The 136,944-nt window shown below is 41.2% G+C and overlaps 3 protein-coding genes across 6 annotated transcripts; 1 reads left to right on the top strand and 2 right to left on the bottom strand.

Moving 5' to 3' along the window:
* The first annotated feature begins 424 nt into the window (after positions 1–424).
* Positions 425–18,201, top strand: LOC124141473 (2-oxoglutarate-Fe(II) type oxidoreductase ppzD-like). Of its 4 annotated transcripts, none has more exons than XM_048402405.1 (7): positions 425–700; positions 4,087–4,205; positions 6,607–6,673; positions 8,031–8,138; positions 14,109–14,202; positions 15,246–15,335; positions 16,304–16,357. In XM_048402405.1, exons 1-6 carry the CDS (start codon positions 530–532, stop codon positions 15,251–15,253), a joined length of 567 nt encoding a protein of 188 aa, XP_048258362.1. In that variant the 5' UTR covers positions 425–529; the 3' UTR covers positions 15,254–15,335; positions 16,304–16,357. The 4 variants fall into 4 exon arrangements, with proteins under 4 accessions (XP_048258362.1, XP_046365457.2, XP_048258364.1 ...); XM_046509501.2 differs by having other exon boundaries at positions 426–700; positions 16,346–16,395; XM_048402407.1 differs by lacking the exons at positions 425–700; positions 4,087–4,205 and adding an exon at positions 6,216–6,299.
* A 2,407-nt stretch (positions 18,202–20,608) lies between these two features.
* LOC124141472 (afadin-like) lies at positions 20,609–103,208 on the bottom strand. Its single transcript, XM_048402408.1, has 26 exons — positions 102,923–103,208; positions 80,315–80,507; positions 63,389–63,504; positions 51,164–51,452; positions 42,418–42,575; positions 40,304–40,418; positions 39,770–39,931; positions 39,073–39,161; positions 38,469–38,669; positions 38,015–38,193; positions 37,752–37,834; positions 37,195–37,400; positions 36,670–36,907; positions 35,781–36,073; positions 34,603–34,945; positions 34,400–34,482; positions 33,813–33,947; positions 33,112–33,177; positions 32,509–32,582; positions 31,853–31,971; positions 30,742–30,960; positions 27,891–29,701; positions 27,101–27,222; positions 26,492–26,606; positions 25,382–25,495; positions 20,609–23,829 (listed from the first exon to the last, which is right to left on the bottom strand). The coding sequence occupies exons 1-26, from the start codon at positions 103,025–103,027 to the stop codon at positions 22,957–22,959; spliced, it is 6,501 nt and encodes a 2,166-aa protein (XP_048258365.1). The 5' UTR covers positions 103,028–103,208; the 3' UTR covers positions 20,609–22,956.
* Positions 103,209–124,127: 20,919 nt separating this feature from the next.
* Positions 124,128–129,538, bottom strand: LOC124141515. Its single transcript, XM_046509552.2, has 7 exons — positions 129,435–129,538; positions 128,359–128,585; positions 127,905–128,030; positions 127,328–127,507; positions 126,807–126,849; positions 125,750–125,959; positions 124,128–125,308 (listed from the first exon to the last, which is right to left on the bottom strand). The coding sequence occupies exons 2-6, from the start codon at positions 128,569–128,571 to the stop codon at positions 125,766–125,768; spliced, it is 756 nt and encodes a 251-aa protein (XP_046365508.2). The 5' UTR covers positions 128,572–128,585; positions 129,435–129,538; the 3' UTR covers positions 124,128–125,308; positions 125,750–125,765.
* Between the last annotated feature and the right edge of the window lie 7,406 nt (positions 129,539–136,944).

Below are 136,944 nucleotides of genomic sequence, written 5' to 3' on the forward strand. Positions count from 1 at the left end.
ATTGTGGAGTCGATGAACATATATTATCAATACTGGACATCTCCCAAATTGACAGGTGGTAAAAAAAACCTATTCCCCATCTTTCTTCATGGTAACCAATGACGTCACAATTGTCTGCAAAGGTTTGTGATGCAGTTTCATTGCAGCGATATCGCCCAAGCGATATCTCCTGTGGGGGCCAGTTTGGGATGATAGATTGGGGGCATATATTTTTATTTACTGACCAATTATTTACTGACCAATAACGAGTTCCTGTGGTCACAAGAGGGCCAATGAATAATACGGACCAAAAAAACCCATTTATGTTGCTGTGAATAATACATGCTTACACAATTTCCTTTAATTATAGATAATATACGAACTACCCCAAAACTGTATACATGCCTTGGATTAGGCGATGCACACGACACGGAAGTAGAGTACCCACACGAGACAGGCCCAATCAGTTTTTACGGCTGGGCTCCGTCTCCACACACAAGTCACCGCGCACAGAGAGCAAGAGCAGACAGCGGAGGTCCAGGTTGTCAAGATGACAGATGCTGTTATTCCCATCGTGGACTTCGGAAGGTACGGATTGCATGTCGCTAATCCAGGATCAGTGAAAAGAGAAGTTTTAGAAGATACAGCTACGGAGATATGCCGTGCTCTCAGCACTATTGGATTTGTTTACCTGATTAATCATGGTATTGAACAGAACAAAGTAAGTCATGCACTCACTTAAGGTTGAGCATAATATTTAGTTTATGAAAATGTGCGCTCTGATACAGCTAGTTTTACAATATTGTTTTGTGCATGAACATCCTTTAGTTGGGTGGGATGTCCGTCTCTCTACTAGCGATCGACCAGTCATGGCCGAGGTGGTACATACACTGACCACCAAAAGAAACGCAAACCATAGAAACACAGAAAGAAGTATATGTATGTTGAGAAGGGTGCAGGCTAAAACGGTCACCTCAGCAAAACGTCACCGATTTCTCTAGCGATAACGGCACCGCATTTGGCGAAAACGGCTACCATATGTCGGGCGAAAACGGCACCTCTATTTTTAATAATGATAAAAACGATTTTTGTAGTAATATAAATGGTTTATTTACATGGTCACAGTTATCACATGATACAGCATGTTGTTGTTTTCTGACATTCTCCTTGCATGCAACGCATCGAAAGGCCATTGTGAATAATTGTGATCTGACAGCACCATGTTAGGCCTCTTAAATACAGTTTCAGCTTAAATTGAGTAAAGGTACTTAAAACTTCAAAGTGTATAGTGTTTTCACAATAAGTTAACGGCATGTGATTTCCATGCTCTATACATTAGGGATGTAGATAATTATCCCGATACGATATACATGTAAATTTATATTGATACAAAATTTTATTGAAATCGGTATACATTTGTTCACGTATTGATTGATTTTTCTTTTCAAATCAAAATGTCATCATATATTATGAATTTGACACATACGAAAACTTGTTAGTGTCTGAGATTTGTTTGAATAAACAGAATCAACCTTTTGTCAGTATTATTATTTTACAAAATAATCTACTGATAGTGTTTCGAACACATAATTGTGAATGTGATATGTAATTAAAAAGTTTGCTTCTAAATTTACGCATGAAAGGTTGGTATTTCTGTATCGAGATTCGTATCGTGTCTTGACCTCAAAATCGAGATACGTATCTTATCGTGAGGTATCTGTATCGTGACACCCCTACTATATATGGTAGACCTGCACGAGATAAATGGTTCATTTAGGGTCATGGAACTATGACGTCAGGTGCACGTGATGCATTCATGAGTGTCGGTTCATACGACATGACAGTATGTTCGTTTGTGCACCAAACCAATCTAATATCTCTTAAATGGAGTAATTCTGTATATATTAACCGGGGGCACGGGTGGCCCAGTTGTCTAAGGTGCTGCAATTCACTGTGCAGATTTGTGTCCCTTGGCCTATGATTGCCGGTTCAAATCCTGGTTTGCCCCAATTATGTTTCTAGGTTTGTCAGCACCATACCCATGCTTGTGGGTTTCACCGAAGTGTTAAACGTCTGAGACCTGCATCACTTCGGGCTTTCCTCCCACATTAAGCTGACACGCTGCGATATAACTGGAATACCGTTAAAAGCGGCATTAAATGCAACTCACTCTCTCACCCATATATAAACCAACATGTATGGTATTCGCATTTATTTTGTCGGTGAATATATTTTACTTACTTACTTATAGTCCCTAATGAGTTCTTGTGCCCAACCACCACACAAAACACTTTGGGACCATGTCAATGAAGAGGACAATAAATAATTTTATTAGGTCAGAAGTCAAGATTACTAGATAAGAACTGCTTACTAAAGTGTTTGGTTATATTCCGTCTTAAATAGGGCTGGGACGAGTCCAAATATATTATCGGGTACCCACCCCACTATGCCTTGACCCTACCCTGGTACCCGCTGTAGGTCTAAAGAGATCGGGGGCACGGGTGGCCCAGTCGTCTAAGGCGCCGCAATTCGCTGTGCAGAGTTGCGTCCCTTGTGCATGCCAGAAACCTATGATTGTGGGTTCGAATTCCGGTTCGCCCCGATTATGTTTCTAGGTTTGTCAGCACCATACCCGTGCTCGCGGGTTTCACCGAAGTGGTAAACGTCTGAGACCTGCATCACTTCGGGCTTTCCTCCCACATTAAGCTGACACGCCGTGATATAACTGGAATACCGTTAAAGCGGCGTTAAACCCAACTCACTCACTCTAAAGAAATCGGCACAAACTGTCTGATTGGGAAAAGTTTGACCGTAGCCCTGACGAAATGTATTTAGGTACAGTCATGAATACATGTATAAAACGATAGGTCATGCATACACTGAAAAGTTTTATCTTTAACTGAAGACTGAAGTTTTATCTTTATTCAAACATGTAAAATTCAGAAGGAATAGGAGCATTGTCAGGAAGAAATGTGAACATAAGTGACTTGTTGTGTAACCATAGAGTTTTTGTTAATTTTTGTCATTAAACAATATATTACTTGACTAACCACGGGTTCGGGTAGTCCTCTGGGTATCTTTGGATCATAGGTTTTCGGACATCATACACTTTCGGACAGCCATGTTTATCGAGATTACTTGTGCTATTAAGGGGGTGTAGCATTACACAGACATTGTAAATACTCAGATGATGGCCTGTTTTAAAGAGTTGTCTTCATAAAGTGTATGAGATGTGTTTCAGTTGTTTATGTGATTAGAGAGAAAGCTATGAATGTTTCTTAAGCGTCTGAAAACCCACAATATGGGGATACCCAGGTCCTACTCAGTACCCACCCGACCCGAGTACCCGAGTTACCCGTCCCAGCCCTAGTCCTAAAGTAGTCATGTTTTCATTACTAAACTTGGTATACAGCACCATATTGGCTTTAAAAAAATAGACATTATTATATGAGCATGTGTGTCATACTAATTTTATGAAACAAATGTCAGAATTCTTGTATTTCCTGAGGGTATGCTTGAATTCTTACACAAGTTTCATCAAATTAATATGAATATGGGAGTGTCATGATTTTTATGTTACCCAGTATTTCATATTCCTTTTGAGCTCCCTTTAACATGTTTAAGAAAAATGTACTGATCACAACCGCCATCTTAGAAAACCACAATTCTTGAATGACTACAACTGTCTTCGGCTAATATGTTGTTGCTAGTGTGACGTCATTCCCACTTTACGTCACAATAACATTTAAGGGCGTCAACAGTGCTGTCGGGATGACGTAAACAATACACTGGTGCACATGAACATGATGAAGTGATATTTGCACAAGTTCATATACAACTTTTATGAATTAGGTTATTTCTGACCCTGTGGGTAATCACTTCCCATATGCAAAGGTTTTGCTTCAAATTAGTTGTGTGGCGAGGAATAGCCTAGTGGTTAAAGCGTTCGCTCGTCACACCAAAGGTCCTGATTGGATTCCTCACATGAGTACAATGTGTGAAGCCCATTTCTGGTGTCCTCCGCTGTGATATTTCTGGAATAAGCAGTGTTAAACCATACTCCCTCACTCACTCACTCACTCACTCACTCACTCACTCACCTTTCAGATTGATGATATGTTCCAATCATCTAAAAACTTTTTTACTCAACCACTGGAAGTGAAAGAAACATGTGCTCGAGACAAAAGTGTTGGCAATCATGGATGGGTCGGCTTGGAGGTAGAAAAGTAAGTATGACAACAAATAATGCCTTAGTGACTGACCATGTGATATTCTTTTATTAATTTTTCTTTTAAACATTTTCGGGAACAGTATATTTATTTCGATAGAATCCTAGGCACCACACCAGAATATGATATGGTTGGTCCCTCAGGCAAAACTACAAATTTGCGTGTTTCCAGCTTCCTAACCCTAATTTGGAGTACCTGACACAATAACGTTTTTTTCTCAAGATGGCTTTTCCGTGTTTTGTTGCCACTGGTGTATGTTTGTTTTTATTTGTTTGTTTGTTTGTTTGTTTGTTTGTTTGTTTGTTTGTTTGTTTTGTTGTTGTTTAACGCCGCACTTAGTAATGTTCCAGCTATATGACGGCGATCTGTAAATAATCGAGTCTGGACCAGACAATCCAGTGATTGACCAGATCTTATTCAACAGGTTGCCACTGGTGTACATTTGTTGAGTTTCACTTTGGATAAACCTATCGGTAATTTCAATGTCAACACTTTCCTGGAATTTATGAACAGGCATTGATTAATATAGTGGAAATTGCCATGTTTGAAACAGAACAAAAGGTAGTTTTTTAATAAACTGTGGATAAACCTAGTGTTATCTTCAATGTCGACACTTAACTGGAATTTATGAGCAGGGTTTAATTGATATATTGCAAATTGCCCTTTCTTATACAGAACAAAAGGTAATTTTTTAATATTTATAACGAGCTACATAGCCTATTTTTGAATGAGCTGAACAGGAAACGCATATACACTTGTGTTTTGCTTCATTTAGTCTGGTGAGTGAATGAGATCCATTTTGCGACTTTCTCCAATATGTTCTGCAGGCAAGGCAAGTTTCAACATGCTCATGACAGTGAGCTTCAGAATGCAGACATAAGTTTATGTAGGTGTCAACCAGTGACCTGACAAGACCACAGCTCAATGATCTGCTTGTGCAATATTGGTGCATGGGTAACGGATCTCAGTCTCAGTGAACTGACATGGCACTTCATCAGTGTGGCCTGGCATATCAGACAATGATTACCTCTCAGCATCAGTTTCTTGTTACAACGTTTGGATACTTGTTCACCTGGACATGTTGAGAGGTTTGTGGTGGTTTTAGCAAGGGTTCAGCATGTTCAGTGAATGTGTCTATGTATGTTTGTGTGAGTTGTTTGGATGTTTGTGAGTGCTTGTGTCTGTTGATTCTGTCTGTATGTTTGTGTGAGTTGTGTTTGGATGTTTGTGAGTACTTGTGTCTGTTGATTCTGTCTGTATGTTTGTGTGAGTTGTGTTTGGATGTTTGTGAGTGCTTGTGTCTGTTGATTCTGTCTGTATGTTTGTGTGAGTTGTGTTTGGATGTTTGTGAGTGCTTGTGTCTGTTGATTCTGTCTGTATGTTAGTGTTAGTTGTGTTTGTATGTTTATGTGAGTTGTGTCTGTTGATTCTGTCTGTATGTTTGTGTGAGTTGTGTTTGGTTGTTTGTGAGTGCTTGTGTCTGTTGATTCTGTCTGTATGTTAGTGTTAGTTGTGTTTGTATGTTTATGTGAGTTGTGTCTGTTGATTCTGTCTGTATGTTTGTGTGAGTTGTGTTTGGATGTTTGTGAGTGCTTGTGTCTGTTGACTGATGTCAACATTATTAACTTCACAGACAGCATATTTTGTCATTTACACACAAAGAAATATTGAAAATACTAGGAAATAAGGCACTCGGTTCCAAATTAAAATAAGCGGTATCTGTAATCTATAATCCATTGGGACTTCATCAAATTTCAGTTTATCTCCTAAATGACCGTATTGTATGTGGAGACAGGATCCCAAATATACTCTGACCTAGTTCGCTGATGTTGGATGACGCATGTTTGTGGTATCTCCAATCAGAAATGTTGAATTCAAAGGTGTCCGGTGTCCCTGGAGCAGTCTGACATGTTGAGCCAGCCAGCCACTACTCAAGTTACTGGTGAAGCTGTTGATTATTACCTACACTCTACCTTCACTGTGTACATGGTGCCAGCCAGCCACTACTCAGGTTACTGTTGAAGCTGTTGATTATTACCTACTCTCTACCTTCACTGTGCACATGGTGCTAGATAGCCATGGAGATCCGGGGTAGAATAGATCTTCACTAACCCATGCTTGCCATATAAAGAAGTGACTGTGCTTGTCGTAAGAGGCAACTAACAGAATCGTCTTGTCAGGCTCACTGACCTGGTTTATGTGTGTCATCATATTCCAATTGCATAGACCAATGCTCATGGTCCCAATTGCATGGATCGGTGCTCATGATATCAATCACTGGATTGTCTGGTCCAGACTAGATTATTTACAGACCGTCGTCATATAGCTGGAATATTGTAAGTGCCGCATTAAACAAACAAACAAACAAACAAAAAACAAACAGTGGTATTATTTACAGGCTGAACCCAGACAGACCGGCAGGGGACCTGAAAGAAGCTTTCAACTTTTCACCACATGAGGATGGGGTGAGGATACAAGTTCACAATGGGTCTGTTTAAAGTGAACATTCATGTAATGTATATTTCTAGCACAAGAAGCTTCAAGTTACTGGATATTTGATTGACTGAAGTTTCAGTGTGTCGTGGGGAGGAGTGGGTGGGCATGCTTCAATGTGAATGAGTGAGACAGTGAGTTTGATTTGGTTCTGCTTTGCATAAGATTTTAGTGACATGGTTTTAGCAATATTCCGGCAATATTACGGCAGGGGACACCAGAAATTGGCTTCCCACATTGTACCCATGTCGGGAATCGAACCCGGGTCTTTGGCGTGACGAGCGAATGCTTTACCCACTAGGCTACCCGACCGTCTTCAGGCTGCATGAAATTTTCCTCCACTTGCCCAACTGTGGGCAGATGATTTTAAGACTACGTTTGTATTCAGTATTATTATAACTCCTTGTAGATTCTCAAGTAAATGTTTGCATTATTTCTGCTGAATCAAGACATGATTTGTCTCTTAGTTTTTGTGATTTTTTAATATTTATGATGCCTTAACGCAGGCAGGTATTTTTGAAGATGAGCAGGCAACACTTATAGATCACCTGCCCGACTGTCTTGTTGGGTTTTAAAATTATTTTGAACACTGCATAGTTACAGCATGGTGTGCCAGCTTGATGTCTGGGAAAAGTGATGAGGTGTTCGATGTTTACCTCTATGTTTAAACCCACAAAACACGGTATGGTGCTGAAACACCTAGAGACAATGACAATTAGAGACAATGTCAGGGTAAACCTGGGGTTCAAACGGAGGATCATGGGTTTCTGGCCTGGGTCGCACCTCTGCACAATAAATTGTGGCGCCTTGGACATGTTTGACGACTGGGCCACAGTGCACCAGAGGGAATGTTTCTGCGTATCAGAGGGCATGTTTCAGCCTAACAGAGGGTATGTTTCAGTGTATCAGAGGGTATGTTTCAGTCTAACAGAGAGTATGTTTCAGTGTATCAGAGGGTATGTTTCAGTCTAACAGAGAGTATGTTTCAGTGTATAAGAGGATATGTTTCAGTGTATCAGAGTGTATGTTTCAGTGTATCAGACGATATGTTTCAGTCTATCAGACGGTATGTTTCAGTGTATCAGAGGGTGTGTTTCAGTGTATCAGAGAGTATGTTTCAGTGTATCAGGGTATGTTTCAGTCTATCAGAGGGTATATGTTTCAATGTATCAGAGGTATATGTTTCAGTATGTCAGGGCACATGTCAGAGTTTCATAGGCTGTATGTTAATGATTCATTGGCTAATGTTTCAATGTTTCATGGGCCATGTTTCAATGTGTCAGAGAATAAATGCTTCAATGTTTCAGGAGGTGTGTTTTAATGTTTCAGTCCTGGCCATCAGATACCTTCAGGTCAACCTTTTTCACTTTCTTCAATGAGTGTAAGCAGTTGACCATGCGAGTTCTGGACATGTTGTCCATTGGTCTCCAACTGGAGGTGTGTATGTGCCATGTATGTACTGACATGTTGTCCATTGGTCTCCAACTGGAGGCATGTATGTGCCATGTCAACTGGAGGTGTGTATGTGCCATGTCAACTGGAGGTGTGTATGTGCCATGTCAACTGGAGGTGTGTATGTGCCATGTCAACTGGAGGTGTGTATATGCCATGTCAACTGGAGGTGTGTATGTGCCATGTCAACTGGAGGTGTGTATGTGCCATGTCAACTGGAGGTGTGTATGTGCCATGTCAACTGGAGGTGTGTATGTGCCATGTCAACTGGAGGTGTGTATGTGCCATGTAAACTGGAGGTGTGTATGTGTCATGTCAACTGGAGGTGTGTATGTGCCATGTAAACTGGAGGTGTGTATGTGCCATGTCAACTGGAGGTGTGTATGTGCCATGTCAACTGGAGGTGTGTATGTGCCATGTCAACTGGAGGTGTGTATGTGCCATGTCAACTGGAGGTGTGTATGTGCCATGTAAACTGGAGGTGTGTATGTGTCATGTAAAATGGAGGTGTGTATGTGTCATGTAAAATGAAGTGTGTATGTGCCATGTAAACTGGAGGTCTGTATGTGTCATGTAAACTGGAGGTGTGTATGTGTCATGTAAACTGGAGGTGTGTATGTGCCATGTAAACTGGTGGTGTGTATGTGCCATGTAAACTGGAGGTGTGTATGTGCTATGTAAACTGGAGGTGTGTATGTGCCACGTAAACTGGAGGTGTGTATGTGCCATGTCAACTGGAGGTGTGTATGTGCCATGTAAAATGGAGGTGTGTATGTGCCATGTAAACTGGAGGTGTGTATGTGTCATGTAAACTGGAGGTGTGTATGTGTCATGTAAACTGGAGGTGTGTATGTGCCATGTCCACTGAAGGTGTGTATGTGCCATGTAAACTGGAGGTGTGTATGTATCATGTAAACTGGAGGTGTGTATGTGCCATGTCAACTGAAGGTGTGTATGTGCCATGTCAACTGAAGGTGTGTATGTGCCATGTCAACTGGAGGTGTGTATGTGCCATGTAAACTGGAGGTGTGTATGTGCCATGTCAACTGGAGGTGTGTATGTGTCATGTAAAATGGAGGTGTGTATGTGCCATGTAAAATGGAGGTGTGTATGTGCCATGTAAACTGGAGGTGTGTATGTGCCATGTAAACTGGAGGTGTGTATGTGTCATGTCAACTGGAGGTGTGTATGTGCTATGTAAACTGGAGGTGTGTATGTGCCATGTAAACTGGAGGTGTGTATGTGCCATGTAAACTGGAGGTGTGTATGTGCCATGTAAACTGGAGGTGTGTATGTGTCATGTCAACTGGAGGTGTGTATGTGCCATGTAAACTGGAGGTCTGTATGTGTCATGTAAACTGGAGGTTTGTATGTGTCATGTAAACTGGAGGTGTGTATGTGCCATGTAAACTGGAGGTGTGTATGTGCCATGTAAACTGGAGGTGTGTATGTGCTATGTAAACTGGAGGTGTGTATGTGCCATGTAAACTGGAGGTGCGTATGTGCCATGTCCACTGGAGGTGTGTATGTGCCATGTAAACTGGAGGTGTGTATGTGCCATGTCAACTGGAGGTGTGTATGTGCCATGTCAACTGGAGGTGTGTATGTGCCATGTCAACTGGAGGTGTGTATGTGCCATGTCAACTGGAGGTGTGTATGTGCCATGTAAACTGGAGGTGTGTATGTGTCATGTAAAATGGAGGTGTGTATGTGTCATGTAAAATGAAGTGTGTATGTGCCATGTAAACTGGAGGTCTGTATGTGTCATGTAAACTGGAGGTGTGTATGTGTCATGTAAACTGGAGGTGTGTATGTGCCATGTAAACTGGTGGTGTGTATGTGCCATGTAAACTGGAGGTGTGTATGTGCTATGTAAACTGGAGGTGTGTATGTGCCACGTAAACTGGAGGTGTGTATGTGCCATGTCAACTGGAGGTGTGTATGTGCCATGTAAAATCGAGGTGTGTATGTGCCATGTAAACTGGAGGTGTGTATGTGTCATGTAAACTGGAGGTGTGTATGTGTCATGTAAACTGGAGGTGTGTATGTGCCATGTCCACTGAAGGTGTGTATGTGCCATGTAAACTGGAGGTGTGTATGTATCATGTAAACTGGAGGTGTGTATGTGCCATGTCAACTGAAGGTGTGTATGTGCCATGTCAACTGAAGGTGTGTATGTGCCATGTCAACTGGAGGTGTGTATGTGCCATGTAAACTGGAGGTGTGTATGTGCCATGTCAACTGGAGGTGTGTATGTGTCATGTAAACTGGAGGTGTGTATGTGCCATGTAAACTGGAGGTGTGTATGTGCTATGTAAACTGGAGGTGTGTATGTGCCACGTAAACTGGAGGTGTGTATGTGCCATGTCAACTGGAGGTGTGTATGTGCCATGTAAAATGGAGGTGTGTATGTGCCATGTAAACTGGAGGTGTGTATGTGTCATGTAAACTGGAGGTGTGTATGTGTCATATAAACTGGAGGTGTGTATGTGCCATGTCCACTGAAGGTGTGTATGTGCCATGTAAACTGGAGGTGTGTATGTATCATGTAAACTGGAGGTGTGTATGTGCCATGTCAACTGAAGGTGTGTATGTGCCATGTCAACTGAAGGTGTGTATGTGCCATGTCAACTGGAGGTGTGTATGTGCCATGTAAACTGGAGGTGTGTATGTGCCATGTCAACTGGAGGTGTGTATGTGTCATGTAAAATGGAGGTGTGTATGTGCCATGTAAAATGGAGGTGTGTATGTGCCATGTAAACTGGAGGTGTGTATGTGCCATGTAAACTGGAGGTGTGTATGTGTCATGTCAACTGGAGGTGTGTATGTGCTATGTAAACTGGAGGTGTGTATGTGCCATGTAAACTGGAGGTGTGTATGTGCCATGTAAACTGGAGGTGTGTATGTGCCATGTAAACTGGAGGTGTGTATGTGTCATGTCAACTGGAGGTGTGTATGTGCCATGTAAACTGGAGGTCTGTATGTGTCATGTAAACTGGAGGTTTGTATGTGTCATGTAAACTGGAGGTGTGTATGTGCCATGTAAACTGGAGGTGTGTATGTGCCATGTAAACTGGAGGTGTGTATGTGCTATGTAAACTGGAGGTGTGTATGTGCCATGTAAACTGGAGGTGCGTATGTGCCATGTCAACTGAAGGTGTGTATGTGCCATGTTAACTGGAGGTGTGTATGTGCTATGTAAACTGGAGGTGTGTATGTGCCATGTAACCTGGAGGTGTGTATGTGTCATGTATGTACTGACAAGTTGTCCATTGGTCTCCAACTGGAGGTGTGTATGTGCCATGTCAACTGGAGATGTGTATGTATCATGTAAACTGGAGGTGTGTATGTGCCATGTCAACTGAAGGTGTGTATGTGCCATGTCAACTGAAGGTGTGTATGTGCCATGTCAACTGGAGGTGTGTATGTGCCATGTAAACTGGAGGTGTGTATGTGCCATGTCAACTGGAGGTGTGTATGTGTCATGTAAAATGGAGGTGTGTATGTGCCATGTAAAATGGAGGTGTGTATGTGCCATGTAAACTGGAGGTGTGTATGTGCCATGTAAACTGGAGGTGTGTATGTGTCATGTCAACTGGAGGTGTGTATGTGCTATGTCAACTGGAGGTGTGTATGTGCCATGTAAACTGGAGGTGTGTATGTGCCATGTAAACTGGAGGTGTGTATGTGCCATGTAAACTGGAGGTGTGTATGTGTCATGTCAACTGGAGGTGTGTATGTGCCATGTAAACTGGAGGTCTGTATGTGTCATGTAAACTGGAGGTTTGTATGTGTCATGTAAACTGGAGGTGTGTATGTGCCATGTAAACTGGAGGTGTGTATGTGCCATGTAAACTGGAGGTGTGTATGTGCTATGTAAACTGGAGGTGTGTATGTGCCATGTAAACTGGAGGTGCGTATGTGCCATGTCCACTGGAGGTGTGTATGTGCCATGTAAACTGGAGGTGTGTATGTGCCATGTCAACTGGAGGTGTGTATGTGCCATGTCAACTGGAGGTGTGTATGTGCCATGTCAACTGGAGGTGTGTATGTGCCATGTCAACTGGAGGTGTGTATGTGCCATGTAAACTGGAGGTGTGTATGTGTCATGTAAAATGGAGGTGTGTATGTGTCATGTAAAATGAAGTGTGTATGTGCCATGTAAACTGGAGGTCTGTATGTGTCATGTAAACTGGAGGTGTGTATGTGTCATGTAAACTGGAGGTGTGTATGTGCCATGTAAACTGGTGGTGTGTATGTGCCATGTAAACTGGAGGTGTGTATGTGCTATGTAAACTGGAGGTGTGTATGTGCCACGTAAACTGGAGGTGTGTATGTGCCATGTCAACTGGAGGTGTGTATGTGCCATGTAAAATGGAGGTGTGTATGTGCCATGTAAACTGGAGGTGTGTATGTGTCATGTAAACTGGAGGTGTGTATGTGTCATGTAAACTGGAGGTGTGTATGTGCCATGTCCACTGAAGGTGTGTATGTGCCATGTAAACTGGAGGTGTGTATGTATCATGTAAACTGGAGGTGTGTATGTGCCATGTCAACTGAAGGTGTGTATGTGCCATGTCAACTGAAGGTGTGTATGTGCCATGTCAACTGGAGGTGTGTATGTGCCATGTAAACTGGAGGTGTGTATGTGCCATGTCAACTGGAGGTGTGTATGTGTCATGTAAACTGGAGGTGTGTATGTGCCATGTAAACTGGAGGTGTGTATGTGCTATGTAAACTGGAGGTGTGTATGTGCCACGTAAACTGGAGGTGTGTATGTGCCATGTCAACTGGAGGTGTGTATGTGCCATGTAAAATGGTGGTGTGTATGTGCCATGTAAACTGGAGGTGTGTATGTGTCATGTAAACTGGAGGTGTGTATGTGTCATGTAAACTGGAGGTGTGTATGTGCCATGTCCACTGAAGGTGTGTATGTGCCATGTAAACTGGAGGTGTGTATGTATCATGTAAACTGGAGGTGTGTATGTGCCATGTCAACTGAAGGTGTGTATGTGCCATGTCAACTGAAGGTGTGTATGTGCCATGTCAACTGGAGGTGTGTATGTGCCATGTAAACTGGAGGTGTGTATGTGCCATGTCAACTGGAGGTGTGTATGTGTCATGTAAAATGGAGGTGTGTATGTGCCATGTAAAATGGAGGTGTGTATGTGCCATGTAAACTGGAGGTGTGTATGTGCCATGTAAACTGGAGGTGTGTATGTGTCATGTCAACTGGAGGTGTGTATGTGCTATGTAAACTGGAGGTGTGTATGTGCCATGTAAACTGGAGGTGTGTATGTGCCATGTAAACTGGAGGTGTGTATGTGCCATGTAAACTGGAGGTGTGTATGTGTCATGTCAACTGGAGGTGTGTATGTGCCATGTAAACTGGAGGTCTGTATGTGTCATGTAAACTGGAGGTTTGTATGTGTCATGTAAACTGGAGGTGTGTATGTGCCATGTAAACTGGAGGTGTGTATGTGCCATGTAAACTGGAGGTGTGTATGTGCTATGTAAACTGGAGGTGTGTATGTGCCATGTAAACTGGAGGTGCGTATGTGCCATGTCAACTGAAGGTGTGTATGTGCCATGTTAACTGGAGGTGTGTATGTGCTATGTAAACTGGAGGTGTGTATGTGCCATGTAACCTGGAGGTGTGTATGTGTCATGTATGTACTGACAAGTTGTCCATTGGTCTCCAACTGGAGGTGTGTATGTGCCATGTCAACTGGAGGTGTGTATGTGCTATGTAAACTGGAGGTGTGTATGTGCCATGTAACCTGGAGGTGTGTATGTGCCATGTTAACTGGAGGTGTGTATGTGCCATGTGTTTACTAGATATGTTATCCATTGGTGTCTGAGGATATAATTCGGTTTTTCCCCATGTTTCATGATCACAGATACATATTTTCCCCATGTTTCAGGATAAGAATTTAAATTCTCCCCATGTTTCAGGATAAGAATTTCCTGCGTGAGTGTCACAACCTGATAGACAAGAAGGGCTGCGCCACCACACTCAGAAGCCTCTACTACCCCCCTTTGTCTGGATGTGAGGCCTTCTTTTTTGATTATTTAAAAAAATAAAATTTAAACAAAGTTTAGACCCTTGAAATTTGTTAATATTCAGGTGAAATATGTGAATAAGTATAGCACTTACATGAGAACAGTCACACACTGGCTTTGAGTCCAAGTGTAGCTCTGGTAATCATCATGGCTTCTCCTCATACTCTGAGCCTATGACAGGCAGGGAATTAGCTTCTGACATTTTTTCACAAGTGTGATTACAATACGCCTCCATAATAACAAAAGCTGTAAAAAATTGATTCTCAGGCAATGGCTGAAAATATAGTGTAGGCAGGCGGTGTTTTTTTTATAGTTTTTTTGGTTATTCAGCCTAGTATATAACCAAATAAACAGTTGTGTAACCAAATAAACAGTTGTGTAACCAAATAAACAGTTGTTGGAAAGGGCCTCCCTACATAAATGTATTCCTTGATGAGTCAAATACTGTTTTCCAGTATTTTACTCATCCAGTATTTTTCTCATCAAGGAATACATTTTATGTACCTGGTGCCGCCCTACATAAATGTATTCCTTGATGAGTCAAATACTGGAATACAGTATTTGACTATCGTTGGACTTAAAATATTTAAGGATTGTTTTGTCTTTTATAAAATGCAAATAAAAATGAAATGTGCAGTGAACTTTGTGATGATGCGGGTGGTGCCTGAGGACCAAGACTATTTTTTTTTGGGGGGGGGGGCCTAAAACTAGAATTATATATTATCCAGTTTCCTCAAATTTAGGGTTAGCAGATCTATAAACAATGTCATGAACACGAATATACCTCAGCTAGTAAACCATGTTTAGCTCCATCACATCGACTTCCTCAAATCTGCCACAGCAAATTGTATTTTCTTCCAACATCACATTTCCATACATATGGATTAAAAACGTGAGAAATTGAATATGAAATCATGCAAAGGTTGATAGTTTTGCCACATTAAGTTTCACCTAATTTTCTGCTCAATGCTGCCTGTCAGGCAATCAGTTTATCTACAGTTGAGTTTCGATACACTTGTGCTGTTACAGCTGTTTAAGCCTGGCCAGGTACGCTGTGGTGAACACTCCGACTATGGTACAGTCACTCTGTTGTTCCAAGATGGTATTGGGGGCTTGGAGGTAGGTGTTCATCAAATATTACCTCAACTGGGCAAAGACCTTGGGGCTTGACAACCATGTGTGTGTTCCGTTTTAGAAATTATCCTGAATGTGTTTCTAGGTTTGTCAACACCATAATGAAACTGATTGCTGGAATAGAACTGATATACTGTTCAAAGCAGCGTTGAATCGAACACACACATACACGCAAATACACTAAACCAAACCACACTCATGCATGGATACCCTCAGTCATCCACCAATCCACCCACCCACTTGCTCACTCACTCTGTCCTTTGGGAGTCTGGGTTGAATTGGTCCCCAGCAACCTATGTTGGTTGTAAGAGGCGATTGGGAATCTGTGGGAATTCCGAGTTAGAATTGGTCTCCAGCAACCTATGTATGAACACAGATTCAGTGTGTGTTATAACATGCTTCAGGTGGTGAACACAGATTCAGTGTGTGTGGTATAACATGTTTCAGGTGATGAACACAGATTCAGTGTGTGTGGTGTAACATGCTTCAGGTGGTGAACACAGATTCAGTGTGTGTGATATAACATGCTTCAGGTGGTGAACACAGATTCAGTGTGTGTGGTATAACATGCTTCAGGTGATGAACACAGATTCAGTGTGTGTGGTATAACATGCTTCAGGTGAACACGGATTCAGTGTGTGTGGTATAACATGCTTCAGGTGATGAACACAGATTCAGTGTGTGTGGTATAACATGCTTCAGGTGATGAACACAGATTCAGTGTGTGTGGTATAACATGTTTCAGGGGATGAACACAGATTCAGTGTGTGTGGTATAACATGCTTCAGTTGATGAACACAGATTCAGTGTGTGTACGTCTAAGATGTTTCAGCATGTTGAGGTTATGGAAACAGATTCAGTGTGTGTGGTATAATGTGCTTCAGGTGATAAACACAGATTTATTGTATGTGATATGACTACTGATGGCATGTATGTGGTATGACATGTTTCAGGTGATGAATACTGATGACATGACTGGGTATGACATGTTTCAGGTGATGAATACTGACGACGTGTATGTTCCGGCCCAGCCTGTCCCTGGCGCCATCGTTGTCAACATTGGTGACCTAATGCAGCGATGGACGGCAGACAAGCTTAAAGCCACAGTGAGCATACTGTACTTTGATAGAAACAGTCTTGTAGGAACCTGATGAAGTATGAACAGAGTTTTAGAACCAGGACTCTTGTAACCGTTCCTAAGGTTCAGCGTCATTAGCTCCATAAGCTGGGTAAATGATTGACTCTAAGTGGCCAGTCCTGAGAGGTGGGCAAAGTTATCACAGAAAAGGTTGTCAGTTCCACATGTCTGCTGTATGCATCAGGACTGGGTTGGTAACACTGTGTGACCGGGCATCTCATCATACCTTTATGGATTGTTGCTCATGCTGTGTGGCTGCACTGGTGTGCCTGGTCCAGACTAGGCTGTTTCCTTGTTGCTGTGATGTGGCTGGAATATTGCTGACTGCATTATTAAGCAATATACACAAATACCGTCACTCACTTAAGCCATGATGTTGTATGATGATGACATGTCGCATGACTTGACAATACTTACAGCGAATAGATACAAGTTTGCTGATGCAGTGTTAAACTATCACTCAATCACTCTGTCACTCAGTCACTCAATCACTCTGTCACTCAATCACTCACTCGCATAAGTAACACTGCTGACTGCATTATGGCCAAGCCATGTTACACTGCTGACTGCATTATTCCCCAGGCCATGTTACACTGCTGACTTCATTATGGCCCAAGCCATGTTACACCGCTGACTGCATTATGGCCCAAGCCATGTTACACTGCTGACTTCATTATGGCCCAAGCCATGTTACACCGCTGACTGCATTATGGCCCAAGCAAAAATGTTACACTGCTGACTGCATTATGGCCAAAGCCATGTTACACTGCTGACTGCATTATTGCCCAAGCCATGTTACACTGCTGACTGTATTATGGCCCAAGCCATGTTACACTGCTGACTGCATTATGGCCCAAGCCATGTTATACTGCTGACTGCATTATTCCCCAGGCCAAACAACACTGCTGACTGCATTATTCCCCAGGCCAAACAACACTGCTGACTGCATTATTCCCCAGGCCAAACAACACTGCTGACTGCATTATGGCCCAAGCCATGTAACACTGCTGACTGCATTATTCCCCAGGCCAAACAACACTGCTGACTGCATTATTCCCCAGGCCAAACAACACTGCTGACTGCTTCATGTCCCAAGGCTTTCACCTCCAGTCTCACTTCATCTCTGCTGTCCTATGTACAATGTGTGAAGCCCATTTCTGGTGTCCCCCGCCGTGATATTGCTGGAATATTGCTAAGAGCGGCGTAAAACCATACTCACTCACTCTGCCGTCCTATAGGCTGAATGTCAGTGAGAAGTTCTTCCTTAAGCAGCGAAGTCAATTTTGTTTCTTATTTTCAGAAACACCGTGTTCTGATTCCTGAGGCAGAACTAAAGAAGCATCAGAGTCGACAGTCAGTGGCATTTTTTGTGCACCCAAATGATGAAACAATTATAAGATGCCTGGACGGTTCAGATAAATATGAACCCATCTCAAGTATTGATTATCTGAACTACAGGTTCAGTTTGACTTACTGAGGATGATCTCAGATATCGCGGGAGATAAGAAATATCACCGTCAAAGGTGGAGTAGTATAGTTACAATTGCTGTATATAAGAGTATGTAAAGAGTATATTTGTTTCATTGCTATGCAATATTTACATGCATTCCATGCATTCATCACCTTCATGCTCATGTGTAATTTTTGGTCTTCAGCAGCCCATGCTTGCCGTAAAAGGCGACCATGCTTGTCGTACGAAGCGACTAATGGGATTGGGTGGTCAGGCTCGCTGACTTGGTTGATGCATGTCATCGTATACCAATTGGGTGGATTGATGCAAATGATGTCAATCACTGGATTGTCTGGTCCAGACTCGATTATTTTCAGAACACTGTTATGCAGCTGGAATTTTGCGGAGTGTGGCGTTAAACAACAAACAAACAAACAAATCATTATTTAGATAAACTAGAAACCACAGTTTAATGTATGTGTGTTCTTTTCTAAGTTTTCATGATGTAATTGCAATTTCCTGTAAACTACCTCACAGTAAGATTTCACATCAAGCAAATGGAAAATGCAAGGTAGTATCTTTAATGTTAGCATTTAATGTAAGAAATGTAACATGAAGGTGAATAATTAATTACATTTGTAAGCTGAGATATTCTTTCTGAAAAATACATATTTTTTTAGTGCGAGGGAGTTTGGTTGGTTGGTTTGTTGTTTAAAGCAGCACTCAGCAATATTCCAGCTGTATGATGGAGGTCTGTAAATAATCAGGTTTAGACCAGACAATCCGGTGATTGATATCATGAGCATTGACCCATGCAATTGGGATCGATGACATGCTTCAACCAAGTCAGTGAGCCTGACTACCCTGTTTTGTTGGAAAATGACATTCACATGTTGCATAATTATTGTTGAAGAATGATTGGAACTGTGTTACATTGTTTCTGTAGACATTCGGTAGACAGCAGTGATTACTAGTCAGGAATGTAGTACTATTTAATGTAAGCAGTCATCAGGAAGTTACTATATTTAGATGCTAGTGTGATATGTAAACTTCCAGTATACCATGGACTCATGCAGAATGTTCAGTAATGTTCTAGTGCCACCAGACTGGTGAGGGCACTGTGTGGATATTTCCAATAGCCAGTTAGGCTGTGTAGATTTAAGGTGAAAAGAGTGTGTTACTTAACATTCACACATATTTATCTGAGATTACATCAAGACCAGCTTTCATGTGAAGATCACACCGGAATCCCTGCCTTTGCCCAATCTCGGAAGCTTGACCATCGTCGCAACTGATTATACTATTATTACCAACTTTTGCCCCTGTATTTTTGTATTTGATGCTGACCACTGCAATCATATGACATACCCTAACTGAATATTTCACTATTAATCAATTGTGTACTGCCATTGTAATTGCTGTGCAATTGTTGTGCAGTAATTTGTGTTGACTTGTAACCTAGTTAATTTTGTAATACACTTGTTAATTGTATGTCATTTGTTGGTCTCAAGTTTTTTACGTACAAATTTTTTGTTTCAATTTGGGAATCAACACGTAACAGTGTGGCTGAAGAATCTTATCCGTGTAACGTTGTGCTGTAAAGTTCGCCAGAACTTGCACCAAGTCGGTTCTACCAGTGTAGGAGATGGCTGCCCTCATAATCACATGATGGGTGTACACATGTTGTGCACGTGCAGGTCATGACGATGAAATTGACTTTGCTCCCGTGGACACACGTGTTGCTCATAAGACTATAAAGAGGCGTGTGTGACAATGACAAGTTGATACAAGAATTCTCTAAAAGTCATTTAACAGAAGTTAAAGTACAAACAAATATCATAAACAATCACACAGGACTATTTAATATAAGGAGTATGTCATTGAGTCAACTATCAATATGTTAAGGAGTCAACTTTCACAATCATTTCATGAGTAATATGACACTGTTGCTCTCTAGGGTAAAAATAGTATTACACTTTTACAACATAATATATAATATACAATTATTTCTAATCAGGTCTCTTCATTTCATGTGCACAGTGAGTGAGTTGGGTTTAACGCCGCTTTTAACAGTATTCCAGTTATATCACGGCGTGTCAGCTTAATGTGGGAGGAAAGCCCGCAGTGATGCAGGTCTCAGACGTTTACCACTTCGGTGAAACCCACGAGCACGGGTATGGTGCTGAGAAACCTAGAAACATAATCGGGGCGAACCGGGATTCGAACCCACAATCATAGGTTTCTGGCGTGCCCAAGGGACGCAACTCTGCACAGCGAATCACGGCGCCTTAGACGACTGGGCCACCCGTGCCCCCTCATGTGCACAGTATAGTATTTTGTGTGCACACTGTACCACAGCCTACGTATAAATATCTTGTCTCCTATTCATGTCCGTTCAGCACTTCTGTATTTGTGTGTCCCTCTACAGGACAAAAAAAGTTAGGGACAATGAATATTTTTGGGGGATATTTGTAGTGAAGACACAATTTATAAAATAATTCCACACCATTTCATAAAAACATCCCACAAAATATTTATGATCCCAAACTATTTTTGTTCCGTTTCGTATCATAAGTGAACGCAGACAAAAAGTCAGACGTGTTGAAAATTGCTCTCATTCCACCATTGCTTTGACACATTCATGGCTGAAAAGAAGACATAAAAGGAGAGTATTTTCTGTATGATTTTATTGCTCCAATGTATATACTTAATCATAATGTACAGTGTAATAAGATCTACATCTGGGCTAACGTTTCCACCTTGGGTCTGTGAATTTGTCTTGTGTAGGCATGTTAGTGGATTCCTGTCATATCTGACATGTCATTATCACAGACCTTGAACTAGATGCTGTAGTTAGTAGCAGATAAAACACCCATTTTCACGTGCTGTCAATAACATGCCTCTGTTGCATGTCAGAAACTGAAGTTAAAAAATATATTTCCATAGCTGACTTTGAAACTATACTACTCAACATTAGATCAGGATACAGAGATGAGACCTGATTCTTCGACAATAATTCATCGAAATGTGAACCAATGCTGACATGAAGCCGAAAAATGCCAGTTCCAAGAAAAAGTCAAATACCATACCACTCAACCATTGTTAAGAACCACACCTTTGACTAAAGATGACCATTTTGGTTCTTAGCAAATATTGAGCAGTACATACTATGTATTATTCAGACCTCACATGAACTCGAATATTCCTATCAAATGTTGAGTAGCATAATTCAGAACAAGGATAAAATACATTGTTTTTCCCCATTCACTTGCTTAAAGATTTCAAGTCATGCAACTTTTGAAATTTTGTTCTTTAAGCAGTCAACATTCCTGAAACTTGTTTTTGAGATATATATTCTCCCATAGGTTCAGTTCCACTCATTTTGTGCTATTTTGCAAGAAGAGCACTTATACATTCAATGAAAATTTACAGTTATTTTACTCCTTAAATATTTCCATTGCTAAACCCTGGAAGGGTGAAAGGTACTTGCGGAGGACGGCCAGAGTTAAGATTCACAACCAAAATATCAATGTTGTATCACAATATCATTGGGAACATAGTTAGAAAATTACACTCTGATTTGTAAACGTTATCACTGAGGTGCTTGGATGGATGTCATTAGTAAAGGCACTGCCTAAAACATCATGGACTCACTGCATAGAAACCTCACAACCAGCTGGCGATATGTCAACAAATGGCCTACATCAGCTTTGCATATCTTCATCAGTACAATGATACATGACTTCATTACGGAAACTACACAGGAAACTGGATGCTGAGAGGGACTGCGTCCCATCAATTCAACAATGTGTCTAATGAAATGAAACATATACCACTCAAAAAAAGTAAAGGACCAACCAATTCTTTCCAATTACAATAGTTGATCTGTCACAACAGATTCGGGTGGTACTTAACTTTCTTTTAGTAGTACCTATATGTTTCCTTTTGTAAATCTTGGGTTGAAACATGAAATGATACATCAACGAGAAATATTTTGGCCTGCCTATCAACATGTAATTTGACAAAGAATACTCTGATGACGTCTGTTGAAAGCAATCTCCCAGCACGCTCGTATCAACGATGAAGATATGCAGAGTTACTCGCAGCAGCCATGACATGATAAGATGACAAAAATAGATGGAGCAGGGCGGCCCCTGCTGAGGCATATACACATTATATGGACAAAATACAGAAAATCTATAAAACACTTCCGCAAGAACTATAATGTTAGCACAGAAACTATTTTCAAAGATATAAAAGTTGGGTAGTAAAAATACTAAATTTAAAATGTTCCCTAAATGAATACATATTTTACAAACAATGCACCACAAGAAGGAATGACGCCTGTGTATGTACACTATACACTCGACAACTGACAAACAAATATGATATATATCTATATATGTACGAAATGAGCAAAACATGTTTAATATGCTTGTCTGTGATCAGTCACCTTTCTCCCTCTTAAACAGATTTCACTTTTACTCATATCTTTGTACAAGTCTTGTAATAGTGAAATCATCTACCTTATGTGAAATCATTTCTGAATGCCTTCGTGTCATGATTTCTGAATAAAAAAGGTCGTCAAGTTAACATTTGTATCGTTTTTCATAAATGAGGGAAATAAAATGATAACATGTTATCGATGGAATGCTACAACGTCTAATGGCAAGTTATTTCAGTTTGCTAAAGTCTTCGTCTTCTCTTCAGACATATCTCATCAATGTACACGATTCAAAGCACTATTGCTTCAGGAAGCAATATATTAGATATATTTTCTCAGCACTGAGGAACGGTACACTGAAGTCAGCCCCAACAAAGAGCTGCTTTGTACAACTAATTCCATGTATTTCCTCCCAGCCTCCCATTACCAGCCACATGCGTCCGGCCCATCGTCAACCTGAGAAGAATATTTACATACAGCTTTAACACCAGGGCACAAATACCACACGGACCTCTTCCGGCGGCCAACTCTCTTTTCAACCATCCTCATGAATTTGTCACTCCATGCACTGAAACTATTGGCCATTTAACTGAGATTCAATGGTTCTTAAAGTCTTGGAAGCTTTTGGTTTCAATTTAATGGTGTCTTCACCAGCCTCAGTAGCAAAATACTTCATCTTGTCTCTGAATGACATTCTTTCCGCGCCTGGCCTTTTGATAGAGTTTGCTGCTTTTTGTGCCGCGATCCGTTGTCGGGGGTCTCTGTAGATCTCCTGGGCACCAACAACATTAGGTGTTCCGCCAGCAATATACGTGATATCATGATTGATGTTGTTTTGCGGCGGTGACGCAAACACATCGTTTGACTCATGAGCCATTCCAGGATGGTCCATGAATTGATGATCTGCAGATTCTGACTGGGAGCCTTGCGAGGAACGATACGACGACACAGATGGGTGGGATTCCCCGCTGACACTTCCCACGCTGTATGTATTCAGTTGCTCTAGCTGAGTATTGAATGACACTGACTTCTTGGGCACAGGCATGGTAGCAGGTGCAGTGGTCTCTGGACCCATCCTCCTGACCGGCTGGGGCTGATCACGAAAATTGGTCCCCTGATAGTCTGAATTTCGCATGCTACCTCTCTGAATCATATTAAAGGAACTGTTTCTCTCCGGAGGTTGTGGCACATCCCTGTTGGGCTGGGTAGGTGGGAGATTAGCGTAGGGCTGATGATCGAATCCAGGAGCCCGGTTCTGTTCCTGCATGGACTCGATCCTCTGTCTCTCGGATGACACACGTATCTCTCGCTGCTGCTCCAGACGGAGCTGTTTCTGTTTCTCCAGACGTTTCCGGGAATACTCCTCCTCCTGTTGCCGAATCTGTGCCCGGAGTGTGGCCTCCTCAATTTCTCTTGCTGCCTGCATCTCCTGCAACTGTTCTCGCTCCTGAAAGATTGGAACAAAGGTTAAAAGCTCTCGTCAATATAAACCACCTAGCATTGTTATAATGCTTTCCAGTGCAATGGAAGATCAGTAAAATCTAAATATCTTTTACATGGGTATACTTATCCTGCATTACTCTTTACTGCTTCCCTTACAACAAAGAAGACAGTGCATTCACGATGGTCCTGGGTAAGAAAAAAGTGTTGTTTCCATCTCAAGTCTAATTCTTTGCAGAGCCCACTGCCGCTGTCATGTGACAGGCTGTGACGTCACAACCAATTCACATTCCTGCTCATCTTCTTTGTCGAAAGTTAAGCAGTAGATGCATCAAGGAGTAATGCAGGATAAGTAAACAAGAGTCATCAGAAAGATGACATATCCCCCCGGCAGCTGTCTGTAAAGTAACCACTAGTAAATGTGCAATTCTGTATGTAATGAGTCAACAGTTGAATTTTCCTTTAGAAGCATACATTGTTTACCCAATGAATGGTTTTCGAATTCTGCCCCGGAAACGAACCCGTTCCCCAATGGAGTCTAGGTCCAACTTCTTTCCATAAAAATTGTAAAAAATAAAAATTCGTAAAAAAATGAATATCAAAAGGTATCACTTCAGCATGTGCCTGATAGCTTTGCCAAGTTTCGATCAAATACACTGAATGGTTTTCAAATTCTGCCCCGGAAACGAACCCCATCCCCAATTGAGTCTATGTCCAACTTCATTCCATAAAAATTTAAAAAAATAAAAATTAGAAAAATCCCAAAATATCAAAAGGCACCACTTCAGTATGTGCCTGATAGATTTGCCAAGTTTCGATCAAATACACTGAATGGTTTTCGAATTCTGCCCCGGAAACGAACCCCATCCCCAATTGAGTCTATGTCCAACTTCATTCCATAAAAATTTTAAAAAATAAAAATTAGAAAAATCCCAAAATATCAAAAGGCACCACTTCAGTATGTGCCTGATAGATTTGCCAAGTTTCGATCAAATACACTGAACGGTTTTCGAATTCTGCCCCGTAAAAGGAAATGATTACAGACGGACGGACAGACGGACGGACAGACAGACAGACTGGCTGATCGCTATATCCCCCCGCATTATATGCCGGGGGGATAAAAATTAACTTAATAATCTTTCCATGACATGATTACAGAGGTCACTAATTCAACAGGACAAGAATACCTTCACGTTCATTCTCTGTACCAAACAAGTGTCATCACTATTGATCTAGCTCAGAGCCCAAGAGCCAATGTAACCTTTTGTATTTGTAGAATATCAGCAAATAAATCTACCTCAAAGTAATTTTGTGAAAATCTGTCCACATTAAGTTCAACAAATGAGCCTAAACTATACTATTCAAAAGAAGTTACAGAACACCAATACTTTATTGTGTCATGACTGGTAGGTATTGTACCACACAGCTTCCAACTGTGGGTGTCCTTTAACTTGTTTTGATAAGTATCTAAATGTAATCATCTCCTTCAAATGAAGGAGCAGTTGGATAGTAGCCTTGTGGATAAAGTCTTTGGTCATCACGGCCTATAAACTACATACATATTGCTTCCTCTTGGCCAGTTCTTCCTCCCTCCTCTGTCGCATCTTCTCTTCCTCCATCATCATCAGACGCTTCTGTTCCTCAAACCTCTGACGCTGATTGTCTCTTAACTCCTAAAACATTACGCACAGACCATTTAAAATCAAATCAAACTGTCATCTTCAAATAAACCTTTGTCAACATAAAGAGTACATTTACAAATGATTCTGTTCATCTGATGATGAATTTAAATGTTACAAAAGTGGACAAAGCCACACAAGGGTGAGTTCTGTACAATGAAGTGCGGAATGTAAATTGCACAAATTCAAACAACTGCAGGAAAAGTCATCTCAAATCTCTCCACATGGATTCCCTGATAGCATTCCCAAATGTCGCCAAATAAAACGAATGAAACACTAGATTCAAAACTTCCTAATTAACTCCCAGACCAGCCTCCCACCAGCTACAAAAAAGAATCCCATGAGTGACCAACATCCATTTAAAGATGGACTCCTAATTACCCTACAACCCTCCTCTATGGACGACTACAATCCACCCAGATGGACTCCTATTACCAACCTGTGTCGACTCATCCCTTTCCATGCACTCCCATGACCTACCACCCTCCTCTGTGGACAACTACAATCCACCCAGATGGACTCCTATTACCAACCTGTGTCGACTCATCCCTTTCCATGCACTACCATGACCTACCAACCACCTCTGTGGACGACTACAATCCACCCAGATGGACTCCTATTACCAACCTGTGTCGACTCATCCCTTTCCATGCACTCCCATGACCTACCACCCTCCTCTGTGGACTACAATCCACCCAAATGGACTCCTACAACCTACCAACCACCCCTGTGGACAACCACAATCCCCTCAGATGGACTCCTATTACCAACCTGTACAGACTCATCCCTTTCCATGCACTACCATGACCTACCACCCTCCTCTGTGGACTACAATCCACCCAAATGGACTCCTATGACCTACCAACCACCTCTGTGGACAACCACAATCCCCCCAGATGGACTCCTATTACCAAGCTGTACAGACTCATCCCTTTCCATGCACTACCATGACCTACCACCCTGTTGCCCATCACCTAACCCAATCCTCACCCTCTGTCTCCGGAGCTGCTCTTCATGATCCTTCTGTCGCTTCTCCTGCCTCTTCATGATCCTCAGTTTGTGATCCTCTTTGTCCTTCTCAAACTGTTCCAGGCGACGCTCTAACCTACACACAAGAACATACTCACACTTAATAATCAATCACCACACATTCATCTCACAATGTCCCAAACACAAAACAATAAATGCTGGCAGCATTGTCATCTTTGCAGAGTGAGTGAGTTGGGTTTAACGCCGCTTTTAACAGTATTCCAGTTATATCATGGCGTGTCAGCTTAATGTGGGTGGAAAGCCTGAAGTGATGCAGGTTTCAGACTTTTACCACGTCGGTGAAACCCACAAGCACGGGTATGGTGTGGCAAACCTAGAAACATAATCTGGGCGATCCGGGATTCAAACCCACAATCATAGGTTTCTGGTGTGCCCAAGGGCCGCAACTCTGCACAGCGAATGGTGGCGCCTTAGACGACTGGGCCACCCGTGTCCCCCATCTTTGCAGACGAAAGGACAGCTGACTTCAGCTCTGGTTAACACAGCAGTGAGTGAGCTCGTCAAGTTATAAGTATGTCCTAAAGTGTTGGTTTCAACAATGTCACCTACCTCATTAACCGATCTTTCTCAGCTTCAAATTCATCTATCATTCGTTTCCTCTCCAGGTCAATTAAACGATTCCGTGACTTGTCCAGATCATCTTTCATGGCCTGAATCATCCGTTCTCGAGACTGAAATGTATAGTTCAAGAAAAGTAGAGAATGCATTGTTTGATTGATATGATTTGTTTGTTTGTTGTTTAACGCCACATTCAGCAATATTCCAGCTATATGAAGAACATCGGTAAAGAATGGAGCAAGGAACAGATCAGTGATCGATATTGTGAAAATCAATCCACGCCAGGATACAAGGAGTCACCAATCTGACCACCCGATCCATTTGGTCATCTCTTACGACTAGCATCGATTGATGGGGACCAATTCTAACCAGGAATTCTCACAGGATGATTGATACACAAGATTTGAATGGCAGCCTCACAGACAGACTAACCAACATCCAATGGGTAGATTACTCCAAGCTGTCTAGGTTATGATGTCTGAGAAGAGTACCTTAGAATAAGCATTCTTATTTACCTCTTTAGCACCCATCTTAATCATATCCACTATTTACCCCATTTAGTCACCAAAGTGTTCTACCATGGATCACATGAACACTAAAAGTAGACTGTACAAGACAAGGAGGCTACAAGTTGTCAGGTTCTTTAGGATACAAACAGCAAAAATGTCCTCAAACCGGCGTGACGAGCAAACGCTTTAACCACTAGGCTACCCGACCGCCCCCAAACCGAAAAAGAAAAACAATTGAATAAGATCTCTACAACAATGCAACGCCCACTCACATAGAGCCTCTCTGCAAGCTCTGTATCAGAGTCCTCATCTTCATCCTTGTCCATCGACTCCTTCACCCGCCGCTGAAACTCCTGCTCCAGCCGCAGCTTCCGAAGTCGCTCCTGCTCCTGTGGGTTGAGGTACTGTTTTGATTCTAGCCCGGCTATCTCCATCTCCCTCATCTTGGACATGTCTTCCTCATACCTCTCCTGCTCTCTCTCCTTCTCCTCTCTATCCCAGGGGGAGGCTCCAACGTTGTACTCCTCCTTTACGGTTAAGTGCATGGCACCAGCTTGGTGAGGTGGCTGCATTTCCGACCTCTGCGTTTCGTATTGTTCGTACACATTATGCTCAGGAGGCTGTGGAATAGGAGGTGGCTGGGTCTCGGGACCACCAAAGCTGATATTCTGATAATTGGGATGAATGTTGTTCTGCTGGTTACCTGGTAATTGTCTATCATTATGTCCTTGACCAGCACGATTCCGGTCAGGGAACTGGCCTTGCTGACCATCAAACTCATTCCGGCCATATCCAGCAGGTCCACCAAACCGGGGATCGGAGTTAAAATTCCTCTGCTGACCCATCTGGTTCATCATGCGTCTTTGTTCGTCTTGCAGTTGTTGTTCAAGCACATACTCCTGTGATGGAGGAGGGGGAAGGGGTGGAGAGTTCTCATGGAGGTCATCATTAGATGGGGGTGGGGGTAACTCGGGGGCATATTCATCTTGAGGGGGAGGAGGCATATCTTCCTGGTCTCGATACCCGTATGGACCAGGTTGCCTCTCGGGAGAAATTTTCTTCTGTCCAAACGAAGCCCGAGGGTCCTGTCTAGGTGCCTGGAACGGTTGTTTCCCTGCATGAGGATTATAGAAGTTGGGTGACTCCTGTTGAGATGACTTAGGATCGAAAAACTGGGGCTGTGACAACCGATTATCAACTTGTGTGAATGGAATTTCGGTGGGAGTGACTCTTGGCTGCGTGGGCTTCGCTGCAGGCTTGGGTTTGACAGGTGGTTTGGGTTTCTCGTCATTCTGCTTCGGAAGCTGATGGAAGGGAGGAACAGCTTCTTGTGACGGACCTGTGTTTTCATAGAAATTGGGCTGCCGAGGATGATTGTTGACCGTCAGTTTTGGAATGTCTTGGATATTTCGGGCGTCGTTCACGTCCCTTCCAGGATTATAATGAGGAGAATGGTGATCAGGATGAAGGTTGTTCTGGAATGGCTGTGTGCGAGGATCCTCCAATTTCTCCTGCCACTCCCGTATCTTGTTGGGAGTGATTTCGTCTGACTTGGGTCTCAATTGACCAAAGTCCTCTCTATTCTGGCCATCATAATATGCAGACTGGGGTCTGTTGTCACGGTTACTGTTAGATGAAGTCCTCGAGGACACAGATGAGCGATCGTTAGGTCGTTGTGGATGAAGATAAGGCTGACTATGATGGTGAGAGGGTTTTGTGGGCATGTTGTTTTGATTGATGTCTGTAAAGCTTCGAACTGGTTTTACAGGCTCATTCCTTTCTGGGGGCAAGCTGTTCAACTGCGGTTGGTTTTCGTAGTCATTTGGTTTGCGACCAAAATTTGGAGGGTAAGGATGACCTTGAGGACCAGGACCAAGGGCAGCAACTGAGGCAGCAGGTTTCATAACATTTGGATCAGGACGATCATATGAAGTGTCCATATTTAGGTTAGATGTTGACTTAGAGCGAGGATCTTGTTCATGGGGGTCCCGTCTGTGCGTGCTGGGATCATATGGCGCTTGGTTAGGTTGAAAACGTCCATTATTTAGGTTGCCCATAGATGGAGCTCGAAAACGGTCATCCTCTGCAAAGTATCAAGTTGAAGTTTAATAAATCACAAAATCTGCTTTAAAATACTGCCATGTTTCAAAATCACCCATAACAATGGACAAGTATAAAGAAAATCTAACAGAATCAAACAGAACAATAAGGCCTGGTTTCAACCAGAGCAAGCGAATAACCACAGAGGGTTCCAGACTGCAAACAGCCATTATGCTACTTATCTTATGTTTATACAGGGCATGGAAGCTTGACCATTCACAGGTAAATATGTGGCACTGTGTAAGTGTTCCACCTTCCACAAACTTCAAGAGATCAAATCACTTTGACCCCAAGATGACATGATCTAAAAAGCTCTACCATGTCCTTCTATTGAATTACTGCCACAGAAATACTTTGTAACCTGAACCTTTAACATATCCTTTAAAGATGGACCTCACAAGTATGTTACCCTTCTAAAAGGAACATATGAATATTGTAGCCCAATTTAAAATAATTCATAACAATAACATTGTAACTGAAACACATACATATACTGAACAAACAAATAGTTGAGGATCATTAATATCTTTTAGTGAAGATTGAACTGAACACACAATTTCATAGCCCCCACCAACTTTTGCTGATCCATAACTTTTTTGTTCAGAATAGTATTGTAGTGAGTGAGTGAGTGAGTGAGTGAGTGAGTGAGTGAGTGAGTTGGGATTAACGCCGCTTTTAACAGCATTCAAGTTATATCGCGGCGTGTCAGCTTAATGTGAGAGGAAAGCCTGAAGTGATGCAGGTCTCAGACGTTTACCACTTCGGTGAAACCCACGAGCACGGGTATGGTGCTAACAAACCAAGAAACATAATCAGGGCGAACTGGGATTCGAACCCACAATCATAGGTTTCTGGCGTGCCCAAGGGACGCAACTCTGCACAGCGACTCGCGGCGCCTTAGACGACTGGGCCACCCGTGCCCCAAGAATAGTATTGTAACCTTGTTTCAGGGAATTGATAAATATTCTTTTGTAACTGTTTAATGGAACAGGTTACTATAAAGACATGTTCTCAGCTACTGACTATGAGGCTGGTCCATGTGGGGTGATCTGCCAGCTTGGTGGGGTGGCATCCTCGGGCTCTCCTGTCCCCTGCCCCCCATACCGTTGAAGAGGCGGGGGTCAGTGCGGTTGTTGCGGGGGTCGGAGGGGGACTCAGTGTACGGTGGAGGCCCCTCCTCATGGTTCAGCTTTATTCGGTTGTTCTGTTGTCCTGGACGATTGTTCTGTGGCTGTGAGGCAGCTGCAACCAAGGCAAAACAGGATAAGAATCAGCTATATCTTGTCTTCCATCAGTTCCCATTGGTTCAAGTTGAATTAGGTGTACACTGTCTGAAGGTACTCTTGGAAGTGTTGAACACTCCAGAAATGTCTTTATTATGGCCTTTTTCATGACCTTTGGAGTCAATACACAGGACAAGGTATCTCTAGGACAAACAGCCTAGCCAGACTTTGACAAATGACCAGACATTCTGAAAGTTTCTGCAGGACAACAACTGTAGCTAGAAATTCTGAAAGTATCTGCAGGACAACTACTGTAGCAGGATGCTCTGAAAGTATCTGCAGGACAACTATTGTAGCCAGATGCTCTGAAAGTATCTGCAGCACAACTATTGTAGCTAGAAATTCTGAAAGTATCTGCAGGACAACTACTGTAGCAAGATGCTCTGAAAGTATCTGCAGGACAACTATTGTAGCCAGATGCTCTGAAAGTATCTGCAGCACAACTATTGTAGCCAGATGCTCTGAAAGTATCTGCAGCACAACTATTGTAGCCAGATGCTCTGAAAGTATCTGCAGGACAACTATTGTAGCTAGACATTCTGAAAGTATCTCTTGAACAACTGTTGTAGCCAGACATTCTAAGAGTATCTCTAAGACAAGTACAGCAGAGTGACATTCTGAAAGATCTAAGACCACTATTGTAGCTAGACATTCTGAAAGTATCTCCAGGACAACTATGGCAGAGGGACATTCTGAAAGTATCTCTAGGGCATCTAGTGTAGCCAGACATTCTGAAAGTATCTATAGGACAACTATGGCAGAGTGACAAACTGAACATGTTTCCAGGACAACTACAGCAGAGTGACATTCAGAATGTATCTAAAGACAAGGTATCTCTAGGATGAGCTCACCTCTCTGCATGGTGGGTGAGGGCTGACTCAGCAGGGTGGCCAGGCCATGGTAGATCGCTCCCTGCTTGGCAACCTTCAGGGTAACAGTGTGCCCAGTCTGTGTCATCAGCTCTGCGGCTCTGAAGGGAAAACCACATTGTACACTAGTTGTATAGGCATATACATAGAAACGCCTACATAAGTAAAAGGTTAATCTTAACATACTGCTGCCAAATATCAGTTGAGTTTTAATTATTTAGGGACCAAAATCTCCACCGATTTCACTGAGGTGAAGGCAGTGCAGACAAAAGAGACGATGTTGTTATACACAACAAGCAATATCTTAGTAAAATCTAAATATTTTTTACATTTGTATACTTATTCTGCATTACTCCTTAATGCATTTACTGTTTACCTTACCACAAAAGAGACAGTGCCTAGCGATGGTCCTTGGTGAAAGAGAAAAAAGCTGTTTCCATCTCAAGTCCTGCTTTTGTAGGACCATCACTGCCGTCATGTGACCAGATGTGACGTCACATCAAATCATATTACTGCTCGTCGTCAACAAGGAAGGAAGTGTAAGCAGTAAATGCATTAAGGGGTAATGCAGGATAAGCAAAACATTATGTGATAGGTAAATAGTGACGCCTGGAGCTGACAAACAGGATAGCGCTTACTTGTCCTGGGAGAGTCCAACAAGACTCCGGCCATCCACCTCCAGCAGCTGATCTCCAGCCTGTAGACGGCCATCCTGCAACATTCAAAACATGACTCATCCATAATGAACAAACTCATCAACCGATTCCAACATCTGGCTGTCATCAGTTTCATAACCTAGATCCTGTCATCAATGATCTCTTTTTTTGTAGTTCAAAATTCTGTTTAAAACTTCAAGAGATTCAACACCAACTGTATTACTACTGCCTTTAGTTTGTTTGTTGATTATCGCTGCAATCTGCAATATTCCACCTATATAACGGTGATCTGTATATAATTGAGTCTGGATCAGACAATCCAGAGATTGACATCATGATCATCAATCCGTGCAAATGAAATACGATGACATGCATCAACCATGTCAGCAAGTCTGACCACCTGATCCCGTTAGTCGCCTCTTACGACAAGCATAGTTGCCTCTTACGACAAGCATAGTTGCCTCCAAGACTTGATGCTACTAATGGCTGTTATAATTTCCCAGTTGACCAAAAATGACTTTCTGTACATCAACACAGTGACAGTAGTGACAGTAGTCTAATCTCCTGCTAGGCAGCTAGACTCACCAGGGCGGCGGCACCATTGGGAACTACCGACTTGATGTAGATACCTCTTTCCCTCTGACCTTCACCCTGTAACAAACATTCCACACACATAGTAAACATGTTCAGACTCAAATTAACTTCAAAATCACAAACAGATCTCCAAATATGAGAAGATCAGTTTGTATGGCTACATCAGATGTTAACAGGGATCAAAGCCCTGACCGTCTGCTTCTTAACCGCACTGTCACACATCCACCATGGTCTGTAAACATGTTTTGTTTGGTTTTTGTTAAACGCCGCACTCAGCAATATTCCAGCTATATGACAGCGGTCTGTAAATAATTAAATCTGAACCAGATAATCCAGTGATTAACATCATGAGCATCAATCCTTGCAATTGGGATTTGATGACATGCATCAACAAAGTCAGCGAGTCTGACCACCTGAATAGTCGCCTCTTACAACAAGCTTTTTCACAAAGTCACATTTTACGGCTAGCATGCGTTGCTGAAGACGCTATTCTATCCCATTCCGGATCTTCTCGGGGCCTTTCTACATGAAGCTGATGCACTGGGCCTATGGTCTTATATGATCTAAACATGCTGCTCGGATGATTCACGACCCGGTATGTTTGTGGATGAAAATCTTAAACCAGACATAATTTGTATCTATTTATTTATTTATTTAATTTGAAATTTACAACATTCTCATGTTTTACTTACCATGGCAGCAACAATGCTGAGTCCCATACTGCCGTTGACCTTCTTGAAGATGACCACCATGACCTCTGGTTGTCGGGGTAGATTGTTGGGGGGCTGGACACTCTGGGGTGGTGGTGGACCTTTTGGAGGGGTGTTCTGAATATAATCAATAACACATCTATAGGCTTGGTCTTAATGACATTTGCAGTAAAAGATGATAGAAACATCCTTCTGAATGAACATGAAGACAAAAGACCAACAATCAAAGCTTGCTTTGACACATTTGGTCTGTAAAGTTTCATTCTAACTGACTTTTATGTGCTTCATAAAATCCACTACTCGATATATCAGCAGAACCATTATTGGCACCATGGTATAATGTTTGCATCATGGTCGTATATTGCCACCCTGACAGAATACTGGTACCATGGTCATATAGTGGCACCAAGGTTGATTATTGGCAACATGGTTGAACATTGTTACCATGGTTGAATATTGGCACCATTGTTAAATATTTGAATAATGGAAACTCTCCTTATTAACAAGATTTCTCTGCAGTTAAATGTCATTGCTCTCCAAAGATGACAGACTTCTTGCACTATCCATACCTCCAAGCTTCTCCCTCCTCCGTCTCCCATGTAGATAGTCCAGCTGCCACTAGACCCATTGTTCGGGACAATCTGGCAAATACCTGAAACAAAATAACAAAGGATTAACTTTTAACATCATCTTACACTTAGACCACATACATTAGTCTTGGCAGACATTAAACAGACAGCCATAGGGCTTATCCTAAATGACAGACACACACCTGCAGCAGTCATGGGTTTGATGAACTCCGGCAGCCCAGTGGGGACCCCCCTGATGGTGTCACAGGAGTAGCCATCCTCTGGGAGCAGGAAGGGAAGATGCAGATCCTGATCCTCCTCCAGCCGAACTTCCCGGCCGTCTGTCCGTGTCAGCTCGTCCGCCATGTTCTTGCCGATGGTCACCACCTTCTCGATGAATCCCCGTGTGACAGGCGGCTCCCTGGGTTCTGGGATGTATCTCACCAGAAGCGTGTGGAGCTGGAGTGAGTTCAACTTGAAGCAGGTGGAGCTGATGTTGGTGATGTCGTCACCGGACACCTTCGGCGTCTGCAGCAGGTGTGCAGCCTGTGGGCAGAAGGGAGGACGTTACAAAGCAACTCTTCTAACACTGGCTACATCAGCTTTGATGCAAGTGAATCAACAAACTCAGGGCTTCAGGAGGCAGATAACAACATAGTTACAGTACCTTACAGGGATTCCAAACTGAAAGACTCACATTGCCCAAATATCCTTAATGCGGGAAAATGATGAGGTTATATCAGTGTGAGTGAGTGAGTGAGTGAGTGAGTGAGTGAGTGAGTGAGTGAGTGAGTGAGTGAGTGAGTGAGTGAGTGAGTGAGTTGGGTTTAACGCTGCTTTAAACAGTATTCCAGTCATATCCCAGCATGTCAGCTTAACGTGGGAGGAAAACCCGAGGTGAAGCACGTCTCAGACTTTTACCCCATTGGAGAAACCCACGAGAATGGGTATGGTGCTGACTAACCTAGAAACAGCATCAATGCGAACCCCACATTTCATTACAGACAGAAACCAGAAGATATCAGCATTGTTCTATTCAATAGTGAGTGAGTGAGTGAGTTGGGTTTAACGCCGCTTTTAACACTATTCCAGTTATATCGCGGCGTGTCAGCTTAATGTGGGAGGAAAGCCTGAAGTGATGCAGGTCTCAGACGATTACCACTTCGGTGAAACCCACGAGCACGGGTATGGTGTTGACAAACCTAGAAACATAATCGGGGCGAACCGGGATTCGAACCCACAATCATAGGTTTCTGGCGTGCCCAAGGGACGCAACTCTGCACAGCGAATTGCAGCGCCTTAGACGACTGGGCCACCCGTGTCCCCATTCTATTCAATAAAAAAGAAAGCGTCTGTCTGTCATAAGTAGGGTGGTAGTCACCTGTATTATGCGACACAGATGACAGTCGGCAGCCAGCTCCAGACCCTGCTTCTCTGCCCACGCCTCGATGCGTCCAAGTCTCCGCTTGAGTCGGATTCCCCACGACCTTGTGTACAGCTGCAGCTGTGGTTCTGTCACCAGGATGTTGAACAGCCACATGTTGATGAAGTGGAACAGCTGAGAGAACAGCTGGATGGTGAGAGCAGCGTTGACCCTGCAACGTCGCAGTAACGTCATGGCTGCCGACAGTGTGTTGAGGACATCGGTCAGGCTGGGCTTGGCATACTGGGTATCTGTGGAGGGAGACACCAAACAGCTCTCAGATAACTGCCACAAAACAGGAATTATGTACACCGAACAAAAACGTTAGGGATCATAACTATATTGAGGGATGTTTTTTTATGAAATTCTGTGCTCAGTCTTCACTACAATAAATATTTTAAAAAATATCAAACAAATTGTTTTGATGTTCTGTATATAATTCAGTGGGTTCTTCTGCATTCTTCACATTCATACCATCAACTTGTTATTCACATTCACTATAATGAAATGTTCGCAATAACCAAGTATTCACATATCAATTAAACTATTCGCTATACATGACTATCAACTACATCCAACTATACACAATAACAAATTGTTCACTCTAACCAACAATTTCCTATTTTGTCAGAAATTAAAAATCTGCCAAATCTGACTTCACAATGTGACTGTACATGATTCCTAAACCAATTTGTAATGACACCTATCAGTCTAGCTGCTCAATATTCAAAATGAAATCTTATTATCATGAATCGCGAAATATTTTGCTTAGGAACAGTCACATGGAACTTCAGTCTCCCAAGCAGCTCCTCAGCATCGCTCTCTATGCAAGTCACATGACACCCACCTTTCCTCTCCTCCTCGTCTTCTAAGTCACTTGCATCCAGGAATGCGGGCATGACGCGCTGCAAGTCCACCTGCAGACATCGCACCAGGTGCTGGAATGCCATCTGCACGGCCTCTGCAAGCAGCTCCTGGGCGTCGTGGCTGAAAGGCTGGACATCATGGTCTTGTTTGAAGAAATGCAGGACCTCAGAGGCATTGGCCATCCAGAACGCCAGAGCTGTAGGGTCGTTGTGGTGTTCCTGAAATATACAAGTCATTTTAGTTCTAGATGTAATTCATAATTGCTAATGCATTAATTTGTTCATAGAGAGACATATTTTTATTTTTATAATTTGTGCCAACTAAATATGTAATAAAACTACTGAATTTATTTTTTAAAAAACAAAAAATATTTCCTTTCTTTGATTTTATATAACACTTACTGTTCAAGATTATCAAATCAATACCTCTTGGATGCAAAATATAACAGTACTTCACCCTAGTGCACTTAATGTTTACTTCTGTTCAATCAAATATGTCTGCTAACCTGTATGGCTTTCTGTACCATCCGGGCAATCCTGTTAACATAGTCAGCTAGTCTCTGGACCCGCTGCTGTGGCGCCAACTGGGGGAATATGTGTGGGGACAAGCAGTGCCGAATACCCAAGTAGAGTGTGTATGTTGGTGCCAGTTTGAACTGAACACTCCGGCTGTTTACGGATAAAATCACATCTCGCAGCATGCTACTTTCATCTGAAAGAGGGAAACAAAGTAGAATTATCACATATAATCTCAAAATGCCAACAAACCAAATCTGTATTAAAATGAGTTAAATTAGTAACACTAAAGTCAACTTCATGATTAAAGGGAGACTACTATTCCAATAACATGAGTTATCTCCCTTGCGTAGTGAGTTTGGTTTTACTCTGCTTTTAGCAACATTCCAGCAATATCACAGCAGGGAACACCAGAAAATGGACTTCACACATTGTACCCATGTGGGGAATCGAACCCGGGTCTTTGGCGTGACGAGCAAACGCTTTAACCCATCTCCCTTAAAGCGCATGAGGTAATTGAAGAAAAAGAGTTTGTGTGACATTTTACCATTATTTCTGAATTCTAATGATGCTGGAAGTTGATCTCCAGGATCAATGTCAGGAGGGCCTTGATGCAAATCTGGTGCTGACCTGAAATATGAAACAAAGAAGAGTCACATATGGCACTTGGAATGAATATTGGAAGTCTGGTTTAACAGAACAGCAACTCACGACAAAGACAAAAAAAAACATGACCTAAACTATAACAAAAAAACCTCCATATTAAGCCCACACAAAATCTAAATTTGCCCACAAATATGCGTCACTGACCTCCTGTGCATCTCCCATTCTTGGTGTGGCGTGTGTCCAGGACTGCGCGGAGATGACCCATTGCCCGGCATCGTCTCCACATGACCATCCAGGTCAAAGTTGGTCTCCTGAGGTCGTTCATTAAACTGGGGGTGGGGCTGCTTCTGCATACTTCTGTCATGTCCGCCCGGTCGCCGGGGCTGTTGAAACAGATGACAATATTCTCATATAAATACTGTAATCAAATTTAGCAATGTTCAGAGTCTTGTTACACAAATAAATCATTATGTGAAGACATTCATAATCCCATACTTTAACCTAGACTTATGACAATTGTAGCGCTAAGATCACTTTGTACAAGAAGGCTCTGGTCAGAAATCAAAGAGTAGCCTTCAAAGGTTGATTTTTCTGACGTAGCTACCTGTTATGTCACCAAATGCAATATATAACAGTAGAACATTCTGCAAAACCTCACCTCATCAAATCTTGGGTCACAGAAACGAAATACGAAAGCTTTCCCAAACTGAACGGACATGCCATCTTTCAACATGGTCGTCTCGTAGATGCGCTGATGCTCTACGTAGGTTTCTGCATCCCTGCTGGTGGGGGTCACTGTGACGATGCCCTCTGTGTGGGCGATCACGCAGTGGCGGGGTTTGATGTCGTTCCCCAGCAGCTGCCACCACAACCAAGCAGAAGATATTCATCAGTCAAATTCATTTAAAAAAAGTTGGAGGGATATATGTAAAAAACGGTGTGCATATCGCTTAATAAGTTTTAACTCTATAAATGCAAAAACATATTGGAGTCAATTCTTAGAAAGAAATAAATCAACAATAATAACTGAACTGACTGCTAATTTAATCATTTAAACCTTGATTTAATACACAAGCCCCACCCATTCTATTATCAGCCTGTAAACTAACTAGTCAGGATCAGACAATCCAATGACAATATTGTGAGCAACTATCCACCCCATCAGGGCATGATGACAGGCAATCAACCAGGTCACCGAGCCTGACCAGTCATACCATTAAGTTGCCTCTTACGACCAGTGATGGAGTGTGTGAGTGACCTACCTGTAGGTACTGGCTGCTATTGGACACAGATCTCTCACTGCCAACTTCCGTTACATTCAGAGGCAGGAGATGGCGTTTGGTCTTACCACCTGCACGTGTAATGAACTTAGTTAGGAATTGTTTTCATGAAATGTATTGTCACACCACCATTCTTACAATTTTGGACAAAATCTGAAGACCAAGTGATAAAAGACAAATTAGTCTTACAAGATGAGAGTCATAAACACTGTGCAGTATTTAGATGCCCTTGACATCATATGCATTCATTGAGCAATACATGTTCATACAAAGAGGTTCACCATATGTTTAGGAGTTGCCTCCCTTTGAACACAGAAGACATCAGAGTCACCAAAGTTACATTATCAATGCAAAACTGGCAGTCTATGATTCTCCATGCATCAGGGCTAGGAAGTGAGTGAGTTGTGTTTAACGCCGCTTTGAACAGTATTCCGGTTATATCACAGCGTGTCAGCTTAATGTGGGAGGAAAACCCAAAGTGACACAGGTAACTTTGGTGAAACCCACAAGCACAGACACAGTGCTAACAAACATAGAAACATTTTCAGGGCGAACCAGGATTTGAACCCGCGATCATAGATTCCTGGTATGCCCAAAGGACGCAACACTGCATTAGCAAATTGCGGCACCGTAGACAACTGGGCCACCCGTGCCCCCAACAGTATGTAAAGTGGCCAACCTCTAGGATCCATCTCAAGCAGGAAAGGGAGATCATCTGCATTGATGTTCTTGGTATCTTGTGAATATCGAAGGTCGTTGTGGGACAGAGCTTTCTGGGGTCTCTTCATGGCTGGTTGACTGCCGTCATCTGTTCCCCGTCGTAGTTGGAATATGACTTGACCTGTAATCAAAAATATGGTTAAATATTTCAACACTTTATTGCTATAAATAAGTGATTGTTGTCATACAGGAATACTTGTCAGCAAACTTTTCATCATCACCAACGGTCAATTTCATTTGAAGAATGAAATATACATACAGACATCAAAGGAGTTTTTCTGTTCTTTTTTTCCTATCAGACATAATAAACTGCATACGACTCATTGAACAACTGTAACCAAAGTCATTAACTCTAACCAGCGCAGTATACAATTCAACTGTCACCAGTTAATGAGGCATACCAATATTGGCACCAGGTTGTGTCGTACTGGATTAAGTAACCTTGTTATCATTTTAGCTCAGTCCCAGTCCAACCACATTCACAGGAACTCACCTCTGCTTTTGGGGAATTGTGCGAATATCAGGAGTGGACACTCGTCTTCCCCCAGAATCCGCTCCTCCCCTATCTGTCCCCCGTGGTACTCCACTCTTCCAGGCGGCAGCACCATCTATGACAAGGAGAACCATGTAATGTACATTACTTTCTCACCTAGTAAAATGAAGTATTTCTTTGGTAAGACAATGTGGCGTCACATTCCATATCCATGTCATTTCTATTATACAATCTCCTCAATGGACAAATTCACATGATAGTGAGCAACAACAACCACAACAATAATAGTCTCCATTGAAGACAGGATGCCCAAAATTTGAGAATATGTAGCAAAGGGATGCAACTTTGGAAAAAATTCATGGTACCAATTTGTTAAACTTAATTTTGATGAGTATCTCATAGATAAGCTTTTCATTTATATAACTTCAGTAACACTTGTCACTACTGGAGATACTATGCAGTTAGTAAAATACCATGGATCAAGGGCCGTAACTCTGCAAAAAATGAATTAGACACCAATTTTCGAACTCTTTGAGATCATGACTAATAACATCAGTATGAAAAATTTCATTTCTCAACTTAAATAGTTTTTGAGAAAATGGGTCCTGTATCCCCACCCCATTTCTTGCAGAGGAATAGTTAAGGTCCATTTCTAATGTGTGAGATTCCATTCACCGAGTGAATGCTCATAACACTACATTCAACATGGTTTGCCTGTACCAATGTCCTGTATTCTGCTCCACATTTCCTGTACTTTCACTGCAGTATCAAGTGGGTCAGAGTGCGCAGATCAGCAAAATAAACTTTTTATTCTCATATTTGTGTTGTTTGAGTGTATTTCAAAAGTACATTTTTATTATTTTTCAGGAGAATTGGTTTCCGTATTTTTGTAAACCTTTCATAAATCCTTCATGAATATCTGGAGGCTTCAAACTGTTCATGGAAGTCTTTTTCATTATAACTTTTCGTTTTTGCATTTACATTAAACACCAATAGTAACTGGTCCAGGGACAATAATAATCGACTTTAAATATCTTTTTAATTATTTTTTTTGAAAGTTCACAAAAAAGGGCCTTGTAGTAAAATCAAATTGCAATTAATTCTTTTGTTCGTCATCTGACTCCAAATATCAGTCCTACCCCTCAGAAAACAACATCACATGGTATTTTTTGCTGACTTTAAGGTAGCATATAATGGTCTTACCACAGGAAATGCAGTAGAGCTTTTCTCTGCACTTACAGAACCCCAAACAATTTCATGGTATTTGTTTAATGTGGCCAATCACTCCAGCTGCCGCCATGTGCCACTAATGCCTAGCATTTGTAGTGTGTCCGTCCAGTCAGGCCGAGCTGGCCACCAGCACAACACTGACCACATGCGGGACCTTTAGACAACCTCTGGACCTGTGTATACTGCTGGTCAGGACAGCTGAATAAATCACTCCAGACACTCATGAACATACACATATTGCACAGGCAAAAGAGATGCACTGTTTTGGGCACGCAAGGCAGAAACCTTGACAACCTGAATAATCCTTTTTGTTTTGGAAGGATACAAACTGGATGACAAGGGAAGCTCTTGAGTGTTGTTCTTACCTGAGGTTATTCATCACACAGGTGTTTCAGTTTAAATCTTTACTGTGTGATATAACAGTCGTGTTCTCATCCAGCATAACATTGGCATCAGAGCATGGGGCATTGTTGTTGAGGCAAGACTCAAAGGAAGGGGTCAGACCCAATTAACAGGGATTTAAGTTCTTGCTTTTGAACAATGCTGATTTTGAATAACAAACACACGCATTACATACTGAATGAAGTTGAGAAATCATCCCATAACTGGGATGTGCAGGGTTCTCATCCAACAAAATATACTTTTCTGGGTCTTCACAATAACAGCTTCAATTGCAGAGGTGCTATTTAAACCCTGTCCGGAATATGTGGATAAAATAGGTATAATTTTCAGTAATTTTTCTTTTTTTCTCTGTAATGACTCTAGCAATACTCTCAATGTTAGTTTGTCAGTTTCTGGTTTTGCATTTCAATGGGTAAGATTTTGTGGAAAGTGTTTTTTTAATCCTTCATTGAACTTTTTAAATGTTGACTAACTGTACCCACCTGAGCCAGACAGTATCTGGAGGGATCCTCCTTCTCAATGCCATATTTCTGCATTGCCTCTCGGATGACGGAGTTGGTGCGGTCCGACGTGGACAGTAGCAACGTCTTGTACGGAACATCAGGGCAGATAGCTTGGCCATAGATCTTTAGAATTCCACCTGGCACACAAGGACGGTATATACATTCAGATTTTACAGACAATCAGTGAGGTAAATTCAATCACTTGGGGAGTCCAAAATATTCCCAACACTGTCAGCAATATTACAGTTGCTACATAATGGCATGCTGGACAACACAAACCAGTGGTTAATCAAATAAATACAATCCACAGCAAGGCCACACGTTGTAGCCACCAAATCCCTGTTTTAGATGTGTCTGAACACACCCATTTATAACTACTGGGAACATATTTGGTTTTGTAAACAATAGCCTTGCTCCAAGTCTCTATTGAATGATAATGGTCCACAGTAATTCTGTCCTTATGATAAGCAAGTCTATACAAGCTGACAGTCTAAGGACACCGGTCATTAATAGTGACAACTTGTTCTTTTCATTCCTATAATCCAGGAATTATGTTTCTAAGTAACAATCTTTGTCTTACAGACATGTGCAAGTCTACGTAATCCTGACAGGGTTAAGATGCTTCAATACAGACCAAAACAAATTCTCACACAAATTTATCATGTGTATTATTTGATCTCCATCACAATATTTAGGGTCCAATTAAATACAAATCAATTTGAATTGTTCCTCTGATCTGGTCCTGTGGAGCATCTGCAAGAGACGTGAGTCCTCAGATAAAGCTAAGTACCGCAAAGTGTTTAATTGGGCACTTGTGGACCACACAGTATCTGAAGCACCAACACCTGGGAATGACCATTCTGCCCCGGGATCAAGAGGGTCTTCCTTGTTATCTTTCATAATGGCCCAGGACCAACCAGCCAGCCAAACCATGTCTGCCTGTTGGCCGTCTTAACCCATGGATGACAACATGTGTGTATACAGGGGTGGCAAGGTAGCCTATGGTCTTCATCTCAGCCTCCAAACAGATGACCATGGTTCAGTTTACAAATGGTCACCTTTTTTTAAAAAAATGAGCCTATCTGTTTTGATCTCAGAGTGAGTGAGTTTGGTTTAACGCCTCTTTGAACAGTACTCCTATACTATCATGGCGTGTCCCCGTGATGTCGGAGGAAAACCTGAAGTGATGAAGTGATATATTACCATGAAACCAACTATTTTTGAATCTGGAAACATAATTGGGTTGAACCAGGAATCGAACCCACCATAATAAATTTCTGGAGTGCCCAAGGGAAGCAACTGTGCACAGTGAATTGTTGCGCCTTAACACGACTGGGCCATGTGTGATCCAAACGATATTTTTTTTCAGTACATATTAAAAAATTATATTTAATCCCTTGAATAGATCCCCTTAACAAGACAAAGACAAACTCATTTCGACACCATAAAATGTAGCGCTAAGGTAGCTCATATGACTGAAGCAAAGGCGATAATAAACAGTACATTTTTTCAAGTAATACCTAAAAAAAATACTTCCTTTTAAGGTCTCATCACATCAAAACTTCTCAATGTAAAAATAATCCTGAATCATATTGAGAAAGAACACTTGTCGATTTCTCTTCCCAAATCCTTGTTACCAAAACACTAATTAACCTTGACCCTGTATGTCATGAGTCAGCCATGGGGTTAACGACATTCAACATCACCTCTACCCTGCTGATGGTGGCTGAGGGAAGTTCCCCTAGTTCCCTCTATTCACCCCCTGACCTGTGTAAGATGACACCGCAGCAACACTGACTGCGTCCTCTACACAACTCTGTCTCATGTCTCCTCATGATATATAGAAATGTTTATATACTGTGAAGGAACATAATATGTAATATCTCTATATATAATGTAGATTATGTACATCAACCTCTCATGTCTATAATTATATTTGTTTGTTTGTTGTTTAATGCCGCAATCGGCAATATTCCAGCTACTTGACGGAGGTCTGTAAATAATCCGAGTCTGGACCGGACAGTCTAGTGATTAAGATAATAAGCATACTCAGTTGGCATCGATGACACGCATCAACCAAGTCAGCCAGTCTGACAACCCAATCCTGTCAGTTGCCTCTTACGACAAGCATAATCACCTTTTATGGCACATATGGGTTGCTGAAGACCAATTCTAACCCGGATCCATTCAAATAATTTCAACACTACTCCGGATGTTGCCGTTCATATTTATATTATAACTCACTCACTCATTCACACACTGATGGATCTTGTGATCGACGCAAGAATCGTATAAACAAGGGACAAGCACACACCAAGCTCCTGATTAGCTGCTCAATGATTCCAGCTCTGCTTCAAGTCTTTTGATGTGTAATAAACAATGCAGGATCTGCTTTATCTGGACAAAACCCCATTCCACTGATAAACATGATCCACCAGACTCACGGGCCCTGTGATCCCCACTCTCAAGGTGGGCATAAACCCTTGTAATATTATTTTGAACTATCCTCTTCAAAGGACCTTGCAGCCAATTATGCTTCCACCACAGAGGAACAATGTTAACATTAGTTTTGCTATCCCAAGCCACATTTCTGCCCTCTGGCATCAATGGTACAGCCCTGGTATTTATTAAGCCTCATCCCTTTGTCTTGACCAAGTGATGAATCAGCTCCCAGTCCCTCCTGCACTCCAGTCCCAGGATCCCGGCACAACTGGCTGCTATCAGGTTGTTCCCGGTGTGACACAATTAATTGGCGGGGCATCCAGGGAACAATTAGACAAGGTGACAGGGTCTATGGGAGGTCACCCATAATGCAATGTCTGGTATGTGATAGGGACAGAGAAGGGGTAGGGCCGACTGCCATTTTATTTTCCATCTGACTTGATTGGCTATGATCTAGTGCACAAACAAACCTTGTTACATTGGACTTTCAGAAAGCCTCAATGAGAATACATAACTTAGTTATCTACGAAACGTAAACCAGAGTTGAATATGAACTCTTGATAACTCATTCCTCTTGGTCCCCCTGGGCAAATGATATGTTTATTGTTTTTATTTTGATTACCATGGCCATATCAGTGAGTGAGTGAGTATGGTTTTACGCCGCTTTTAGCAATATTTCAGGAATATCACGGCGGGGGACACCAGATCTGGGCTTCACATATTGTACCCATGTCGGGAATCGAACCCGGGTCTTAGGCCATATCACTACAACTACTGAGTGTTTCCACTGCATATATAACATACATTTCTTTTACCTTGGAAATAATTAAAGCATACTCCTTACTAATTCAGGGTTAGCAGAAAATCAGATGATGGCAATGAAGTGAAAAATAGGATTTTCCATGTTTAACAAGTAGCTTAGAACCTGCTCATTCACTTGAAAACATTCCTGTTTTACTTCAAAAGCATATTTCTAAACAATTTAAACTTAATGTCAAATAACAACAGGTTTGACAACTCCCTTTACATAATATCCCTTGCAAATATTGTTTGTAGAAACATTAGCCAACATATTTCTAAATTAAAAAAATGAAATAGCAATGTTTTCAAAGAAAAATCCACTTAACAAAATCAAACTTTGCACTGCACCTCTCCTATTAAAAAGGAAACTGTTACCTAAAATTGAAAAGTATCCATGCCATAGCTTTTAAGTTGAAGGTCCCACAAATGTATAAGTAAAAATATTCTTAGTAAAAAAATGAAATTTTCTAAGAAATTACAAATGTTGATATCAAACTTTGCTCTGCACCTCTCCTATAGGTATAAAAAGTGTTCACAAAGATTGAAAAGAATTTATATAGTAGCTAACAGGTTAAACGTCACACAAACAAATCTCCTTGGAAGGAATTCCTTGTTAAAACTATACCCGCTGTTTTAGGTAGGTGTGTGTCCGAGTAGATATAAGTACAAAATCTGTCAATCATTATGAAGCTTTGGGCCAGAACCGATTGTTTCTGACTACTTTCAACTGTAAACTGAACTCATTCTACGCACTCCACAGCCCAAGCTGCTGCCTGTGGGGGCTATTCTCCCCGCACACACACCCCCCCACCCCCACCCCCACCCCCAAACACACACACACACACACACACCCTGGTGCTACAGAGCCTGGGAAGACACTGCACACTTGAGTCCAGGTCTGTAAGTTCACATGACTCCTCTGCCCCACCAACTACAAGGTACAGAGGGTCTGGGAACGGAACACAGTGTCTTGTCCTGTGGTTGTCTTCAACTCACGCTCCTGTTACTGTTATCTTCGACTAACATTTAGTCCAAGAAATCTTTCTTAAAAATGTATATCTATAAAATAAAAAGTAAAATCCAAATGGAGTACACAACAAACAGCCGAAGAAATCTAGAAATGCCACATCATTCCGGACTTGAGTTTGATTTCTTAATTTATTTATAACTACCGTTATTGAAGAGTTCTGAAAAATTTGAAAACAATTTCAGTAACATCAAAGCTGCTGGTAACAAATGTAATGTCAAGGACGTCACGAAAGTGTTAAGTAAAGGTCAAGACTTGTAGGTCCAGTAAACTTCGTTCATAACGAACACACTTATAACGAACTTACGGATATATGCTGTGCATATATTTGTATTCTATTGTGTAAATAATGTTTAATTAGTCGTATTCAATGTTTAATTAGTCATGTTCATGTTTTGTACCCTGCCCCCTGTGGGTGTATATGTAGAATAAATATTATTCTTCTTCATGCTTATTCCAAACTAAGGTTATAACGAACTAAAATTAGTGATCCATTTGGGTTCATTATAACCGTTGTTTACTGTATGTGTAAAGACTTCCAGAAAAGGCTTTTGTGAAGCAGCCACTTTAGTGTCATCTAGCCAAGATAGGACACGATAGTGTGAGCAGTACCCGAACCCGTCTGGATATGACAGTAGAGAAAACCAGCCAGGTCACAACAGAAAGACTTTGTGAAGATCACGGTTAAAAATGGTCTTCAGGAACCCTTGTCTTAAGAGGATCGATCAGGTGGTCAGGCTACCTGACTAGGTTGATGCATATCATCAAATCCCAGTTGAGTAAATCAAAGCTCATGATGTCAATCACTGGTTTGTCTGGTCCAGACACGATTTACAAACCGCCATGATATTAGATGGAATTATTGGTGAGTGCATCATAAACAACAAATGAAACACTGCTGAAAGTGCCAGATGACCTGTCATTCAAGAAATGACTAGTCAGCAGCTTGAAGCATGGCACACTGAGGACATTCTGCCCAGGTATCCACACAGCCAAAGTGTATTCCATGGGAAGCAAATAAGTGAATAACACAAGACAGACATATTTCTGCCAGTGAAGAGGATGTGATTGTATGTTCGAACCATTACACTGGGTATTCCTTTCCTCCCTGTTGATCACCTGGAGCACAGCCCCCCTGGAATCCAGCCGGTGTAAACTCACATGGTACATGCATGTTTCACAAGCAGGACACAACAGGTAGAAGTCAGGTAGGATTACATGCTTGTCTGCAGGCATCCAACAGGTCCAGTGAATACAACTACATGGAACAAATGGCCATACCATGCACAGGCTGTTAACAAGATGATGTACTGGTATCTGAGCCAGCAAATACATAGTCACAGGGGAGGTTCAGCTGAAGCAGGGTGTGCACGATGTGTTCAGCTGAAGCAGGGTGTGCACGATGTGCTCAGCTGAAGCAGGGTGTGCACGATGTGTTCAGCTGAAGCAGGGTATGCACGATGTGTTCAGCTGAAGCAAGGTGCACGATGTGTTCAGCTGAAGCAAGGTGCACGATGTGTTCAGCTGATGCAAGGTGCACGATGTGTTCAGCTGAAGCAGGGTGTGCACGATGTGTTCAGCTGAAGCATGGTGATGTTTGTGTTCCGCTGAAGCAGGGTGTGCACGATGTGTTCAGCTGAAGCAAGGTGCACGATGTGTTCATCTGAAGCAAGGTGCACGATGTTTTCAGCTGAAGCAGGGTGTGCACGATGTGTTCAGCTGAAGCAGGGTATGCACGATGTGTTCAGCTGAAGCAAGGTGCACGATGTGTTCAGCTGAAGCAAGGTGCACGATGTGTTCAGCTGAAGCAAGGTGCACGATGTGTTCAGCTGAAGCAGGGTGTGCACGATGTGTTCAGCTGAAGCAAGGTGAACGATGTGTTCCACTAAAGCAGGGTGTGCACGATGTGTTCAGCTGAAGCAAGGTGCACGATGTGTTCAGCTGAAGCAAGGTGCACGATGTGTTCAGCTGAAGCAGGGGTGTGCACGATGTGTTCAGCTGAAGCAAGGTGCACGATGTGTTCAGCTGAAGCAAGGTGCACGATGTGTTCAGCTGAAGCAAGGTGCACGATGTGTTCAGCTGAAGCAAGGTGCACGATGTGTTCAGCTGAAGCAAGGTGCACAATGTGTTCAGCTGAAGCAGGGTGTGCACAATGTGTTCAGCTGAAGCAGGGTGTGCACGATGTGTTCAGCTGAAGCAAGGTGCACGATGTGTTCAGCTGAAGCAAGGTGCATGATCTGTTCAGCTAAAATTCATATCATTCATATCAATTAATATTCTCATATCAATGGCAGTTTGCATGGGTACCATTCATAATACCCACTATCAACAAATAATGCCTCCAGAATGCACAAAATCCTGTCATAATTTCCTCATAACGACCATGATAATGGCACTTTGTCCTCTAATGTATTTCACCCCAGACCTCAGTATCTGGTCCAGTCTGTTGGCTCTTTGAAGTGAGTTCTTCACCAGTACCTGCCATCCCTGTGGCCGGCCACACAAACACAGACAACAAACACTGTCTCCACACTCGCAGTGGGATGCAGTGACCAAACAACACTGTGCTGCTAAAATCCACCATTAACAGCACTCAAGGAGCAGAGCAAGCACACAGTCTCTTGCACAGAGCGACATGAAGCAGGGACACATTATTCTTTATTATCATTTTCATATATCAGTTTTTACGAATTGTTTTCTTTCTGCTTTTTACTCTTTACTGTTGCACCAGATTTAACAAGTTGATCAGCATCTACACAATTACATCCTATTAACAGTAATTCAATTTAATACAGTGGGTATCAATGAGTTGAGAAAGATTTATATTTACCGGTAAACCAATGAAAATAAATTGTTCCCTAGTCCTAACTGGTATCCTTTACCATTCAGAGACACCAATTTAGAAAACAATTCGACTACAGACAATACAAATATGGTGAAACACCTCATTTAAAAAATCCTCCAAAACTCACTTGTAAAGAAACCTCAGTAAATTCATTTCTGATAGTCAAATTATCAACATGATCAGGCATCACATGTTAATTATCAAAATTTAATATATATATTCCATATAAACGATAAAAACCACTTTGAAAACTAATTCCCAAGTGTGGGGGTCCTGTCTGCCTAGCCACAAAGCAGCACTAGTGCACGGGGCATGACACATCATTGCATGCAGGGCTTCCAGTTGCCGCTGTAAGCTCTTGATCTATGGCCAAGACATGCCACCTTGCCCTGCGAATACTTTCATACAGTCATGTTAAATTGTTGCAACAACAACTGAATAGGACCAAGTTTTACAAATGCCTCCATGTGAGAATAACTCGAATTACTTTGCTGAGTTGACATTTCGGACATGATTGGGGCATAAAGGGTCCTGTTACCACAGGGCTGTGTGGGACAGGGAACTATGCCGTTTCCAGTTCTCACTGAGATTTAGTGCCCTAGTGGCAGGCTCAAAGGACTGAATATCATGCTTATTGTCATTTTATGAATGTTCTTGAAATGGACTGTAACAAAATTCGGGTGTAACACCTAGCTGTAATACCATTGACAGGTATATTGAGATCTTTATCAAAATCAGCACCTTCTCTAGGGCATCCGGATCTTCATCCAGTAGTAAAGAAGTTCATATCCGTATGTGTCTACTTCGTCATTCGTTAACTACTAAGAAATGCCTATCAAGCAATCTTAATCCAGTATTTATTAAAAACATTTCTGTTTCTCTTGCATCGGTTTTAAATACTCATGTCAATGGTGATGATACATGTTCAAATTGCTGAAGACTTGGATTAGGCACTCGTCAAGAGTCAATATGGCACACACAAACCTCTCTTAAAGACTGAAGACAGCATACTGATAATGTAAACATCAGAGGCTGGCGTATGCTGACACACTAAACCGGCCACATGAGAGCCGAAAACTGTCACCAATCCCTGCCCACACAAAGAAACCATTTTGACCATCCAAGACTCACTGCAACCAACTCACCAACCAAACCAGATTATTTCGCCTTGACACAAGAGTGAGTCAGTGAGTAGGAACAGTTTAGTGCCAAATTTAGCAATGTTCCAGCCATATCACAGCAAGGGGATACGGGAAATGGGCTTCACACAGTGTACCCATGTGGCAATCAAACTCGTCATTAAATATGGGCTGCCCCATCACCCTAGGAGCATTTGTTTGTATTTTAAGCCCAACTTTAAGCCCAGCAATATTCCAGCTAAATGTTAGCAGTCAAATAATCAGGTTTGGACCTCAAACTCTAGTGATTGACATCATAGGCATCAATCTAAGCAATTGGGATACGATGACATGCATCAACAAGGCCAGCGAGCCTGACAACCCGATCTCTTACAAGCATGGGTTGTTGAAGTTCAGTTCTACCCTGGATCATCATAGGGGCGACCTCTGAGTGTGTGAACAGCAGTGAACACTTCCTGAGTTGATTCTCACCTGAGTCACTGGTGCCATCATTCCCCTGCATCTGCTGCAGCTTCTTCTCCAACTTCTGCTGGCGCCGGCGCCGCATGACGGCCTCAGGGTTGGAGATGCTCCTGGTGAAGCTGTTCTCTGGGAGCTCACTGTACAGTCTCTCCGCCACACTGCTGTCATTCTTGTCCAAATTCTCCTTGTTTTTATCTTTCTCTCGTTTCTTCTTTTCTTTCTTCTCTCGTTTGGAAAGTTTCCGTTTGAAGCCCTGGTCAACACCTGCTTTCTCCTGTTCAGGCCAATCTCCTGTGGCCTGGAAATAAGTGCAGAAAACAAACTTTGAAATATAGTCATACGAAACAAAGATGGTCAATAAAAAACGTTTCATCAGATGGTATCTATTTTAACTTAGAATACTTCCTATCAGGGACATAACAAATACAATATATGTCAGCTGAAAAAGAGTCATTCCCAAAATGAGAATCATATTATCATGGTATGCTGTCTTTGTGTCTAGAGTGAGCGAGTGAGTTGGGGTTTAACACTGCTTTGAACAGTATTCCAGTTATCCACAGCATGTCAGCTTAATGTTGAGAATTAAAAGCCCAAAGTGATGCAGGTCTCTTACATTCACCACTTTTGTGAATTTTCCACAAACATGGGTATGGTTCTGACAAAATCAAGGCGAACTTGGATTCGAACCCATAATCATAGGTTCCTGGTATGTCCAAGGGACACAATTCGGCAAAACATCATATATTGTCATAATACTGAAGAATTAATACAAAATTCACAGAAATGTTTTATGAAGTTATGAAGGGCACACAGAAGATAGCTCATCACTTAAATTCACAGCGTTCCTGGCTCTTGGTGTGTAGTAATATCAGGAGAGAAAAAAACAGATAAATTACAAGGGATGATCAACCTAACCACCCAACTGTTCCAGCTGATACATCTCATCATCGTAACAAAGAACAGTGAAGGTTCTGTAAACTAAACCAAAATTCCATATACCATTTCATTTTATACAATCCTTAATCAATAAACATTTTATGCAAACCAACCAGTCATATACATACTCGCTACTACAAAAGTGTTTCCCATCACATCACTTGTTATTCAGGAAGCACTCAGCACTTCCAGCCAGTGTTACAAGTGGAAGTAATAATCCACCAATAGTTATGTAATACATTACCACCTTATCATAAACCACCCCCATCGCACAGCACTTTCTTACCACCAACACAACATTATGATATCTTGACCTCAGCTATCGCCATCAGGATACGTCAATTTCATGAATGGGCATTCATTTCCCTACTCAGGCAGTGATAACGACTCGGGAACAAACTCGTGCCACATGTCCCCGCCAACACCCACCGCACATGGACAAGGCAGACAAATGCTTCGACTCAGAAAATAAATAATCTTAGAAACCAGCAACTACATATGAATTGAAAAGGAGTCCCAAACCTGAGGGAAATGTGGACTTCTTTATTTAGGGCTATAGAATTTAGTGAATGAGTAGCGTTTAATGCAGCTTTTTAAGCAATATTCCAGCAATATCACAATGATGTACACCAGAAATGGGCTTCACACATTGTATCCATGTTGGGAATCGAACCCTGGTCTTTTCGGCTTGACGAACAAATAGGGAGAAAAGATCCCTCAGTCTTTGGCGTGATGAGCGAACACATTAACCACTAGGCTACAACACTGCTCCCTAAAGCATTAGAGTGAGTGAGTGAGTGAGTGAGTGAGTGAGTGAGTGTTTTACGCTGCTTTTAGCAATAGTCCAGCAATATCACGGCAAGGAAAATCAGAATTTGGCTTCACACATTGTACCAATGTGGGGAATCAAATCCAGGTTTTTGGTGTGACACTTTAACCACAAGGATGTAACCCCACTGCTACCTATGGGCAATCCCACTGCTCCCCATAGCCTACCCCACTGCTCCCTGTAGCCTGCCCCACTGCTCCCCATAGCCTACCCCACTGCTCCCTGTAGCCTACCCCACTGCTCCCCATAGACTACCCCACTGCTCCCCATAGCCTACCCCACTGCTCCCTATGGGCTAGCCCACTGCTCCACATAGCCTACCCCACTGCTCCCTGTAGCCTACCCCACTTCTCCCTGTAGCCTACCCCACTGCTCCCTACAGGCTACCCCACTGCTCCCTACAGGCTACCCCACTGCTCCCTATAGCCTACCCCACTGCTCCCTATAGGTTACCCCACTGCTTCCTATAGGCTACCCCACTGCTCCCTACAGGCTACCCCACTGCTCCCTATAGCCTACCCCACTGCTCCCTATATGCTACCCCACTGCTCCCTATAGGCTACCCCACTGCTCCCTGTAGGCTACCCCACTGCTCCCTGTAGGCTACCCCACTGCTCCCTATAGCCTACCCCACTGCTCCCCATAGACTACCCCACAGCTCCCTACAGGCTACCCAACTGCTCCCTGTAGGCTACCCCACTGCTCCCTGTAGGCTACCCCACTGCTCCCTATAGCCTACCCCACTGCTCCCCATAGACTACCCCACAGCTCCCTACAGGCTACCCAACTGCTCCCTGTAGGCTACCCCACTGCTCCCTGTAGGCTACCCCACTGCTCCCCATAGCCTACCCCACTGCTTCCCATAGCCTACCCCACTGCTCCCCATAGACTACCCCACTGCTCCCTATGGGCTACCCCACTGCTCCACATAGCCTACCCCACTGCTCCCTGTAGCCTACCCCACTGCTCCCCATAACCTACCCCACTGCTCCCTGTAGGCTACCCCACTGCTCCCTGTAGCCTACCCCACTGCTCCCTGTAGCCTACCCCACTGCTCCCCATAGCCTACCCCACTGCTCCCTGTAGCCTACCCCACTGCTCCCTGTAGCCTACCCCACTGCTCCCTGTAGACTACCCCACTGCTCCCTGTAGCCTACCCCACTGCTCCCTACAGGCTACCCCACTGCTCCCTGTAGCCTACCCCACTGCTCCCTACAGGCTACCCCACTGCTCCCTGTAGCCTACCCCACTGCTCCCCATAACCTACCCCACTGCTCCCTGTAGGCTACCCCACTGCTCCCTGTAGCCTACCCAACTGCTCCCCAAAGACTACCCCACTGCTCCCCAAAGACTACCCCACTGCTCCCTATAGACTACCCCACTGCTCCCTATAGACTACCCCACTGCTCCCTACAGGCTACCCCACTGCTCCCCATAGACTACCCCACTGCTCCCTATGGGCTACCCCACTGCTCCCTGTAGCCTACCCCACTGCTCCACATAGACTACCCCACTGCTCCCCATAGACTACCCCACTGCTCCCTATAGGCTACCCCACTGCTCCCTATAGCCTACCCCATTGCTCCCTGTAGGCTACCCCACTGTTCCCCATAGACTACCCCACTGCTCCCTGTAGGCTACCCCACTGCTTCCTGTAGGCTACCCCACTGCTTCCTGTAGCCTACCCCACTGCTCACTACAGGCTACCCCACTGCTCCCTGTAGCTTACCCCACTGCTCCCTGTAAGCTACCCCACTGCTCCCTACAGGCTACCCCACTGCTCCCTGTAGGCTACCCCTCTGCTCCCTGTAGGCTACCCCACAGCTCCCTACAGGCTACCCCACAGCTCCCTACAGGCTACCCAACTGCTCCCTGTAGGCTACCCCACTGCTCCCTACAGGCTACCCCACTACTCCCTGTAGCTTACCCCACTGCTCCCTGTAGGCTACCCCACTGCTCCCTGTAGGCTACCCCACTGCTCCCTGTAGGCTACCCCACTGCTCCCTGTAGGCTACCCCACTGCTCTCGATAGACTACCCCACTGCTCCCTGTAGGCTACCCCACTGCTTCCTGTAGGCTACCCCACTGCTTCCTGTAGCCTACCCCACTGCTCACTACAGGCTACCCCACTGCTCCCTGTAGCTTACCCCACTGCTCCCTGTAGGCTACCCCACTGCTCCCTGTAGGCTACCCCACTGCTCCCTACAGGCTACCCCACTGCTCCCTGTAGGCTACCCCTCTGCTCCCTGTAGGCTACCCCACAGCTCCCTACAGGCTACCCCACAGCTCCCTACAGGCTACCCAACTGCTCCCTGTAGGCTACCCCACTGCTCCCTACAGGCTACCCCACTGCTCCCTATATGCTACCCCACTGCTCCCTATACCCTACCCTACTACTCCCTATACCCTACCCTACTACTCCCTATACCCTACCCTACTACTCCCTATACCCTACCCTACTACTCCCTATATGCTACCCCACTGCTCCCTATACCCTACCCCACTGCTCCCTATAGGCTACCCCACTGCTCCCTATAGGCTACTCTACTGCTCCCTACAGGCTACCCTACAGGCTACCCCACTGCTCCCTACGGGCTACCCCACTGCTCCCTGTAGGCTACCCCACTGCTCCCTGTAGGCTACCCCACTGCTCCCTATAGGCTACCCCACTGCTCCCTATAGCCTACCCCACTGCTCCCTGTAGCATTAAAATAAGGGCTGGTTGAAAGGAAAATACCATGTTCAGGGACTGTGAGGCAGTGAGGCAGACAAATGGACCTGGGTAAACCTCCTGATGCAAGGTTGATACATGTGACCTGCATCCAGCAACAAAGATGGCCTACACTGTCCCACTAATGAAGTCATGCTTGATCAACAAACCAGACCTAATTCAGTCATGTCTTGTAATAAAACCGTCTATCATTAATATATTATGTGCCTGTCCCAAGAAGTTGATTGTTCTGGGAGTTCAACTATGTCTTGTGTTGGTGCTGGACTGTACTGAAACCAGCTCACCTGGATCGGACTCCAGTATGTCGGCACACGCTGCTAATTAACGTAATTGACAACTATACTACCATGCAATGAATGTTAGGAAACTCATAGTATTATGAGGTGCAGGCTCGATGCAGTGTTACAGTGTAGAAATGGACTGAGCTGCATACTGTATTAGATAATGTACCATGGGCCAATGGTAGTATGTCAACTATGCAGACATATTACTTCAAAGATCCTATTACCATATTTAATCAAAATAATTCCCTACATCCTTGTTCACGTAATATGAAATATATAAGACATGGTCATTTCAAGAAGCCTAATCCCTTGTCTGATTCAACATAGTGTTTGATATTCCATCTGGTAAAAACTTGTTAGGGGTTTAGCCACGAGTTGGAAGCCTGAATCTTGTAGAATTCTGACATTGTTGGAATATTCCTAAAGGCGGCATAAAAACACTCACTCACTCACTGATCGTAAAATGTTCACAATCATGTTCACTTTGCGTTAAATAAGTCCAAGTGAATATTACAATTTTACTCACATCAAACATTGATCATGAAATTTCATTCCAGAGCCTCGTTCCTCAAAGGGATGTTAGAGCTACGATTGTCGTTAGTCTATGTTAAAGTATGGTAGTTATGATCATCTTATCGCTAAGATCGCTTTATGGAACAGGGCCCTGGTCACTCAGGACACAGGGACCAACTTTAGTTATACCCACACCCTCAATCCCTTGGCACTTAGCATGTAAAGTTCTTCTTCCAAACAATTTACCAACATGACTATTTTCATAATATTGTACCTTAAAAACAAAATATTGATGTGGAGAAAATTAACATCTTTTCACACAGCTCAGTTGACAATTTCCTGAACCCACCTCGAGGTGACAACAGTCATCAATCAGATATTCACCCCAGGCAAGCTAGGCAGGCCCCACTTTAGCCGAACATGACCTCACACATGATACATACCTACCCTACACCACCCTGCTGCACTGGTGAGGACAGGGAGAATTCCCGTCAAATCCAGGCATTGATAACAAGGGGCATTTTGTCTGAGTTAACAGGGGGCAATTACTTTACACAACAATAACCATAAAAGCCAATGACCCTTCTCTGAGATTTGGGTCTGAAACGGATGCAATTGATGTTGGCCTGAGACCTGATGTCAACACAGTATAGATTTATATAGGTCTAGAGTGGATGTCGTTATTATTAGCTATCATGCCATCGATCGGTATGTGACGACCATCTTCTGTCTGCTAGATGTTTCATGAAGACACATCTATCAGAATAGAAATACCAGTAACAACTCATTACCAGCAGGACTGAGTTTTATAAAGACTTGCAAAAGAATATAAGGAAATGATTATTAGTTTAAATCATAATTTCTAGATTTTATATATAATAAAAACAAGCTATTCCTATAAAAGAATGGCATCCTTAGAGTGTCCACTAATCTAGACTTGCCAATCATAAGAACAGAGTTACTATACATCCATGGACTCATTCAGTACGGCCCTGGGGAAAGCCTACCAGGCAGCCAATAAAGGTAAATACCCATGAACACAGCAACACCCAGTACTGGGGACAAAGTCCCAAAGGGAATCACAAGAGTGAGTGAGTGAGTGAGTGAGTGAGTGAGTGAGTGAGTGAGTGAGTGAGTGAGTGAGTGAGTGAGTGAGTGAGTGAGTGAGTGAGTGAGTGAGTGAGTGAGTGAGTGAGTGAGTGAGTGAGTGAGTGAGTGAGTGAGTGAGTGAGTGAGTGAGTGAGTGAGTGAGTGAGTGAGTGAGTGAGTGAGTGAGTGAGTGAGTGAGTGAGTGAGTGAGTGAGTGAGGTTTTACGCCGCTCTCAGCACTCACACTTCAGGAAACACATTGTAAGAATGGAGGAACTCAAACCTGGACCTTGACCCTGACCAGGAAATGCTGTAACCACTAGCCTGCCCTACCTCCAGGAATCACAACAGAGTTAATAATATCGGCAGTCATTAAACAAGTGGCTGGCTGAAGAAAACCCACACCATTGCAATAAAGTACAAAGAACATAAACACATCCCACCCACCCCACCACCTACCAAAAAACCATGTCAAATGATCACAGCAGGTCATTTACTGTTGCATTTAATAACTTCAGGCGATATAAAAAGCAATTAAATTACAAATTCTGGAAATAAAAAGGTATATCTACTATAATACCCAGAAAGATATCTTGGAAAAATATCCACTACACCATTTGACTGTGGCCTAACTATCCAGAATTTCATATTTCTACCAAACAACTTTCATAATCAGTTGTCGCCACAAACCAGTCTCAATGTCTTCCAGCCAACAAAATAGTATAGCGGAAGAAGCTAAGTGGTGATTACAACATTTTTTTCACACACGAAAAACACTTTCGAGTTTGAGCGTAACTGAGTCAAAGGGTTCTCCTCCTGCAGTGAACAATGTTGGAGGACTTAACAGCCCCCATCAACATTGACTTGCTATGTGGTACATGAGGCTGGCGTTTGATGCCTCATTTGGGGAGATTAGCAGCCAAGCTGAGGACCATACCTCATTTTACCTCCATCACTGAAGGTCAGAGGTGAGATGTGCAGGAGCATCTTATCTTGCAACACAAAAGCTTAAGGCTACAGATTATAGCTCCAGAAGAACAGCTTGTGACGGACTTGGTAATTGGTGTCAATTTGTATAGAACATTAGATGATGACTAACCCTTTGAAGACACTTATTCATTGAGCTGCAAACAGCAAAGATGGTGTCTTGTATGGTCATAATTTTGATTTGATTGAATCTTGCTCATCAAATTAATACCTTCCATAAATTAATCACCTACCTAAAATAACAATTTCCATATTAAAGGAGCATTAACCTGAAATCATACCGGGGATTTAACTAGATCTGCTCGACGGACAATATTCGGCTCCACATCTGCAGCAAATATAAGCAGACATTCCCAAAATGACATTTCCCTATTTATGCTGGTATAGATATAACTAATGGTATGTCATGTTTATAATTATATTTATTCCCATGTTCAGATAGATTGTACCCTGTTCTATTCTGTACAATAAACGTTTGTGATTCTTCCTCATAATAACAAGACCAATATAGAGGAAAAGGTATGACGCTTAGTTTAACATGACTGCACTGAATGATATGTTCAAATTCAATGTTAAAATACTTCTGAACTTCAGGAAATAACCACATTAAAACAAATTACTATTGCCAACAAAATAACATTTTTCCAATTTGCCTGCCATGGGCACCTAGTCTAGAATCCTAGATGAATCCCTGAATAAAAATATGTCTCAATCTAAATTTCTAATTTACTATACTAGCCCGAGATATGAGAAAAAACATTTCTAATACTGATGAAAGCATTCAAAAACCGAGGTGGAACTTGTCATGGAAATTGTATAAAAAAAAGTAGAGTTTGGAACCTAAGTCCATCTTGTTGCCATGGAAACGTAAAAAATAAAAATTTCTTAAATTTCTAAATAGCAAAAGGCACCAGTTCAGCATGTACCTGACAGACCTGCAAAGTTTGATGAAAAAATATTGAACGGTTTATGAGTTATGCTCCGGAAACGAAACGTGACGGACGGACGGACGGACGGACGGACGGAGCCCGTTTCTTTATCTTCCGCCAACTTTGTTAGGCGGGGGATAATTACCCAAACATAGAATATTTTTAATAAATCCTTCCACTCAATTATTCCATCTTTACCTATCTATCCACAAGTGGCTTTGAAATGAAATACCCAGGGCCTATATCTATGTGTGGTTGTGGAATGGTGGCCTTTCTTTCCAACGGTAACTCAAGCCCCGTCATGAGATAACTGCCATTGTTATTGGCCCAAGCTGATTAGCTGGGAAGAGACAAGCATGTACTGCCATTCCTGGAAGGATTGTAGGGGTCAGGCATGAGGAGGGAGGGACATGTTCTGGGGAAGCGAGGGGGGATTGAAGGGGGGCAAGACTTATGTTTTTATCGAGATGCAACAGTGGCAGATCTTGTCCAGCAGTGGAGACTTTGTGGAAGAATGTTCCAGGATATTATTGTATGTGTTTTAGCATTTCTGGAGAATGTTTTATGAAGAATGTCAACAATCCAGAAAGATAAAGTACACATGAAACATGAACACGTTTCATTGAAGCATCATGTCTGTTCCCACGGCAACAGCATTGACATGATGAGCTGAATCTTAATTTAAACTGAACAAACTACATCAGCTTTTTGTTTCCAGCAAGACACAACAGTTTTATTGTCTCAGCATCATGTATGTAACTTCTGTTTCAAATTATTTGATTAAGTTTAAAATATCTCGAGAGATTTACCTCGACCTGCTTAGAAGTTGCCCCAAATCAAAAGTAAATGTCACTTAAATGTCCCAAATTTAAATTAAAACTTTGCCAGTCATGTTATTATAGTAATAACAATGTTTAATCATAGCTTTGCAAATACGACTTTCATTTCACTGACAACAGGACCAATTAACATGAAAAGGCTTCAATGTTTAATGTTTAGCCTTACATTTTTGCATCGAATGAATTATTAGAATACCACTGAATTTAAGGAAACAAGGACTTTAAAAAAAAAAAATTGAAGAAAAGTATTCCCTCCCCATTTGTCTGCCAAGGATACTTTGGAATCGTTGATAAATCCCTGGTAAGTTCACAATGAAACTGAATGAAACCAACACTGACATCATCTGATGAAACCGAGCCTCTGAAACCATGCCGGCATCCAATTGTTCCAGCATCTCATGTACAGATAGTCTTACACATGGTCTCCATGTACACCAAGGTATGCATGGGCTGGGTATATGAGGGAACCAGTGACAGAACTGGCAAGCTGACACAAGAGCACTGTAGGTGTTACCCAATACCTAACATGATAGCCTGCAGTTCAGCACACCATCAGTGTCCAATGGCTTAATATACCTGCTCATGTTACAATGGATACTGATAAATTAGTGATTTAAAATATTTTGTGACAAGATGTTCACTTGAGACTATTCAGTTACATGAAGATGTTGAGCTGGTTGTGTAGACAAACATCTAGTCTCTGAAATGATACTGCAGTAATATGACTTGCCAAACATTATATGGGCTCCATGGGCTGTATTTGATATTTGTATCAGGGTCTGTAAGACAGACTACTGGTTGTGCAGTGCAGATCATTCCTGAACATCACTTCCAGTTCCAAATTCAATCGGTCCCAGTAAAAATTGAAGCTGATTTTAAGTTATTTCAGTGCATCTCGCTGACTTAACGATGCTTCCTGCTGACCTTGACCTCTTCAAGAGGCTAAAAGGTTATCTCCCCATCTGCACTGGTTGTAGGTTCTAGTCTGTGGTTCAGTGGTTTCATTAACTCAACTAATCATGGTCGACGACCTCTAAACAAGATCTCATGACATTCTCTGCAGCAACAAGATTCCAAATTAAGTGCCTTAGCAGGCAAATAGGGAACAAGAATTATTTTTGCGCAAACTTGGGATTTAGTTTTTATTTTCTTAACTTCAGAGGCATAGCAAGATTGCATTCAATACAACAATGCCACTTGTCTTTACTGAACCTGCCATCAGTAAAATGGAAGTCGCAATACAAAGCCATAATTATTAGTAATACCTACATTAACATGATTTGGAAATTTGTACTTCCAATGTGGAATTTGTACTGGCATTTACTGCAGACTTAGGGTTGAATATAGGCCTCAGAGCAAGTTATATAAATGTTGTTCATTGTTGTAAACACTCCTGGTTACATTCATAATCCCACGCATGCAATGATGTAGCACCATCCGCTACTGTCTTCCCTAATATTCACCGCCAATTCACTGGATCCAATCATCTAATCCAGATTGTCTCAACAAGTGCAACCTTGCACCTCTTTTATGTTCACTGAAACTTGTCCATAATACAGATAACTTCTTTCCAACCTTGGCGTCAACGTCCTTGATGGACTTTTGTTATCAACCCACACTTCAAGCAGTATCTCAAACCAAGTTATCACCTGAACATGTCCTTTAGCAAGCTTAGCTTCCTCCTTACTAAACATGATACTGCGTCCCCGTTGACTGTCATCCCTTCCTCTTCCTGGTGGTGCCACTTCATATCTGTCATAATGTCACACGCCCTCCTTTTGAGGGGCTTCATCTTCAGAGCCATGCCAACCTATCAGACCTATCAGACCTATCTACTGGAGGAGCATCTTGTCCTTGTTTGACCCGCCACCTTACTGCAGCCTCACTCCCCCTATCAGGATATACCCCTAACCCGACCCTCGAATCTTACAGACTTTTTGTGGAGGCCACACTCCCCCTGTTGGGATATTACGCCTACCCCAGTCCTCACTGAGACCTCACTCCACATGTTGGGATCGTCAGTCCTCACTGAGACCTCACTCAACGTGTTGGGATCGTCAGTCCTCACTGAGACCTCACTTCACGTGTTGGGATCGTCAGTCCTCACTGAGACCTCACTCCACGTGTTGGGATCGTCAGTCCTCACTGAGACCTCACTCCACGTGTTGGGATAGTCAGTCCTCACTGAGACCTCACTCCACGTGTGGGGATCGTCAGTCCTCACTGAGACCTCACTCCACGTGTTTGGATAGTCAGTCCTCACTGAGACCTCACTCCACGTGTGGGGATCGTCAGTCCTCACTGAGACCTCACTTCACGTGTTGGGATCGTCAGTCCTCACTGAGACCTCACTTCACGTGTTGGGATCGTCAGTCCTCACTGAGACCTCACTCCACGTGTTGGGATCGTCAGTCCTCACTGAGACCTCACTCAACGTGTTGGGATCGTCAGTCCTCACTGAGACCTCACTCAACGTGTTGGGATCGTCAGTCCCCACTGAGACCTCACTCAACGTGTTGGGATCGTCAGTCCCCACTGAGACCTCACTCCACGTGTTGGGATCGTCAGTCCCCACTGAGACCTCACTCCACGTGTTGGGATCGTCAGTCCTCACTGAGACCTCACTCAACGTGTTGGGATCGTCAGTCCTCACTGAGACCTCACTCAACGTGTTGGGATCGTCAGTCCCCACTGAGACCTCACTTCACGTGTGGGGATCGTCAGTCCTCACTGAGACCTCACTCCACGTGTTGGGATAGTCAGTCCCCACTGAGACCTCACTCCACGTGTTGGGATCGTCAGTCCCCACTGAGACCTCACTTCACGTGTGGGGATCGTCAGTCCTCACTGAGACCTCACTCCACGTGTGGGGATCGTCAGTCCTCACTTAAACCTCACTCCACATGTGGGGATCGTCAGTCCTCACTGGGACCTCACTTCACGTGTGGGGATCGTCAGTCCTCACTGAGACCTCACTCCACGTGTTGGGATCGTCAGTCCCCACTGAGACCTCACTCCACGTGTTGGGATCACTCTTAACCAGCCCCAACTTGCCTCCCCTTTGTGACTCAGCCATGTCCCCATCTATGTCACTCACCCCCTTTCTGGTGACCTCATCCACTCTCTTGAGCAGGAAGCGGCCCTCTCGGACATCCTTGCCCCAGTTGAGCTGCACCCACAGGGGCTTCTCATCCTCCAGCAGCTGCCTCTCCTCTGCAACACAAACAGCGATGTCAGACAAGGAACAATCATCAACATAATGATCAATATCAACATCTATTGTCACAACAAACATACATAGTGCAATGAGATCCTCCATCAATCAGTTGAATCGACCAATGACCTTGTCAGAGACACATACATCCATGTTTTTATTCTGCCGATGTGGCCTAGCAACGATGATGGCACTGAACCAAAAATATTTAAGTTCTTGAGAAGCACATTTATTCTCTTCATTCCATTTCTTCAGCAATAGTAACTAACAGTGACATCATGGATCATGGATCATGGATCATGGATCCAAGTCATCACCAGGTAGTCTGTCTCATTCTCTGAACAATCATTTCCTATTTCACCCAGCTTTCTGTAATGCAAAAGCCCGAAATGAAGCCAATCTAGATTTCCAGGTTCTGAATCTCACTGGGGCTCCTTTTAAAGTTAAATGGAGTTATTTGATTCTATCAAAAATATATTTTTTAAGAGCTTAAGCGATAGTCTACCATCACGGTACAATTACACACAACAAAGTGATACCTATCACAGTCAGCTCTAATGAATAAAGAGAGGTAATGGGGACCTATTGTGCTGGTAACAGGAGCCAAAATTAAAGTTAAAGGGTATCTTCAGGAGGTTTGAATCCATGGCTTGTATGATGATTGTTAACAGTCATGACCTGCATAAGTTACATAACCTGAGACAACTTGCCAATGCACTTGTATCTCCACGAAGTAAACTGACATTTTCGTGATATCCTGATTTTTCATTCGTATCAAGTTTGCGGTGTAATTTACTTTTTACCCAATACTTCTCATTGGGTAACAAAAAAGAAAAATGCATACAAGTTCTGAAATTTGGCTGGCCTTCAGTATGGCCATAAACACTACAACAGTCACAGTAATTCAGTCCATGTCCTCTGCTGCCCATCTATACATCAGCAGACCTTTGTTTGATAGGCATTTCCTAGAAGTTAACGGATGGCAAGGTAGACACAATTTATGGATAAGAACTTCTTTCTTTTACTGTAAAGGTGATGTTTTCGGTATAGATCCTTATACCACTGTCAAGCGGACCAGTGTTTTGAGTGGGATGGCAACACCAAAATAACTCAGACAGAAATATTTTAATGAAACAACAATAGAAAGACAGCAACTTTTGGGGCATTCCAGCAACTTACAAAACATGACAATGTGTGACGGCAAGTTCTGGGAGTGTATGTCTGTGACACTGTCTCATGTTGTGACCCGATGTCTCGCTATGCCTATTGTTTGAGAAGAGATTGTTACATCTTAGACACAACATCGGGGCTCTCATCATAGCCTGCATTCCTCCTCCTGAAATAACTCCCCACACCACCACCTCAGTGTAAGGAGACTGTCTATGTCAGACACATTTAAACCAGGATTAGTGAGAAAGATATTTTTTGTCAAAGTGTATTCTTGAGGAAAACGTTTGTGACAGAAAAGAAGTTGACTTCACCTTAAACGAGGAATGTTTCACAGTATCTTTTTTTTCAAGGCAGGTATGTCAAGACAGTTATGAGAAGGGAACATATACTCAGACACCTGTAATGTCTATTTCCATATGTCAATCGTTGTGGATCATAACCCAAAATTTAATAGCTTATTATGGACCTGTTGAAAACATACCTGCAGTGTCTATTTCAACATGTACTTTCCCCAGTGAGTATCAATTACGACCATGGGCCCGAAATACGATAACTCCATGTGGATCAGTAGATGATAGAACAGCATTGTACTCCTCTTTAATGACCTCAAATACATAAACTGCAGCATTTAATGATTCATCAAACATAATAAAGTCAGTCATGCAGAAAATGCAAAAATGCAATATTGCTGATGCTGCTATTTGGAAAATCAATATATGACAAAGAAGGGAAAAATTCCAATCCTTTCAATCTCTCTATAATCGACATGAGGCCTACCTTACATCAGTCATGCAATCAGTAGAGTAACCTCAGAAATGTTGCTGTACACAGTTGCGTCCCTTGGGCATGCCAGACACCTATGATTGTGGGTTTGAATCCTGGTTCGCCAACATAATATTTCTAGTTTTGTCAGCACCACGCCGATGCTCACAGGATCCACCAAAGTGGAAAATATCTAAGACATGCATCAGTCGGGTTTTCCTCCCACATCAAATATACTCTTTGGAAAATTATCCACACAAAATGTAAATGTAAATGTCCACAGTCACGAAAACAAATTACTTCATTACATCCTGTCAAATAATAAAGCCATCAATATCAACTGCATATGTTTCCGTATCTATCATTTCAAACAATAAATACACCTTCATCTTAATCAACCATTGACATTTTATGTATAATATCATCAAATATGTAATATTGATTGCATTTCCTGTGTCTACAGGAATGTAAATTATGTATGTCTGTATATATGTATATAGGAATCATAATGTTTTGTCTTTAAAAAATTGCATCTGTCCCGTAATGGAATGTTTCTGCAATAAATCTTATCTTATCTTATCTTATCATCAAGCTGTTACATTGTGATGTAACTCCCATACCGTTCAAATCAGTGCTGAACTCAACTCACACACTACGTCAGAAATAAGCTCAATTTGCTCTTATTTACCTGTATCACCATCGACAACATGACATAATACGACTAAAACAAGCTACATTTAATGTTTCACTCACTCACTCCAACTTATTTCTCCGTATGTACAACCACAGTTCCCATGCTATAACAAGCTGCAAGCATCTGAACTCGAGTTTATTTCCCTAAATCCAAACACTGTTTCCTTCTCCCCACTCCTAAGTTTATTTCCCTACATCCAAACAGTTTCTCCTTTTCCCCACCCCAAGTCTATTTCCCTACATCCAAACACTTTCTCCCCACTCCCAAGTCTATTTCCCTACATCCAAACAATTTCTCCTTTTCCCCACCCCAAGTATATTTCCCAACATACAAACACTTTCTCCCCACTCCCAAGTCTATTTCCCTACATCCAAACAATTTCTCCTTTTCCCCACCCCAAGTATATTTCCCAACATCCAAACACCCTCTCTCCACTCCCAAGTATATTTCCCAGCATCAAAACACCCTCTCTCCACTCCTAAGTATATTTCCCAGCATCCAAACACCCTCTCTCCACTCCCAAGTATATTTCACTACATCCAAACACCCTCTCTCCACTCCTAAGTATATTTCCCAGCATCCAAACACCCTCTCTCCACTCCCAAGTATATTTCCCAGCATCAAAACACCCTCTCTCCTCTCCCAAGTATATTTCCCAGCATCAAAACACCCTCTCTCCTCTCCCAAGTATATTTCACTACATTCAAACACACAGCCCTGCAACCCGCAGCCAGTCAACAACCCAGAAGATGTTACTCACTGTCATTTTGCACAGTGACTTGCAACTTGAACTGCAAGGGTGGAGTTTGTTAGAATTGATAACCGTTATTGACACAAGTGGGTGCAGTTACACCATATATCGTGCACTAAGCACATACATGTTCTTGTCTGTAGGAACATGCACGGAAGGCAAACTATCACTCATAGATTTAATCCCAGTTCAAAAGGTGAATATGATGTCAGCAAGCTCCAGTTGAAGTAATAAATCACAAGAAATAAACCTGTTTTACTTGTGTTAGAGAGGGATACACATACAGAGAAGTGGCCATTTGTAAGAGAAATTCAGCCGACGATTTCATAATGTGATCGTGTATTTTTTTCAGTGAATGATTAACATGTACACGTAAAAACAATATAAATATTTCAATGACACGAATGTTTAAATTCTACTTGAGATGAGACCAGCTGGTCACAATCTGTTCATTCTTCGTAAAAAAGAAACATATCTTTAAAACAGAATATTTCATATAAACAATAACACATATGTATTTCATTTTACCATGGATTATATATCTGCAGTAACCAAAATATTGTGACACACGTCCATTTTAACCACTGACTTTATGAATATTCAATGGCTACTGGAAAATACTTTACTTAGAAAATGTAATCTCAAATATAACACATATTTTATTATCTTTTTCAACTTTACCAAGGAATCAATAAAATAGGCAAGTAGCAACATAAATGACGAGACTAACTTCTAGTCTCTGAAATGAACATATTTTACAGAAAAAAACAGTTGTTAAATTATATTTATGAAAATAGAATAAAAAGGAGCACAGAGATTCTTCATTTTCAGTAATCTAAACTTGCGAATTATTATAGACTTGCATGGGCTGTATTGGATATATGTGTTTCAGGGTCTGAATGACAGACTAATAAATGACCAACAAGTCAATTCATGTGAATGTTTAGGAAGCTGTTTCCGATATATACTTCATACAGTATTCTGCCTGTTCTAAATTATCCCCATGACTTCCCATCAGTATCACCACATCTCAACAGACTATCCGATGCTGAGCTCTTAAACTATTTTATCAACAATCTTATCACAAACCAAAGAGACAACAGCCCCCTAACTACAAGTGACAGATTTCAAGTCAACTGTCTTTGTGGCAGACAAGGTGTTATCTTGGCTTATCTTGGACCTGCCATGGAAGTTTGGACAGGACTGTTACACCTGCACCATGACAGACAAAACAAAGCAGCGTAAACATGACCATGTCACCTGACCATGTCACCTGACCATGCCCCACAGAGGTCAAGTGTCACGTGACATGCTGACCTTTAGGCTCCACATTCAGGAGATAGCATCTTCCACATACTCAAGCCAAACCTATGCATCTCAGTCAGCATGTTGTCAACACATGATTTGGAGTGTTGATGTGTGATGTGTGACTTTTTGTGTGTAGCCTAACTAAAACATCATCTATAACAAGTGACCTTTTTCAGCCTATTTCCTGTTGCCGACATTATGCATGAAAAACATTTTTATGCAACACTGGGTTAAAAAGTGAGTGAGTGAGTATGGTTTTAGACCGCTTTTAGCAATATTCCAGCAATATGGACTGTTACACCTGCACCATGACAGACAAAACAAAGCAGCGTAAACATGACCATGTCACCTGACCATGTCACCTGACCATGCCCCACAGAGGTCAAGTGTCACGTGACATGCTGACCTTTAGGCTCCACATTCAGGAGATAGCATCTTCCACATACTCAAGCCAAACCTATGCATCTCAGTCAGCATGTTGTCAACACATGATTTGGAGTGTTGATGTGTGATGTGTGACTTTTTGTGTGTAGCCTAACTAAAACATCATCTATAACAAGTGACCTTTTTCAGCCTATTTCCTGTTGCCGACATTATGCATGAAAAACATTTTTATGCAACACTGGGTTAAAAAGTGAGTGAGTGAGTATGGTTTTAGACCGCTTTTAGCAATATTCCAGCAATATCATGGTGGAGGACACCAGAAATGAGCTTCACACATTGTACCCATGTCAGGAATCGAACCCGGGTCTTTGGAGTGACAAGTAAATGGGGAGAAAAGACTGCAGTGCATCTTTCATAGTTTCTACCACTGGAATCAATCTCTGTACGCAAGATAAAGCAACATGTATTTATTATGCAAAAAATCCACGTAGAAACAGTATCAATATTCTACAAACTATAAACATATACAGTAAACTACGGTTATAACAAACTCAATTTTTAGGGACCACTAGTTTTAGTTCGTCATAGGCATATATACAGCATATATACAGCAAATGGCTGGGACAAAAAATATCTGTTAGTTCGTCAAAAGCATGTTCGTCATAAACATAGTTTACGGTACATGATAAGTAGCAATAACAATAAAAGTATCCGAACAAAATATCATATTTTATAGCCTAAGATTATCTATAAACACCATTTACTTGAATTTGTATAAATGACAGCAGTTGATTTCTATGTTACCTGTTTCATTACTTGAAAAAAAGTAAGCTAATTTTTCTGTGAGGGTAAAAGTTCTCAAAATACTTCTTTTTTGAGGAAAGAGAATTAATTAGGGTGGGCCTTACATCTGAATATTTACAAGACATGAAATATTGTCCGCCAACTTCAAGAGATGTTCAATCACTGTCTTAGATTGCTCAGATTACCTGGTAATGGTTAAACCAAACTTTATCTGTTACTCTGAAATAGAACCGTTCATTATCTTGCCTCATATTATATGTAAGCAATGTTTACACGAGGTTCTGTGACCTGTCTAAAACTCAGAGATCGCTCACTCAGGATCGCAATCATGTAAAACATGACATAACTGCCTTAGTTCCCACTGATTTCCACACACGCAACACTGACACCTTATATATGACTCTTTATTGAAGCCATTCATATAGAAAAACTGTATATCCTGCTTGGTGATCTAAATCTGTGCATACACCTGCACGAAGAAAATATATCTATGATATTTGCAGCTGTATGAGGTGGCTGAGCCTGTTGAAGAATGTTGTTTGTTGTTAGATGGCTGATGGCAGCAGTGATAGCAAAGGGGTGATGGATCTTCTGATGAAGGATTAATCAGGCGAAGGAGATCTATGGCCTTACATCAGGGTTTACTAACACTGACATTTCTTACGTCATCAGGCAACAACAATGTCATCCAGTGTGAAGCCTGGGAACAAGTGTTCCTGACTGTTTAACTGCTTGCTGGAGAGGTTTACCGCTGTACATGTTAACACTAAGCACCAGAATCTGAAGCACGATTATTTGACTGGTAAGAAGTCTTAGAGGAATGACTTTACTAATGGAAATCACATGGGCTTTGTACAGTAGGGGGGAGGGGGTGTTTCACTTATGGTGTAATACTTTCTTTATTAATACTACCCACTTTGGAATTTCATTTTTCAGGTGTCCCTTGGTTGCCCATTGTTCTCATGAGTATATCCTGTGATTTAATATGGCATTAGTGGTTTAACTCTTTTTCTTTGGTAACACTCAATGACATGAAGGTATCCAAAGTGCCTTATTTGTGTCCCTCCTGATTATTTTTAGCATGTCCCCCGAATGAACCCCTTCCATTTTGTACCCTCAATCAACCACTTTCACCATTTGTCTTCTGAATAAACCACTTTCATTATCCCCTGAATGAACCACTTTCATTTTGTCCCCTGAATGAACCATTTTATTTTGTCTCCAGAATGAACCATTCCATTTTGTCCCTTGAATGAACCACTTTCACCATTTGTTCCCTGCATCAACCACTTTCATTTTGTTCCCTGCATCAACCACTTTCATTTTGTTCCCTGAATCAACCACTTTCATTTTGTCCCCTGAATCAACCACTTTCATTTTGTTCCCTGAATCAACCACTTTCATTTTGTCCCCTGAATCAACCACTTTCATTTTGTTCCCTGAATCAACCACTTTCATTTTGTTCCCTGAAAGAACCACCTTTGTTATGTCCCCTGAATGAACACTTTCATATGGCCCCTGACTGAACAGTTTCCATTTTGTCCCCCTAAATGAATCACTTTCATTTTGTTCCCTAAATAGACCTTTTTCATTTTGTCCACCTGGAAAAAAGCACTTTCATATTCATGTATTGTCAGGTCCCTCAATGAACTACTTCCAAGTCGTCCTCTGCATGAACCACCTCCATTTTATTCCCCTGAACAAAACACACTTTGAATTCAGAATAACAAGAAGACAGAGTTTCTATTAGAGCACATATCCAAATGCCATTGATCAAATATTAACATCTCACATGAGAACATACTATTTATTGCACTTCAATTCCTTTAATGAGTTTGACATATATTGACTTTCACACTTTTCATACAATAAGGTGTACATGAAGCTACATTTACATTCACATTTACGCTTAATACATAATAACTCTACATAATAACCTAAAAAATACATTTACAAGTGGATGAAGAAATTACTGGAAATTATTTTCCCAATATAACTTCCCCAGAATAGTATAACCATTTCAGCCAATTCTCAAAATGACCAGCAAAATGTACATCCCTTCGTCTACAAACAGATCTTCAGACAAATTCATTTGTCAGCAATCCAAAGCAGTCAGCTAAATACCAATTCAGAAACTGACATCTGAACTTTTCACGCATATTTCAAATTTTACAAACTTCACATAAAAGAAATTCGAGCCATCAATGTCAAGCGTGAGGATGCAAAAAAACAGACCTTTAATTCTGGCATTTCCTCAATGTCCCAGCAATGAATCCAGTGACCCATGCTAGGTGTAGCCCTCAATTAGCAAGGTCTGGAAAATATTCTTTGAGCTCTGTTGTCAGTGTCCTGCTCAGCTGATGATGATGGTGGCTTTCATATGGCGACGTAGCCCATGTTTACATCCCTTACCCACCAATCACCGATACACATAGGCTGTGAGGAAATCTCCTACTGATGCCAGTATTTACTGAAACATTCACCCCAATTCCACTCTTGTCAGCTCTAGCACCTATACTCCTTCCATTTCAACTCTGAAATTAAGAGACTTGAGGTCTCCATCATGGAATTATTTAACCCTACACATAACTTTGGCGACTATAAGTAAGCGGTAGGGTGAGGTGAGCTGAAATGGAGTTTAACGTCACATCCAAAATTTTTGCACTTATATACCGTTTGTGTGCATGCGTGCGTGCGATTGACTAATGCTGATTTTATAGTGCTAGCCCACTGAGACTGGTCAGCTCGGAGGTGTCAAATTGTAATCTCAGACTAAGCTTATAAACTTTCAATCAAACGACTTGTTATCAGTACAAGTGTCGCAAATCAATTTGCAGTTTGTCAAATCTCTACTTTTGCTGTTAGATTTGTATATTAATGTGTGAAATTCCTACTACATTTCCAGCCGCTAACCAGTGCACTGCCTGTTTTCCACCAGCCTTCCATACACACAAGTGTGCAACAGCCAGCTCATCAATCAAGAACACAGGATGAAATTTTAATTTTTAATTTATAACATTACTTTTAAATGCTTGTGTAGAACAAAACAGTGGTTCGATGGTAAAAAATCAAGCCAGATGACGTAATCCCTGTATTTACAGTAAGCCCTTGATGTATTTCATAGCAGTGAAACCATCGGCAACAAAGTATCGTATACAGTACGAGGCCCACGATACATCAATTTACAACCCCTGTATTGCAATACATACAATATTTACATTACATAAAGAACACTGGTTTATAGCCATCATATGGCTGAAATATTGCTGAGTGCGGCGTTATACAACAACCAACCAACATGTTAATAATAGTGAGTGAGTGAGTATTGTTTTACACCGCTTTTAGCAATATTCCAGCAATATCACGCCTGGGGACACCAGAAATGGGCTTCACACATTGTACCCATGTCGGGAATCGAACCCGGGTCTTCCGCGTAACGAGTGAACGACATGTTAACAATAAAAGAAACTGTTCAACAACCAGCTTAAAGCAGATTTTCTAGTATTTTCTGGTTGGCATAATTAGCATAACAGTCACAGTGCCCTAGCTCTAGCCTATGTTTCTGCATTACAATATCCCATCTTTGATCTCTGAAATTAAAAAACAAATGATTCAAAGGGAAATATCAACCTATGAAATAAAAGTACTCTGTTTGGGATACGAATCATATCGCAACCAAAGTATTGTGATATGAATGGAATAGCACAGATAGTATTCGGATATGTATCCATTGTATCAGGGGACCTCTAGTATTCACCCATATGGCAAAGTGAGGAACCGAAAATGAACATTTAAATTTTGCAACCATGAGGAGAATGAAGCCCTAGTCTCTGGCTTGACAAGTGACGATTTTACAATAAGACCATCCCACTGCCAAATATGCCAAAACACAACATACAAAGGCCATACAAAACTTTTAAACAAATATTCAATCCCTAAATCAACCCACTCAACTGTCAGTCTCAACTTCAGAAATGACTACCGTCAACAACTGTCAGTCGAAACTTCTGAAATGATGTCAATCAATCCTCTCCCAAACCACTGTCAGCCTCAACTTCAGAAATGACGTCAGTCAAGAAGTGTCAGTCGAAACTTCAGAAATGACGTCAGTCAACCCTCTCAACAACTGTCACTGTCAACTTCAGAAATGATGTCAATCAATCCTTTCCCAAACTGTCAGCCTCAACTTCTGAAATGACGTCAGTCAACTATTTCAGTCTCAACTTCTCACATCAATTCTTAAATCATCCCAAAGATACAGGGTCTTAAACCAGCAAGTGTTGCAGGTAAGTTAACCAGGAAGAACTAGGAGGCTACCAGGTGAGGGGGCTGGTCATGCCGGTCAGCCCCCCAGGTAATCATCAGCTGGAAGGAATCAGAGTGTAGGAAGGAAAAGCTCAACAGGAAGCTGGAAGTTTACGTAGGTTAATCTGCCATCACTGCATGTCTGTCACCCATCTATATACACTGTTGGTGTGGGTTATGAAGAAGCTAGGTGGCTGCAACAGCTATTTGTTTATTGCTGATCTCTCTTAGGGACCTCTGAGCATATATTTAAAAAACAATCACCTCTCAGCTCTATCACTCTATATACAAGGACTGTATGTAAATCTATACTAAATAAACAACAGTTAGGATATTTCGGGCATATGTTTTTGTAGTGAAGTCTGAGCACACAATTTCATAAAAAGTATCCCCCAAAATATTCATGATCCCTTGTTCAGTATAGTTTATTGCATTCATGGCAACTAAGGAGAACTTTGCTTTACACAAATGTTTTGTTTGTTTGTTTGTTTGTTGTTTAATGCTGCACTCAGCAATATTCCAGTAATCCAGCTATATGACAGCTGTAAATAATCAAATCTGGACCAGACAATCCAGTGATTGACATCATGAGCATCAATCCACGCAGTTGACGTACGATGACATGCATCAACCAAGTCACCTGACCACACGATCCCATTAGTCGCCTCTTACGACAAACATAGTCGCCTTTTACGGCAAGAATGGGTAGCTGAAGACCTATTCTACCCCGGATCTCACACAAATGTCAACTCTGTAATAACAACTATTGATGTTTAAGAGGTAAGTAGGCAGTGTTTCATCCCTTCTAAACAATACTGCAGCCTATTCAAAGCAGGGGATATCTAGATTGGCCTCCACAAATAACAACATTGGAAATCAATCCCTTTTTTCATTGACCAGCAAATGAATTGTATTTGGTACATCAGTATGTTTTACCAGTCTTCGCCCACTGGGGTTTCCGGGTCAGGATAGGTTCTCATTAACCAATGCTTCTTGCAAGAGCTGAACAAACCAAGGATTGGTTGGTAACAATGTGTGACCTGGCTGTGTGTGATCGTACCCTAACAGCATGCTCCATGCTATCAGCCACTATTTTTTATTGGTTTGTTCCAGCTATATGACGGTGGTCTGTAAATAATCAGGTCTGAACCAGACAATCAAGTGATTGTTATCATGAGCATTGATCCACACAATTGGGATCTATGACAAGCATCAACCAAGTTAGCGAGTGTGACCACCCGATCCTGTTAGTCGCCTCTTACGACAAGCAAAGTCGCCTTTTACGGTAAGCATGGGTTGCTGAAGACCTATTCTAGCCCTTCACGGGTCCTATCAGCCACTGACCCTGGATGTGTTGATGTTGCTGAGTACACAAACACAACCAAATCACACTATGTGGAATGTACCTATGTGTTTTGTACTTCTGCATATATTTGGTTTTTGTTTGTTTAACGCAGCACTCAGCAATTTTTCAGCAATATGACGCAGTCTGTAAATAATTGTGCCTGAACGTGACAATCCAGTGATTAATATCATGAGCATTAATTGGGATACAATGACATGCATCAACCAAATCAATTAGCCTGACAACCAAATCCCGTTAGTTGCCTCTTACATAGTTTGTAGAATACTGTTTCTTCAGGTAATATTGTGCAATAAATATTTTATCTTACCTATTTCTTAAAATAAAAAAAAGAATAATTTCTATCCAAGAAATATTTTGACATGAAATTCGAATTTATTCAAATTGAAACAACCACCTTCATATTGATTTAATCCAACCTACATCACCTGTTGAAGTTATACACGAACACCCTGGGGAGGACTGTATTCACAACCAAAGGTTACCTCAAGTTCATGAGATGCACATGGTATAACAAATAAGCATTGGTCTATTTACAGCTAATGTCAAAGCTCGTGCAAGTGTTTAGATTAATCGGATGTACAACTTGACGTTCCCTCTGCAATTCCACATGGGAGTCTTCTGTCTGTAGATAGGGTTGTCAAAACACACCCAGGTCTTCCTGAACTGCGAGGAGGTCAAGTAAGGACCTCAAAACAATCCCTGGGTCGCCAGGACGTGTCAAGTGTCATATCTGTCCATCAATCACACTGCCAGCAGGACTGTCTACACACTGTGATGTGTATGTAGGGTATATAACATAGATAAGGAAGGTTAGCATTACAGATTCAAACCATTAGGTATTGTTTTGCTGTCCACAGAAATGAAATTCCTTTCATAAAAATAAAATAACATTTGAAATTGCCAGGTACGACTATAAAAATGTTGACATAGAAATGAAATGTTTCAAAATCAACATAAAGAGTGCGTCATTATCCTTCAGATGACTTTCCAAAATGTTCCAGTGTTGAGTGAGCTTGTGAGTTGGGTTTAACGATGATCTGTGATCTGAACAGTATTCCAGTTTTGGACACAGCGTGTCTGCTTAATGTGGGAAGAAAACCTGTAATGATGCAGGTCCAAGACATTTACCACTGAAACCCATGAGCTCAGGTATGGTGCTGACAAACCTAGAAATATATTAAGGGTGAACCAGGATTCGAACCCATAATCACAGGTTTCTAGTGTGCCCAAGGAATGCAACTCTGCATAGCAAACTATGACCCCTTAAGTGTTTAGTGAGTGAGTTGGGTTTAACGACGCTTTTAACAGTATTCCAGTCATATTGAGGCGTGTCAGCTTAATGTGGGAGGAAAGCCCGAAGTGATGCAGGTCTCAGACGTTTACCACTTCGGTGAAACCCACAAGCACGGGTATGGTGTGGTAAACCTGGAAACATAATCAGGGGGGACCGGGATTCAAACCACAATCATAGGTTTCTGGCGTGCCCAAGGAAGGCAACTCTGCACAGCGAATCGTGGCACCTTAGACGACTGGGCCATTCGTGCCCCCCCTTAAGTGTTAGAAAAGTGAATAGAAAACCAGAATGTGAAATAGATAATATTACCACCTCCTACACCTAATTGTAGCAAAACTACTTGTTTGTGAGCAAGATGAATGGTGATAAGATATGGCAAATGTTTGACAAACCAGCACCAGTTTCATCACAGACCCAGAACCAAACAGCTACAATTGCTCAAGTGCCAAACACTGGAGTTTGTTTTCTCAATCAGTAGATGAAAATAGCTGTGTGTCTGTGCCTCAACATGTTCAAAGCAGACCTGTTCCCTATTTGATATATACCTACAGGCATCTGCGCTATCAGAATGGGTGTACCTACCACACTCCTGGCAGAAACTGGGGATTTATTGTGGCTGGTTGTGGTGTTGGGAGGCTGGTTGTGTAGTGGGGAGGCTGGTTGTGTTGTGGGGAGGCTGGTTGTGTTGTGGGGAGGCTGGTTGTGTTGTTGGGGAGGCTGGTTGTGTTGTGGGGAGGCTGGTTGTGTAGTGGGGAGGCTGGTTGTGTTGTGGAGAGGCTGGCTGTGTTGTGGGGAGGCTGGTTGTGTAGTGGGGAGGCTGGTTGTGTTGTGGAGAGGCTGGCTGTGTTGTGGGGAGGCTGAATGTGGGTGGCTGGTTGTGTAGTGGGGAGGCTGGTTGTGTAGTGGGGAGGCTGGTTGTGGTGTTGGGAGGCTGGTTGTGTAGTGGGGAGGCTGGTTGTGTTGTGGGGAGGCTGGTTGTGTAGTGGGGAGGCTGGTTGTGTTGTGGAGAGGCTGGCTGTGTTGTGGGGAGGCTGGTTGTGTTGTGGAGAGGCTGGTTGTGTTGTGGGGAGGCTCGTTGTGTTGTGGGGAGGCTGGTTGTGATATGGGGAGGCTGGTTGTGATGTAGGGAGGCTTGTGATGTGTGAAGGCTGGTTGTGATGTAGGGAGGCTGGTTGTGATGTAGGGAGGCTGGTTGTGATGTGTAGAGGCTGGTTGTGATGTGTAGAGGCTGGTTGTGATGTTGAAAGGCTGGTTGTGTTGTGTAGAGGCTGGTTGTGATGTTGAAAGGCTGGTTGTGTTGTGTAGAGGCTGGTTGTGATGTTGAAAGGCTGGTTGTGTTGTGTAGAGGCTGGTTGTGATGTGTGAAGGCTGGTTGTGATGTAGGGAGGCTGGTTGTGATGTGTAGAGGCTGGTTGTGATGTAGGGAGGCTGGTTGTGATGTAGGGAGGCTGGTTGTGATGTGTAGAGGCTGGTTGTGATGTTGAAAGGCTGTTTGTGTTGTGTAGAGGCTGGTTGTGATGTTGAAAGGCTGGTTGTGTTGTTGAAAGGCTAGTTGTGTTGTGGGGAGGCTGAATGTGGGAGGCTTGTAGTGTTGTGAGGAGGCTGGTTGTGATGTCGGGAGGCTGGGAGGAAAGAGGTCAGTCCTCTGCTCTATCAGCATGATCAGTGCTCCAGTCCCCACAAGAGGAAAGAGTTCAATCGTTTGCTATATCAGTAAGATCAGTGCATATTGTGGTGTACACATGCAGGGAGTATGCCAGTGGCAAACGGTGTCCTAAATCAGCCAGGTCACAGTTGAGAGGATGCTTAACAGAATCTCACTAACCATACCTAGCAACCAGTGTGCTGTGCATGCCCATCCTTATCTCACAAAACTTTTACAACATACTTTTATTGTTTACAGATGCTAATGCAATCAGTTTGTCAAAACCTGCTGACCTTTACAGACTAGTGAAAATAAAACTTAGTTTCTAACTCTGACATCTCATACATACATTTCAAATATACTTGTTCAAGACTCAGCATGTTCTGAAACAGTTACACAGTTATTCACAACCAAATGTTTCTGTCCTGATCCATCCAATACAAAAGAGCCGTTTCAATTCATCATCCAGCCACTTAGATAAGAGCAGAAACCACAAAGCTATTTAGTCTCTCTGCAAATACACTGGTCAGTAAACGTACAAGTCTTTTCATGTAGATCCCGCCACTTTGCCCGATAAGAACGTCAATATCAGTGTTTCCTTCACAGCACAAAGAAACCTAATGGGAAAAACACTTGTCCATTTCACAGTTCATGTTGCACATATCATGTCCTGCAGTTAATGAGAGATACATCATTGGTCAGCTTCACAGATAACACCCACAAAGAATCTGGCGCTGGACAGCGATCAATTGAAAAACGAGCCGCCTCCTGACAAACAATAGTCCTCTCTGCCAAACAAAGGTCGTTATTTTGATGTAGTGTAGATGGGTACCTTCTGAGCCATATAAGTACAAGGAATAAACACAGGTATTGAGTATAAACAACACTGGTGAAAGATGTACTTGTATCGCTTGTTTATCTTGATCTCCAGGTCGGGTGGTGATAAAGAGATCTAAAGTAGTCGTGTCCAAAGCAAGCAGGGCTCTAGGTGTAAGCTGCCGGGAGCTGGTATTCCTGGAGAAGTCGTATAATTCTGACGCCCTTACATAAATCAGAGCTCTATTATCCTCACTCGTAAAACAAACGTTAACAAACCAGTGTAAAGTTTACTGTAACCATGACCGAACTCTCTTGAATAGGAAAGTAACCATAAACAATGGATCCAATTAAATGGTATGAAACAAAAATTGATTAAATAGTTAAAAATTCCAATCACATAACAGTGGTGTGCATGGTGATAAAGCCTCTGAGTGAGTGAGTGAGTGAGTGAGTGAGTGAGTGAGTGAGTGAGTGAGTGAGTGAGGTTTTACGCCACTTTTAGCAATATTCCAGCTATGTAACGGCCGGGGACACCGCAAATGGGATTCGCACATTGTACCCATGTTGGGAATCGAAACTGGGTCTTCAGCGTGATGAGCGAACGCATTAACCACTAGGCTACCGACCCCCCCCTCTGTATAAGTGAAGATCATCCCTTTGTAATATCAAAGTGATTTTAAAGGTGAGAATAGAACAGAAAAGCAGCATCAAAAACAAGGGAGGGAAGAAGCACTTTAATTGAAACAAAAGTGATAAGGGAGGAACCCTCTTTATTTTTCCCACTGAGAAAACCAACAAACACAACTGGACTCTCCCTGAACTCTGCTCTTTATTACAATGCCAGTTGTCAAGCATGGACAACAAAAACTGCTTCATGTGTTGCAGAAAAAGATAAATATTTTCTGTGACTGGCAATAGCCTAGAAATGTCTGATTTACAGGATTTACAGTTCAGCGCCAATGCCCAAAAAACATTTCCTTCTAGCCAACTAAGATTTGAAAAAAACATCATGCAAAGTAAATCTCCAGTATATTCTTTTTGAAGAGTATGACAGATTTTGACTTGCTGTTTTTAGATCACATCACTGCATATATTAAGAAGAAACACCTGTATCTTACAAACTGCTGATAGCAAAATACATCTTATCAAGATTACTTCTACTTGAATGACTTCAGGTTATTTGACAGACGTCCAAGAAAAGCTAAGCACCGACATAACAACCTTGCATAACTCCAGCATGTGTGGCAAAGAGGAATTGTACCAATCCTCATGTGTTATGAAACTTCCGGAAGCACTGCCAATGCCAAATCTACTGACGGCTCATATGAATATCATGACATTAATACAGGATCAAATTGAGTGATTAAAGTATTTTTTATATAAAAGAGTGGTGATAATCTTTTTCCCCTCCTGCCTTCAGGGATAATAAATCTGAAACACAAGTAAATGAACTGGTTTGGCCTTATGTGGAAGACCGCTATCAGGAAACGCCTTCAAAAGTACATACCTCCATTAACGTGAACTTCATAGAGAGCATATCTACACTGCTGCAGCATTCTCATGTCAGGCCGGAACTTCTCAATGAGGACATCAATGACCTCCATGGTGGTGGCATCACTTGCCACACGGATGCACTTCGTGATGACGTTGGCGCCACCGCCTTGGAAAAAGAAACGGACGACTCCATGGAACTGGTTATTCTGAAAAAATATAATTACGATTTACAATTCTGAACTGTTAACATCATCAGGAAACAGTGCTACAATCCACCTAGAATTTTAGGGTATAACTGAATGTGATGTAGATTGCCATAATTGTACTTCAGTTAACACACAATACAACTGGTATAAGAAGATATTGTACATGAACAGTCAGGAAGTCGATACGGCTTGAACAAATGATCTACTTTGTATGTTTTAAACAACTAGTTTAGGTCATAATGAATCGATTATCAGATTCACACGTTTAATGTTTCCAAAGTTGCGATGAGGAAGGCCCCTTATTTTTCATTCTTATTATATTTCAACAAAAAATTCAAGGCATCTGTAAAGATTAACTCTAATTAAGATTAACTGTAAAGAGTCACAAGGAGCATCAATGTTTGGTTGGCCTACCCACACTACCGGATGGTGTATTATTTGTAAAGAACAAAGGAGTCACTTATGACAAGTAATTGGATTTGTCTGAAGTTATTTGGGGACAAAAACATGAAGGCAGGAGTGTTTGGTAGTGAGGAGCATGGGAACGAAAATCGAATAATTAAAGTATTATAGCCTCAGCAGATAATGATAGTTTACATTCGTCTGAAAGATTATCTTTATCTCAGCAGTGAGTTATAACGAGTATATTTCTTATAGCCTGTTGTGTTGTAGCTATTTGGCTGCATTCTTCAATTGCCCTCTTACGTCTCATGAAACATCCTACCTGGTAAAATGTCGGATTTATCTACCGCTTTAGTTATTTCCCTGACTGAATGGCACCAAGCCAGTATTCCAAGTATTAAACTTCACTTAAATCATAAGAAAACAGGTCTGGAAAATACAGCTCATGCTGACATGATATGTGATGTTATTCAACCTTCTCACATGTCTTGAGTATTACACAAAAAGACAAAGTTTTAAGAGATTACAAGGTGAGATTCCCTTCTCTAAACAAATTTTCAAAATTTTCACAGTGGCCATTTTGAAAATCAGATTCAAACCTCTTAAGAAAATTCAGGTGCTATGATTGGTTGGAACGAGCATATGAAGTCTCAGCCAAGAGCTCATTTTGAGAGAAAAAAGCAAAGGTCAAACCCAGTTAAAAATATACAATGATGCAAAAAAACTGAACATATGAGTTGAGCTCCATCACTAGCTACGCCTATACCAAATCTCATCTGCATAACTATGGCTGCTGTGGCGGCCATATTGAAACATGAATCAAACACCTTGAGCACATACAGGTGTTATCATTGGTGGGGACAAGCATGTGAAGTTTCAGCTTCATTGGTAAAGTTGGGGCGGCCTGGTAGCTAGTGGTTAAAGCGTTCGCTCGACACGCCGAAGACCCGGGTTCAAATCCCGACATGGGTACAACGTCACAGCCCATTTCTGGTGTTCCCCGCCGTGATATTGCTGGAATATTGCTAAAAGCAGCATAAAACCAAACTCACTCACTCACCACTCACTCATTTATTGGTCTAGTGGTTTCTGAGGAGATGAAAGCATGTACCATGCCATGAGATATGTTCACGTTCAGTCAGGTAAGCCAAAGAGGAATTTCTGACATTTCTTGTGTTCTTCACAGGGATATTTATGTTCGTCAAGCAGGTTCTATTGGTCTTGCAGTTTAACAAACTGGGTGCATATTTCTTTTTTGTCAACAATTCAGGTATAAAATTGGTGAAGTACATTGAAACAACTGCAGATCCACAAACCAAATGAAATATTAAGAGTAGTTTCTCAGTGTCTGAGTCAATGTTTTATGTTATGTCTTTTCATGGAGCTGACATGGTGAGGAATGAATTAACAGTTAGTCATTGATTAACATGGGACTTAAAATCATGAAATCATCAAAACAATAAACTTACACAAAAAACCCAAAACATGTACATCACATAGTTAAATAAAATAATCATCCGACTTCCATGAACACCCTACATTCGAAATGTTCATGACAAAAACACATAAGTCCTTTAAATAATTCCAGCCAGTGACAGGACAATATCATTTTCCTATGTATGCCAAGTATGTCAAATATGACATAGCGATGTATCAAATTGCATCATAATTAAAGGCATAATATGCCCCAAACAACGCGTTGGAGTCCCCGAATATTTCATTCCAACTATCAAGCAACATTAATCATAGGTACTGGTTGCAGACTAGAGGATCATCTGCCCCATTTCTTCCATTGTTGCACAGAGAACAGCGGTACACCTCATTAGTCATGTTGACATAGAGAATACACAGGGTCACGTGATGCCAGGCCTGCTCACAACATTTACATGCAATTCTGACAGTTGATCTCACTGTGAGACTCACATCAAAACATGTTGCATTCATCGCTAAACAATTTTAAGGTAGACCTGGTACAATATGGTCGACAAACCATTTGCATATCATCTGAATAATCAAAGATCACGATCATATATAATTATGTGCATAACATATGAAGTTTTTCTTGCTGACTGCTTGTCTGCTGATCTGCAAATATCACCGGTTAATTCTGAAATCATTTGGTTATGACTATCAAAGACCTTTAGAACTGTATTGTGTTTTCTGAATCATTCATGTTTGTCTATTAACCATGTTATCATTGTCAATGCCAAGTATCAGATCATCTTAAATTTTCACTTCTTCAAAGTTTAAAGGCACAATATAATCAGTGTTCCCAGACCAAATGAATCAAGGTGTCCTTAAACTCGCAAAAGAATGAGTGCCAAACCAGTCCTCCAGCAGCACTCGTTACATCTCCAACATCATCATCATCATCATCTTCATCATCAAAATGAAACTGTATAAGAACTTAATCAAAAGTCCTCTTTCTCAATTTTCCAATAAATATCCAAATTGTATAATATATCATATATTATCGAATGTGACTTGGAAATGCGTGTCCAGTACACACACATGTACAGAATGGAAACCCCATAGAAGAATATAAAGGTCCTGTGATCAATGTAATTATCAAGTCTTACAGTCCAGTTCACTACAGTATTTCATTACTTCACGGGGCCCTTATTACTTCTAAAATGTATCGGGGGCGGTCGGGTAGCCTGGTGGTTAAAGCCGAAGACCCGGGTTCAATTCCCGATATGGGTACAATGTGTGAAGCCCATTTCTGGTGTCCCCCGCCGTGATTTTGCTGGAATATTGCTAAAAGCGGCGTAAAACCATACTCATTCATTCTAAAATGTATCATTGGGATCCTCAGACCCCGAGTCCTGCAGGTCAAGGTAAAACCCTGGAACAACACCATCAGCTTCATTGTTGATATACTTACATTCCGCTTGCCAATACACATATATATCTGAGCACAAGTCTCGGTCAGAAATACTATGTTTATCAAGTTTATTGAACCAATAAACATGCCAACAGTTCATCAATGTACATAAAATATATCTCACAACTCAACATATTTAGATGAAGATACTGTCTATAAATTAACATGGCTAGCTTCGTAGTTTGAGATCCAAATTAGTGTCAATAAAAATGGTAACAGTTGAGTTAAACCGCACAAACTTCTAACCCATGTGTGACCACATGTTGGTCTGATATCCAGCAATAACTGGAGTGACATTCTCTGACATTTACCTCCAGTGATTACTGTGGCCTGTGTTTGTGTACTGTACAACATGATCTGACATAGGAGCTGAATTGTATGAAGAGGGTGCAGGTTTTTGTTGATTCATAAAGAAAACGCTGCATCAGCATTTGCAAACAGACAAATTTGGAAACATGATCGATCGTGAAAACAGTTTCTTTGTACCCTTTGAATTTGTATGAATGCATGATATGTTTAAACATATGATCTGTCATCATCATCTCAGCTTACGTAAACATCACTTCAAACATGTCACCTTGGACAATTAGGATCAACAATTAGAAACAATTCAGCATGTTAAATGGAGGTTAATAACTATCACAATTCAAGATATTGGTTGACACAAACTAAACTTGAAGGGACGATTCTGATGTAAACTGAACAGTTTTAACTAAACTAGCAAGCAGGCTCTCTCCTGGCAACCATTTTGGTCACAATGTGACCAACAGCAAATTCTACATTTGGCAGCCTTGGGCAATCATGAAGATGCCTAAGTGTTTAATCACAACTGACTCATATCAAAACCAATTGGAGATGAAAATTACTTCATGATCTGCCTCAGGTATTGGCTGAATAAACAAAAACTAGTGAGTGAGTGAGTATGGTTTTACGCCGCTTTAAGCAATATTCCAGGAATATCACAGCGGGGGACACCAGAAATGGGCTTAACACATTGTACCCATATCGGGAATCGAACCCGGGTCTTCGGCGTGACGAGCGAACGCTTTAACCACTAGGCTACCCGACCGCCCCAAAACAAAAACTAGTTATGTGCAGATAAGCTACCCTTTCAAGACCAGGAAATCCAGGTTTTCAAATTCCAAGTTTGTCTTACGTGCCATAATATAATAGGATGAAGTGCTTTGACATTGGTAACAACATGAAGCCTCTGTCACATTGTTTTCCTTCACTTAATGCGTTTGGCTCCTTGTGAAATTGTTTTTGTTCTTGCAATATTACGTTTGGTAGTCAAAAAAATAACACGAGCCAGGGCTACCTTGGAAAAAAACCCTTTCTGAATGTCTGTATGAGTGTTCCCTTACTGTATGCATATTAAGGAATCGAATTTATCCTTCACCTGATGAAGGAGTAAGCATATACTTCGAAACGTTGTGTTCCTCATAATAAAGAAGTTGACATCCATAAATTCTCCTCCTTGTGTGTACCACTTCTAAATGCCTTTCAAAGACCTGTATGCATGTTGTGGACACAGCCTCCCATTCATGTCCGCCACTGTGTTCAGCTGACCCTAACTCCTTCTTCTGGCTAGTCTCTATTTACCAACATCTAAATGTGTCCTAATGCATTTCATTCTTAGGATAACTGGAGGACGTTCTTACCATCCAGACTACTTATACCATTGGGGGTTACCAAGCCATATATATAAAACTCTGTTGTATTTTGTTGTACAAGGTTGTTTACAAGTCACAAATCACTGTAATTTAGTGAATGATGTGAAAATAACAACACAAGGAAAATGTAAACATAAAAGTCATAGGTTAAATGTTTCAATATAATAAAACATTTAATAGAATTTAAATTATTTTTAAACTTACTGATAACATAAACAAGTTTCATTTTTGTTTTTACTTGAATGTTGCAGAAAATTAATAACTGCCTGGTTATTACAACAGTTAAACAGTACAAATATAATCCATTCCAAATCCATCTCTAATCTGTCATCCTTTGATCCAAGTGATAATCTTCATTTGAGCTATTCTTTCTCAAACGTTTTTACACCCCATTTTATGACATAGATCATTGAGAGCCTCTCCCATAACTGCACTGTCCACCTACAGGTCCGACTCCACCTCATCGGCAGAATCTTCTACTTTCTCAAAGCCTGTAGTTTGAAAAATGACCCGACCTCGCCTAGATTGTCATTCAAACAGGATAAGTTTCCCAGATTCAAATCGCGAGTTGACCTACTTGTGATGGATTGTCGACCATATAGCAGGTAGATGTGGATGGGATAATTAACTTGCAGGTATGTAGGCCTCAAGCCAGTGTCCTGTAATTGGACAAGCTCCATCGTGGCATGTGGTTGGAATGTATGAGGGTGAGAAGGAAGAAGGAAGAGTCGGAGAAGATGCATTAGAGAGAGTGAGGGGATAAAATAAGAGTGAAAGCATGAGTGATGTGCGAGTGAGATCAAGCCAAATGGTCTCATCTCAACTTAGTTTCCAGCCATGATATATTCTAGTCTACATTTTCAATCCCAGTAGCTCAAAGTGCACCATGTCCCCTGAAGAAGCTGTATGACCACCTGCCAACTGTTGAAAGAAAAAACGTTCTGTAACTGCAACGTGGGTCATCTCCAAAGGTAGACAACATACATTCATTTTAGTGGCTTGTGTTGTAGGACAAACAGGTGGCAAATAATGTCTGAACATTCTTCATCACTGATACTGTGTACTGCCAAGTGTCACATTTAACCATTTTAACAATCCGTCACTGGTGACAGTGTGTACTGCCAAGTGTCACATTCAACCATTTAACAATCCGTCACTGGTGACACTTTGTACTGCCAAGCATCACATTCAACCATTTTAACAATCCATCACTGGTGACAGTGTGTACTGCCAAGTATCACATTTAACCATTTTAACAATCCGTCACTGGTGACAGTGTGTACTGCCAAGTATCACATTCAACCATTTTAACAATCCATCACTGGTGACAGTGTGTACTGCCAAGTATCACATTCAACCATTTTAACAATCCGTCACTGGTGACACTTTGTACTGCCAAGCATCACATTCAACCATTTTAACAATCCGTCACTGGTGACAGTGTGTACTGCCAAGTATCACATTCAACCATTTTAGCAATCCGTCACTGGTGACACTTTGTACTGCCAAGCATCACATTCAACCATTTTAACAATCCGTCACTGGTGACAGTGTGTACTGCCAAGTATCACATTCAACTATTTTAACAATCCGTCACTGGTGACAGTGTGTACTACCAAGTATCACATTCAACCATTTTAACAATCCGTCACTGGTGACACTTTGTACTGCCAAGTATCACATTCAACTATTTTAACAATCCGTCACTGGTGACACTTTGTACTGCCAAGTATCACATTCAACCATTTAACAATCCGTCACTGGTGACACTTTGTACTACCAAGTATCACATTCATCCATTTTAACAATCCGTCACTGGTGACACTTTGTACTACCAAGTATCACATTCAACCATTTTAACAACCCTTCATGGATGACATTGTTACATTTTCTATTTAGTTAGAAGAAATCCTTCACCAATGACACTGTGTTGCGAAGTCAGGGTTGAACTAGTTGAGAGTGTACTTGGACGGTCTCATCAATCTTTCAACATTGAATGTGAAAAGTGTAAAACTGAGCTCCCTGCACGTCATCCCTGGCCAGTTACCTTTCAGGTAGACAGGTAATCATTCACATCTCCCTTCCTACCTGGCCAGTGACCTATTTCATACCTATTCCTCACATCCTGGGTCAGAATGGGTCCACAATATCCCATGCATATTTATATTGTGCAGGTGAGGTGATCGAAATGGGGTAAATATCGCGTTTAAGGTTATTGTACTTATATATGATGTGCATGTGTGTCCAAAGTTACCATGTTTACTGGAAACATGGTTATATCTTTAAGCTAATTCAATCAAGGGCTACTAATATACATACGTACTTCTAAAAAGAAGTTAAGGAACACTTGATTCTTTCATATTATGTCAACCCGTGAAGATCCGGGGTAGAATTGGTCTTCACCAACCCATGCTTGTCGTAAGAGGCGACTAACAGGATCGGGTGGACTGAGGCTTGCTGACGTGGTTGATGCAAGTGTGTGGATCGATGCTCATGATGTCAATCACTGGATTGTCAAGTCCAGACTCGATTATTAAAAGACCACGGTCAAAAAGCTTGAATATCACTAAGTGTAGCGTTAAACAACAAACAAACAAACATATGTCATGACAGATTATCTATAGTAATATGAAAGAATCAGGTTTCTCTAACTTATATTGAGTAGTATACTGTGCATGATGCACAGAATTTACACACAACTAATATTATTATCATAATTTAGATCCTGAGATAGATATGAAAAATCAATAATAAGAAACAAAATCTACATTCACACCTAGTTACAATGATAAACCTTTAAAGATCATACTTCCTTATTTCTGAAGGAAGAGCATCGTCAAATCAACTCACTGAACTGAAATACTTATTCACATTTCATCTAATGTACCGTCTTGTCTTATTCATTACTTCAGGAACTCACTGTATCCTCAATCCAGAGAATCTCCGGCTCTTCCCTCTCAACAACACAAACTAGCAGCCAATCTTAAACTCCTTACAGGCAAAAACATCCCCTGGTACACAATACTTTTTTGTCAGACATGACCCATTTGTAGTAGCTGTGCCGAACAAGCTACCTTTGATGATATGGATAAGAATAGAGCTAGTCGGAAGGATCTAAGGGGAAAACACTTCAACAAGCACTCCCGCAAACCAAGCATGAAGCATACTACTACTAAAGAATGTCACTTTCTATGGCCAGGTAGTTTAAATTGGTCCACTCCTTGTTTGACCTAGGGCGCGTTTCGACTGGGAATAACTGTTATCACTTGTCAAAGATGTGTCCTTGTCATCACTTGCAGCTAAACAACCAAGGCATGGCCGCCACTCTAAATGCTAACATACAATGTGAGAAGGAAGTTTTTAAAGATGGGATTATGTAACAAATTTTATCATGTTGAGTGAATGAGTCTCAGCACTTATTTCAGCAGTGTTCCCATGATATTTTAAGCAATATCCAAACTATCTTCAGCATTATCCAAGCCATCATTGCAAAGGATTGTTGTAAGAGGTGACTGACAGGATTGGGTGGTCAGGCTAATCATGGTATCCTTGTAGTTTAGGTGAATAAATGGATTGGGTGGGCAGGCTCAGTGAGCTGGCTGATTGTGTGTCATTGTACACCAATGGATCGTTGCTCAATATCAACAACATCAGTGCGTTGAAACAAAATAGATGTTTTACCAAAGCATTCTTTCACTTTGGATTAACATAATCAATAACTGGTATATGTAGTTTATGAACATATATGTAATGTATTTGCCATAATAAACACCCAGGGTGCTAAGAAAACTAACAAAAGGAAAACAATTATTAAAAACAGGACAAGTTACAATTGTTGTAGGAGATCGTGCAGTAGTGAACAAACTTTGTTCAACATCAGTGAAACAAACCTGTTTCATAAATGATAATACAGTCAAGCTCCGTTCTGTCCAAATAACGGTTGTCTTGAAGTAAAAGCTTGGTCCCTGCGTAACCCTTCTATAGTCATCATATTTCGGTTGTGTCGAACCTCAGAAAACTCCAAGTAGGTCCCTTCAACTTCGACAAACCGGTGTTTGACTGTAGTTACTTTCCAATCACATACCCACCCATGTTATACTGCTGTGTTTAATCTAAAACATCGGTAATATATGCATGAAAATAGGGACTCTATTGTAAATGTTCGGAGTTAGTACAGGACACTCTTAAAGGAAGAAGTTGGTCAGAGGTGATCGAGTGGGTGCTTAATAGGACAATTATGGTAAGTAGATATATATGTCGTCAGCAACATAAGGCAACAGGTCCAGTGTCACGTCAGCTGGCCTATATTTGCAAACATTAAATCGAACCACTGCAACCAAACATACAATATACAAACAGTGTACAGTGTCCTGTGAATTGTAGTCATTGACATCAAATTCCAATTTCCAGCAATAAACCTGTCCCCGTCTGATAAACCTGGACTTGAATTTCTGGCTAACCAATGTGAACATTATATGTTGATGTAAATATCCCAGTGAACAGGTGCTTGCTTCACACCTCTGTCACACAGCGTACCGTGACTCAACATACGGAGCAATCAGATGATGTTTACAAAGGCCCGGACTGAAATGAATCACGCTTTAAACACCGTATTGCCTGTCACATACATTGAAGCATAGGACTACACTGGTATTGGTATACTGCAATACACTTTTAAAATGATACGTATTGCAATATTTTTTCTGTGTTCCGGTACATTGCATAAAAAAAAAAAGTAAATAAAATATGCAATTGTAATAAATAATAACGAACGCAATTATAGCAAACTAACGGCTGTGAAGAACTGTTTTATGGTCCCATCCATTTTTTGTATATATGTTGTATAACTAATATTAGTGGTCCGTTTCAGTTTGTTATAACCATAGTTTAATGTAAAACAAGTTTCTATTATTTACATCATATAACCTAAAAACTACATAGAAATTCATTCTAATGCAGTTTCCCTTCAGAATTAACTGACAAAATGACCAGCACGGCAAATGACCATGCTGACTTCGCCATCGTAACATTTACTTTAGTATCTAGAAACAGGAGCTGTGTGTACAATCAGTGTTTATCACATTATATTGCAATACAATTTTAAGGCCAATACACAGCCCTATTGAAATCTAGGAAGACTACGCTCCGCTGTGGTGCAGACGTGCATTGCATTAAAAAGCCAACTGATATAAAACACAGAAATGAACAGAACTGTCCTCAAAGTCAAAACACAGCAGCATGACTGTGAACCTGCTTTGAAATATGAGACCAAACTAGAATGGCACCTTTACTATGATGCCACTGACTTGTCAGAGATCTGAACCAGATTCTTTGGGATCTGTAATGTATTAAGAGCTTAATCTTTATTATCATTGTACACCACCTGTGAGTACACAACAATGCACACACGCCCACACTCTCCCTCACTCACTCTAGGTCTGCCAGCAAATTTCAATTGCATTTTGTTAATGTTTCAAGTCGCTGTCACACAGGAGAGAAAAAGTATGGAATTTACATGTGACGAAAAGACGTGTGTCTCATAGGCAATCATGCAGGATATTGTATATTAATGACTTTATGCTTGTTTTTATCTGTCATGCAATAAGTGACACAAAAACATTCATCTTCTCATATTAAATAAGCATTTCAAAGCTAAACCATGAACCTGGGTAGCATGTCCACAACTTAAAGTCAACGTTGAGTAACACATTCATGACAATATTCCCGTCCTCCCTCAATACCTGTGTCTGTATAGCATGTAGTCAGTACACAGTACACAGTATCAGTGGACAAGTCACAGATCATTGCCTCCATAATTCTGTGATCATGTCTCTCTGATAAGCTGTTAATTGTGCTAGAATTGGGTGGTCCGAGGTGCCTACTGAGTTATTGTCTGGTCGGTGTATATATGTATATACACAGCACCATGGACAGGATTACCATCATTATTATACCCACAGACAAGCTGCTGGGCAATGACTTGCCAGTGTCCACTCCCACTTAACCCAGTGTGCTCATCTACAATAAAGAGGCATGGCATGTAGAGAGTGATTGAATGCTTGGTGTTAAGACCCATGAAGATCCGGTGTAGAATAGGTCTTCACCAACCCATTCTTGCCCTACAATAGGTTGACTATGCTTGTCGTAAGAGGCAACTCACAGGATCGGGTGGTCAGGCTTGCTGACTTGGTTGATTCATGTCATCGTATTCCAATTGTGTAGATCAATGCTCATGATGTCAATCACTGGATTGTCTGATTCAGACTTGATTATTTACAGACCGACGTCATGTAGCTGGAATATTGCAGAGTGCAGTGTTAAGCACCAAACCAACAAAGCTTGCTGTTAACAACCAAATCTGATATCCACATATTCCATCAAAACATAGAAAATAGAACACATTCTTAATCACAGCAACTACATAAGCCAGTAAATGCCCTTGGCTAGGATATTGGAACAATATCGTGATTGAATTAATTTCATCAATTTTTATTATCTTATTTTGAAATATTCTGAAGAATTGGGAAATTTTTAATCAAAATTGGGAATTTTTACTATTATTTACTACAGACTTGGGCCAAAAATCAGCCTCTACGCATGTCTAAATACATTTTGTAAACATGCCAGTAGTGTAAATGCAATCAAATAAATGACCATAATTATCACATTCTTGCTTTAACCAAAAATGTTATGGACCCAAACAATCCCCTTGAGGTAAACTCTTAAACATCAAAACATCTTTTATCCAATGTCAAAATATTTACATTCCATAGAAGCCTTTTTCGCCTTATATGCTCATGTAAGCAAATGGAATTTACATTACATAAAACCTTGCTTGGAAAGGTTACAGCGTAAACACGTCAGCATGTCCTTAGGTAGAAATTAGGGAAGTAATAGCCAAACACCCACAGCATTGCTAAGGCTAACTATTATTAACTAGCGAGTTTCCTTACTGATTTAGTGAATGAACATGGCACCCCCAGGCTAGGCAATAGGATTATAACAAGGTTTCACACACTAGGGGGTAATGTGAACAATATGAACTAGGGCTTAAAATAACCAGTTGTAGTAAACACAACTGAGAGAAAATACACGGCTAAGTTGCAGTAGTCTGAAACATCAGGCCTCTAAATACTGGCTGGAGGAACACTTCTTTTCCATTGTTTCCGGTATAAATAAATTGTTATTCCATGGCATTTGATTAGCTAACCAAGCAATTTTTTTTAAATGGACTGTTTCCTGATTGGTTTATAATACAGTGGGTAGTTATTATGTTATCATTGTGCTGACCAATATCACTTATTTCATAACTCCATGCTGTTGTGTTTACATTTGAACTTCTGCATGGAAGTCACGATCAACAACACACGTTTTCATGCATTTATGTAATGTATATCTGGCTTGTTAGTATCACTCCGCGATATAAATGTTTTATTTTTGTACCATAAATTCTTGATCTGTTACCTCGGTCTACAGTTTTCATGTTCAGGAATCTGTTAATTTTGTTAATTTATTTATAACAAGTGACTTCAATATCATACTTTAGAGTTATAATTGTGGATTTTATTTTTCAAAGGAATAGACTGTACCGGTAATATACATTATGCCTATGGAGGTATCAAGCTATTGCACACTGATTATGTCAATGCCTCCAGAAATGCAAAAAACATGAAAGTCATATATCTTTCAAACTGTGTAATTTTGCTCATTTACTCGTACAACTGGGATAAATATTTAACAGGATGGTTCCAAAGCAGGCACACGGTGTATACCATTCCAACAATGCTTGTCTGAATAACCAAGACTGCTATTTCTGAAATCAGGAAAAACTGTACATGAAATAATGATCCTAATTGAGATAAAATCATTTCCTTATGGGAAAAATCATCAAACCATTGCTTTCCCATGGAAGATAAGTATGTATAATAAATGACGCTTATTTATATCAAGCCATTGATTTCTAACACAACAGAGCTCGTAAAACAGCTCTCATCACAGAAACATTATATCATACAGCACAGCGTCTAAAATACATGTCTGCACGACTGTCTGCACGACTGTCTGCCACTGTCTGCCACTGTCTGCTTTTGCCTGGGATTGTCAAACACCCGATGGCCAGACAGATGTTTTTTGAGATTTAGTTCATAAAGTAAAGGACATGAACTGTTATTGTGAGTGACAGTTAGAAAATGACCCGATGTTAATAGAATTCGCACAAACAAATTATTCCACACAGAACAACAAAGAATGACCAGCTAGTGATACTTGAGTGAGTGAGTTGGGTTTAACGCCGCTTTTAGCAGTATTCCAGTTCTATCACAGCGTGTCAGTTTAATGTGGGAGGAAAGCCTAAAGTGATGCAGGCCTCGGACATTTACCACTTCGGTGAAACACATGAGCACGGGTATGGTGCCGACAAACCTAGAAACATATGCACCCAGTAATCTAGAACCTCAATTCGCATGTGTCCATCTAGAATCGCACTGGCATAATCAACAATAATTAGTCTTGATTATCACAGACCATGGATACACATACTCCAGATTGGAAAAAGGCAAACCACATTAAGTCGTATTATTCACACTATAATATACATAACAAATCGTCAAACTATCAAAGAGTGAGTGAGTGAGTGAGTTTGGTTTTACGCCGCTTTTAGCAATATTCCAGCAATATCACGGCGGGGGACACCAGAAATGGGCTTCACACATTGTACCCATGTCGGGAATCGAACCCGGGTCTTCGGCGTGACGAGCGAACGCTTTAACCACTAGGCTACCCGACCGCCCCAAACTATCAAAGAAAAGCATGAATGCCTTCCTGAGATTAATCAGATATAAAAAAGGGAAATGGACTCAAATGTTCCCCACTGTAAACACTTAGGCACCTATAGACATGTCAGTGGCTGTGGTTTCAGTGTGTCTGAAGAATGAGACTCGCTCTATCCGTGTATAGGCCTTCACACTGGCTCCTATGTACCGGAAATACCATGTATTCACCAACATTTCTATTTCTTCCGAGACCTGAATGAATTGGACTCGGGGTCAGCCACACAATACATTCACAGCTTGACTGTTGTGAGATGTACTAGTGCAACAATAAATAGGAAATCAGATGTTTCTAGATTATCACACATACCGCATGATGTTTATTGAGGTTAGAAATCAACAAGTCTGAACCTATTCACTTACCTACTAAACAAGCTTGTTGATACTGTTTTATCCATGTCTGAATGCGTTTGAAAGGCGAACAAATTGTTGGCATAGAACCACAGTTTAATTCCTCATTCAGTTCTTTCATTGAGTTGATGATATAATTGGACATGCATTTACAACTGAACTGTATGAAAGACGGCTTTGAGGAACGGGGGCCAGAATGAAACCCAAACCAAACTAAAGCAAGGACATTGGTATAAGTGTGGTGAGGAATTCAAAATAATCATCACAGTATGACAAACATATACGGGATGGTTTGACAGAAGAAGATGGATACAACCCTTTTTATAGATCCCCAACACAGGTGCTTGAGTTTCATGTTACTTTCAGTTTGTAATTCTTGATCAGGGGTGTGTTTACTCATACAAGTTTTTTTCCTGTTTAATGCCGCACTCAGCAATATTACAGCTTCATGATGGCAGCCTGTAATAGTCAAGTCTGGACCAGACACTCTATTCAATAATATTATAAGCAACATCCCTGGCCATCAGAGCAATCAGCCAATCCACCAAAACCACTAAACCACCTTGGATGACCCGAGCTTCGCCATCAGGGTACGATGACATGCAATCAACCAAGTCATCGAGCCTGGCCACCCGATCCATAAAGGCACCTTGGATGACCAGACACGCCATCAGGGTACGATGACATGCAATCAACCAAGTCATCGAGTCTGGCCACTCGATCCACAAAGGCACCTTGGATGAACAGCATAGAACACCACTGGGGTAATACTACTTTTAACAGTATTTCAGTCATGTAAGAGTGAATTTGCTTATGTGACCTACATAATGTGAAGGGGTCTAACATCACATTCAAGATTATTGCATTTAAATAGCAGCATCGATGTGGGTGTGGCTTTGTTTACCAGTCGTTTTATAGTGCAAGCCCACTTGAGATACCATGCCGCAGATTAACATGAATAACTGACACCAAGCAGTCCAGTACTAATGCTGGTTTTATAGTGTAGCCCACTGAGATACCATGCCACAGTTTAGATGGATATCCCACTCAGACACAGTATACCGACTCTTAGGTGACCACAATTACCATATTTCAGCATCTTTTTGTATGATGTTGCCAGGGATCTAACAACTTACAGATACTTACAAATTTCTTACTTCTAGTGAATGAATTCGGCTTAAATGCTACTTTGAACAGTATCCCAGTTGTATCACACCGTGTCAGTTTCGTAGGGGAGAAAAGTCTGAAGTAATGCAGGTCTTTGCTGACAAACAGAACATAATCAGGGCGAACTGGGATTCAAACCCACAATCAGAGATTTCTGGCATGCCTTAGGGACGGAACACTTACTTGTACAAATGTGACATAAAGTATGCAAGATCTGTTTGATTTGTTCATGCAGCATCTATATACAATAATAAAAAAAACCATGGAAAATCTGTATAAATGCTTCCTTCATTCAGGGGGAGTCACCAGGCTTTAACATGACGCAGAAATGTGCGTCCAATACAAACAAATTTTTAGAATGAGCGCACAATAATATTCAGAGTATCAAGTCCTTGACAAGAAAAATGAAGTTCCGGTCAGTCAAGTTATCATTGCATCTTACAGTACAGTACACTGTACCATTTCATTACTTTACAGGACCCCATATTTTCTGTAAGGACCCTTGAAATTAGTAATTGGCAGTTCTCTGGACCCCTTGTATAGAAGGTCAATGTAAAACCCTGTGTCACATATCTCCATCTCATCTTTCTGCATTGTTTAGCTGGAGATGGGCAACGTACTCCTGCCATGCAGAACAGTGCTTGTGACATGGCAATTACCTCCGCTAATCACCAGCATGTGGTGCACACTTGATATACTGACAGTAACATGTATATCAGGCTCTTTTCCTGATGACTTCATCTGTACTGAGAGTGTGACTGTGTTGTGTTTAACACAGCATTAAACACAATTCTAGTTATATCACGGCGTGTCAGCTTAATGTGGGAGGAAAGCCAAAGTGATGCAGGTCTCAGACGTTTACCACTTAGGTGAAAATTCACTGGCATGGGTACGGTGCCGACAAACTAGAAACGTTATCAGGGCAAACAATGATTCAAACGCATAATCATAAATTTCTGGCATGCCAAAGGGACGTAACTCTGCACAGTTAATTGCAGCGCCTTAGACAACAGGGCCACCATGCCTCTTATCCATGACAGTGATAAAAGCAGGGACAGCCACAGCCACTTGTCTGCTAGTCTGAGACTAGTAAAAAGCTAGAGGGACTAGTTTTTTTCTCTCAAAATCTACTCATTTCAGGGATCTGTCTAGACCTGCATGATCTGCTCCAAGTTAGCAGCAAATGTCTGTAAAATTTCTCAAATTTGTAATTAAACATTTCCAAAATCATGCAATAATAGTCATAACTATTGTTTTATTGACTCCTTTTTCACCAATAACAGGTCTAATAAAGAGGAAGAGGCTAGCTGGCTTAACATTATTTTTTACATAGAATGCAATGTTAAAATGCCTCTCAAACAAGAGGACTTAGTTTGGAATCCTGGATAAAACTCTAATTTACATAAACCACTTGACCAAAATGAGCTGTGCACCAGTTGGATATGACCAACGTCGTCTGACCTTGTAAATGGAAGGAGACATTTGACATTGCCATATCTTTAGCCGAAATTTGTGGTACGGACAATAAATAAATAAGTCTCATGGAACACCACACCCTTGCTACATAATTTCACTTGAGACACTGCTTTGCAGCATTGTCTTGAAGGAGTTGTTAGGAAAGCCCTTTAACCCATGTTTAAACAGTCAGACTGTCGTGAGTTCTCATTAACCAACTGACAGACTGCACTAACAATTGACAGTAAAAGTGTCAAGATTATGAATGATACTGGCAGGTTAATTACATGGCTGAAAGCTAACAAATGATACAAATACTGAATTCACCTCAAGACACATGTATGGTTGGTGAGTTTGTTGGGTTCAATCACAATTTTGAACAAAATGATGATTTCCCCCAAATCATAGATAAATCCCTGGGGTTAGAATCGATCTTCAGCAACAATACGGATCGGATGGTCAGGCTCGCTGACTTGGTTGATGCATGTCATTGTATCCCAATTGCATGGATCGATGTCCACGGAATCAGTCCCTGGATTGTCTGGTCCAGACTTGATTGTTTACAGACCGCCATCATATAGCAGGAATATTGCTGAGGGTGGCATTAAACAACAAACAAACAAATGGGATTCGAACACCTGATCAGCGGATTCTAGCACAACTAAGGTATGTAACTCTGCAATGTAAATTGCACAATATGCCACTTGTTAAATCAACCAATGTAAAATGAATAAGGACATGGAACCAAGTTGATCCGTAGCAACTGAGTCTCATCAAGCAAAAAGCAACTGTCCAGAACTCTTCTGGAAATAAAAACGACTGACATTTGCCAAGAAGCATTATGACAATATTAACACACAAACTCACATGATCAGCGCCACCTGTACATCTTAAAAGACAATTAAAAAAAAGATAGTGCATTTTGTTCTGTAAATACGGTACAAATCAAATCCACAGGAAAACACAACACTGAGATTTTTCCCTGTGCGCAGACTAGATCGAGACACTGACAAATGTTTGTAAGCAGAGCAAGCTGTTCGTTCATCTAGCAGTTAGAATTACATACACCATTGTCTGTTACAACATGAACAACTATCTCAGATCATCGGGATGTATAGTGTTAGCCTTCTTAGCTTATTCTATTTCTCTGATAAACGCCACACGAGCCAAGTGAAGACAATGGTTAAGGTATTCTGACCCACATTTAGATTCATAAACAATTGTGCAGGGGCGCAACCTTTATATAAAAGTAGTTGCACTTTGGACATGCTGGAAATAACTAGAACTAAATTTGTACTTTTTCATTACGACTTATGGTATTTGTTTACCTCCCATGCAACTGGGTAACCAATACCTGCAGCTTAGCGTCTTTTTCAAGAGTGTTTATCCTACAGCAGGGAAGATCCTTCTTGTGAGAGAGCTATGAATAAAACAGTTACCGTAAAGAATGTAGTAACCGCCCTGGGCGCAACGAAACCAGAAGCCAAAGTAGGCATTCCGTTTATAGTATCATGGTGATGAAGGCAGTCATTTTTAGGAGAAGCACTTACTGGTTGATTGTGGTTCCATAAAGACAGCCATGGAATATGTAAGTTTGAAAACAGTTTTCCAGTACATGTTTCAGAAGTAAAAACCTCTCGGTATGATTTAGGATCAACACTGCAGAACCAGACAAGAAAACAGATTGAGTCTGGTATACTGATGAGAGTATTAAAACCCTAGCACCAGATTCAGTCTGGTATGTATATTGGTGAGAGTATTAACACACTGGCATCAAATTCCTGACATAGCCATGTTAATACGTCTGATGAAAACTTCACTCAAAAGGAATAAGTACATTTTCATATTGGGACAATTGAAGGTTGCTACTTTGAGCTTATTATTAGAAAAGCATTTTGAGCATACAATTATCCACTGACCATCATGACCATTTTGAGGAATTCCTTGGCAAAGTTGGTCCCACACATTGTTCATATGCTGAAGCAATCAATCTCTGGTTTGAATTATCCAGATTCAATTATTTGACAGATGGACATTGTTCAGTCACTTTCACTCACTACACATTGCAAGCCATAAAGTAAACAATGTCTGAAAATATGATTGTTGTTTATATGCTGCATAACCAAAATGTGACCAACTAGCATCCAAGCACCGAGTCTGAGCGTAAACTACAATATGCCCTCTGCTTAAAATGCTGCATTACCAATTTACATCACACTATGCACACCCAATCTTGTGCCTTTTGTGGTTTGTTTGTTATTTAACGCTACACTCAGAAATATTCCAGCCATATGACTGCAGTCTGTAAATCATCAAGTGTGGTCCAGCTAATCCAGTGATTGGCATCACAGGGCTTGATCTAAGCAACTTGAGTTAACTTGCACCAGATGCATGTTGAGATGAAAACTAAGTTGCTCCAAACAAAACCAAGTTGCACTCTGGTCCCATAGTTTACCAAAATTGAAACATTGGCCGGCCTACTGCCTGTGTCACACAAATTAATCAAACTGCTGTAAAAGGAACGTGTGCACATAATTTTGAAATACCCACAATCGGATGACGTCAAGCCATACAAACCATGACAAACTACACGCAACACAGGGATTAGTGATGTAGTGATGTAGTATGACAAATAAACTTGAGAGGTGTTGAATGTGTTCGATGGTCAATGTAGTCCTGTCACAATTTTTTAATTTATTTACATGCACTGTAATATGTTTTATATAGCCAAATCAAGCCTTGCATCATGAGCACTGATCTACGAAATTGGGATACTATGACAAGCATCAACTTAGTCAGCAAGTCTGACCACCCTGCTATTAGTTGCCACTTATTGCAAGCATAGGTTGCTGAAGATGCATTCGAACCAGAATCTCCACAGGATTGTGTCATTTTCAGCCTTACCCCGCAGTCAGTAATATTCTAGCAATATCATGTAGGCCTGTAAACAATAACGTCTGGACCAGGCAAACCAGTGACTGAAAACATGAGCAATGATCCACGCCGTCAGGACACAATGATCCACACCATCAGGGCACAATGATCCATGCCAACAGGGCACAATGATCCATGCCAACAGGGCACAATGATCCATGCCAACAGGGCACAATGATCCATGCCAACAGGGCACAATGACCCACGCCATCAGGGCACAATGATCCACGCCATCAGGGCACAATGATCCACGCCATCCGGGCATAATGATCCACGCCATCAGGGCACAATGATCCATGCTATCAGGGCACAATGATCCACACCATCAGGGCACAATGATCCATGCCATCCGGGCACAATGATCCATGCCATCCGGACATAATGATCCACGCCATCAGGGCACAATGATCTATGCCATCAGGGCACAATGATCCATGCCATCAGGGCACAATGATCCATGCCATCAGGGCACAATGATCCATGCCATCAGGGCACAATGATCCATGCCATGCCATCAGGGCACAATGATCCATGCCACCGGGGCACAATGATACATGCCACCAGGGCACAATGATCCATGCCGTCAGGGCACAATGATCCATGCCATCAGGGCACAATGATCCACGCCATCAGGGCACAATGATCCACGCCATCAGGGCACAGTGATCCATGCCATCAGGGCACAATGATCCATGCCGTCAGGGCACAATGATCCATGCCGTCAGGGCACAATGATCCATGCCATCAGGGCACAATGATCCACGCCATCAGGGCACAATGATCCATGCCATCAGGGCACAATGATCCATGCCATCAGGGCACAATGATCCACGCCATCAGGGCACAATGATCCATGCCATCAGGGCACAATGACACGCAGTCAGCCAAGTCACTGAGCAAAAGCATTATACTAGTTATCAAAAATTCATTTTTTGGCTGTAATGCCATTGACACCTTGTCCCACTGAACTAGAATCTGGACCAGTTTTGTTAATAATATACATGCAGTAGTCATATATATGTGTAAATATATATCACGCTTGTTCACAGCTTGTCAATGTGATTTCATAATGAGCTAAGTGAAAAGATTTCACACTGAATATATACTGTTTATATTCACAATACAAAATATTTATCATTGTCAATACTACCTCACACTTATTCATCATTTCAATACCGTATTTCCTCGATTATACACTGGGCCCTGAATAAATGCTGGGATCTCGATGAAATGCTGGGCCTCAATTAAACGCCAGTTAGTTTTTATACACAGAATTCTACCCATTATAATTTTTGCAATTAAACATCAGGGGTTAAAAGTGTCTGAAAGAAATATACTCCTGGGCGTTTAATCAAGGAAATATGGTTTGTTTGTAGTTAAAACAAATTTCAAGTACTGAAGTCACTATCACTAGAATGTTATATAAACATGATCAAAGTGATCAAATACGTGACATAATCCCTTTCGACAGAAACAAAAACCTACCCTATTATTCAAAACCAGGAAATACGAGTCATAATGGCTATGCATAACGTTTCTTAAAAACATGTTATATTCTTGTCGTACTTCAACAATGTATGTATGGTATGTAACAAGCTTATTACACATCCCCACAGCAATATATCTACTTTTAACACTTTGTTCAGTTAACCTTTGATAGTTTAATACATTGTGTACATACGTATCCTATACATGGTGAAAGGAAACAGATTAATAACACTTTCACTACACTAATCTCACATAAGTGAGTGAGTATGGTTTTTCGACGCTTTTAGAAATATTCAAGCAATATTACAACGCGGGGACACCAGAAATAGGCTTCACATATTGTACCTATGTCGGGAAACGAACCGTGTCTGACGAGCGAACGCTTTAACAGGACGGACTGAATAATCTCACCTAAAACAATATACAACATTAATATTATGGTCTTGGTAAATTGACATTAATGTTTTTTAAAAGTATATAATCCCCTGATTGGTTACCGTCAGAGTATTTACAGTGCTTACTCAAAATAAATCAATACCTAAGATAAACAATATTAATTCGTCTATTTCATTTGAAAAACAGGTAAGACAAAATGTTTAATAATTTGGGAGCGAAAACCGAAATAGTGAACACATATGAGGAAGTACTAATGCTTGAGCTGTCAACGCCTGAATAACCTACTAAACGTCCATTGTGTACAAGCTGACTATCAAAACATACCTGGCCACATTTCAATACAGGTACACAACGGTGACAATTAAAGGTCATTATTTGAAATTGCAATTAAAGGTGTATATTGAGAGATCACGGACGGAAACGAGAGGGAGTGACACGCCTACTGGTTGCAATACACATCCTCGCATTCCAAATGTCACACACGAAAGCGGTGAATCACCACTCTGAAATTCCGGAATTCCGACGACGCATTTTGAACTTTTACCTGTTACGCTTGATCATAGAAACGTTGTAAAAACTTAACTTTTGTACCTTGCTCTTAGAGAACGGGTCAAAATACTCGAGTCTGGCATGGCTCGCCTTCACAGCGATCTATGTTGGCCAGCTCAAGGTCGCCATTTTGGATTATTGTTGACGCGAAAATCGTGTCACCTGTCGGCGCAGGTACAAGGTGTGCTAAGGTGTGCAATTAACGTTCAAATGCACTCACAAACATGGATGATATGGTCATGTAACACTAACATATTGTCGGTATTTCTCATATTATGCATCACTTACCTCATCTGGTTGACTTAATTCGAAAATGTCGTAATGGTCTATATTCCACATAGAAATAAGTTTTACTAGATGTTGCTTCTCGGCTCTTTTATCCAATTGAGCCATTTTGCCGGTTCGGAAACGTCCACCGGAATTAAAATCCACGTTATTTTGATTATTTCGGTCACATTTGCACTTGTCTTGTCACGGACACAACTCTCCCGACGTAAAGTATCCAATTGTCAAGTTTGTACCTCGGCCGTTCGCTCGCTTCTACTTCTATTACAATCCCCAACGGCCTGAGAACTAGCAAGCGTAGAACGCATGCGCAGAATCGATTTGGTTTTACCGTATTCTTCTAAATTTATCCCGTGTCTTGGACGCTCCCTGTTAGTGGATTGAACGAAGCTCTCTCCGGCGTTAATTGTTCTCACACTCTTACTACACATATAGTACTTAATCGTGTTTTGTTATTTTAACATCCATTACTGACTAACAAGCTCAAAGGATCATTTAGTAGGCTCTAATTTGATCGTGTTCACGCACCAACGAACTGGAAAGTCATTCATCCAAATTATTAACCTTTTGACACAAGGATTTTCAAACTAAGTCAGAGCGTACACCGTTTCACAATAAATATGCTATCTAATACCAACGGCGACAACAACAAAAAAGTGCATTATGGAATAGAAATTTAATTGACATCTTCAACGCGGGGTGCATATTACGGTATATACACCTGTATATAAGCGCATATCGAGCAATGTATAAGTTTATCCCTGCCTCCAATGTATGTGAAAGCGCATTCACCCAGGGAACACTCTTGAAACACTCTCGGCGTGGGAAAATCTCGCTTTCTTTCATTGTATGAATGCATTATTCAATTTTAAGTTTATTCGGGATATGAACGTCACTGAAGTATTAAACTAGATGTGTATACATACACGGTCGTCATTTTTGTGCTTGATACGGTGGCTGAAGTAGGAGAGGGTGTTTGCCAAGTCCTTATTGTAAATAACTTTCGATATGCTGTTGGGCTTAATTCGTCAATTTGTACAAACGTTACCATATGGATTTAGTTGATGTGTAAATATACTAAGTACAGTATTACCTACTTACATTGTTTGTAGGTGGGAACCTTGCAGACTACGTTGATTTTCGTTCGTTGTGAATTTACCTCGATGTAATCGTCAAAGATTCGCTTTATTTAGTATGAGCTGCCGGACACAAGAAAGTATGTACCATGTTGGATGGTGTCTAAAACTGAAACAAGGACATGGTTATTTGATGTTGTTTGTTTGTTTGTGTGTTGTTTAACGCCGCACTCAGCAATATTCCAGCTATATGACGGCGGTCTGTAAATAAATCGAGAAAATCCAGCGATTGACATCATGAGCATCAATCCACGCAATAGGGATACGATGACATGCATCAACCAAGTCAGCAAGTCCGACCATCCGATCCCGTTAGTCGCCTCTTACGACAAGCAATATCGCCTCTTACGACAAGCGAAGTCGCCTTTTACGGCAAGCATTGGTTGATGAAGACCTATTCTACCCTGGATCTTCACGGGTCTATTTGATGTTGATGTATTTTATACGGTTGTGTTTTACCTTTGCAGTGTTTCCAGCCTAGTAACGTGTTGATACCCCCACCTACCACCCCACCTTCCCACCACCTCCACCTTCCCACCCACACTTGAGTAAGAAATGGCCCAGGAGGACTCCCACTTTTAAAAAATCCAAAATCCGCCCGTATAACGTTAGTAGAATTTTGATCAAAACCAGTTTTCACGAGTATACTTTCTGTAGCCCGGCAGTTTATAAATATAACTTTCAAAATATTTTGATTGAGTAGAATATTGATATATAACACTGACCGAAGACGACAATGATGAAACAAATTGTGAAAATGATAAGCATTGTTGAAGTGGTAATAAAATGTCAACACTATTTTAATACTCTTGTTAATAATATGCTTTATAAAGATGTCAATGCTTAGATTGTCAGCTTAACGTTATCCACATTGTATAACCACAATCACGATTTTCAGTATACCACAAGCGTATCGGAAGTTAAATTTAATACCTGGGCAGGTGATTGTGTGTTTAAGATTCCGGGTTAGAATAGATCCTAGCAACATATTCATGTCTCACGAGGCGACTAAATGAATCGGGTTGAGCTAGTCTCGGTAACTTGGTGGATTGTGTGTCACTGTTCTCCGACGTCATGACAGGTTTGTCTTGGCCAGACTGACATATTTACGGACCGCCGTCATGTAGCTGGAATATTGATAATTACAACACACAAAATAAAAATCTGAAAATTGTTACAAAAAAGCCCGTTAAACATGTTAAACACTAAAATATTTACACTATTAAAAACACCTACCCAAACCCACGCTATAAGATACCAAAGCTATTACATCATCTACCATTAGTTATGTTATTTTACCAAATCTACGGTAACCACGTATCGTTGTGGCTGGCTGTTCGACCGGTTGTACATGGTAAGGTCCTTATACGACCGCTTCACTTACTTTGTACACCTTGCCAGTGGCCCAATACCCTCAAACGCAAAGTGAGGTGTTTGTTTGTTTATTTGTTGTTTAATGCCGCACTCAGCAATATTCCAGCTATATGACGGCAGTCTGTAAATAATCGAGTCTGGACCAGACAATCAAGTGATTGACATCATGAGCATCGATCAACGCAATTGAGTGAGTGAGTGAGTTGGATTTAACGCCGCTTTCAACAGTATTCCAGTTATATCACGGCGTGTCAGCTTAATGTGGGAGGAAAGCCCGAAGTGATGCAGGTCTCAGACCGGACTAATGCCGGTTATATAATGCTAGCCCACTGAGACATCATGTCACAGTTTAGCGTGAATACCCCACCCAGACACTGTATACAGACTCCGAGCCGACCAGTCCTTGTTTTTTTGTTCCCTTTATCCCGAGCACCAGGCAGGGGAACAACAAATACCATCATTTAACATCTTTGGTATGATCACAGACCTTCAGGTCTCTGGGCAGACGATATATCCACTAGGCCACGGAGGCGGGCAAAAACAAGGTACTGCTTGTGATCATTTAAATTCATTGTGTGAAAGTTAATAATTATATGATGATATAGACCATGTGACTTTAGTACTTCGACATTCTGACTGTACGCAACATACCACCCGTCATAGAGACTTGGGTAGTTGATGATGTTGTCACGCGAAATGATAATCCAGAGCAACGTCTTAGCTTCAAACTGCTTGACCTCAATTTGGGAAGGAAAATAACCATACTTTCCACAATTATTCTTGTGAAGGACTCTAAAATAACTTGGTAGGATTTCTAAGATGAAAATTAAACATTGTTAGAATGTCTATAGGATCCATCTTCAGTGCAACGAAACCCAAGTAGACAGCAGTAGACAGCAGTAGACAGCAGTAGACAATATTCAAATGAAATGTGTTTTAAGTCACGTGATTTAAACAAATCAGACCATGATCAACATTCAGGAGGACGATTTTGGATTTGATTGACATTTTATTTAAAAAGAATCTTGTCACGATCTTATGTCAAGTTTCTGGTCTGGTATATTTGTTAGGCAAGGGTTTTGATGTCAGGTGTCGTTTCCTATATGAAATATGAAAAGTACACCAAATGTCAAAACAATTGTTTTATGAATTACATAGTTGAATATTTCGAAACGAAATCTCCCACGAAGTACGCTAAATATTAACAGCGTCTGAAGGTAAACATTACATAATTAATGACGTTGCATAGTAACTGTGTGTTCGACAACGAGGTAGACTTACTTTTAGTCTCTGAATTGATTTGTTAATGGTTTTGCATGGGTAGTTTGATAATATTGGAAGAAGACCCGAGAATATCTTCATGTAAGATGAAGAAGCTAGACTTTTATTGGGAAGTATTGTAGACATACCTGGGATGTTTTAGGAGCTGTATTTGAGACCAGACATTTGGCTTCAAAGTGAGATTAGAAATGGGTTTGTTTCAAGATGAGCTTTTGAATATATTTCAACATTTTCGCGAAGGGAGATTTTGAATTCATGATATCGCTTCGTGGCAAAACTCGTTTCGTCATGCATTGACACAGAGAAAGAAAATTTTAATGAATGTAATTATCCCACGAAACACCTATACGGACTTGTCATTCTGACGGTTTTACTCGATGCCTGCCTGGGATTTCTCCATCGGGAAACGTAAGGTTCTATTGTATATGATTATGATGATGATTATACGTATGATGTATTTCTGGAGAGGGTCCACTTAAGCAAGATGTGCTTTTCCAAGTCCAGATATTCCATCTATATGATCGTCTGTAATAAATGGCGTCTGGACTAGACATAAGTATCCATCTGCGCAAATGGGATACGAGGACAGGCGTCAAAACAAGTCAGCAAGCTTGCGCGAAAGAAATGGACATTGTTGAACTTTTTAAACATTTTACGTTTACTGAAGGTAAAGATTAATGAAAATGTTGCTTTTGTAAATGAGACAAAGTTATAAAAAAAATGAATATGAACGAAATAAAAAACACTAAAACACATTGGAAGGTTGAAAAATGTACCAGCCATTCAAGAAATATATTTTGCTGCTTAAAATTGCAAGCATATTTAAGATTTTATTTGGGAAAGCACCCGTCTCAAACCAGCTTGGTCATTTCCGAGAAACTTTGAAATCTGCATGTATTTACAACTTTCCGTTTGAATTTGAAGTCCAAAAGAAAACGTGTTTTCGCGCCAGTAATTAGGTAACATACTAGATTCTCTCCATCGTTGATGCCAGCAAGTGTCAAGGGAATGAATGTATCGATTTGTATAGGTTTGACATGCTTCGCAAATTACTCAATCGTCAATAAATCAATCAAGTATTAACGTCTTCGACTTGTTTCAGTAATTAATCGATTACGCGGGAAGTGCCGCGAGCGAGCTCCCGCCAAGTCCTTACCCGCGGGTGTACTGCTGCATGTCACAACGTGCTGTAAGATGCACATTAAAAGCGAGAGCAGTCATTGTACAGACGCAATATATAAGTGCAGTCTAGTAAAGGCTTGAGTTTGCGTGGCTTGGAAAATAAACGTTAGTACTCATTCAAGCGGAACTATTTCGTTATATTAGAGAGTTTTTTTGTATATGTGTTTATAAAAAAATAATTAGTACGCTTCTAGTTATTTGTATCTTGCGTTTTCTACTGTGTATATTTGTGTTAATGTGTCTTGTAAGCCACTGGTTACGCACATCTTTGATGTTTGATATTGTATGTTGTGATATAAGCTTGTTAAAGCGACACACAAATAAACCTCTTTGATTTTGCTCTATTTTATTTGCTTCACCAAATTTAAATTGTCATAAAAATTTAATTCCAGTTTCTGTGGCTACACCCATTCAATGAGTGCAGATCGAAATCACACTTTAAATGGTTGCAGATCATAGTCACACTTTACATGGTTGAAAATAGCAATGCTTGCATGAACTATTTTCATGTAAAAAACCCGCTGAATGGATGGTCAGTCTTTCTCGATGTATTTGTACTACTACTACTACTACCACTACTACTACTACTACTACTACTACTACTACTACTACTACTACTACCACCACTACCACTACTACTACTACTACCACTACTACTACTACTACTACTACTACTACTACTACTACTACTACTACCACCACTACCACTACTACTACTACTACTACTACTACTACTACTGCTACTACTACTACTACTACTACTACTACTACTACTACTACTACTACCACTGCTACTAGTACTACTACTACTACTACTACTACTGTTATAGTATTATATATTACTTGTAGCGGTACTAGTTTTAAGGACGACATACGTGACAGTGTGTTAGAACCCAAGCTTGCCGTAAAAGGCGATTTACGGGATCGGGTGGTCAGGTTCGCCGACTTGGTTGATGCATGTCATCGTACCCCAACTGAAGATCGATGCTCATGATGTCAAATTGTCAATCACCGGATTGTCTGGTCCAGACTCGATTATTTACAGGCTACCGTCATATAGCCAACTACTCCTACTACTACTACTACCACTGCTACTACTAGTACTGCTACTACTACTACCGCTGCTGCTGCTGCTACTACTACTACTACTACTACTACTACTACTACAATACGCGATCTTACTACATGTACTACTACTACAATACGCGATCTTACTACTACTACTACTACTACAATACGCGATCTTACTACTACTACTACTGCTACTACTATACGTGATCTTACCTATAGCTGTGCATGTGCCTGCTGTATGCACATAGCTGTTAATAATGTATAGATGTATAGTTAAGTAAAACAACCAAAAGTGGTCGGATAAGCTTATTCCTTATCAGTTCCGTGCATGCATACATATCATGCATATAGTTGATGCACATAAAGATGGAATACATCTCTAAACGTGCTGATATTGAATACGGAGTCAGGTCACGTAAGTAACAGCTTACTCGCTCTCTGCATCCGACAAGCTGTCACCTGGAGACACTCGGTCTAACAGTAAAAGTACATAGGTGTCCTGTGATAAACTGAGCCTATATAATATAGTATAGTATAGTATATTAAAGGCCAAATACAAATAATATTTTCACGTGTCTGCCTGTATGTCAGAGGAGATTTTTAGAAATACATTGCTATACATTATAACTTGTTTATCTGTCACAATATTTATGCTTTTTTAATAAGGCCTTCCCACAGAAACATGTTATTATTGGCGAGTATGGTTTTACGCCGCTTTGTGCAATATTCCAGCAATGTCACGGCGGAGGACTATTGTTATTATTATTATTATTATCATTATTATTATTATTGGTTGTAGTAGTAGTAGTAGTAGTAGTAGTAGTAGCAGCACGCCGCACTTAGCAATATTCCAGCTATATGACTGAGGCCTGTAGATAATCGAGTATGGACAAGACATTCAAGTGATTGACGTCATGAGTATCGATCAATGCAATTGGGACACATGATATGAATCAACCAAGTCAGCGAGCCTGACCACCCGATCCCGTTAGCCGCTTTCGGATCTTCACGGGTAGTAGTAGTAGTTGCAGTAGTAGTAGTAGTAGTAGTAGTAGTAGTTGTAGTTGTAGTCACCCGTGAAGATAGGAATATTGCAGTGTGCGGCGTAAAACAACATTATTATTATTAGTAGTAGTAGTAGTAGTAGTACGGTAGTAGTAGTAGTGGTAGTGTTATAGGTAGTGGTGGTGGTAGTAGTAGTAGTAGTAGTAGTATAGTAGTAGTAGTAGTAGTAGTAGTAGTGGTAGTGGTAGTAGTAGTAGTAGTAGTAGTAGTAGTAGTAGTAGTAGTAGTAAATATAATAATATATTATTATAATTATTATGATCATTTATTTTTTATTATTTGGTCTGGTAATGGAAACACACTGAAGTGTTACAACTTATTCAGCTCTGCAACAGAACATTTTCAATTCAGTCGCCTATAAACATGTAACTCACACACTTAAATGCAATATGCAAGCTCATGTACAGTAATTTGAACTCTGACTTTTGCCCAGATCGAAGTTCGTTGTTGCTGCACATGCATCGCCATATAATGAAGACTGCGTTTCCCTAGGATTACAAGTCGGGGGCGCTTGTCAGGTCGTTGCGGTATTTCACCGACCCACGGTAACCGTGATGGGGCGTGATGCTGTCTCCCCTCCGTTAGTCATATCTTCGTTTGGGTAACTCCCACTTCAGATTAAACATTTAGTTAGGAGGTAAACACAGACAGCATCACCTGCACACCCGGTCCCTGTAATGAGAGACAGGTATTTGTTTCGCGGCCGTGTACTTTAGCTAGGCTGCGTTGATGTTTTCGGTGTAAACGGAAATTAAATGGAAATATTTCAGTGACATCTTACAACGTTACAAATATCAGATATATCACTAATCACTCGCTCGCCTGTGCATTCATTTGCTTACACGCACTTTAGATCTGTATGTAGACTGACGCCCAGTTTCTGAATATAAAATAATATGAACAAACAACTCCATTTGGATTGAAATAGAGACCAAGTGAGGTAGGAGATTCAGAACCTGAACGTGTGGAAATGTAGACTTGCTTCATTAAGGGCTACAGCATTGCAGTTGGGGCCTAGAGGAAGGGTAAACATCATATGGTTCAGGGACTGTGAGGCAGAGTCATCTGTACTTTTTATTGTATGTTTGTTTGTAAACACGCCGAACCCATTATTATTCAAGCTGTAGGACGGCGGTCTGTAAATAATCGAGTCTGGACCGGACAATCCAGTGATTGACATCATCAGCATTGATCCACGAAATTGGGATAGATAACATGTATCAACCAAGTCAGCGAGTCTGACCACCCGATCCCGTTAGTCGCCTCTTAAAAAAATGTCAGAGATCATGAATATTTTGCAGGATACTTTTTTTAGTGAAGACAGCACACAATTTCACAAAATTACACCCCAAAACACTCCTGATCTTTAACTCTTTTCATTCAGTATATATATGGATAACATACGGTTAATTGTCAAATACAATTTGGTTTCAGCATAAATCAAACGGCGCTCTAATCGGAGTCCAAATATCAACCTGTGCTGACAGCGTTGATATCAGAAAACAGACCCTGTTTTCCAGATTGACGACCATACGTTCTTAGTCGGTATAAGCAGCCATTGGCGAGCGACGTGATCAATCACGATTAGAGCTCATAGCGGAAGACGGATGGTCATTGTATCCCCGGCACTGGTCACGGCAAGGAATGCAAGGTGTGCGAGCTTCACGTGCCGGTGTTGCCCGTGAAATGTACAACAGATAACGCGTTTCCGCATAGCTTCACCCACACCTGATTGCACGATACATATACACGTGCTATATACATACCTATCCCGCTACACCCATGACATGTGTAGGGCTAGTTCGACTGGACAACAGGATACGATTGGTTTTGAAATAATATTTGTCTCTTAAAACCCCCATAAGACAATACTTTGTGTGATGCGTAGATATGAACACCTATTAATAGTTTCTGATAAATTTGTCATTTCTTGCAAAGAACACGGATTCAAGGTCCGTGCACAGGCAAAATCTCGTGCATCAAGCATTCCGCACCACGAGATCAAGTTCAAGCGCGTGCATGAATTCCACGTGCAATACATGCATACATTGGTGGGATAACACACGCTCTTTCTGCATTCTTGTGTCAAGGTAAATTAACGTTGTTTAGCAAGACTTTAGTGTAAAAAGTATACATATAGTTTTTGTACTGAGTTTTCATTTTTTGTACACACACATTTGATCGAGTTTATTTTATACACGTATATATATTAAATGGTAATATTGGCTAATGTACAATGGCACAAACACACACACACACACACGCACGCACACACACACATATATATATATATATCTCAAAATATTGCCACGACACGAATTGTTCTACATGTTTTAGTCAAATGTTCAGGGAGAAGTTATATCAGTTATATTATCACGGCTATCTATTAAACGATGTCAGTGGTGAGGGTGGGATGGGGTAGGTGCCATGCATGCTTTTGTTTTCTTCATTTTGGGGGTCTGAACTTTTAATTCAAGAGCTGAGATTTTTTCCAGTCATAATTTTCTCACTGTTTACTTAGGTATAATTTAACTGTACAGACGTAGGTGATTTTAAAACAATCCATGGATTTCTGCGTAAAAGTAATTGATTGATTTATGGCCACATTTTAGAGTTTTTGTGACCATCACGCCGTCATGGCAATACGCTCTAAATAAATCAGGTTAAAATCTAAATATATACTATTCAAAAGAAATGTTAAAGAACACCTGATTCTTTCACATGACTATGGTTTCCATAAATGGGCTTCACACATTGTACCCATGTGGGGAAACGACCCTGGGTTTTCGGCACGACGAGTGAACGCTTTTACCACTAGGCTACCCCACCGCCCCCATCCTGTGACAATGGCGTTATGACAGTTGATATGTGTACTTGGGTAAGCTACATATTTGGAGAGACATCTTATATTATAATATACATAAGTGTGAAAGACTGAGTTTTCCGAAGTTGAGAAAAGTGATATTTTCATTGAAGTGAACATGACATTTGATATTTCACTGCAGTGAACATAACACTTTGACGGAACTTGTCATACAAGAGTTAGCTCCACTTAAATTGTCTCCCTTTGTCGTAAGTGACTAGCCCGTATACAAACTGTTGACGTTCCTTTTACGTTTGGTCCATATTGACAAGCCAAAATAATGAAATGCGGTCGTTTATGGAGTTAATATCCCTTCTTGCCGTTTGTTATTCTCTCGAAAATGTTTCCTTATAAACTGTAAATTTCTCATTAAATCTCGTCAATCGAAACTGTCCATTTCGCAAAGCGCCATTTTTGTTACTTGACCAGCGTGTATTCATTCGCTTCTAACAGCGGTCTCCTAGTTTCAAGAATATCTTTTGTTAAAATTGATTTTGTCATATCTATATGTATGATAAGGAATTTTCGTTACCCTAAATAATTTTTGATCCTTTTGTTTATATTTTTTAAAGATTTTGCAAACACGAAACTACTTTTTAAGTCGCAAATACAAGGGGTGGTGAACCGTTCCTGTGTGTTAGGAAGGGGGAATTTAGGTTTTAAGGTTTTGTAATGAAATAATTTCATATTTCCTGCGTACTCCCTGAATGTCTTCTGCTGGTTATACGGCTGGTGACGAATGGTACGTCTTTCCTGCGTGCTCCCTGAATGTCTTCTGCTGGTCATACGGCTGGTGACGAATCGAACGTCTTTCCTGCGTACTCCCTGAATGTCTTCTGCTGGTTATACGGCTGGTGACGAATGGAACGTCTTTCCTGCGTACTCCCTGAATGTCTTCTGCTGGTCATACGGCTGGTGACGATTGGAACGTTTTCCCTGCGTACTCCCTGAATGTCTTCTGCTGGTTATACGGCTGGTGACGAATGGTACGTCTTTCCTGCGTACTCCCTGAATGTCTTCTGCTGGTCATACGGCTGGTGACGAATCGAACGTCTTTCCTGCGTACTCCCGGAATGTCTTCTGCTGGTTATACGGCTGGTGACGAATCGAACGTCTTTCCTGCGTACTCCCTGAATGTCTTCTGCTGGTTATACGGCTGGTGACGAATGGTACGTCTTTCCTGCGGTCTTCAGCAACCAAGGCTTTGCGTGAACTCGACTTATGGGATCGGATGGTCAGGCTCACTGACTTAATTGATTCATGTTATCGTATACCAGTGCGTAGGTCGATGCTCATGATGTCAATCACTACATACATAACACCTATATCGTCTGCCGAATTTTCTGAGACGCAATCCTCGTGTTCAGTAATAATACATCACTGCTTCATCAATCATGTATATATGTTATATGTATCTCTTTTGTTTATACCGTTGGTTGTGGGTCGATGTGTATTAACAATAGATGTCACCGTCTGTGGAAGGAACGATTTGGTGCTTTGCGTTAATCCAAGACGCATTTGTCCTCTCAATCAATAGTGTCGGAGATAGATTTCACATCAGTATGAGTCGACTATTTTTAATCGTACTGCAAGCTCTGAAAGGTATGTAACGATTTTAAAAAGTCCCGCATTTTACTAATGGCGGCGCCATGCGCGGGGTGACAGATGACGTACTAATCTGTATATACTCAGTCTATAAATTAATGATGATAATCTTCAAGCCGAGGGTGTATATCGGTAAATACTGATAACGATCACATGGTGTCACCATGACCGCTTTTCAAGGCGAATAGATAATTTACTGATAACTATAATCGTTGTGTGTATCAGTTAATCCTGATATTGTAACATTCAAAGTCCTGCTTGTTTGCTTTGCGGGTGGAAAGGTTATACGTCACCATGTGAGATACTCAGCTCACGTGATTTGGTCTTTGTCATAACAGGTTACGACTGATGCTCCAAAAGGGATTGGGGGTTAGGGGTTGAGGTGCATTAGGGTAGGGGACGGGTACACCTTACACATCCACCTATGTCATAGTTTGATCACAGCATGGCTTGAGTAGTATGCTACCCCTCCTTTTCTCAAAATCCCGAATCTGCCTTGGGTGTGGGGCAGGTTGAGAGATGGAGGGTTAGGAAGGGCCTTGGGGGTGAGGCGCCGCGATTCGCTGTGCAGAGTTGCGTCCCTTGGGCAAGCCAGAAAGCTATGATTGTGGGTTCGAATCCCGGTTCGCCCCAATTATGTTTCTAGGTTTGTCAGCACCATACCCGTGCTGGTGGGTTTCACCGATGCGGGAAATGTGTGAGAAATGCATCACTTCGGGCTTTCCTCCCACATTAAGCTGACACGCCGCGATATATCTGGAATACTGTTAAAAGCGGCGTTTAACCCAACTCACTCTTGTGTATGGATTTTACTCGCTGTTATAGTACTATTACTGAATGAATTAGTGAAGTCCCCTGTGGCGTATATCCCTGCGCATACATAAACTAGTATAGAAGAAGAGTTTAATTTAAAAATATATGTGTACAAAATCAACAAAATCAAATAAAAGTGGAGCCAGAACTGAGGCAATCTAGACTTGCCAAATCATTCTAGACTCGAGATGGACTCCTTTTTCAATATATTCTCAGTGGTCTCGGAGACAGACTAGTGGTTACTTTCAGATATGGTTTAAATTGGAATTTGTCTCCTATTGTCCCTAAGTGTTTGAGCTTATGTGGTTTAGTGGATGTGGCTTGGTCAGTTTCTGTAATGTATATGGAGTTGAACTTTTCATGCACAGTTTTCCTTAAACTTCCAGAAGAGATGTTATTGTGAGCCAGATCAGAGAAAGGATATTGAGTAGAATGCATATTGAAGAGGTCCATGAATTCATTTTTTATCTTCATTGAAGGCGTCAGTGAGTAATCTGTCATCCTTCAATCTATTAGCCGAAGGTAATAGTTGTACATTGATATGAATATTGAAATGTTAAGGGGATAAAGTCCAAGTTCTGTCAGATAGCCGATGTTACTTGTTCTCCGAGGAACTTCTAAAATACTCTTTGCTCTGTTGATGGTTAATGAATTTACATGCTATTTAGACCAGTGTTGTAGATCTTCTTGGTGTTTGACGAGTTATGTGACTAATAGATGAAGAAGAATCCTTTGTAATATTAGTTTTGATCTTATGCCACTGTCTCATGGCTTTGGTTTTCAAATTCTTTATTGCATGCCCGAGGGAACCACTTCTGTGGAACAAACATTCCGAGATAATTATAACATTCACAAATTCCAACTGGTTCAGTCATGAGAAGGAAGCATCTCTTCTTATCAGAAGATTGACTCCCAAAGATGACTATCTTAGTTTTTGACGCAATGATATTCATTTTCCAGTCCTCTGTAAATTGATATAGACTCTTTAGATTGTTTTAAAATCCCCTCGCAGTGGTTGATAACAAGACCAGATCATCTGCAAACAGTAAGTGGGTGATGGTTTTGTCAGTTAATGTTGGAGGGTTTCTGTGCCCTGATACAGATATTGAACAAAGTAGGAGTGAATGTACATCCTTGTAGTTCACCAAATTACGAGGGAACCGGTTGTGATATCCCTTTTGAAGCTTTTATAACATAATGTATATTTTAGTACATTTTACTGAGCAGATGTACACCTTGCCGTTTATACCTAGTTGCAAGAGCTTGTAACGTAAACCGTCTCTCCAGAAGGAACCATATGCTTTGATAAAGTTAAGGGGATAAAACAAACCTGTATATAGTTTCTTCTTTAGCCGTTGAGACTTTTGTATGGTGCGTTTTAGTTTGAAGATATCGAGAGTGATTTTGTGATCTGATCTAAATCCAGCTCGTGCTTTGTCAAATCCGTCGTTTGGTTTGATGGATGATATAATTCATGAGGTAATTATAGATAATAACAGTTTGGAGGGGCAGCTACGTAGGGAAATACCTGTACAGTTATTTGTGTCACCTTTGTCGCCTTTCTTATAAATTGGTACAATGCAGGAGTGCCAATGGGTTGGGTGTTTTTCCACTGTCCAAAGTAAGATTAAATCATTTCAGGTAGTCAGCTGTGTAATAACTGGTTGAAGCACGTATCACATCATTTAAGATGAGGTCGGTCCCACCTGACTTCCCGTGATTCAGCTTTCTTATAGCTGTCCATTGATCTTCAGCGGTGATAATTTATTGATATTTTTGTCATGTAGATGATTTTTGTTTGTTTGTTTGTTTGTTTGTTGTTTAACGCCGCACTAAGCAATATTTCAGCTATATGACAGCTGTCTGTAAATAATCGAGTCTGGACCAGACAATCTGACATGCATCAACCAAGTCAGCGAGCTTGACCACCCGATCCTGTTAATCGCGTCTTGCGACAAGCATAGTCACATTTTATGGCAGGCTTGAGTTGCTTGATGCCTATTCTACCCCGGGTCTCCACGGGTCATTTTAAATATTGAAGCTTAGGTTGATTTTTAGCAAAGTTATCACACGAATATGTAAATCTATAACTAAAATATCATTGGTCAATATGACTTAGCGCATAGATCGATAAAATCACACGTATTCGCAGAATGCACATTATATAAATAGGATTGACACCTTCCAGTGAATACAAAACATTACAGACACCGATCAAACGTATTCCGTGAAGATTTAGGTTCGAATTGCTCATCAGCAACCCATGCTTGTAAGAGGCGACTCATGAGATCGGGTGGTCCTTCGCTGACTTGGTTGATGCATGTCATCGTATCTCATTTGTATGGATCGATGCTCATGGTGTCAATCACTGAAATATCTGTTCCAGACTCGATTATTTACAGACCGTCGTCATATAGCTGGCTGAGTTCGGTGATAAACAACAAACAAAACCAATCAAACGTACATATTCGAACGATTATTAGGAAAGGCTTGCATGTTTTACCAACGTCTAAGACCTACAAAACCTTTGGATTTCCTCGCACAGTAAGCTGACTTCCCGTGAGATTACCGAATATATCGCCGGTCAAAAGAAAGTATACACTTGAAAATTGGATTTGACCAATTTCAAACGTTATCAAAACGTTACCAGGCAGAAAACATTTGCCAAAACACTCCTAAACAAATCCGTGATGCCCGTATAAAATACATATACATCATTGAATAACACTTCTTTGTGGGTTTTTTATTTTAGCATGGCTGTATACTTTCTTTTGCCTGTCAGTTTACCATCCTAAAACCGTTTCCGTATAGAACGTCATGGAATTGTTGAACAACTTGAAAAAAATAGTCCATGCTTTGTGAGATGATTATTTCAAATAATTATTTCATACCAACATTTCATCAAACTGTAATTCCTCGATGTGCTTCATGCAAAGCCCCGAGGGCGTCGATCTGCTGACATCATAGTATTCGCTGGTGGCCATTGGAGATTATAGGTAATCAATCAACGCCGGTCTGATCAATCTGGATATGTCGTTCGGCTATGTCAATGGGGTATCAAAGATAATGTCCACTGCAAATCAATAATATCACACGGACAGGGATTGGACTCTGTGTAAGATCATTGTCTATGTCACGGTATTTTGAGGGGGTCGATCAGGTGGCACTGAGTAGATGAATGCCCATCTTTTGTTGCTGCTATCGACCATATCGAATGTTGTGCAGTGAGGAGTCGTTTAAAGAGGGGATCGACCACCTTTACAGATTAATTACATGGATTCGTGTTTCTGTGTGAGACACAATAGGGACCCAGGTCCTAGATTAAACTACATGTTTGTCATATGATTGCTTCTTACAAAATCCGACTAAAGCGTTGAAGATGACCACAATGGCTGTCATATGGACAATCATTACAAATGGTCACAGTGTTGGTGGATGTTCACACTATCGATCACCGGTTGGAATGGTCCAGGCTTCATTACCATGTTCACATTTACCTCTTTCGATAATCATAGTCGCCTTTTACGGCAAGCATGGGTTGCTGAAGACCTATTCTACCCCGGATGTTCACGACTAGCTTGCCTTAAGAGGCGACTAACGGGATCGGATGGCCAGCCTCACTGACTTTGTTGATGCATGTCATCGTATCCCAATTGCATGGATCGATGTTCACGATGTCAATCACTGGATTGTCCGGTCCACACTCGATTATTTACAGACCGCCGTCATATAGCTGGAATATTGCTGAATGCGACGGTAAACAACAAACAAAGAAAACACAATTAATAAACACAAGTTCTGCATATTTCCCAGGACAACTCTTCTATAATGGACTTTTGAAGTAATACAAATTCAAGCTTTCTGAAAGAGAGCTCCCATCTCGACGTGTGAAAAGGGGCATAGTAATAGTATGTAAATCAGGTAACACTAGATTGGCTTCTTAACGCTACGGTGAGTCAGCATTATGGACACAGCGGAAGTTATCAAACGTGCGGTAGTGGAGTTACGACAGGTGATAGCCACGGGTCACCACGCATAGACAGGGCGCTGAGCCTCTTACGATGTGAGATTTCCTTCTCTGTAAGAAACTGGGTCATGAAACCAACGTTGCCTGTTTGTATTGTACTACTCAACATTTGGGAGGGATACTGGGCTGTTTCATACTGTTACGTAACATCAGCTGGTGTACTTGAATTGTGCACTTCCTTTTATTAACTTTGAATTAAATGATGGCAATATGGGATATTTGTTAACTCGATCTCCAAGCAGCCAGATACACTTTTCTGGTCCCACAATCAGAATATCCTTATCAAATGTTGGGGACTATATACTACTCACTTCTGTCCCGCTCTCCCTTCATGAACATGATACCCGTATAGATCCGGGGTAGAGTAGGTCTTCAGCTACCCATGCTTGCCGTAAAAGGCGACTATGCTTGCAAGAGGCGACTAACGGGATCCGGTGGTCAGGCTCACTGACTTGGTTGATGCATGTCATCATATCCTAATTGCGTGGATCGATGCTCATGATGTCAATTATTTGCAGAGGGACGTCATTTTGCTGGACTATTGCTGAGTGCGGCGTTAAACAACAAACAAACAAACATAATATTTTTAAAATACCAAGTACATTCAGTGAACACATATTAAGTGTTGGATGGGATGAACTTCACTTCTCATTTATGTTAATGGGTAGAACGTATTGTTAAATTTGTTAGTTGCCATAAATGTTTGAAGTTAAACCATATTTATGAGCACACGAGCCAGCATTTGTTTGAAAAATTGAGATTTTAGAGCAGCACTGGACACAAGTATTCCCAAGACGCTAAGAGTAACCTCCCCTTACACACACAGCTCAAAACTGTCTGGCCATTCGTCACTATTCGTATCTTTCCGCAACCTTCAATTCGGCTTGTCCCGGAATGGGACGAGTTGGTTACGATTGAGTGTCTGGCAAGCTCGCTTCATTGTTGTTCACTTAACATCGAATGGAAAGAATCACACCTAAATGAGCTTTCAGCGTTTAGACATTGATCTTCATCGAAAGGTACATATGTGTTGGTTGGTTGTTGGTTGGTGGTTTTTAACGCCGCACTCAGCAATATTTCAGCTATATGACGGCGGTCTGTAAATAATCTGGACCAGACAATCCAGTGACTGACATGAGCAATGATCCACGCAATTGGGATACGATGACATGTATCAACCAAGTCAGCGAGCCTAACCACCCGATCCCGTTTGTCGCCTCATACGACAAGCATAGTCGCCTTTACGGCAGGCATGGGTTGCAGAAGACCTTTTCTTCCACGGATCGATTTGTCTGAAAATCATTTATGATTGTATGCCTTGTATTGTAGTGAAACGAATAATGTGCCTTTTTTTCAGACAAGTGTCCAAAGTATACAGTTTATTATGTCTATTTATTTAAAATAATTGCGCACCTATTCTACCCCGGATCTTCACGGGCCATACGTATCGGTACGCACATTGATAAATAGAGAATCAAAAGACACATGGCTACATTCCATCTAAAGTCAATATTCTGACTGTATCAGTTTGTAACAGTATTAACCAGTGTTTTGAGTGTAAAAAGTGAACCGCCGACATATAGTTAGAATATTCCTGAGTGCGGCGTTAAACAACAAATCAATGTAAAAAGTGAAGCTGACCAGCCACAGTGGCAGAGATAAATGGTCTGCAAAGCATTGTGATGCAATTTCTTTTTGTCGCGATATCTCCCGTGGAAGCCAGTTTGGGACGTTAAATGTGAACAACCGTGACATAAGGGTGAGTGAGTGAGTGAGTTGGGTTTAACGCCGCTTTTAACAGTATTCCAGTTATATCGCGGCGTGTCAGCTTTATGTGGGAGGAAAGCCCGAAGTGATGCAGGTCTCAGACGTTTACCACTTCGGTGAAACCCACGAGCACGGGTATGGTGCTGACATACCTAGAAACATAATCGGGGCGAACCGGGATTCGAACCCACAATCATAGGTTTCTGGCGTGCCCAAGGGACGCAACTCTGCACAGCGAATCGCGGCGCCTTAGACGACTGGGCCCCCCGTGCCCCCTGTGACATAAGGGACCTTATGGGTGACAAATCACATTTTGACTTTTTATTATACTTCATTATATACACTTTTCATTATATACTAAGCTACAGCATCTTCGGAAACACAAAAATACAATGCACAAGCTTCAATTGTTTTGTTTTAAACATATTTTATTGACATATATGGTCAACGGGATTGGGCAAAAGTTATCCAACTTAGGTGGCCCTTTCCCTACTCTATATGTACAGACATTGATTATACATATATATACACATATATATACACACATACATATACATACGTATACAGAAATACAAACATATACACATAATCATATATACACACAATCATACATACTCATACGTACATACATACACATAGTCAGATACATATATACTTATTACAAAGAGAAGTAACAAAGAGAAATATATTTACACAAGAACATAAACATAATGTTTGCAAGAGTAACATAGACAGTCATGCATAAGAATTGTCTTTAGACACAGTTTACTTGTATGTACACATTAATCCAAAATACATGCAAAACTACATATATAATTACACAATCATACATACACTTATGTACATGTACACATATGCATACCTACACACACTACATGTACATAAATACACATATACCCTTGAATACGCATGCATACATATATATACATACACATATTTACACACATACACCAGGATATATATACCCGTAAACATTAAGTTTACAGAAGGAGGCAGAGATACACATGTATTCATATACATGCATGCAGATTATTCACTGATGGCGTAATTAATAATAAATGGTCGCAGAGCGATATTCTGTATTAATGATAAAGGGTTACTCGAATCTATTAGTCGACAGTATATATTTTTGAACGCTGTTGAAGATGAGGTTATTGTGACTTTCAGATAGGGATACATCACCGTAGAGAATATTTTGTATTGTACATGTAGTTCCAGCTTTTATAATGTTAGCGAACATGATATTTCTGGGAATAGTGTAATTGGGACATTCAAGAAAAAAGTGTATGTTGTTTTCACATGGGTTTCCACAAGAGCAGGACAAAGTATCAGATAAATTTACTTTAAAGAGGTCTGCATTTAGGGAACTGCAAGAATGCCTTAGGCGTGTATGTAAAATATTAGCTCTACGGTTGCCGATTGAGAAGTATGGAGGTGGAGCTGTAATTGTTGTTTTAATCATGTGTTTAAAATTTGATAATAATGTTGCACTTCTGTATTCAGGGGGTAACTCATTCCATAATTTGATTGAAGAAGGTATAAATGATTGTTGGTATGTGACTGTTCGTGCTTGCGGCGAATTCAGATTATTCTGATTTCGTAACTCATATCTACTAAAAGTTGATACCTTGGGTGGTAATATGTCATGTAAATACGATGGGCATAGGTTATTAACAATACTGTAGATTGTGCAGAGTTTTTTATTTGACCTCCTATAAGATAGTGATTCCCATCCTGTCTCAAAATATAAACTCGATCTTGAGGAGAATTTAGGGAGACCTGTCACTATGCGAGCGGCTTCGAGTTGAATCATTTCAAGTTTTTCGGAATTTTCATGACTGCAGTTGTCCCATACCTCTGAAGCATATTCTAATATAGGCCTTATGAAAACAAGATAGACTTTGGACAGGGTTTGTCGATCAAGTAAATATTTAACGGTTCTTAACGAACAAATCATTTTGGAAGCTGAGCGGCAAATGTTATCAACGTGAGTTGTCCACTTCATATCATGGGAGAGAGTAACGCCCAGATGTTTGTGCGAGATAGATGCGCTTAGTGCGGTATTGTTATAAATGATATCTGCAGTGCGGTTTTTACAATGAGTGAACAGAATAAATGTTGTTTTGTCCGGGTTAAACCTAACTAGCCATCTATTGGCCCAGGTATTGAGAAGCTCTAGATCACTGTTTAATCTGTGTTCTATCATTTGTAAGTGAAGAGATGATGTACCAATGGAAGTATCGTCTGCAAAAAGGCGAGTGGAATTCACTAGATTATCAGCGAGATCGTTAATGTAGACCAGAAACAAAAAGGGACCTAATACCGAGCCCTGGGGGACACCGGCTCTGGTGAATTTCAAAGATGAAAAGCTGCCATTTACAAAAACCTTTTGTCTCCTCTGACTAATATAGTCTTCTAACCATAGTAATAGCTTGCCCGTTACACCGTATTTTTGTAATTTATGAAGTAATCCTTCATGCCAAACTCTGTCGAATTCTTTCCATATATCCCAGAATACCATACAATAGTATTCGTGCTTGTCGACAGATGAGACAATATCATTATAAATTTCTATTAATTGTGAGGTAGTAGAATGTCCTGGTACAAAGCCGGATTGATATTTGTACAGGAGACTATTCATATTGAAATAGTTGTATAAGCGTTTAAAAACTAATCTCTCCTGTAGTTTTCCAAGAATAGATAACAAGCTAATTGGTCTGTAGTTCGAGGGTAATGCTTTGTCACCTTTCTTGTATAATGGCATGACGTGAGCAAGTTTCCAGTTTTCAAGCTTCAATTCATATTTATTACAGAGATACATGACATCACACATGGCTGTCTTCACTGTAGTAAGTTGACGTTTTTGGTTTGTTGTTTTACGCCGCACTCAGCAATATTACAGCTATATGACGGCGGTCTGTAAATAATCGAGTCTGAACCAGTCCAGTGATTGACATCATGAGCATCGATCCACGCAACTGGGATACGATGACATGCATCAACCAAGTCGGCGAGTCTGACCACCCGATCCTGTTTGTCGCCTTTTACGACATGTATAGTCGCCTTTCACGGCAAGCATGGGTTGCTGGAGACCTTTTCTTCCACGGATCGGTTGGACAAAAAATCATTTACGTATGCCTTGTATTGTAGTGAAACGAATAATGTGCCTTTTTCAGACAAGTGTCCAAAGTATACAGTTCATTACGTCTATTTATTCAAAATAATTGCGCAACTAAACATCAAAAATAAAATGCTGATCTCCAGTCCCTACCTGAAAACACAAATGGCTGCTCCCTTGATGTTTAAACATGCTGTGTGATAACAGGTGTTAAGTAAGTGCGACAATGTTTGCATCGTAAATTGCGACAGATGGCTCATGCTATGAACTACATATCATAAAAACATAATATTCTTTATTTATTGCAAACCATATCAATGCAATCATCGGGGAGCAACTCGTCATGAAGTCAGTACGTTGTTGTCGATACATTTGTACTTGGAGGAATCATTTATGTCATATTGCAGACTTGCACTGTCATTGAGAATCATGGGAACATGCTGACTTGTTGATTATCTGTTCTTATCAACACGTCAACATGATATGACGTAGAAGCCTGGCACGTGTCAACGGACATTCTAGGACAGGGTCGTGAAAAAAGTAAACAGCAATTTTGGAAGTTGATGAAAACCATTAACAATATTACTATTATCAATAATATTTGCGTGCTTATACTGCTAAAAATACTTTTTTACTGCCTGCCATTGCCTAAACAAATTAAACAATCAACGTCCTAAGAAAGACATTTCGGTCCCTTCCTCTATCATTTGGGGTGGGTGGAGGTGTTTAAAAATGTTTTAGGGGGTAGGGGGTGGGCTGGGTCTGGGGCTTGGCTGAAGTCTTTGAACATGGTTTCGTGGTTTCGTGCCAAGAAGTGATAGTCATACGTTTACCCTGAAAATGAACAGCGTTACAATAATAGGTAATCTGTGATGAAATACAAGACTGTAACAGTTAAAACACTTTCCCCGTGTGCTGGTGGTGTGAATTAATTGTTTTATCCGTCATCGAACCTAGGATCTGCTCCAGCATGGCATTACACGCTGACGGTGTGGTTCCCTGCTTGAGGGGACAGGACATAACTGTTTGGGCGGAGCAAGCGTCTCTTCTCCAATTCCAGATCTTCACATACTCGTCATCACCAGCACTGAAACAATGATGTGATGAAATATTGCTGAGACAATGTCATACATTTTCTTCAGCGAAAAAAATTTCCCCAAAATCCGTTTTTTTTTCAAGGAATCCGGATTTCTGATCCAAATCACGAACGTTTATGTCTTGTTACAATAAAACTATCAGTATTTACTATTAAAGTATCCTCTCCATGTTACAAAAAAACACCAAAAACAGAATGGCGTGTTTGATAGAATAATTCCGTTATACGTACATGTATATCAGAGAAATACGAATTCCCAACTCTTCCCAACAATTATAAATGTACTCAACCGCAAGTGTCATGTTTTAGTCATCCTACGGAGTCATACATTGGGAAAATTGAAGCTAGAATGGTATCTGCTTAATGTTTTTTGAAGGTTCGGATTATTTCTTACTATCAATCCCAAAACACTGGTCCCCAGCGTCATCTTACCTGCGTAAGTGCAGTATCAACACGACAGCTGTACGCCGAAATCTAATAACTTCAACGGAACGTTCGTCCGGTTTACGATATAGTTGAGAGCGGGTGTCCAGTCCTGTGTGTAGCCAATGAGGAAAGCAGACACCATCCCCTGTACAAACTGGCGATACTCCTCCAGCCTCGAGTCGTCGGTCGTCTTGCAGAAGTGGATGACATGGCAGCCTTTGAAATGAACCACATCGTAACTAACTAAGCTGACAATTGTATGGTATAAATGCTAGAAAAGGCCAATGATTTTCACGAGGGTTATAAATACTAATACAAAATTCTTGATTACATTACAAAGCAGTGCACTCTTCTTTTTCCAAAAAGTGCAACCTACAATCTACGCCCATTCACCCTCAACCTACCAGGTCATTGCAACTTACGACAAGCATGGGGTTCTAGAGAAAGGAAGATCGCCTCCGTGGTCTAGTGGTAGAGCGTCCGCCCGGAGAGCGGAAGGTCCGGGGTTCGATCAAAAGACGTTAAAAGATGGTACTTGTTGTTACCCTTTCTGGCGCTCGGCATTAAGGGGCTAAAACAAGGACTGGTCGGCTCGGAGTCAGTATACTGTGTCTGAGTGGGGTATTCATGTTAAACTGCGGCATGGTATCTCAGTGAGATATAAATCGGCATCAGTCCGGACTAGTACAAGCAGCCACACAAACACACACACGTACATGCACGTCGCTATACAAGTGCAATAATCTTGGACGCGACGTTAAACCCCATTTCACCTCACATCTAGAGGAAGGGGGCGGTGGAGTAGCAGAGCGGATAAAGCGTTCGTTTGTCACGCAGAAGGCTCGGGTTTGATTCCGCACATAGGTACAATGTACGAAGCCTATTTCTGGTGGCCCCCGCCGTTATATTGCTGGAATATTGCTAAAAACGGCGTAAAACTAGACTCACTCACTCACGAGAAATGCACAACTATCTCATATATAACGTCCTCTCTTAGATAAAAAATCAAAATGGTGAAAGATATGGAAAGGATATTAAATTTCAGTAACTTTGTCGAACCTACCTTCCCATGGGACTGGATCCAGGATGTCACAGTGTCCAAAATCCTGGAAAAAATTCATCTACTGTCATCCATAACTTCAGAGTATACTGTGATCGTCCAATGACAACATGCCTCTTTTGATATAACTTGTTGTGTATAAACTCAAATTGACATGTTTAAATCTACAATACTACACCGAGCTGACTTGGTTCCTACATTGGATCGATGCTCATGATATCAATCACTGGATTGTGTGGTCCAGATTCCATTGCTCAGAGACCGCCGTCATATAGCTGGAATATTGCTGAGTGCAGCGATAAACAACAATCAATTAAAAATCTAACTTGGAAACATGGTAGCTTCAGAGTACCGTGTCATGACAATCAAGCAGGTTACACAATGTTGCCACCTAATCCCCATGTAAGTCGCCTCTCGGGGCAAGCACCGGTCATTGGCCATATGAAAGTAGCCACTCAAAGTGAGCCACGTGGACGATGTACTGGTGACATGAAATGTACAGATGTACTTTCTGATATCCTCACCGCCACTTCAAATTTTATCTTTGGGCACTGCCAAATTTCGAAGAACTTTTGGTAATCAAAGCCCCGTATACAGCACGTGATCAATCCTTCCTCCGCCAGCTGGGTGCCGTACATCAAGGCCGGGAGCGTCACGTTGATTGGTTTAACATCAAAACTCATGGGCTCTAGAAACACTGTAGCCTGAAAGAGTACAATTAAAATACGTAAAAAAAGTAAAAGAATATTCCGCTGCATTCAGCCTTATTCTTGCTTAATATCACGGCGCCATGCATTGTGTTTATTTGTTTTTTGTTTAACGCCGCACATAGCAATATTTCAGCTATATGACGACGGTCTGGTAATAATCGAGTCTGGACCAGACAATCCAGTGACTACTAACATCATGAACATCGATCTACGACACTGGGATAAGATGACATGCATCAACTTGACCACCCAATCCCGTTAGTCGCCTTTTACAAGCATAGCCGCATTTTGTGGCAAGCATGGGTTGCTGAAGACCTATTCTACCCCGGATCTTCACGGGTCGGTCTGTAATTCCACAGGGGAGCGTTAAAGAAATTGGCGACCGACCAACCTGAAATAAGGAGCTGTTCATCCGTATCATCCGAATCGTGACGTCACATCCGGAGGAATGACACATCAGAGATGTCTGGTTCCACAGAATATTTACTTGAGTTAAGTTCTCCAGGTGGGATTTCAACTGAAAAGTATCGAGTTCAATTCACTTCATGATTCGAATTTGTTTCTAAAACAAACAAATGACACAACGAATACAATTATATTTCTAACAGAAAGAAATGTCCCTCTTGTTATGAAAATAACTTATACATAACGCTTCACTCGGGTGCTTTTTGCGTGCTTGGAAACCCCTCAATGAATGCCTATGTTCAGTGTGAAGTGACGCGCGTGAAGCCCGTGCGTGTGAGCAGCAGACATGCGCATTACGACCGAACTGAAGCTGCAGGTGTCTTCCAAATCTTGAATTTAGGGGAGATAATTCTCAATCTTTAATAAAGAATTCAACAAACCCAAGTTAATTCGTCGAAAAAATTATTCAGGTCCTGACCAAGTTCTTCCTCATGTTTAAGAGATGAATTTCTCAAGACGGGGAATTTGTAGTCGACCCCAATGACGACAAAACCATGGGAGGCGATCTTCTTTTGGACGATCTGATATGCTTCTACAATGACGTAGCCATTAAGACCTCCCACGAAGAACACGGGTGAGTAGTTCCCCTTCATCAGGGGAGAGAACACTGAACACACGTAAAACAAATAAGAACATGTGGCATACGTATATATTTCTGTTTGTTTTCATTTTATTCTTTAAAAAATGTTCCGATTTTGTTTTTTATTATTTGCTAAGGCGAGTCACACAGTATAAATACAGACAACATAAAATTCTGGTCTCTTTTCAAATATCTTTCACAAAAGGATGTTTTGTCAAAATCTAATAATAGGTATATATTTGTTTAAGCAGGGATGTGTTTAGAGTAAGACAATATATTAGTATAAGTGTCGGCTCGTGAATAACAATCACGTATTCGTTAATCGCATGTTCTCCTAATGTTTTTTTGATATTTCACGCCACTCCTGAAAAATCGCCTTTGTCAGGTCACTCGATGCGATATATATGTCATTTGAAAAGAATCTACAACTCCCCTCTCCCTATATGTACTTAGATAAGCTTCCCTTCGTCATATGATATGGGACCACCTCCGTGGTCTTGTGGTAGAGCGTCCGCCCGGAAAGGGGAAGGTCCGGGGTTCGATCCCCGGCTGCATCATACCAAAAGACGTTAAAAGGTACTTGTTGTTTCCCTGTCTGGCGCTCAGCATTAAAGAGCTCAAACAAGGACTGGTCTGCTTGGAGTCAGTATACTGTGTCTGAATGGGGTATTCACATTAAACTGCGACATGGTATCTCAGTGGGCTAGCACTATAAATCGGCATTAGTCCGGACTAGTACAAGCAACTCCTCACACACCCACGCACACATGCACACACGCACACACACACACACACATGCACGTCGCTATGTAAGTGCACTAATCTTGGACGCGACTACGGAGAAACATTCACCCATATATACTTGAGTAAGTATACCTTTCGCATGTAGTGGGGAACCGCCTCCAGAGCTTGAGATGGTCTGCTCTTGTATTGTCAGAGGTCCGTCATGATATGGGTTGCCTTGATCTTGGTAGCCACAAGCTCCTGCAACAGATGGACGATGTGGATATTCATATAATAAAGTACTTACATATTTGGTAGTTACGTATTGACAATCAAAAGAGGGGGGATATGTTTTTATTTGTATCATGGCCGTTACTTATTCGTGTCAAAAGCCGTTACGTACTGGTGTCACAGCCATTACTCACTGTTGTCACTTCAGTGCTGTGTCATTGAATGAAATAATTTTAAAGTTAGGAACTGAGGGAGTGAGTGAGTTAAATTTTAAGTCACATCGACAATATTTCAGCCATATCGTGACTATCCAAGGTTAAACATTATAAATACTTTGAAACTTATAAATTGCACAAAATAAACAAAACGTGAAACATTAAAAAAACTTCTTCAAATCTGAAACTAACTTACCTTCCAAAATTACAAACACACAGTAGAGGGAACACAACAGCCTTGTCCAGCGCATGTTGATGGTGAGTTTCGCCTGCACAATGTCATCTTAGAACGGGTGGCTTGTTTTATAGATGAGAACTCGTAATTCAGTTATCTGATGTGAGATAATTGCGGAGTGGCGATAACACACTTTCGGCAAATGTTCAACGACCTAGAGAACATGGTGCCACGTTGTTCAGCAGACAACCATTAGTCTGTCTACATCTTATACAAGACATCGAGTGTATATAGGGTATTATTAAGTTTTCTATTTCACAAAGAACACCGGGACAAATATATGTCTTCTCAAGTCTATGGAGCGATACTGCTGACATATGACAATAGTAGTACCGTTACTAACTTGACGGGCAAAAGAGAATAAACGGTTGAAAATTGTATGTGATCAAAAACCTACTGTTATACAGCAGTGTATTTTATTGTTTAATAATGATTGTAGTTGTGTTAAAATGTTTCTGTTTAGATTCGGTTGATGCTCATTGCATTGTATTTAGGTAGCGATCTGTCGTTAGGAATGTAGTACTATTTAAGGTAAGCAGTCGTCAGAACGTTACTTTATTTAGATGCTCGAGTGGTGTGGTGACGTCCGGAAACGGGAGACTTGTCCAGCATTGCCTTGAGCCTTAAAGCATTGTCTTGAAGGTTCCAGGGAGTAGCAGGTAGGTTGTATATAAGGAGACGGGATCGTGTTTAACTATCTCTCACACATTTCATATATCACGTATTTCATCGCTTTGGAACCAGCTTTCATGTGAAGATCGCCCATCATCCCTGATTCCCTGCTTAGACATTCACGGAAGCCTGACTACTGTCGCCGCTGGATGAATATATATCATTACCACTAACGTTTGCTATCACCACTGCATTCTTGTATTTTATACTGACCACTGTCATCATATTATATAATGCCATTGCATATTGTACTACCACTCTATTGTGTACTACCATTGTAATTACTGTGCAGTAATTTGTATTGATTTGTAATCCTAGTTAATGTTTATACATTTGTTGATTGTAGACCACTTGCTGGTTGTGTGTTGGTTTCACACTAAGTTCTTTTACGTACAGAATTCTGGATTAACATATTGTTTCAATTTTGAATCGACGCGTAACACATACAAACGTTATCAAACAGTACCAGGCTGAAATACCGTCGCCGAAACACAGCAAACGTAAGGTCCAAAACACAGATATCAGCGCATCAAGTACATCACCATCGAATAACCATTCCTTGTTTGTTTCAGTTTTAGCCATCACACTTGGGAGAATACTTTCTTTTGCCCGAGCAAAAACTGTGGTGAACCTGTCGCCAAGGGTCAAGTGGTCTACGGCGATGGTGTCAGGATACTTTGGTCGTAGGTTCGAATCAAGAATATGGTCCTCGTATACAATATCTGTGCTAACTAACTAGGTCATTTCCGTCTTACTCTGAAATGCAATACGTATTGCGTATGTGAAGCAACAGGGAGTACTAAGACCTTATTAGAATGTGATTGCTACTATCTTCAGTATCTGGTTTTGAATATACAACCAGGTGAGCTATTATACCTGGGGGCTATTTTGTAATTAGCCTATCAGTGGTACCATTAACATGATGAAGGTGGTATTTTACAAATATTCTATTACGATACAGGCGAGGATTTGGTGTGGTGAGAAAATGACATAAATTGTGAAATACGGCAACATTACAATCAAACCGAACACGTACTGATATCTTAAACGTAACTGTTGAGTGTCAAATTGACAACCTTTTCCACAAATGTCTCGGTCACCGTATATCTGTCGAAATAAGTGTAACTTAATTTCACTGTAACAACGTTATAACCACTTAAATCAGAAAATTAAATTATTTCTAACAACTAGAATGAGTATAAACATGGACGACAGTCGTCCACATGTCACTGTGTGGCTGACTAATAAACTCCTGTTTTTTCTGCAGGTTTACGAGGAATGGCAGGTAACCTGACCCGTGTAAATGAATTGTATCTGCCCCGAGCTCCACCAAGGGTGTTTTCGCGAACACCTGGTATCATCACAATTTGATAGTTATTTAATAAACACATGCTCATGTTATATCCGGAATCGTACCGTCGACTCTGCTCTTTGCAGAGATCTGTTGGATGTGGAAAGGGTTTTGTCGCTTTATTTACAACGTTAATTCACGAGGGGCAGATAACCGCTTCTTGTGAGCTATCATATTTATCATAACAAGTTATCGATGCGATAAACCCATCCTATACACTTCGTATCAGGATCCAATAAATATGCAAATGACGTCATCTAGGAACTACTTTTAATAAGCTCCATGCATCGATACAATGTCGACCTGCGTTGCGCCCCCCCCCCCCCCCCCCCCCCCCCCCAATTAAGTTTAGAAGGTGATTTTCGATGTTTAGATGTTTCTGTACACAAACATGGCTTAAAATCATTTGTCTGTATGTGAGTGGAAATTGGGGCGGTACACACTGACATTGACACCATGTGCGGAACCGAATCTTGTTCTACAGCGTGACCAACCAGCGATACAGAATTCCCTACCAAGAAGTTGTCTGATGACAGCGACCTCAACATGGGTTGGTATGCACATTGCTTTGTTAGGGAATAACATTCTTTCCCTTGTAAAATACCATGTGCCACTGACTGATACAAGATCAGAGTTTAAAGGTATTCTCCTTCACAGGAAAATTCGACATTCGTATAAAAGATGCCATTTATCACACGCTACTATCATGGAGATAAATCGGACATTAATAAAAACGGAATTCCCTTAACAGGTATCGACTTTAATAGATCAGTCAGAACAGATGTCGACGAGAATCCGCCTGCACATATTTTAAAAAGATGTTGGAAAGCATAGGGTCATAGAGAAGGGGAGGGAATTATTGTAGCCGGGGCTAGGTGACGAATGGTGACTGCGCGACAGCGAATGTAGATGTCAATTAATCAATTATTTTAATGAGATGACAAGGACGAATTGGTGCAAGTATAAAGACACACTATTTATATATAAGCACATCAAACTATATAGGTCAAACAAAAAAAATTCCGATATCTGACTAAGTCTCTAATTGCGTGCCAACAGCGTTCCACGCATAAGTATTTTTTGCGTGTTGGTTGCGTGTGGGTTGCGTGTGGGTTTACTTGATATCCCAAGATAACGTAAGGGTGCATTGAACTCTACGCCCGTTTGTTCACACTCTGTCTGGAAGGTACGTTATCTGTTAAAGCTGTGTGATGTTACAGCCAGGACGGACGCATGTTTATATGCTGCCAGGATAGACAACGGGGCAGGAAGTACGGGGAATTTATCTTGTAGTACGGTGCATATGAACTGTCGGCATCACCGATAAATGTGGGACAGTCTGTACTGAAATAGATTGTGTGTGTTATACAACTGACTCTTTATCGGGAACGATAGCTAGGTGCATGTTGTTGACCGATGTATATACAGTCAAATTACCATATTTGTACACATATATTTCCGAGACACGTTTAGTCAGCATGGGAATGAATACATAACATATTTAGACAACCCTAATGACTCCAGTATACACTTTTATATGTAATTGAATTGTGAATGATAACCAGTAAAATCTATCATTTAAATGTGATAAAGATGTTTTAAAGATTATGTTGTTGCTATTCAGTTACACAAGAGGAGGTCAACAAGTGTTATTCAGATTGTACGACATGGGAGACAACGATAGAGGATCATGTACCTCTATCATGTATTTACATAACAGAATGACTTGTAAAATATTTAGTGATCGACACGAAAACATATCACAACATCCAGCGACTCCCGTAAGGTAACATGGTATAAATATAACACGGACTAGATTGTAATGACGTTTTAAATCAATGGATATCTTTTCACTTGCAAACCAGCGAACATGATACCCGGTCAATAATAAGCAGGTGGAGACTGGAGCCGTTTTGACATCAATTAAAAGTTTCACAAGATCAACTTTACGTCATATTTGGTTGTATTTGTGACGAATGAGTAATTGGGTTTAACGCCGGTTTGTACAGTATTCCAGTTTTAGCACAGCGTGTCAGCTCGATGTCATCTTCCCGAGGCAAGGGAGTTAACTGCCTATAAGTCCAGATTCCACTCTGCCAAACCAGGCTGGAATTTCTGGGCTCGATCGTAGCGCCACCAGTGGCTATTACGAGTTATGTCCTTTCGATGTCCCTCCTACTGACCAATCAGATCCATCGCTCATATCAATTGCATTTGCTTCAAACAAAATGGCGACGCCCATTCAAGACGAACTGATCGATAATCAAAATCTAAATTATGATAAAACAGGTCTACACGTGCTTTGCTTATACTGCAATCGACGGAAATCTGGACGGCAGTTGACGAAATGGATGTTTATTTTGTTATGCGATTTTGATTGGACTATGCATAGACTCGTTAGTTGAGTCAAAATATAATTCCATAAGTTTGAAGTGAAGACGGTCTCATACGTATATACCACTTTGGTGAAACCCGCGAGCACGGGTATGGTGCTGATAAACTTAGAAACATAATCGGGACGAACCAGGATTTGAACCCACAATCATAGGTTTCTGACGAGCCCAAGTAACACAACTATAGGCAGCGAATCGCGGCACCCGAGACGACTGGGCCACCCGTGCCCCCGTACTTGGGAGGAAGTCAAGAATTGTCACTTGAACTTATCAGTGTAAAATATCAGGACTCCCTGCTTCTTGGTATTTTCAACATCCCTCATATGCATCACTGCCTTCACAACACGTTCTCTCTGTACTCTCCAGTGCTTCATGGTAATCTCGACATACAGAATTGTGTTCACAACGCATTCTATCAAAACACCCATTGGTTCTTGGTGTTTTGAACAGCAATTTGATTCTCTCAGTACATCTACTGCTTCACCATAAGCTCAGTATGAGTATTTAGAAGTCAAGAACAAATAAAACATTAACTGATAGTGGTCCATAAATACATGCTTATGAAACAACTAAACTTAGACAATATTTTTTTGTGACAACATACCGGGTATATGAATAATTACGTCGCGAACACCTGGTATCATCACTATTTGATATTGGCTCATAAATACATGCTTATGAAACAGTCGGAATCGTACAATGCACTCTGTAGATAGTGAAGTTTTGGAGACTACGGCCAGGGAGATAAATGATGCCTTCAGTACAATTGGCTTTGTGTACCTGATCAATCATGGCGTTGAGCAAAGGAAGGTAACGACATATCATGTCTGTATATGGGTCAGGGACAATATCCAAATATTATTGTCATATTAATTTGAAACGCGAATCGTTCATTGTTGGTCACTCCAAACTGTTGCGATACCCCAACCTTCTCTGGTGGTGTCGTCAATCTTCACCCAGAGAGAATCCTAGGGGAGTAAAATATCTGAGTTTAATGAGATTGGCCACTTGTCTGAGGTATCGCTCTTTCCTCTGCAGAGGTCTCTCCTTAGTCATGATTAGTAGGCTCTCACCCCCATCCTTTATTGGAAGACAGGGATGATTCATGCCAATACGGCAATATCGTACAGAAATGGGTTGAAGACGACAATCTCATAACTCTAAACAAGGGCAGTCACACACGTCATGACCATGTTCACAACACATGGAGCTGAACTGGTATCACAATTGCCCCCAACAACCTCGCCTCACATTGATAATGGCAAATCCATGATGATACTTGGGGAAGCGACCACCTTGATATACTCACCTGTATAGGTAGTCCACCACAATTAGAGGAACATCCCAATCCTCAGCTCAAACGGGACTATGTAAAAGCAGATTGGCCTAAATTCAGGAAGGAATGTATATCATTCAAATCCTCAGAAATTGCCTCGGATAAACCTTATCCTTTTTGCCAAAATCTGACCTCAACAATTACTGCCGCAGCTGAAAAATCAATTACAAAATGCCAATAAAACTGACAAAACTCCGGTACCATGGAGGAACAGGGAAATAGCAAAACCTTGGAGAGTGAGAAAGTAAGCCCCTAATAGGTCAAATCAACCTTCGTCAGAGCATCCAGGACAAAACTAAGCCAGCTAATAGACAATTCTAAAAAAGAGTCATGGCAAATTCTTCAAATCTCTAAATGAAAAAACAAATTCTAAAACAGTCTGAAGCGAAATACACGCAATCAGGGGTAAGGGTAAACCTACAAAAGTTCCCAAGTTAGCCAACGCCCATACAAACAATAAAAAGCCAACATTCTAGCTTAGCACTTTTCATCTGTCAGCAGCAACACAAATTGCAGCAAAGAATTCAAACAGGAAAAAATGCTTATGCCTTAGATATCAAAACAGCCGCAAAGTAAGCATCTGGTATACAATATACCATTTACTGTGACAGAGTTTGATGATGCAATACAACATAAAAAAGGCACTGCACCTGGTCTTGGCACAACCAGCTACGAGATAAAACAAGGAGCCATCAAAGAGCTTACTCACTGAGTTGCACAACACGATATGGTCCACAGGAGAAGTCCCCAAAGCATGAAAACATACTGCAGTTACCCCGCTTCTAAAGCAGGGGAAAGACGAAGCCCTACCAAACCCTTACCGACCAATCTCACTCATTTCAAACATGTGCAAATCTATGGAAGCAATGGTTACAAAAAGGCTCATGCATCACCTTGAACCTGGCAACCACATCAAATCTTATGAAAGCGTCTTCAGGAAGGGACACTTATGTCCAGATCGTATACAAAGACAGGAAAATGAAATATAAAAAGTTCAATTAAACAGACAATACCTAGCCGCAGAATGTCTTGACTTCAGCAAAGCCTCCGACATTGTATGGCATGATTCCTCACAAAACTAGAACACAATGGAGTAGAAGGGAACATGGCAAATGTCACAGACAGCTTCCTGCAAGATGGGTCGCTATCAGTTTAAATAGGGAACAATCAATCTTGTTCTATTTCACTGGACGACGGCACACCACAAGGCAGCATTATAAGCCCAACCCT

The sequence above is a fragment of the Haliotis rufescens genome, unplaced genomic scaffold, assembly GCF_023055435.1.
Source record: "Haliotis rufescens isolate VD_foot unplaced genomic scaffold, xgHalRufe1.0.p SCAF_26, whole genome shotgun sequence".
Classification (NCBI taxonomy): domain Eukaryota; kingdom Metazoa; phylum Mollusca; class Gastropoda; order Lepetellida; family Haliotidae; genus Haliotis; species Haliotis rufescens.

Coding starts and splice junctions, on each gene's coding strand:
- LOC124141473 (XM_048402405.1), top strand. CDS start 530: ATGACAGATGCTGTTATTCCCATCGTGGACTTCGGAAGGTACGGATTG. Junction 4,206..6,606: donor GTCGGCTTGGAGGTAGAAAA/GTAAGTATGACA, acceptor TATTATTTACAG/GCTGAACCCAGACAGACCGG. Junction 6,674..8,030: donor TTTCACCACATGAGGATGGG/GTGAGGATACAA, acceptor TTAATGTTTCAG/TCCTGGCCATCAGATACCTT.
- LOC124141472 (XM_048402408.1), bottom strand. CDS start 103,027: ATGGCTCAATTGGATAAAAGAGCCGAGAAGCAACATCTAGTAAAACTT. Junction 39,162..39,769: donor GCTTGAGATGGATCCTAGAG/GTTGGCCACTTT, acceptor TTACACGTGCAG/GTGGTAAGACCAAACGCCAT. Junction 32,583..33,111: donor CCAATGGTGCCGCCGCCCTG/GTGAGTCTAGCT, acceptor TGAATGTTGCAG/GATGGCCGTCTACAGGCTGG.
- LOC124141515 (XM_046509552.2), bottom strand. CDS start 128,571: ATGAAGGGGAACTACTCACCCGTGTTCTTCGTGGGAGGTCTTAATGGC. Junction 126,850..127,327: donor AGATAAAATTTGAAGTGGCG/GTGAGGATATCA, acceptor AATTTTTTCCAG/GATTTTGGACACTGTGACAT. Junction 125,960..126,806: donor GGATCCAGTCCCATGGGAAG/GTAGGTTCGACA, acceptor TTCATTTCAAAG/GCTGCCATGTCATCCACTTC.